At 39.6% G+C, this 144,179-nt stretch overlaps 2 protein-coding genes and 1 long non-coding RNA gene across 5 annotated transcripts in view; 2 read left to right on the top strand and 1 right to left on the bottom strand.

The window, feature by feature from the left end:
• The window catches only part of C7 (complement C7), a 57,395-nt gene extending 10,014 nt beyond the window's left edge, over window positions 1–47,381 (top strand). For both annotated transcript variants that reach the window (XM_043599302.1, XM_043599311.1), the window contains 15 exons: window positions 1,865–2,006; window positions 4,610–4,757; window positions 5,811–5,949; window positions 14,457–14,627; window positions 17,086–17,329; window positions 19,469–19,579; window positions 23,174–23,340; window positions 25,816–26,044; window positions 27,935–28,106; window positions 29,850–29,937; window positions 32,364–32,496; window positions 35,720–35,911; window positions 40,310–40,400; window positions 43,594–43,778; window positions 46,217–47,381. In XM_043599302.1, coding sequence (XP_043455237.1) covers window positions 1,865–2,006; window positions 4,610–4,757; window positions 5,811–5,949; window positions 14,457–14,627; window positions 17,086–17,329; window positions 19,469–19,579; window positions 23,174–23,340; window positions 25,816–26,044; window positions 27,935–28,106; window positions 29,850–29,937; window positions 32,364–32,496; window positions 35,720–35,911; window positions 40,310–40,400; window positions 43,594–43,778; window positions 46,217–46,398 — 2,394 coding nt within the window. In that variant the 3' untranslated portion in view covers window positions 46,399–47,381. The remainder of the gene's footprint in view (window positions 1–1,864; window positions 2,007–4,609; window positions 4,758–5,810; window positions 5,950–14,456; window positions 14,628–17,085; window positions 17,330–19,468; window positions 19,580–23,173; window positions 23,341–25,815; window positions 26,045–27,934; window positions 28,107–29,849; window positions 29,938–32,363; window positions 32,497–35,719; window positions 35,912–40,309; window positions 40,401–43,593; window positions 43,779–46,216) is intronic.
• Window positions 47,382–59,601: 12,220 nt separating this feature from the next.
• On the bottom strand, window positions 59,602–132,269 carry MROH2B (maestro heat like repeat family member 2B). Of its 2 annotated transcripts, XM_043599278.1 has the most exons (42): window positions 131,745–132,269; window positions 130,074–130,135; window positions 128,543–128,653; window positions 126,858–127,017; window positions 126,044–126,142; window positions 123,200–123,354; window positions 120,293–120,433; window positions 119,853–119,945; window positions 119,692–119,761; window positions 117,726–117,839; window positions 116,770–116,843; window positions 114,201–114,323; window positions 113,353–113,466; window positions 111,126–111,282; window positions 110,939–110,979; window positions 109,915–110,056; window positions 109,314–109,357; window positions 106,949–107,056; window positions 103,277–103,393; window positions 91,266–91,373; window positions 90,585–90,737; window positions 87,822–87,848; window positions 86,927–87,046; window positions 86,631–86,710; window positions 79,959–80,094; window positions 79,769–79,864; window positions 79,418–79,507; window positions 78,929–79,049; window positions 76,223–76,320; window positions 73,485–73,637; window positions 71,177–71,334; window positions 70,546–70,672; window positions 69,766–69,953; window positions 68,328–68,468; window positions 67,904–68,018; window positions 67,132–67,278; window positions 66,706–66,888; window positions 62,878–63,033; window positions 62,400–62,534; window positions 61,654–61,756; window positions 60,582–60,647; window positions 59,602–60,128 (listed from the first exon to the last, which is right to left on the bottom strand). In XM_043599278.1, the coding sequence occupies exons 1-42, from the start codon at window positions 131,770–131,772 to the stop codon at window positions 60,022–60,024; spliced, it is 4,761 nt and encodes a 1,586-aa protein (XP_043455213.1). In that variant the 5' UTR covers window positions 131,773–132,269; the 3' UTR covers window positions 59,602–60,021. The 2 variants fall into 2 exon arrangements, with proteins under 2 accessions (XP_043455213.1, XP_043455223.1); XM_043599288.1 differs by lacking the exon at window positions 62,400–62,534.
• Window positions 62,954–66,707, top strand: LOC122494269. Its single transcript, XR_006300136.1, has 3 exons — window positions 62,954–63,058; window positions 65,014–65,117; window positions 65,224–66,707. It is a non-coding gene; the product is annotated as an uncharacterized LOC122494269 (long non-coding RNA).
• Window positions 132,270–144,179: the final 11,910 nt, after the last annotated feature.

The following is a 144,179-nucleotide window of genomic DNA, read 5'->3' as shown; positions in this document are numbered from 1 at the left end:
AGAAATCCTGTGAAACTACTTTTAAGAGTAGAAATTTGAAAAAGACATTTATGATCTAATATTCCCTGCACGTCCCCTCCCCTTTGAGCACTTAATATAATAACCAGCATCTTCACATGGTAAAAGTGCAGCTCTTTCTCCCCACGGGCCCTGTCCCCGTGCTATAATAAAAGCACCTTTTTGCACCAAAAATGTCTCAAGAATTCTTTCTTTCTTTCTTTTTTTTTTTACTTTTTACTTTTTTCTTTTTCCTTTTTAATTTTTTTAATTTTTAATTTCTTTTTAATTTTGTTTTATTTTTTATTTTTTTAAATTTACATCCAAATTAGTTAGTATTTAGTGTGACAATGATTTCAGAAGTAGATTCCTTAGTGTCCCTTACCCATTTAGCCCATCCCCCCTCCCACAAGCCCTCCCGTAGCCCTCAGTTTGTTCTCCATATTTATGAGTCTCTTCTGTTTTGTCCCCCTCCCTGTTTTTATATTATTTTTGTTTCCCTTCCCTTATGCTCATCTGTTTTGTCTCTTAAAGTCCTCATATGAGTGAAGTCATATGATTTTTGTCTTTCTCTGACTAATTTCACTTAGCATAATACCCTCCAGTTCCATCCATGTAGTTGCTCAAGAATTCTTTCTTGACCGTTCGCTTCTGACCCCACATCAGTTTGTAGATCCAGTCTTCCCTGTTGATCTTTGCTCAAGGTTTAAATTCTCTGGAATGTCAGATTCTATTTTTTTTTTTTTTTAATGGGGAAAAGATGAGTACAGGAAGAGGCTTAAGTGATGCATCTTTGATTGCTGTTGGGCAGGAAAAGGATTTTGTGGACCTTTCTTTTTGTTTAAGTGTTAGATATATGTGTTCACATTGATAAAATGAACTTTAGGATGACTTAGGTGTTTCTCGGTTGGCTTGATGATTTCCTCAATTTTCCCATACTTTCTCTCCCAGAGATTTGCCTTTGACATATTTCCCACTTCAGAGGCCAGTGATTTTTATTATCTAGTAAAATTCCGTTGCAGAGGTAGCTTCACCTTTGGATGACCGAGGTTTCTGTACTGTAAATTTGACTTCCATATTAGCATCTTTCTCTCCAGATTTATTTTGCGTTGCCTTCCTGAAGAAGGCTTAACATTCAGCACAAATCAATTGCCACCATTTTTCTAAAGTTTTTTTTTCCTTTTTTTTTTAAGAGTTATTTTTTATTTTTTATTTTTTTGAGAGAGAGAATGAGAGTGCACCTGGGTACACATGAGCCAGGGAGGCGCAGAGGGAGAGAGAAAGAGAATCTCAAGCAGGCTCCTTGCCCAGTGCAGAGCACCACATGGGGCTCAGTCTCACGACTCTGAGATTATGACCTGAGCCCAAATCAAGAGTCGGCCCCTGAACCCACCTGAACCCAGGTACCCCTCTAAAGGTTTTTCTAACTTTACTTCTTAACCATTGTTCCCAGTTTCCTTCCCGCCCTCTGACAAAATCCATTTCTCCTTTCTAGTTGGCACACAGCTTGAGCAGAAACATTAAACGTTCTATATCGTAACCTATTTGCTTATATGTCTACCCAGCTAACTCTTTCAAGTTGCTTTTTTTAAGAGCCACTGTTTTTATTACTATTATTTTTTAAATACTCAACCCTGAGAATAAATACATAGCTGGGAGAATGTCACAAATAATAATCCAAGTGTCACTTGTCACACACTCCAGGACAAGTAGGTCTGTGGGTTTATTGATTTGGGAGGTTTTACATCTGTGGAACACCAGAACAATTTCCCGAACGCTGTTTCTTCAATTGCATTAATTTCTCTCAGATTTGTTTCTCAGATAAAGGAAAGGAGATATCAGAAAGTACTACCTGTTCTGTGTTTAGACTCGCAGGCGGTCAATAGCTGTTTACGGACAGTATGGCGGCCATCCCTGTGTCGGAAATGCATTTGAAACACAATCGTGTGAACCTACCCGAGGATGTCCAACGGAAGAGGGATGTGGAGAGCGTTTCAGGTGTTTTTCAGGTATGTTTTCATAGGCTTGGCAGGCAGAGTGTAATTTCAAATGCTATTTGGTTAACTTGCTCAGTATGTGTTTGTTGACTTTTACTGAATGTGTATCGGCCTTAAAATTAATTTCAGGCCAATATCAGGATTTTTATTGGCATATTAATTACATACTCAGCTATCATTATTTAGAATGCAAGAGGAGGCATCTGGTAAGAAAGGTAAGGATACTCCTCACTTCTTTGAAAAGAAATATGGCTGTTGCCAGACCCAAACAGTTCTTGACATTGCATTGTTGGCGGAGATGTAGAGTGAGTCCGGTACACCGAGATTAGGCAAAAACAATGTTTACTGCCCAAATTATCATTATGTTTACAAGAGAAGCAACTCTAATTAGCTAATCAAGGAGTAATACAGGTCACTCCTATACACAGGGTGATTGAAACACAATTTCAAGTTTTGGCATTGAGTATTATTTGACCTAGTGTTTATGTATCATTTGTGCAGTGAGGTTAATTCAACAACGTTTACCAAATATTCATTATTGTTACTATGTTCCAGATACAGTGGTAAGGACTGTGGATATACAAATGAAATGCTTAGCCTCTTCCCTGAAAAATATTAAAGTTTATGCACAGAATAGTTCATAATTAATCTCTGTATTAGAAGTGCTCCTCAACAAGACCTGTCAAACTCCTATTTTACTTTCAAAACCCAGATCAGGTGACTCCTCTTTTCAGAAGCATTCCTTAACTTCCCAACTGATACAGATAACTAACAAATCACTTCTCTGTGTTCCCTACATACATTGTACTATCTGTAATCTGGAGAATTTACTGGCCTGGTTATCTCTCTTGGAGACAGTGAACTCCTTGAGGATATGGATTATATTGCTTTAATTTTTTAATGTTTATTTATTTTTGAGAAAGAGAGACAGACAGAATGGGAGCAGGGAGGGGCTGAGAGAGGGGGAAACACGGAATCCGAAGCAGGCTCCAGGGTCCGAGCTGTCAGCACAGAGCCTGACGCGGGGCTCAAACTCACAAACCACCAGATATGACCTGAGCCGAAGTCAGACACGTAACTGACTGAGCCACCCAGGTGCCCCTGTTGCTTTAATTTTTGCATCTGGAATACTTGGTACATAGTAGACTGTCCACAACATTGGATCGGATTGAGTGAGAGCATAGTGGGATGCATGCTATACCGTCAGGACAGTTGCATGCAATGCACACTATGAGGACACAGAGGAAGGACATGCACTATAGCCTGTGGAGGAGGGATGGTCTCTAAGAGGAGATGATGTTTAATTTGGTTCTTGAAGGACAGGTTGGTGACAGGTAGAGAAACCCTTCTAGTCTGAGGGAACCGTAAGTGCAAGGTCAGTGGAGATGACAGAAGCCTGGCCTTTTATTCATGCAGGTGTGACTGTCGCATCAGAAGCTGGTAGGAGAATGGCTGGAGAGGATGCTGGGGAGGTAGGCAAGGGTTAGATCATCTGATACCCTCCAGTGCTTCCTTGATTCCTGGGATGTATGTCTATCATAGCAATTACGTTGCTAAATTATAATGATCTATGTCTTCATAGTCCTTTCTGTTAGCTTGTAAAGTATATGAAAAGCCCAGCATACCATTTTTATTTATATTTGTACCTAACACCTGGAAGAGTGTCTTGCACAGAGTATATGCTAAAGACGTGATGAATGTTAACCTTTTGATCCAGTTTCTATGCTCTCAAAAGCTTACACATCAAATCACCAAAAGAAGCAGGGCTTTGACATCTTGGTCAGTGATGGCAAAAAATAAACTGAAAGTTGAAGGGCAGAATGTCAATCTATCTTCCCAGTGGTCGGCACTGTTTGATTCTGGAAGATTCAGACAAACTGCTTGGTTATGGGTGAGAGCCTGGAATTTGTTTTTTTGTTTTTTTGTTTTTTTAATATATGAAATTTATTGTCAAATTGGTTTCCATACAACACCTAGTGCTCATCCCAAAAGGTGCCCTCCTCAATACCCATCACCCACCCTCCTCTCCCTCCCACCCCCCATCAACCCTCAGTTTGTTCTCAGTTTTTTTTTTTTAATGTTTATTTATTTTTGAGACAGAGAGAGACAGAGCATGAACGAGGGAGGGTCAGAGAGAGAGGGGACACAGAATCTGAAGCAGGCTCCAGGCTCTGAGCTGTCAGCACAGAGCCCGACGCGGGGCTCGAACTCACAGACCGTGAGATCATGACCTGAGCCGAAGTCGGAAGCTCAACCGACTGAGCCACCCAGGCACCCCTGTTCTCAGTTTTTAACAGTCTCTTATGCTTTGGCTCGAGAGCCTGGAATTTGAATTCAGCTTCTATTTTCAATTTTGTGTCCAGCTGAGGTCAGAATCAGTTTTGTGTATTGTAATATGAGGACCCAAATAATCACCAGTCTTTTCCTGGACATCTTGAGGACTGATCTCAAATTCATATTAGAATATTAATACAATTTTGGGAATCAAAGGCAAAACCCTTTTGATCCCAGGTAGTTGTTACCTTCTTCCCTCTTTTATTTATTTATTTATTTATTTATTCATTCATTCATTCATTCATTCATTCATTCATTTATGGTGCTTATCTTGTGTACAGGCCAGTGCATCAGCAAATCTTTGGTTTGCAATGGGGATTCTGACTGTGAAGAGGATAGCGCTGATGAAGACAGATGTGAGGACTTAGAAAGCAGACCTTCGTGTGACCTTGATAAACCTCCTCCCAACATAGAACTTACTGGAAATGGGTAAGGTGCTGGCCAGTTTTCTGTGCATATTGATGGATAGTAGCTTTTCATTTTGTTTTGTTTTATTTTATGGTTTGGTAAGTCTGATAACAAATCACCTAATAGCTCAGCCTTTGGCTCAGAGCTCTTTGCCACATCCTGAAACATTTTTTCATTCATACCTGTATACTTGAAAATGTGGTAAATGCAGAGTGTCCAATTGTCCCTAGACTGTCCTGCTTTTAGCGCTGGAGATCCTATGTCCAGGGACACCCCTCAGACCTGGGGAAACCTGGATAGCTGGTCACCCTATGGGAGAGAGGTAGAAATAGAGAGAGACAGAGGGAGAGAATTGATTCAATGACACTGATGTGAGGCTCCTTATGAGAATGAAGAGACAATAGAGTAAGAACAGAGAAAGAAGAGAGAAAGTAACGTATTGGAATATTGAGGCTTGAAAAGTAATTGTCTGAACTGGCTGGGAACTTTCATTTTCAAGTGAAGTTGGGACAATCCCATGTTTGTCTTTCCAAAAAGAATTCTGAGGAATTTTGAGGGTCAGATCCAAGTTGAAGATTTCAAGACTTTAAAACTGTCTATTTTAGAGTGATAGAAGTGGCTTTTCTATCATAGTTTAAAATTCATTAACAGAAAAATGGTAAAATTACTCTAAAGAGTATACCATTCAGTATACTAAGAGGCAAATTAGTTGAAATTTGTTGTAGAAAGTTCTTTCTCCTCAAGAGTCATCTTAATTGTATTGGTTTTATTTATAGATTCAACTCAAAACCAGCTGTTGCCATAAATACAAAAGGGCTATGTTTTCCAAACATGTTCTTAGGCTGAAGGATGTTGGATTTCTCCAGTTATTAGTTTTAGCTATTATACCACCCAGGGGAGGTTGGATAATATATGGTATGCATTAGGACATTGTTCTTTTTATTTGAGCTCTCTCAAAGAGATACTTCACTATATTTCAAAAATTTCTGGAAGTTCTTTTTCAGAAACTGCTATTTCTGATTTCTAACCATCTTTTCTTCCTTCCTTCCTCCTTTTTTTTTTTTTTTTAAACAGTTACAACGAACTCACTGGCCAGTTTAGGAACAAAGTCATTAATACTAAAAGTTTTGGTGGTCAATGCAGAAAGGTGTTTAGTGGGGATGGAAGAGATTTTTATAGACTGAGTGGAAATATCCTCTCCTATACATTCCAGGTACTTAATTTCACTGATTTAATTTATTTTTAATCTGTGAATTATTGCCAGAGGTCATTATTTATGTGATATTGATTTTTTGGTATTTGTTGAGAATTTATTTGTGTACTAATATTTGATCAATTCTTATAAATGATTTATATGGGCTTAGAAAGAACACATATTCTTTAACTCTGTGGTACGGGGAAATGATACTTTAATTTGTCTCATTTAAGCTGAAATATTCTTTTGCCTCATTTTCAAGTCCATGGACCACATGGGACCCAAATAGGATGGTCTGTTCCTGTACAGTGTCAAAGCTCAAGGCCCTGGCCATAACTGGTCATGATAATCTCTTCGCCACTGCCACAGTGTCAGCTCACTTAAAAATGCTTTTACTGTTAAATTGTAAACTATTTCATATATGCAAAACAGTGGAAGTAACATAAACATACAGTTTGAAGAAAACTAATTAGATGAATACTCATATATGCCAACCACGTACCTTAAGAAATAGAATATTGCCAATGACTTAAAGGCTCCCATCTACCCCTCTCTGGTCACATCCTCCCAACTCTGACAAACCACCATCTTCTGTTTTGTATTAACCACTTCTTTGTTTTTCTGTATATGTTTATGTCATATGTATTTGTCCCTACATAAAAATTTGTGATTAGTTTTATCTATTTTTTGCCATTTATGTAAGTAAATCTTATAGTATATGTTCTTCTATGACTTTTTCCCCCCTCAAAAATCACAGTTTTGAAATTTATTCATGTTAATCTAGATGCCGTTTTTATTGCTGGTTCTACTTTTTTCTTATGAAATTGCCTTGCACATTCTTGTGCATGAGTTCCATGCAAATGAACTAGATTTTCTCTAGGGCATACACCTGGTACTTGGATTGCTGCCTTGCAGGTTATCATAGGTTACACTTTACTCAGTAAAGTTTCCAAAATGGATGAATCATCAATTAATACCCGATCTGCAATGTGGAAGGGTGCCCTGTGCTCCATATCCTTGTGAACGTCTGTATTGTTAGACTTTTAAATTTTCCTTAAGGTCTCAGGGTCTTCTTTCCAGGCTTCTGCTTCTTGCAAGCTGTTTCTGTCACACATGCCTAACCTCATTCTATTCCATGATTTCAACACAAAATCCACTCACACAAAAAACAGTTATGGCTTTAGGGGGAGAATCCTGAACATTGGAAGGGGATATTCTGTTGGAGTAGTGCCAACACATTCCACAAAAATGGTGGACATCCTCTGTCTTAAAACATCTGTCCTTAGAGTGCCAGTAGGGGAGAGGGGCAGAGGGAGAAAGAATCTTAAGCAGGCTCCATGCTCAGCATGGAGCCCAATGCAGTGCTCGATCCCATGACCCTGGGATCATGATCTGAGCCGAAATCAAGAGTTGGATGCTCAGTTAACTAAGCTGCTCAGGCATCCAAAACATCTGTCTTTCTAGAACCTCAACAGATCAAGATTTCTGGCCTCATCTCATTTTGGCATCTTGTTCTCTTCTTCCAGGATCTCCTCTCTCATTTCTTTCCTCCCTTCTTCCCAGAATTCTAAAAATTTCCAGTTCAGTGCTTCTTATCTCTTAGTCCCGAATTTGTAAACTAAAACTATTGGGATGTTCAGATAGAAGGGCTTTTCGTTTACCAAAATAAACCCCCTTCAGAATGCAATTTTGATTATAAACAGCAAACAGCATCATCCTCTGACTTACAACAGAATAAGTTATATTTAAGAGTTATTGTATCATGAAAATGGAAAGTGAAACTGATCTGAAAAATAATGATAGGTACCAATTTTTGATTACCTACTCTGGCATCTGTACTGTTTTAGGCAATTTGTATAGGTTTAATCCTCATAACATCTTTGGAAGGTAAGTAATATTTTACTATTGTATATATGTAGAAATTGAGGCTCAGAGGACTCCAGCTGACTTGCTCTAAATCGCCAAATTAGTTAAGTAGTACAGCTTGGATCCAGCCTGTCAGACCTCACAGCCCTTTGTTTTTCTAGTATGTTTTACTCTCCCAGTATCTTGTATTTAACTGCTTTTTCAACTCTAAATTCTATACGGTGTATAATATGTATTGTAATTTAACCATTGGCCAGAAGGGAGAATGTGACATAGGCATATGTAGAAAATTTTTTTCTCCTATTCCTAGGAGGATGGGTTGATAATTCTTCATAATTATAAGAGGGATAATTGCATATATATTTTTGGATCAAATTTAGAATGTTACAGAGCAGAGAAAATAATGAGAGAATTTCTGACATAGTTGGAGGATAGACATGCTGGAAGTCTGCAGTTTCTGAAGAAGAGAAATAATTTAATAACAGCATAATCCTGACATTCATTTCCCTCAGCATGGCTTGGTTTTTGGATTGACATCTGAAATGCCTTTCCAGTCACTGAATTTGAAGGAGTTTGTCAGAGTTAGAGGGAAATTATAGAGATGTTTTGAGGATCCAGCCTGAGGGAAGTGAGATGGAAGCAATGAGTCAGTCCCTGAAGTGCTAACCCCATGTGGATATGCAGGTGGTAAGTGTCTTCCACAGGCAGATAGACCTGAGGCCACTGGGTGTTCAGCTACCTCTGAGTGGAAGATGACTTCTGACTTGTCGGAACATAAACATTAGTAAGTAAACACAGAACAGAATCAGTTAATTTCTCTTGTGATCTCTGTTTCACTTTTGAGCATTGTAGTTTATCCAGGGCAAACCTGGTCTCTCGTTAATGAAGTCACTTTCTTCAATGCCATGCACTTTCTCTATCTCCTCATATTTTTCATCCCACGAGGAAGCCTTCGACACACAAGCACATTCCTGCTCCATGGTCGCTTTGGAAGGTGCCCCTCCTGTAGTTGTCTGGGAGGCTGCCGAAAGACTTTTTGTTCATTGTCAACTTGGAATGAGTCACAGATGGGAGTAAAAATTAGGGTGGAGAAAATGAATTACTTCTTGGATCCTCCTGTATTTAGTTTTGAATGCACTTCATTATATTTTGCGAAAAGAGATACTAGTGTATATCAAATAAGAATCACAAAATTATATTCTAACGTTATTTTAACTAATGATTAATGATCTGATCCTCTGCTTTCTCTGTTGGTCTGAATCTAGATATCTGAGATTTCTTTTTTTTTAGTTTTTAATTTTATTTATTTATTTTGAGAGAGATAGAGAGATACAGATGGGGGAGGGGACAGAGAAAGGGAGAGAGAGAATCCCAGGCAGGTTCCCTGCTGTCAGCACAGAGTGCGATGTGGGGCTCCATCCCACAAACTGCGAGACCATGACTTGAGCTGAAACCAAGAGTTGGATGTTCAGCCGACTGAGCCACTGAGGCATCCCTGGATATCTGAGATTTCTAAATCTACCTTTTGAACCAGGAATAATTTAAATGATGATCAAAAAATAGCTCACATACATTATATACTGTTCACTGTTTCAAGTGCTTAATGGATCTTCTTTTCTTTATAATAACCTAAAAAAAGTAGGTACTGTCATCTCTATTTTACAGTTGAGGAAACTGAAAGAAACAATGCTGAATGATTTACCCACAATCATAGAGGTAATAGATAACAAACATGGATTCTGAACCCAAGAGTGTCTCCAGAACCCTTGTAACACACTATACTTAAGTGGGGTTGGAATATATATGAGTTTGATATATACGGAATGAAACCGTAGAGAGAGAAAAATGGAAGCTGTGGGAGAGGGAATGAATAATGAATTTAATAAGTCCTTAGAAGAGGTGGGAAGGAATGCAATACAGAGAAGAGACAGAGAAGTTAGCTTTATTATTTTTGTTTGTTTGTTCATTTGTTTTTGGAGGATAACTCAGTTTTTTAAAAAAAATATTATTTATTGTCAAGTTGGCTAACATACAGTGTATACAGTGTGATCTTGGTTTTGGGGGTAGATTTCTGTGATTTATCACTTATATACAACACCCAGTGCTCATCCCAACAAGTGCCCTCCTCAATGTCCATCACCCATTTTCCCCTCTCCTTTGCCCCTCTGCCATCAACCCTCAGTTTTTTCTCTGTATTTAAGAGTCTCTTATGGTTTGCTTCCCTCTCTGTTTGAAACTATTTTTTCCCCTTCCCTTCTCCCATGGTCTTCTGTTAAGTTTCCCAAGTTCCACATGTGAGTGAAAACATATGATATCTTTCTCTGACTGACTTATTTCACTTAACATAATATCCTCCAGTTCCATCCATGTTGTTGCAAATGGCAGGATTTCATTCTTTCTCATTGGCAAGTAGTATTCCATTGTATATATAAACCACATCTTCTTTATCCATTCATCAGTTGATGAACATTTGGACTCTTTCCATAATTTGGCTAATGTTGAAAGTGCTGCTATAAACATTGGGGTAAATGTGCCCTATGAATCAGCACTCCTGTATCCTTTGGATAAATTCCTAGTAGTGCTATTGTTGGGTCATAGGGCAGTTCTATTTTTAATTTTTTGAAGAATCTCCAGACTGTTTTCCAGAGTGACTGCACCAGTTTGCATTCCCACTAACAGTGCAAGATGGTTCCTGTTTCTCCACATCCTTGCCAACATCTGTTGTTTCCTGAGTTGTTAATTTTAGCTGTTCTGACCAGTGTGAGGTGGTATCTCAGTGTGGTTTTGATTTGTATTTCCCTGATGATGAGTGATGTTGAGCATTTTTTCATGTGTCTGTTGCCATCTGGATGTCTTCTTTGGCAAAGTGTCCATTTGTGTCTTCTGCCCATTTCTTCACTGGGTTATTCATTTTCTGAGTGTTGAGTTTGAGAAGTTCTTTATAGACTTTGGATACTAACTCTTTATCTGATATGTCATTTGCAAATATCTTTTCCCATTCTGTCAGTTGCCTTTTAGTTTTGTTGATTGTTTCCTTTACAGTGTAGAAGGTTTTTAGCTTGATGAGGTCAAATAGTTCATTTTTGCTTTTATTTCCCTTGCCTTAGAAGATGTGTTGAGCAACAAATTGCCGCAGCTGAGGTCAAAGAGGTTGTTGTCTGGTTTCTTTTCTAGGGTTTTGATGGTTTCCTGTCTCACATTTAGGTCTTTCATCCATTTTGAGTTTATTTTTGTGTATGGTATAAGAAAGTGGTCCAGTTTCATTCTTCTGCATGTTGCTGTCCCGTTCTCCCAGCACCATTTACTAAAGAGACTGTTTTTTTTCCTATCGGATACTCTTTCCTGCTTTGTCAAAGATTAGTTAGCCATACATTTGTGGGTCCAATTCTGGATTCTCTGTTCTATTCCGTTGGTTTACGTATCTGTTTTTGTGCCAATACCTTACTGTCTTGATGATTTCAGCTTTGTAGTAGAGGCTAAAGTCTGGAATTGTGATTACTCCTGCTTTGGTTTCCTTTTTCAACATTACTTTGGCTATTTGGGGTCTTTTGTGGTTCCATACAAATTTTAGGACTGTTTGTTATAGCTTTGAGAAGAATGCTGGTGCAATTTCGATTGGGATTGCATGGAATGTGTAGATTTCTTTGGATAGTAGTGACATTTTAGCAATATTTGTTCTTCCAATCCATGAGCATGGAATGTTTTTCCATTTCTTTATATCTTCTTCAATTTCCTTCATAAGTTTTCTATAGCTTTCAGCATACAGATATTTAAACAACTTTGGCTAAGTTTATTCCTATTTTATGGTTCTTGTGCAATTGTAAATGGGATCAGTTACTTTAGCTTTAGATGGAGGAGGGACACCTGTGGAAGAAAGGAAGAGGAGAAATGTAAATATGTTTGTCGATTTGTTAGCCAGAAATTTAGGAATCCTCTGTCTGCTAATGGGAATGTTTGTAAAGAAAGAGGTTAAGGTCATTTTCTGAAAGTGAGGAAAGTGGTTCTAAGATTGGGGGATTGAGGTAGGGGTTGAACTTTTGAAATAGGTACTGTAGAAAATGGGAAAGAAAGAGAACAGACTAAAGAAATATAGGGCTGCTGGACTGCATTGAGGGTTCCCCTGAGATCAGAAATCATGAATGGACTTACAGTGGTACCCATCTATAGCTGTGTGATTTTTCTATTGTAGTGCTAAGTAGCTTGGCTGTGAGCATTGAACCAGGTTGGAATTCTGCCTGGCAAGCATGATGGCAGGGTCTATCTAGGCGAGGATGTTAAGTTCATTGATGAGAAACTGTTGAAGTCATGAACCATGAAGGCAATCCGAAAAAGAAAGAAGTGAAAAAAATGAAGGTGCTGATAGGGAGAGAGAAAGGAAACTAAGTTGAAGAACTTGTTTCTACGAAGTTGAATAATTGCTCTGGTGATGATAGTATGAGAGTCAAAAGAGTATAGGTGGCAGACTGTAGGATGTTTGAGTTTGTGATTTAAAATTTTTTTTTCAACGTTTTTTTTTAAATTTATTTTTGGGACAGAGAGAGACAGAGCATGAACGGGGGAGGGGCAGAGAGAGAGGGAGACACAAAATCGGAAACAGGCTCCAGGCTCCAGGCTCCGAGCCATCAGCCCAGAGCCTGACACGGGGCTCGAACTCCCGGACCTCGAGATCGTGACCTGGCTGAAGTTGGACGCTTAACCGGCTGCACCACCCAGGCGCCCCTGAGTTTGTGATTTTAGAGGAAGGATCAGTCTGAGAGAATTCAGGATTCAAAGTTAGATGGGAAAGAGAGTATCAATTCAGGGTCATCTAAGAAAATCACATCAGCTTGAAAAAGATGACTTGGCAGCCATATGTAGAGCAGACGAGAGTGAGGAGGTGCCGAACTAAATCATCCAAGAGGTTTATTTGCATGAATTGAGTATTTGAATTGTAGATCTGAAGAGGGAAAATAGGTTTTCTTTCTTTCTTTTTTTTTTTTACATCAAAAGGAAGATAGATAACTTCTCTTTCTTAAGAGAGAGAGAGAAAAAAATTAAATTGTGTGCCTATCTAAAACCTAATAGGACCAAAACAGTATCTAGTGGCTGCAGAAATCTCTAATAGCATTCTTATTAACGTCTTCTTTGTAGTCAATAATAATACATATATTCTCCATCTCAGCTTTGAGCTAAACTTATGCAGTTGACTTTGAAATAGATCCATTTCATAATTTAATGAAAATAATGCCCTAATAAAAGATATGAATAAATCTATCTTTTCGTATCTTGTGGTGTGTTCTTAACATTCATGCATAATTTTGAACATGGGCAATGATAAAAGTAATATAATATTTTCTGGCATTTTCCTGATGAATTTCTTTCCAGTCTTTTTTTTTTTTTTTTTTTTTTTTTGGCTGGGGAATATACTTGCATTGATGTAATTAACAGGATTATCACATTTATAACAGTTTCTCATTTAACATGAGTATTTCTCTTCATAGGCATCATTTAAAATGACTGCATAATAGTCTGTCATTTTCTTTCCTTTTAGGTTTGTGTTTAAAGTATATCATACCCATCATTTTAATTTTCCCTGTGCTTTTTTATACTTCGATCTCAAACACAGATGTGTATGGATATATGCTAACAACACAAATGCTCGTGGAAACACAGTTACTGATTTGACTATTTTATATGGAGCAGACACTGTGAGAGGGAGTCCTCGTGCGTGTCTTGTTTTATTCTCGCGGTGATTGGCATTTGTTAGCAAATTAATTGCCTATGACTTTTAAAAATTTCGAGATTTTTGTGTCAAGATTCAGATTTATCTCCTTTCTTGAAAACAGATCACCTGTCAGTGCTAGAACCTGTAGTTACACATGGTAACTGTATGATGGATTCCTGCGTTGGTACCCCTTTTCTACAGTGCGTGTGTTCACTTCATCATCCTGCCTTCCCCTGGATGCCTCCAACATTTATATTACTTGCCAGCCCCCTCTAGGCATTTTATTTTGACACTTGATCTAGGATAAAGTAAGGGATAAATAAATGATTATCTTCTTCATCAGTGCTGGAGCTGTCATGACTCTGTTAGCCACATGTGACTATCCTGTTGCCTGCTTCAAAATTCTTGTGGGATGGCCTTTTCTTCTACTATCTATCACAGAAAAAAAAAATCCAGTTTCAGCATTAATTAGAAAGTTATAGCTACTACTGGATCACATAGAACATTCCCAAAGTCCAAAAGATCTACATGCTTCAGATCACCGATTTGCATTTCTGTTCCCTTTTATTAGATGAAAAATCAAGAGCCAAGTGCTTTTCAGTTCTCTGTTAGTATGGTTTTGTTAATTTTCTGACTTCTGGCCTAGATGTTGACATTAAACAAAATGGGAGATGTTTGTACACAAATGTATTCTGTGAATCACTTGGGATTACCATTACTGAGACCATGTCTCTTGCTTAACAAAGAATAATTATAGAATGGACTCTATTCCTTATATTTATATGGGCCTGGTTACAATGAGAGCCACAGTTGTTTTGTGTCAATGAAGAGCTTCCTTTTTTTGGAGAGGATTGTGTAAAGAAAGTATTCACGTTAAAGGATCCATGGCAAAAGATTTTGGGTTATACCCAAGGCCTTGATTTAGTCACAACAAAACTTTTCATTTTCTTTATAGGTGAAGATAAATAATGATTTTAATTATGAATTTTACAACAGTAGCTGGTCTTATGTAAAACATACTTCAGCAGAATATACATCATCTAGTAGGAAACGCTCCTTTTTTAGATCTTCAGCATCTTCTTCGTATAGTCATATTTCACATAGCAATGAAATCCAAAAGCAAAAGGTTAGTATGAAACATGAGTTAACTTTTCCATATTTTACTGCTTAAGTATTTCTAACATTAACAAAAGTGTATTTACCAAAAGGATCAGCTTTCATTTTTAAATTAGGGTAGTAGTATCTTCTTCAAAGAGACAATGTAATATATTTCCTTAAGAGGTAACATTGTATCTTGTCAATTTTCTTGGATAATATATCTATTAATACTTTGTCTTCTTTCTTTCTTTTCTTTTCTTTCTTTCTTTCTTTCTTTCTTTCTTTCTTTCTTTCTTTCTGTCTGTCTTTCTGTATTTCTTTCTGTCTTTATTTCTGTCTTTCTTTCTTTCCTCTATGACTAACCTGGGGCTGAAACTCACGACCTCAAGGTTAAGAGTTTCATGTTCCACTGACTGAGCCAGCCAGGCGCCCCTATACTTTGTTTTTCTTATTAAAGTATTTGTTCTTATTTGAAAATCTTAAAAAAGCATTACTTTCAAATCTACTAGTTAAAATTTTCTTAAATTTCTAATTTATGATTACTATACATGATTATATGTGTTATAGAATTGAAAAAATCCTGTTAATATATGCTTTCTAAACAGTAATGCTAGAATCTTTCTTAGAAGGTGCATAAACCTAAAAGATTTTAAAACACTTTGTTACTTTTGAGATACCACATTAAAAAAATGTTATTTATTTATTTATTTTGAGAGAGAGAGAGAGAGAGAATGTGTGTGAGGGCACGGGGGTAAGAGGAGGGGCAGAGAGAGAGGATCCCAAGCAAGCTAAGTGCTGTCAGCACAAAACTGGATGTGGGGCTTGATGTCTCAAACTGTGAGATCATGACCTGAGCTGAAATCATGAGTTGGACGCTTAAGTGACTGGGCCACCTAGGTGCCTTGAGATACCAAAATTTTTATCTGAGGATGTTAAAAAACTTATTTTTAGATAGTTTGTTGTTTTGAGATACTAAAATTTTTATCTGGGCAATCTGAACAGTTGAGACGACTTGTACTAATTGATGTATACCTACTGCTGATGAATTTTCAGGTTGACGATCATTCAAAATCTGCATACTTCATCTCATTCTTGAAGTCAGTAACTTGATTAATAAATCACAGGGAGGTATAAAGGAATATTGATTTTGTTTGTTTTATGACTAAGAAGCTGACTATGGGCATAAGAATTGTATAAACATTTATTGTATGTGTATTATTGTTCACAGAAATTAGGATTTGATATAAGGCTGTCTTGGACACCATTAAAAGATGCTTAGGAAGTGTTTCAAAGACCTCATATCCACTACTGGGTATTTACCCAAAGAATACAAACACTAATTCGAAAAGATAGATGCACACCTATGTTTATTGCAACATTATTTACAATAGCCAAATTATGGAAGCAACCCAAGTGTCCACTGGTAGATGAATGGGTAAAGAAGGTATATTATATATATACAATGGAATATTACTCAGGCATAAGGAAGAATGAAATCTTGCCATTTGCAACAACATGGATGGATCAAGAGAGTATAATGTTTAGTGAAATAAGTCATTCAGAGAAAGACAAATACCATGTTATTTTACTCACATGTGGAATTTAAGAAAACAAACAACAGGGGCGCCTGGGTGGCTCGGTAGGTTAAGCGTCCGACTTCGGCTCAGGTCATGATTTCATGGTCCGTGAGTTCGAGCCCCACGTCAGGCTCTGTGCTGACTGCTCAGAGCCTGGAGCCTGTTTCAGATTCTGTGTTTCCCTCTCTCTCTGCCCCTCCCCTGTTCATGCTCTGTCTCTCTCTGTCTCAAAAATAAATAAACGTTTAAAAAAAATAAAAAAAAAAGAAAACAAACAACAATGAAAAGAGACAAACCAAAAAACCAGACTCTCAACTATAGAGAACAAACTGATGGTTATCAGAAGGGAGGCAGGTGGGGGGGATGGGTGAAACAGGTGATGGGGATTAAGGAGTGCACTTGTGATGAGCACCAAGTGGCATATGGAATTGTTGAATCACTATATTGTACACCTGCAACTAATATAACATAGTATGTAAATTACACTAAAATTTAAAAAAAAGCCTCATTATAAAGTGAGGAACCATAGTATGAGATATAAATTATATGTTCACCTTACCTATAAGTCATTGTCAATGTATAGTCCTTAGGGACACATTATTTTATATACCTATTTGTGAGCTTGTTTAGTAGGGAATGAAGATGATGCTTTTTTTTCTAGTTGAGATTTTAAAGGCCATATATGTAAGAAATTATGTATCACTCAGATATTCCTATTTGGCATTCCAAAAACTCTTTAGATTGCTTCAGGTGAGTGAGCCCAGAAAAGACCTCATCATGCATCAAAAATAAAAATTCATATAGTTTGGGTTGGAGGTGGCAGTTGATGGAGACATTGAACAGGAAAGTAATTTCACTGACTTTTTATCTTCAAACTAACACTCCTTTTATTCTTCCTTCTTCCCATAGAGTCATCAATTGTTGGTTGTCCAGAACACTGTGGAAGTGGCTCAGTTTATCAATAACAATCCAGAATTTTTACAACTTGCTGAGCCCTTCTGGAAGGAACTCTCCTACCTTCCCTCTCTGTATGACTATGGTGCCTACCGAAGATTAATCGACCAGTATGGGACACATTATCTGCAGTCTGGGTCCTTAGGAGGAGAGTACAAAATTCTATTTTATGTGGATCCAGAAAAAATCAAAGAAAGTGGTAGAGTATTAAAAAAATTTATTAACTACAAGCATTGCAGGAATTTTAATGGGGGAAATAACATGTAGTTAGCTTAAACTTTTAGAGATTTAAAGTATGACAAATAGAGATTAAATTGCAAAGGAATCCAAAGTGGTGTGAATCCATTATAATCTACTCAAACTCTTCCAACTGCCTACTCTTTTGGCTAGTACCCTGAAATGTGAGATAACCATCATCATTACTGGCTGTCTCCAGGAGGTATTGATTGGATTTTTAGAATACTTTTTAATGTTTTCCATTTCTCAGCTTAAGTAATATTCTTTGAGGAAAAGCTAATAAGGTATTATATTTCAGAAATCAAAATGTTTTAAAGAAGTATTTTATTTACCTCTGTTCGTTGCCACTCACATTCCTTTAAAAAAAACCTGCTCTGGATATCACAAGTTTGCTAACTACCTAATTCTTATGGCTTGAATTTATTGGATGCCTTTCTTACAAGAGGCAAGTTACATGTTAGCAATGATCCTCACCGCTACCCAGAGAGATGGCCACTATAATTCCTGTCCCACAGACTGGGACATGGAGAGTCAGTGTTAGATAAGACTCACCCAAGGGCATATGGGTTGTAAGGAGGTCTAACTTGCTCCCAAGTCAGCTGAACTTTTTCCTTATGCTATGTTGTTGCTAGAATGGCCTGATTTTTGTTAGAATCAGTGCACACCACGGAGTTCATGATTTTTTGGACCCCATAGTAAGAGGACAGTCCTCACCATGTGTCCCGATGTGGGAGGGTAGAGGGTGGTGTCTTAGTGTCCATTCCTTCTCTCCAAAGACCTTTTGGCTGGTTTACTAATATTCCAAGTCAAACCTACTTCTTCCCAGCTTTGTCCTTCAGCTGATGTCCACACTTCCTTCTCCATTCCAAATCACCTCTTCGGGGTCTTTCTCTTCAGTCAAGTCTCCCTTACAACCTTGGAGGAGAATAACACTTACTACATGAGATTCAGAGGAAATCTTGTAACCTTCCCTTGTGGGTGAATTACAATATTTTTCTATGTTTCCATTGGCTTTTTTTCCCCCCAATGGGCTTAGTTTTTTTGTTATCAGTTAAGATTTAACTAGAATTTGAACTTTTCTAACTTCCCTGGTTGGAAATGATGTATAAGCACAAGTTTTTTTTTGTAGCAATGACAGGGACAATATTTCTTTGGAAAATTAATCCAGCAAGTGGCTTGAAATAAACTTAGTTTCACTGCCTCCCAACCATTTATTCCTTAGCACTTAAAGAAATGGGGGAGAATTTTATTAAAGCTTTCCAATTTGGTCAAAGCATATTTTTTAAGTAAAAATTTTACTCTTGAGAAGTTTCTGTCCTTCCTAAAAGTTCTAACTGAAATATAATCAAAACTCCTGAGATGTAATAGATCCCCCAATTATTCCTTAAGAAATACTGAGATTATTACAATACAGTTAGCAAAATTATATCAGAAAAATATATTTCCACACTTATTATTTTCTATCCTTCTTTAAAAAATGCACTGACAAAACTCCATTTGATTGATAATGAGTAGAAATTGTTACATTCTGAGGTTATGAGTTATGGGAAGGAATTGTTAGAAACTAGAGATAGTAAGCATATTAAAATCAAGAGATTGAGGCAGTAGACCTGAGGTTTTAGGAATTAATTACTATAGAATCAGAACCCAGCTTTTGGGGTTTCCAGTAGGTGGACTGGGACCATCACATGCCTACTTTTATCTGTTTGCTTCATACTTGAGAAGCTGACTGTATGTGGGTCAAAGATATCACTGTTCCGGGTGTTCCTTCCACTGTTTCATGTAGAAATCACCCCAGTCTCCTCTCTCTGATCCAAGATAATAGAAGCCAAAATTTGCTGAATCATTTGAAAGTAAGTTTCAGACACACGATGCTTCATTCCTAAGTGTATGCATGTACGTGTTATTTTGTTTAATAACAAAAAAAAAATATTCCTTTTTCTGACCCTTGATCCTCCTACAGCACTTGAAAATGTCCCTGTCATATCACTCTTGATTAGATGGCCACAATAGTAGAGTATCCCTATCCTCCCACCTGGCTGCATCTCAAAAGACGTGTTTAACAAATGCAGAAATAAAACCTTTAAAACTTTTCCCTCAGGTCTTAGTTCAACAGATATAAAGACATGTACTTCATCAAGTTTCAAATTTTTGTATTCGTCATCAAAGGGCAAATGCAAGGAGCTGGAAGATGCCTTAAAATCAGATTCAGGTAAATAAGAAGGCGGCAATTTGCATTACAAGCTTAATCTCCATCCCTCTCTCTTGTGGTTAATTCCTGGCCTCAAGGTCCTTTGAGATTTTATCAGGTGTTCTATCTTGTGTTTTTAAAAATGTATTTGGTTATTTTTGCCTCTGCTCTCTCTTTCATATGTCATGACAGTGAGACACTGCCATGGAAAGTTCACTGGGTATCTCCTGGGCACTGTAGATGTGTCCTCAGCATATACTACCTTTTCCACCTGCAGTGACAGTTGGCAATCCAGCCTAGAAAAAGGACACCAACAGGAGAGATTTAGTTCCACTCTGACATGGATGCTCAGATGCTGCTGCTAGTGGTGGTGGTGGTCGTGGTGATGGCAGAGGGAGTGGGGAAGGTGGTGTGCTATTCTTTGAGTGATTAGAAAGGAACTGGAAAAAAAAAAAAAACCTGATTTAGATTGTGTCTAGATGCCCTGTTAAGGAATTTGGATTTCATTCTGGTAACAAGGGGGTACCATTAAAGGATTTAGTACAGGAAGTGATTAAATGAAAGGTTAAAAGATCAAGTTGTAGAGAAAGAAGAGGGACTGAGAAGGGATAATCTGACAGGATAAGAATCAGCGAAGAGGTGCCTGGCTGCCTCAGTTTGGTAGAGCATGCAACTCTTGATCTCAGGGTCGTGAGTTTGGGCCAAAAGCCTACTTAAAAAAAAAAAAAAAAAAAGAACCAGAAAAGATCAGTAACATTAAAAATAAAGGAGAAAGAGAAGTCAATAAAGAGAAATTCTAGACAGAAGTTAAGTAAGAGAAGGGCTGGAGACTGTTCATTGAATTTGGTGATTACAACTTAACTTGCCTTACAGTGAGCTTCTTAGTGTGGTAGCAATGGACTGAGCAGGTACTAGAGCTTAAATTCTCGGTGACAGCATAAATTGGGGCAAAGGTAAAGACTGACCCAGATGCCAGAGTTCTTCCTGAGGAAGTGGGGATTCTTGGGATATTGGCAGATGACTGTAGGAAGGACGAAGACAGAGGAATGAAACCAGGTGTATTTACTCATTCACTTCCTTCATTCATCAGCTGTTTATGGAGCCTGTGGTACATGCAAGGATTTGTTCTAGGCACTGGGGTACAAGCAGTGACATGCCGGAGAAAATGCCTGTCTTCGTGGAGTTGGCATGACAGAGGAAGAGGACATGTTTTTGTTTTTGTTTTTTAAATTTTTTTTAAGTTTATTTATTTGAGAGAGAGAGGGATAGAGAGAGAGAATATTCATGAGCAGAGGAAGGGCAGAGAGAGAGGGAGAGAGAAAGAATCCCAATCCAACGCTGATGTGGGGCTCGAAATCACAAACTGTTAGGTCATGGCCTGAGCTGAAATCAAGAGTCGGACACCCAGCCGACCGAGCCACCCATGTGCCCCAGGAGGACATGCTTTTGAAAGAGATGGAAATATCGTGATCTGGAAATAGAGATGAGTGGGAGCTTTGGGAAGATAGAGACATCAGTTATCAGCTGGGCTGGCTACTGGAAGCTGCTCACCGATTTTATTTGATGTTGTGTTTAACGCACACATAACACACATAGCTAGGTATTATTCATATTCTCATTATACAGACAGGGACTCTGAGTGACAGAAAGATTGCCCACGATCACGTTTGGTAAGCGGCAGACATGAGATTCAAAGGCATGATGTGTGGCTTCACAGTCTGGGCTCCTGATTGTCGCACCATGCTGCTTGTCTGGGGGAAGAGGGCCAGAGGGAGCAGAGAGCTCCCTGAGGTATGGAGAGAGAGGATACAGGCTTAAAAATAAAATTAAAACGGATTTCTCAGAATCTGTAATTCATAAACAGGTGTGCCAGGGCAGGCGGTGATTTCTCCAACTTTACTATACGCAGGGATTACCCGGGAAGTTGTTAAGATGCTGGTTCCAAGGCTCTCCTCCCAGCTGTTCTCTTAGTGGGTGTTGAAGCTCAGAAATGTGTAGTCACTCCAGATGATTCGGCTCCGGGTAGCGGAGGGACTGAACTTAGTTGTGATAAGCTGCCTTAAAAGGGTGACTATGTGCATATCAAAACCAGAGCTAACAATGACAATGAGGACGCACTCCAGCAATTTGTCAAAAACACCGGGCTTTAATAATTTCTTTTTTTTTAAGTTTCTTTTTTTTAAAGTTCATTTATTTATTTTGAGAGAGAAACAGAGAGAGCAGGGGAGGGGCAGAGAAAGAGGGAAAGAGAGAGAATCCCAAGCAGGCTCTGCGCTGTCAGCACAGAGCCTGTCTCGGAGCTCCAACTCACAAACTGTGAGATCATGACCTGAGCCAGTCAGATGCTTAACAGACTGAGGCACCCAGGCACCCTAGGCTTTAATAATTTCTGATAAATGTACAGTTTTTGAGTTTGCAAAATTTTATGAAATTGCAAATTTTCATTAAAAGAAATGAACTAAAGATCACCCCAAATCTGGTTTGCAAGTTAGGAATTTCCAGTCATGACCAGCATAAAAATCAATTACAAATGGAGACAAAAATATTTCTGAAATTATAAGGCACTTAAATGCTGAAAAGAATTTAATTGGTATTTACTGTTTAGAACACTTTTCATGTGTTAATGTATGCCTGTTAATTAATAGCTTTTTTGCTTAGTTAATATTCCAGATGCAATGAACTCCCCCCCATTTATTTTTATTTTTATTAAAAAATTTTTTTTAAATGTTTATTTTATTTTTGAGAGAGACAGACAGACAGACAGAGAGTGTGAGCGGGGTGGGGTCAGAGAGGGAGAAACAGAATCCAAAGCAATCTCCAGGCTCTGAGCTGTCAGCACAGAGCCCTATGTGGGATTTGAAATCACAAACTGCGAGATCATGACCAGAGCCAAAGTTGGACGCTTAACTGAATGAGCCACCCAGGCGCCCCTAGCTGAACCATTTAGAAACACATTCCATGATGCTTCATCCCAAAATATATATTTATTTCCTAAGAAATAAGATAGTCTCCTGTATAACATAATGTTCTTATTATATTAAGAACATTAAGAATATGAACAATAATTCCCTAATATCAACTACTGTCAGGTAATGATTGTGTTTTTCTTTTCTTTTTCCTTTTAATAGATATTTTTGAGAGTCATTTCAGATTTACAGCACAATCGAGCAAAAAGTACGAAGAGTTTCCATATACCCCTGTCAGAAACTAAGGCCTCCCCACTCTCAGCATCCTCCACCACGGGGGTGCATTTGTTCTAAGTGATGAATCTACGTTCACATATCATCATTGCCCAAAGTGCATAGTTTATGTTAGGGTTCCTTCTTGGTGTTATACATTCTATGGGCTTGGACAAATGTATAATGCCATGTGTCTACCATGATAGTGTGATGTAGAGCAATTTCACTGTTCTAACAATCCTCCGTGCTCCAACTATTTACTCCTCCCACCCACCACTGCTGGCAATCACTGATGTTTTCATTGTGTCCATAGTTTGTCCTTTACCAGAATAGGATGGGTTGTGTTTTAGTACTTGAGAGACATTTCACTTTTTTATTCTTCTCTTTGTTTCCTTTGTGCATCCTGACCTATTTCATTTGATTTCTCCTCGTATAGGAACTCAAAGCAATGTTCTGCGAGGGAACCCATTTGTCAGGGGGGGCAGTTCAGGCTTCGTGTCTGGCCTCAGTTTCCTGGAGCTGGACAATCCTGCTGGAAACAAAGAGCGATATGCTTCGTGGGCGGAATCTGTGACTGGTCTTCCCCAAGTCATAAAACAAAAGGTACGTCCTGCTCTGTTGAGAGCACACAAAGCAGACATGTTTATTCGCATTGGGAAAATGAGATTAAATCAAGGTGGTTAAACAGAGACAGCTGTAATTGGCATTTTTGTATGCCAATTATGTTTTGTATAGCAAAATGAGTGCATACATAATAATAAGAAACAGAAGATTCATTATCTTGCATGTCCATATTTCAATTGTAAAGGTTAAATGTCTTGTAAATCCCAAGAGAAATTAGTAACAAAATTTGCATTTTAAGCTTTTGACCTAAATTTGATTATGTTTTCCTTGGTCTCTAATTCAGAGGAATTATAGATTCTTGCAAGAGGAAGGCATTTAGGCTTGTCTACTGTCTCATCAGATCACCTTTGTTCCTCTGGCCATGGCATGTAGGCTCTTGGAGACATGTAAATTAAAATAGAACAAATCTGACTGGCAGAATTTTAGGATGTTTTATTGATACAGTCACTTCTGTCATAATGCTACGTATGTGTTCCTAAAATCAGACAGCTAGACAGAATTGCACAATGAAGACCCCCTGGCTTATGGGGAAAATGGATTAAGGACACAATACTCAAAAACTTGATCTATGACACTCATTAAAAAAAAATAGGCATCAGTAAAAACAATAGTATAGCTTTGTATGTGTTAAATTGTTAAGAAACGCATACATATTAATGTAGCACAATTCTTAGAAAAAGACTTGAAGCTTGCTGGGTGCTGGGTGGGTTAGAGCCTTTGAATTATTGGGAAGTGGTAGGAAGAGAGCTGCCAGAGGACAGATGGTTCCTGCATCAGATGTGGATGGGTGTAGTATATTACACAGGCGGTGAACCGCGTGGATGCTTGAAGTGTGTGTTTGTGTGTGTGTGTGTTTTGTGTATTCCTATGTTGGTTCAGTTGTGTCCACTTTTCTGGGTTCACCTGGTTTTTCTTACGGATGAAATTGTATGAAATTTGTGATATGTTCATGGTGTTCCCTAACACATCCATCCCAGTGGAACAAATTTACCCTTTCAAAACAAGTGCTATGGCAGAACTGATTCTATGATCTATTCTTTGTCATGGGAGTCAAGAAATGTCTCAGGTTGGGGCACCTGGGTGGCTCAGTCGGTTAAGTGTCCGACTTCAGCCAGGTCACGATCTCATGGTCCGTGAGTTCGAGCCCCGTGTCAGGCTCTGGGCTGATGGCTCAGAGCCTGGAGCCTGTTTCCGATTCTGTGTCTCCCTCTCTCTCTGCCCCTCCCCCGTTCATGCTCTGTCTCTCTCTGTCCCCAAAATAAATAAATGTTGAAAAAAAATTTAAAAAAAAAAAGAAAAGAAATGTCTCAGGTGAAACTTGACTTGGACACATTTTATAATCCGCCCCCCCCCCCAAATTACAAAAGCTTCTTAAGCACCCTCCCAACACCATATCCACCCATTTGCCTCTAAGTAAGGGTAAAAGGAAGAGGCCAGTTTTCCTGGAGGTCTTATCATAAGGTGCCACCATCGATATTCACAATGACCTATTTTCAATACCAGTGCCCCGTTACAAATCTTAAAAAATTCTAAGTTGTTGATTAGGGAGGATCAGACATTCCTTCTCATTCTCAACTCTGCATTTCTCCACATAGGACTGTCACTATCATAGCTGTGCTAACTTATTATAGGTATACGTTCACGCAATGCCATCCAGTCAGTTCTTTTATAATGCAGCGTGAGAGAGTTTGGGCAGAGACGGAGGGAGATGTGGCTGGGTCTGTAAGTTATCCTCCTACTCCAGTGGTATGCTGTAGCCAGCTCAAGATGGACCCTCATAACAGCCAAAGGTGCCTATCTCTTCCCGACTCCATGGTCACTGGCATCCCAGTGGCAACCTGAAATCGGCCATGGGAAGAGTAGTTATACTGCAGAAATTGGCAAATGCTACAAATCAGAGCATTTTTGTTCTTAGGAGAGCAGATTGTTAAAGCTTAGCCAGCACATCTAGGGGCTCCAAACTGCTTTTCATCAGACATATTCAACACAGAGAAGTAATGTCTGTCTGTTTTAAATTTTGTCAGGAAGAAAGAGTCATGGTCTCTGCTAAGAGACATGTTAAGTCTCTTAGAGCTGGGTATTTAATCTTAAATTTAATTGCACTTGCTTCTTCACTGTAATTTAAGTGCATTTCCTTTTCTTTTGCCCTCTGCAAGGGTAGAAATTTACTTCCTTCAAAATAATCTTTCAATAACTAGAAAATGAATGTCCTGTTGGTTTTGAAAAATTTTATGCAAGATACAAAAAATATTCCTTCCCTGTTCACTCCTATTTTTCCCTTTGTCTTGCAAAGAAAATGAATTGCTTTCTTTTTATTTGAACAAGAAATAATTGGAATTAAGATGAGAGTGGCTTTTGATTTTTATTTTAATGGAGATTCAGCCTAAATGCCAGGAGAAAAATATTCTTGCCTAAAACCCTGATATACTGGCCATGATGTCTTTATCTGTATAGCTGACCCCTCTGTATGAGCTGGTAAAGGAAGTACCCTGTGCCTCTGTGAAAAGACTATACCTGAAGCGGGCTCTTGAGGAATATCTGGATGAATTTGACCCCTGCCATTGCCAACCTTGTCAAAATGGCGGCATTGCCACCGTCGAGGGGACCCAGTGTCAGTGCCATTGCAAACCATACACATTTGGTGTGGCTTGTGAGCAAGGAGTCCTCGTGGGAAATGAAGCAGGTCAGTGTGCTGAGTTTTTGCTAGTTATGCTGGACACTATGAAAAAGGAATCACTCTTTTCTGCTGATCCCTGAGATCATGCTTCTTTGTGTATTAATTTAGTGTCTCCCTTCCTATTGCACTTCTGGGTTCTAGCAAGGGGGTTAAGGCCCTCTGCTGTCTCTGTTTTCTTGTCTTAATGAATAGACCCACCATGCCCTCCATTCCCTGTTCTCCATTAGAATAGATTAATGCCTAAAACACGTCTCTCTTTTATGCCATAGTCAGCTCATTGAGGTTTTGTCGTAACAGGTCTGTGCAGCTAGTGTGCACATGGCTTAACCTTTCCAATCGCAAGCTCTTTGAAATATCTCTATTTCTATTTTGTATTATGTTTTATCAATCAATTACTCACAAGTACTTTATGAACATCCGCTGAATGTGCTCAACTGAAGGCTTGGTGCTTTAGAGGCACGTCAGTTCACACAGAACTATGTGAAGTTTGACTTTATGAGTAGACAAAGTGTGGGACAGTTTTGTATTTATTTATATGCCTCTCTCCTCTAGAAAACTCATTTCTTAAGGTCAGGGCTGTGATTCCTTTTTTTTATTCCCAGAGCCCAACAAGGCTTGATTCATAGAAGTCACTTAACAAATGTTTGATGAATGAATGAATACATGACTGAACTATGATTGCTTGTAGACAAGCGTCAGGAAAGCCTCCTTGCCTCCAAATGTCTTCCCAAGTAGCCTGTCTGGTAAATTGAAATTCTACCACTTTGATTTCATTCCTTTGTGGCTTGGATTTCCTATTATTTGATAAAATGGAAGCTCCCCCTGCTGGTAAGGATTGGGGTAGCGATCATAATATATCAAGCTATTGTTACCCCTGTTAATATACTCAGAGGACTACTTTATTAACTCAATTTCTAATTATGGAAGAAAGTATAAGGAAACTCATTGGAAGATATAATCACATTAGTTTAGTTTTGGTGTGTATGATACTGAGGGGTGGGTGCCGAGTGGAGGAGAGACGGATGTAGGCTACACGGTAGAAATAGGTAAGGAGCAGTAAACAAAACCATCTATCAATTGGAAGTAATGTTTCAGGAGCATGGTCTCTGAGATCTGTTTGTAACCAGGAAAGCCAAGTTCTTAGAATATAGTGCAAGTTCTCTCTTGCCTACCCCAAGGTATATGATGGGGGAAAATTCTAAAAGCACCGCTGGTCATGAATCGGCCCTGAGTTGGAAGGTGGCCAGGCTGGGTTGAGGAAGTGCCTGAAGACTGAAGGATGTTGACAGGAGGTAAAAGCATTTCTCCTTCTTATGCATTTCCTCATTTTGCACAGTGCCAGCTCTGAGGTTGGCAGTCTGGAACCCAGTAGATTATGTTCTTCTCATGCCCAACCATGGCTTTTCCAATAAAAATGTTAACAGTAGGAACTGCTGTAATGAGAGGAGCCTGGACTCGGCCATAAGACCATGTTGCTGTCTGGACAGGACTCTCGGCAGCCATTGCAGCACCGGACATGACATTTAACCCCCTTGCCTTAGATCCCATACCTATCAAATGAGAATGGTAACAGACTTCCTGCCCACCCGGATTCATTCTTGTGAGAAGTAAATGAATGGCATGAGGTATGACAAAATGCTCTGAAACAGTTCTAAAATAATAAACAAATTTAAGATATAATTGCAAGAAGTTCGTTGATGCAGCCTTAATATCAACAAACCCAGTCAATGTGCAGAGACATTATGGTCATTGAAGAAGACCTCCTGAACGGAGTGAAGGTAGTATGTGCCCAGACTGTCCCCTCCCTCAATAACTGCCTGAGCATGAAGCTTAATACTAGACTCTGAAATCTTTCTCTCCAAGTACTTTCTGAACAGTCTTTCTCTTATCTTACAGGAGGGGTTGATGGAGGTTGGAGTTGCTGGTCCTCTTGGGGCCCCTGCGTTCAAGGGAAGAAATCAAGGAGCCGAGAATGCAATAACCCACCTCCCAGTGGAGGCGGGCAGTCTTGTATTGGAGAGCCAACAGAAAGCAGGCAATGCGAGGAGGAGGAACTCCAGCATTTGCGGTAATGGTGACCAGATCTCCTGGCAATAGAATAGAGTGCCCTCTGCAGGGAGCATGGAATATGTGATTGCTGCTATTAAAAGATTTAAAAATTAAATGGCAATTTTTATCAGTGACTTTGCCTTTAGCAGTGGGGTCAGTTGAAGGAAGAAGGCGTGTGTAGACAGCTTGCACTTGTGTGTTTCAAGTTTTTCTGATAGAGATGTTACAAAAGGCTGGGTAACTAGAAGGTCATCTGGCCAAGGGGATCTGAGCAGCAGCTTTGGCATCAAGCAGATCTAACACTTTGCTGTGTGACCTTGGTAACACCTCTAAAATTAGTATAATCATAGAAGGTAAAACAATAGTAAAATGTCAGAATTAAATGAGATTCAGCATAGAAAGTGATTAGCACAGTGCCCAGCACATAGTAAGCATTGATTAATAGTTGTATTACTCTTCAGATATACCAATCCTATTCATTCATTTTTTCATGTATTCATGTATTCATGTATTCATGTATTCATTCATTCATTCATTCATTCATTCATTCATTCAGGATTAAGCATAAAGCCAGATGCTCTAGATGGCTAATATCTTGACTGATTAGCCCAGTTGTCTGACACCAACTTCCCATTTGCCGGGACCTTGCAAATTCATCAAGTCTCCTGACTAGGAAGCTGGAGAGCATATGGAATTACTGTAGGAGGAGAAGCTACCTTCGGGGAGCATATCTCTGGGAGGATGAGGGTCTCCAGCAGAGGAGGCCTCTATGGACTGGGCTTCTTTTCCCAGCCACTAGACATGAAGCTGGAAGGAAAGGAGCATCCTACGGAGGCACTGAAGGAATTCTCACTCTTCTTGGTGCTTGGAGGGAGAGAATGTTCTCCTCCTCCTGCCAGTACAAAGAGGAAAATCATGATCAATACTTCACATTTCTGAGTTTCCTCAAAGTGTGGAAAGCGTATAAGGAACTCAGCTGAGAAGGAGGCAACATTCACGGGCTATTCTGTAATGCTTTCCCTCAGATTTCAGATCTCTGGAGTGGAGGTGGTACTGGTGGCACGTTGGCTTCAGAGACCATAAAACTATTGTTTAATGATGGATGTCACTGGGATTACCATTATTATGAGCTTCCTCTAGAGATTGCCTTGCGGGAGGTAGAAAGAGCATGACATTAGGAGCTGAACCGACTACAACATGAATGCAGCCTTGGTATTTCTTACCTTGTAATCTTGGACAAGTCATTCAAACTTTCTTTTCGTCGCATACCTCATAGGGTTACTGTGAAGGTGCATCGAGATGTTGCGTATTTATAGAGCAACTGCCAAGTTGCCTAGCAGAGAGTAGATGTTCCCTTTCTTGCAGGGTCACTAACAGGAATTCCTTTATTTTTAATCCAGAATCAATTCTGTGTTAAAGGCACTTCAGAACCAGACAGCCGAAGAAAAAGTAGGTCTGAGGCAGCTGGCCTCTAGAAATCCCATGAAGTAGGTGTTTTGTCCAGAGACTTTTATTTCCTTTTCTTTCTCTTTGTTTTTCATACTACTGACTTAGTAGCTATTTTTTGGTAGTTTATGTTTGAATTTTCTATCACAGGATATGATCAGATATTGATCCCGAGAATGACAAAAATAGCACATCAGCATGTTTACAGGAATGGAGTTCTTTCAGATGTTAATGAAAAATTCGCTGTGGTGCAAAATATTTATTATGCTGTGGAAATCCATCACATTAATTATGTTTTGTTTCCTTTTCCTTTCAGATTGCTTGAACCACATTGTTTTCCTTTGTCTTTGGTTCCAAAAGAATTCTGTCCATCACCTCCTGCCTTGAAAGATGGATTTGTTCAAGTTGGTTATGAAAGATATATTGTTTTCCTCTGCATATGCTCTTTGCTCCAAGTTCTCTCTCTCCCTAATGTCATAATCGATTTCCTTCTTCCATGATGAAATAGTGCTACAAATAGTTTATATGTGCATTTTAGTTTTAGTGGTAAGGGTTTTAGTTTGTGACTTTACTTCTTTGGCCAAGGTGATTAGAATTCTGCAGAAGGCAGTATATCTTCTGCAGTAAGGTAAATCAATACTGCTGCCCAATGAAATTAGAAATGTAATCATGCCAGAAGGCTGTTAAACATTTCCATTCTTAACACTAAAATAAGAATCCATAAGCAAGTTCTGCAGCAAAGAGGACTTTCTCTATTCTTGCCACTGAGAAATGTCTTTCTAAAGATTTTTTAAAAATGTTTATTTATTTATTTTTGAGAGAGAGAGAGCAGGGGAGGGGCAGAGAGAGAAGGAGAGATTGAATCCCAAGCAGGCTCTGTGCTGTCAGATGCAGGGCTTGAACCCATGAACTGTGAGATCATGACCTGAGCTGAAATCAAGAGACACTTAACTGACTGAGCCACCCAGGCATCCTGAGAAATGTCTTTAAAAAATTTTTTTCAGAAATTTTGGGTTTGGGAAGAAATATTGGGTTTATTCCAGAAGCCAATAAGACATTTTGCCAGCATTGGTGAGATATGGGTCATTATACTTGGAGCGATTTTCTTGTTTAGGAAGGAACACAAATCACCTGCCACTTGTCATTCTAGGGAATTTTCTTGGCCTTGCGGCCATATTAATTTCTGCTCTTCTCACTGCTTGTTGTGATGAGGCTTTGGCCTCAAGCTCCAATGAAGTCTCCTACTGGCTCACGTAGGAGGCTTTCATCAGGACCCTCTCAGTGCCGCCAGCCTTGCTTTCTCAGAGGGTTTACCTTTGAAATTCTAGGCCTTTAAACACACACACTGACATTTTGCTGAAGTTTCCCCAAATGTAGATACTGTTGGGAAATGGAAGAGGGCTTCTGTGTGTGTGTTTGTGTGTGTGTGTGTGTGTGTGTGTGTGTGTGTGTGGACAGAGGGGAATGAGCCCAACATCTCTAACACTCATTCTGTCCCAATACAGTCACCACAATCTACTAAGTTCCTGAAGGAAACACAGGCTTGGTGAACAAGGCCAAACAAACTCATATACTTCAGCAAACCATGAACTGTTGTCCCAAACTTCAGTGCATGTGGTGTCCTGTAAGGGGCAAGGGTTCTGAACACTGCCCCATGGACGGACTACATCACAGTCACACAGAGAACTTAAGAATAGAGATTGCTCCTTGCCCCTTACCTTCCTTTTTTTTTTTTCTTTCTCATTCTGTAGGTTTAGGATAGAGCCTAAGAGTTGTGCTTTTTTTTTTTTTTTTTTTTTTTTTTAAATTGCTACTAGTGGTTCTGATACAGAACCAAGTTTGACACTGTTATAACAGTCCCTTCTGTCAGGCAGATGAAGGCCTATTGGCTAGAACCAAAGCAAATCAACTGTCCTTTCCCAATTTATTCAAACTCAAGTATTAACCTGGGCCCTTTGTTTCCTACCAACTGGAGCCAGACTGGACCAGGACTGACAGTGAATAGTAGAAGGCACCTTGGGATTTGGTTCTAATGCCTGGAGTAGCCAGGTGCTAATGCCTAGCTCTCAGCCCTTCCCCAGGCCGATTTTCTTTACCACCCCTGGGGTGGCAGAGAGCCCCAAGAATGAGGAAAGGAACTAATAGAGATCCCAAAAGAGCATGATTACCCCTTTAAGTTTCAGCTTCAAATTCTTCCTTGCTTCACCATGAAAGCTCACCTCCTGGCATGTCCTTGAATCTGGCCCAGCCACAGTGGCCCTTCCCTTACAGGGTAGGGGCTGGAGCTTAGGATAGGAGAAGATCAGCATTACACTCCCTCTAAAAGTCATCAGTGAGAAACTTAAACTTTCATAAACATGCTGATAGGATTTGCACATTTCTGTCTGTTCCTACCAGCTTTTATTAGGCGGTATGGCCAATGAGCAGCCCATGACGTCTTACTATGAAGACCTGACCAACAAGTACATTTCCGAGATCTGATAACAACTGTCTTTTCCTGGAACATGCAGGGGCCGGGGGGGAAGGGACTTGGGCAGTGTCCACAAAAGTAATTTTGGTAAAATGCTTAGTACAGTGCTTGGTATTTGGGGACAATTAATAAATTATATGTGGCATTAATGGCTTTATTTTAGTTAATGGTAGTACCAGTGTCATTGACTAGGACCATACAGGGAAAATTGTTTTTACAGATAATTTTTTAAATTAGTTATTTGAACTTAGTTTGCCTGATGACTAAAAGAAGGCATCACTTATAGCCCAAATATATCTAAAGAAACTTTTTTTAATGCAAAATAGACATACTCTCTCTCTCTCTTTTATTTCTCTTTAGGATGAAGGTGCCATGTTTCCTGTTGGGAAAAACATAGTATATACTTGCAATGAAGGTTACTCTCTAATTGGAGACCCTGTAGCCAGATGTGGAGAAGATTTACAGTGGCTTGTTGGGGAAATGCATTGTCAGAGTGAGTGGACTTGGTTGTAGCATATAACTTAAGATGAGAGAATAATGTGGAAGGGAATGAATCAAGATGAATAACCGCTCACTGTGTGGCCCGTGTCTTGACATTCCTTTCCTGAGAAGCTCATATGCTCCTGTTCAAGTTTCAGCTGTGTCTTGAAAAAGCCCTCAGCAGTCTCTAGTTGATAGTGCTTCTGTTAGGCGAGGCACATTTCACTGCAATTTTAACGTTTCTGGTGCAAATTCGAATAGGCCAGGGAGCTCCATTCTGGCTAAGACCTTCAGAACATCCCATATAGTTCAATTTCTAGGGATGTGACCAAATCAGTGTACTTCCTTGATTGTCCTGCAGTATTAGTTGGTTCAGCAGATGGATAGAGCTGTAGAGATACATTTTTTTGCTATATCAGTTGGTCTAGGCCATGGAGAAAAACCTAGTGTACACATGAACATCTTTTTCTTCTTGGGTATGTACCTCTGAATAAAGTCTCTGAGTCATACGATGTACATACATTTAGACTTAGATGCTACCAGACTCCCAAATGGTTGTACTAATTTACATCCCTACCAGGGTCTGAGAAGCCAAGATTGCTCTGTATCCTTATCAACACTTGATATCAACAATCTTTAAAAAATTTTAGCTATACTGATGAGTGTGTAGCAATATCTTATTTTTTAATTTTGACTTTTCAATTTATATTTTTCCTGGTGACTATGTTATGATGCCTGTTTTCATGTTTATTTGCCATTTGCATATCCTCTTTGATGAAGTGACTGTCCAATCTTTAGCTCCCCTTTTCTGTTGGTTTGTCTTTTTCTTATTTGTAGGACCTCCTCTCTTCCTCTTTGTTTCTGTCTCTATCTGTCTCTCTGTCTCTCTTGCCTGGAGTCCTTGAGCAGAAATTACTGAAATAGAATATAAATATTTTCTAGCTTACAGTAACAAAGCCAAAAGTTGGTTCTTTGAAACATTTAATAAGATGCTTTTGCTTGAAGAGATTTTTTTCCCTTTATTGTGAATCTGCTGATAAGAAGTTGACCCAGTCTTTGTTCATCTTAAAATGTCTTTGTTTTATCTTCATTTTTGAAGGATGTTTTTATGGGTAAGGAATTCTAGGTTAGCAGTTATTTTATTTAAGCTCTTTAAAGATTTTATTCTAGTGAGACATTCACTCTTAGTCATACCACTTCTGGTTTGGAAATCTTATGTCTGGACACTTTTGAGAATTTCTCTTTTTTTCTGGTCTTTGGGTTTCAGAAGCACCTCCACAGTGATGTGCTGAGGTGTGATTTTCTTTGTCTCTACCCTGGTTAATATTTGAAGCACTTCTTGAATCTGTGCTTTTATGTCTTTTGTCAATTTCAGGAGCTTCTTCGCCATTGTGTCCTCAATTATTGCCTCTGTCCAATTCTTGCCCATTTTTCCTCACAAGACACAAATGATATATTTTTTTAGATTGTATATATTACTACATTATTTTGTTTTACATAATTTTTTTCTTCTCTCCGTTTCATCCTAAATATTTTTTAATTGATCTAACTTCCAGTTTATTAATTCTCTGTACACTTGTATATAATTTGCTTTTAAGAACTCTGTTGAGTTCTTAATTTCATTTTCCAATTCTAGATATTTCATTTGTCCACTTTTCTATACTTGCCTTTTCTCCATTGAAATTCTGTGCCTTGTCATTTAATTTTTTCCCAACATGTAAATCACAGTTATTTCAGGGTCCATGGCTGTTAATCCCATTCTCTGGACCTACTGGGGGTCTGTTTCTATTGTCTTTTTTGGGGTTTTGGTGAATTCTTTTCCTTTTAAATGTCAGAATAGTTTTGATTAAATGCCAGACTTTATGTGTGAAAAAAATAATGGAATAGTCTGAGGTTTTGGATGATGTTCTCTTCCTCTAGAAAAGACTTGATTTTGTTTCCTGCAAACAGTGAGGCTGTTTTATGTCTGGTTTACCTTTATTCCTAGGGTGTAACCATTAAGGGATCCTAGTGGAAGGTCTGAGATATCTTCCTAGGTCCCTCCTTTGTGACAGGACTGGACTCTACCTCTTTGTCCCCTAGCCCAATTAGACTGTTAAAAACTCTACTCAGCTTTTCAGCCACGAGCTATAGTTCCTCCTTAGTTTAGCAGCCTTTAAGCATTTTTTTTTTCAAACTTAACAAATACCTCAAGGAGAAAGGCATTACCAAATGTTGTAATCACCCCTTTAGACTTCTCGCTAGAATCTTGTACCTTCAAATTTTCATGACCTTGGTATCTCTCTGATGCTTTCGGAAGTACTTTTTCCTTTACTTTTGTATAGCTTTTCTATTTGTCTTTGTGGGAGCATGATTGTGAAGCCAGTGATTGCATCATGGCCAGAAACAAACAAATCTGATGCTAGATTATTAGCTTTATGAAGGCAGGATATGTAACTTGTATCTTGTTAAATCCCTAGCAGCATACAACGTACTTCATTAAATATAAGCACTCTATAGATGCTGTTTTTGAATTAATGAGTGAATGGAATTTCTGATGGAAATGGTACAGAAACAGAGCAGTATTTTGTAGAATATTGTCCGAAGTCCATTAGAGAGATTGCCAATTTTTTTTTTTTCAAATCATGAATTCTGATTTGCTTCCCATAAGTATACATGTTTCTCTTTTTTCTCTTTGCTGTTTTCTCAAGCAGAAGATTTGAGGTAATGAATGTAACTGAGAAAGACTAGAGATGGAAAACCAAAGAACACTTAATACTTGTATGGTTTCAAGGTTAAAGGTGGTTCTTTAAAACTTTCAAATAATAAAAATATCTAATTGGATATATGCTAATGGTATGCAAACAATATGCAAATTTTCTTGGGAAAATTCTGGTGGGACTTCATCAGACCAGAGAGATAAGTGGCAGCTATTGAAAGTTTAGTTTTGACAGCAGCCTGGGCTTTTTAGGTCTCTGTTTATAAGGCTGATTCATTTTATGTTGTCACATTGCTTTGAGGGCAGGAGTGGAGGATGGGAACTGTTTTGGTCTTCAGTCTTTTATTGGTCAATTACATGCCGGGCACTGTGGGACATGTCTTTCAGGGCATCCTAGGAGTGAACTTACCTCTTCCTCTTTGTCCTCTAATGTGAAAAAGCAGAGCATGTGTATTAACACTATTCGAAGTTGTCTTTTTAAAAAAAAGATGGCTTAGGAAAGCAATGACCTTTGTATTCTGTTTTCTTCTATCTTTAGAAATTGCCTGTGTTCTACCTGCCTTGATGGATGGGATACAGAGTCATCCCCACAAACCTTTCTATGCAATTGGTGAGAAAGTGACCATTTCCTGTTCAGGTGACATGTCCTTAAAAGGTCCTTCAACATTTCTCTGTGGATCCAGCCTTAAGTGGAGTCCTGATATGAAGAATGTTCAGTGTGTGCAGAAAGGTGAGTAGCTTGTAGGTCTGTCCAAGGACACCTGCACTCAGGTGAGTGACGGTCCTTGTGGCGGTCCTTTATGGCACTGGATGGCCATAACTGTGAGTTATTCCCTTTGTCCTTGTCCCCCTACAAGAAGGTTGGCTCATAGATGGGGTAACAGACTTTGTTTCACGTGGCATAGATAGAGTCATGGAAAGCAAGGAAAAGCAAGAAGAGCCCTGTGGTTCTGAAACTAACTTAAATCCTTATCAAAGATTAGCTTTGTATCTGTTTTGGTGCCAAGAAAATAAAGGATTTTCAAAGGATGACTTCTGGCTTTTTTCCTGATTTTTTAAATGTACTTTTATTAAGTACCGAGTTTAAAAACATTCTGTATGTTTCCTTTCTGGGTTTTCAGAGGGTTTATTGGCATTATTGAAATAGAAAACTTAAAAGCATTTACATTTAACACTGCAGAGCAGAAGTTATTTAAAGCAAAGTGTTGTGGCTTGTGAAGCCGTTTTTAAGAGTGGAAATCCAAAAATCCAGTATTTTGAACATCAGGCAAATTAAAATGGTCTTTAAAGTAGCTATGGTAAGAAGAGATTTAAAAAGCCAAACTATTTCTTTTTAGAGATATTTACGGTGGGATGGATTTATTTTTTAAATAACCTCCTATTTCTTCTTTACTTACATTTTTTTAAATAAATGGAAAATACATGTTTGTGACAATTAAAAAACAGGAAAGAAGGAAAACTCACTTGCATTCAATTTTGTATGGTATTCTTATTTTTCTAGTGTATGACTTTATTTTTTATTAGTTTTTTTTAATGTTTATTTATTATTGAGAGAGAGAGCATGAGCATGGGAGGGGCAGAGAGGGGAAGACACAGAATCTGAAGCAGGCTCCCGGTTCTGAGCTGTCAGCACAGAGCCCGACGTGGGGTTTGAACTCACAAACCGTGAGATCATGACCAGAGCCGAAGTTGCACGCTTAACCGATTGAGCCACCCAGGCGCCCCTCCAGTGTATGACTTTTATTTAATTCAATGCTGAAGTTTGCCTTTTACAGTGAGTATGAAGTACTAGATTTCATGAGTGATACCATCAGATGGATCAGATGGTCACAACTTAAGAGAGGGCAGGCTGCACAGAGCCATCTGTGGCTGATGGCGGGCATGGGCTGTGGTATGAAACATAGATGCTGATGACAGAAAACAGGAGGGCAGCATGGCCAATGGTGTGCCTGCTGTGCTGGTTCCTACGTGCTCGTTAGCAGTCAGAGGTCCAGAGCAGGGACAAGTGCTTTGTTTTTTACTGCGCTGAAGCATAAATAGGAATTTATCAGGCATGTTTGAAGTAATGGACCTGTACCAGGAATTCTAAAATTAAAGAGAACAATGTACACTTGATGAGGTTGCTCTTTTATTCCGAATGAGATATTATATACTATCTTTCTAAAATGTCTCCTTCATTCGTTTTGTAGCACAATTCAGTATGTATTTTCTCCTACACAGTAGCAAATTCTATTAAAGTTTTAATTAAGGGTATTTTTCAGGCCTGTGTGTTTTTCAGAAGTCATGATGAATATTAATAGTAACTACCCTTAAAATATGTCTATCACAAATAACAAACTCCAGGTTTGTCAGTCTCCGAGGTTGAGCTTTTTCAATACCTGATGTATCGGTATTTAGTCTTTTTTTTTTATTGTGGTAAAATAAACATAACATAAAATTTACCATTTTAGCTATTTTTAAATGGACAGTTCAATGCATTAAGTGCATTCCCATTATCGTGCAACCAACATCACCAACCATCTCCAGGACTTTCTCATCTTCCCAACTGAAACCCTGTGCTCATTAAACACTAACCACTGATTTGTCCCTCCCTCCATCAGTATGTAGTTTTGACATAAAGATATAGGAAGTTAAGAAATCTGTGTTCTTAAACGCAAAGGTCTTCGGTCTAGCTGATTCTACCCGTGATTTTTCATAAAGAAATTGTAATAACTTCTGGAAAACATTTAAAATCTAAACTGTCATTCTTATGAATGATTAACAAATAAACTTTTAAAAAATATCATTTCCAGTTTTATTGAGAAATAATTGACATACATCACTGTAGAAGTTCAAGGTATACAGCGTGATGGTTTGATTTGCATCTACTGTGAAATGATGACCACTGTAGGTCTGCTTAACATCCGTCATCTCACAAAAGCACAATTAAAAAAAGAAAAGAGGGGTGCCGGAATGGCTCAGTCGGTTAAGCGTCCCACTTTGCTTATGTCATGATCTCATGGTTCATGAGTTCGAGCCCCATGTTAGCTCTGTGCTGACAGCTCAGAGCCTGGAGCCTGCTTCAGAGTCTGTGTCTCCCTCTCTCTCTCTGCCCCTCCCCTGCTCATGCTCTGTCTCTCAAAAATAAATAAACGTTAAAAAAAAAAAAAAGAAAAAAAGCAAATTTCTCCTTGTGATGAGAACTCTTATGATCCACTCCTCCAACACTCTACCTGTATATCATCGAGCAGCATCAACCACATTACATCCCCAATACTCATCTCTCTTATAACTGGAATTTTGTACTCTTCGGCCACCTTCTTCCATTCCCCTCCCCCTCCCCTCATCTCTAGCAAATAAACGTCTAGGCACACTGAAGAGCTCATTTGCATGGCTTTATCATAGAACTTTAGTTTTGGTACATTTAGATTAGACTTTTCTTAACCCCAACACTATTGGAAGTTTGGACCTGGGAGCTCTTTGTTGTGGGAGTCTGTCTTGTGCATTGTAAGATATTTAGATATTGCCAAATTGCCCCTGCTTGAGAAGCACTGATCTAGATAACACCACCTTAAAAAACATTTTATTTTGGAATAATTTTAGATTTCGGAAAAGTTGCAAATAGAGTTTCTATATGCCCTTTACCATGTTCTCATAATATTAACATCTTATATAACTTGACATAATTTAGTGAGTTGACTAAGACATTAATATTAGTGCAATACTATTGACTAAACTACAGACTTTATTTATATATCACCAGTTTTTCCACGAATGTCTTTTTTTTTAATGTTTATTTATTTTGGGAGAGAGAGAAAGCACAAGTGAGGGAGGGGCAGAGAGAGAAAGAGGGAGAGACAGAGAATCCCAAGCACACTCAGTGCTGTCTGCACACAGCCCACTGTGGGACTTGAACCCACAAACTGTGAGATCATGACCTGAGATAAAACCAAGAGTCGGATGCTTAACCAACTGAGCCACTGAGGCACCCCTTCACTGATGTTGTTTTAATGGTCTAGGATCCAATTCAGGATACTACATTGCATTTAGGATACTACTATTATAAAGGGGAGTATTTAAAGAATGAGTACTTATTATACACATTGCTGAACCTGGCAGGCTACAGTTCATATTATTACCATTTTTACAAGTTACGAATTGTCCCCGAGATTTTACTGTCTTATCTAAAGCTCTTAGGTTTTCCAAAGTGAGGAAGTATTGCATAGTTTGTGCATCCGTAAAAATATGCTTTTCAGATGAACTACCTTTATAAATATATCCAACAGAGAACTAGTTTTATGATGGGAAAGTATATATACCATTGAATTCCATTGTCATGAAGCAGGAAGGCGGTGGGAATAACAGGATGTTTTAGGTTAGTCACCTTGTAATCAGGTATAGCTGAGGAGACGACAGTTAAATTAAGCTCTTGTAAGCTGGCCTAAGGTGTCTTCCTGTCAAAGTTGGAATGATGGTTGACTTTTGATCCATTTGTAGAAAACACAAAGCAATGGAAAAGGTTTAATTAATGTAAGTACCTCTAGATATTTATTCACCGTTGAAAGGAGACCAATTAGACACTTACATGTGAGAGGTTGTTAACGGATCTTGGGGCACCAGGGAGTTCTCCATGTGGAGATCACATTACGGTGCTTTCTGCCCGACTATAGACAGAGGGGGCAACATGCAGTCCAAACAACAAACAGTTTATAAGCACCGACTGCTTGATGAAAGGGAGCCTGCTCCACTGGCCTTGAATTCAGACAAACATGGACTTAAATCCTGGCTTGACCAATTTGTTAAATGTGTGAACTAGCACTAGTTTCTTAACTTTTCTGACCCTTAATTTCTTTAACTCTGAAGTGGGCATTTGTTAGGGGGGATTAAATATCACAACAGCCACTGTTCCCACAGTAGTAAATGCTCAAGATATGGTAGCATTGAAATTTGAATTGAAATTATTTGTAGGCTTCTCCTAGGAACACTGTTGTTTGTAAAATGCTTTACAGCTTTTTTTTTTTTTTAACTGTACAAATTTGTAGCAGTTGAGAATATTACAGAACCTGGTTCAACAATTAAAATAATAGTTTGTTTACCACAAAGAAGCTCTTCTAATGATTGCATCTCCCTTATCCTTTTTTTTTTTTAGAAACCACTTTAACCCTGGCAGTGCCTGAATGTCAGCCCTGGGAGAAACTGAAGAATTCAAGATGTGTTTGTAAAATGCCTTATGAATGTGGGTAAGCTCTGTCTTTGCTCACCTCTCTCTGGTTTGTTTTATTCAAGATAAAAAATGTTTTGGTAGATGCTAGTGTCTCTGTTTGATCCAGGGTGTTGCTTACCAAGGGTTAAAGATTTTTGCTTGCATTTTAATCTGGCCCATCTGCTGTCTGTTATTTGCCTGGGTCTCTGGGGCTGACACCAGTGGTGTTAAGCAGTGTTCTACTCTGTCTAGAGAAAGGCTGAAGGACTTGGGCACTGCTAGTTTTCTACATAAGATGGGGCGACATGAAAACTTGAGGATTTAGAGCTTACAAAGATTAGGATTGAAATTCCCTTGAAAGATACACTTTTTTAAAAAAAGTTTATTTCTTTATTTTGAGAGAGACAGAGACAGCACGAGCAGGGGAGGGGCAGAGAGAGAGGCAGAGAGAGAATCCCAAGCAGGCTCCGTGCTGTCAGCACAGAGCCCAATGCAGGGCTGGAACTCATGAAACCGTGAGATCGTGACCTGAGCTGAAACCAAGAATCCATGCTTAACCAACTGAGCCACCCAGCTGTCCAAAGATACACTCTTAATGCAGTACCAATAGAGATACTGGTTTCTGAAATGTCCGTGTCTCTAGATGTGCATTACGAGAATTCCACCCAACTTGAAATCACTCCACCGTGGGTGGATATCTGAAGTAGGTACTAGATGTCTATGTTATGGTCCTAGTTGGACAGATTGTATGATTGCATTAAGACAAGAGGAGGTTTCCTAGGGGGACTGTTTACAGAAGTGTGGGCAGAGTGAAAGAAACTGGCAGGACTCCCACAGGGCAGTACTCCCAGACTGCAAACAACCAGGGTACAAATCCATGCCCCCAGGCTTGCAGAGTGACAAGAGGAGCTTTTTTTTTTTTTTTTAAGATTTATTTATTTATTTATTTATTTATTTATTTATTTATTTTGAGAGAGAGAGAGAGAGAGAGGGGCTGTGTGAGCAAGGGAGGGGCAAAGAGAGAGAGAGAGAATCCCAAGCACTGATACTGCAGAGCCCATTGTGGGGTTCAAACCCAAGGAACAGCAAGACCATGACCTGAGCTGAGATCAAGAGTCAGAGGCTCACAGGAAGAGGTGCTCCAGAGGAAGAACTTTTATGCAAAGCTGGAGACAGAGGAAGATTCTGTACAGATGGCAGCCAAGGAAGAGTGGAGTCCCTCATTTTAGGGACCTCAGAGACTGCCCTGGAGTGAGTCAGGGCAGTAAATATCCCTTAAATCTCCTGCCATTGCTCAAATTCACCTGAAGCTAGAGGACAAGGAAGTCTATGGATATAGCTCATAGTTTCAGCCTTCCTGGCAGCGGGGGGGAAGAGTGGAGAACCAATCTGGAGACACAAATGGGAGATATCTAGGCTAAGACGTTTATTGGTCATCTTTAAGGCTAAGAATCAAAACACAAATTTACTGACCAGTTACAGTTTGCCCTTGAACAACATGGGGGGTTAGGGGTGCTAATCCCCTCGCATAGTCAAAAATCCACATATAACTTTTGACTTCTCCAAAACTTAACTACTGAGAGCCTACTGTTGACTGTTACCAATAACATATGTTATGTTACCAATAACATAAATATTTTCTATGTTATATGTATTATTTACTGTATTATTATAATAAAGTAACTAGAGAGAAGAAAATGCTATTAAGAAAATCATAAGGAAGAGAAAATACATTTATAGTACTATACTATATCCAAAAAACCCAGGGGCACCTGGACGGCTCAGTAGGTTAAGCGTTCAATTCTTGGTTTCAGCTCAGGTCATGATCTCGCAGTTCATGGGATTGAGTTCTACTTCCAGAGCCTGCTGGGGATTCTCTCTCTCCCTCTCTCCCTGCTCCTCCCTTGCTCGAGTGCATGCGCACTCTCTACATAAATAAATAAACATTAAAAAAAAATCCATGTATAAGTGGACCCACACATGCAGTTAAAACCAATGTTGCTCACGGATCAACTATACTTGGCTTTCAATTATTATTGTCATCAAAACACATATCCAACTCCTTGAACACTCACAGGGAGTAATGGTGATTCTGGCGGCATCTTATAAGATGTAACTTCTTGTGAGAAAAAAATATAGCTAAATACTGTAAATGGCAGTGGTGGTCAGCCCAGAATATTCTGACTGTGGTGTTATTTTTTATTAATCATTGTTGACTTTGATTCACTTTCATCCTCTTTCCAACTTCTCTGATTCATTTAGTTTATCTGCAGCCTGCTGTTTAGAGACTTGGTGTGAGCTTTCTATCAGATACTGATAACCAGGTGGCTTTACAAGGTCTCTGCCCTTCAAGCTGTTCTGAGTAGTTCGATTTAAGGTTTAAATAAACAGATAAAAGAAAGATATAAGGATTTGTTTTTGTGATGTAAACAACTCCAAGTAAATTTAGCTCTTGGCCATTGAAGAAAGTATGAGAGCTAAACATATATAAAAATAAATATAGACTCCGTCTACTATACAAAAATACTTTGTTGTCTAAGGTTTCACTACAGTAATGCTTTCCTTATCCATCAACATTCAGAAATGTCCTTGTTTTTATTAGTGACATTTCTACAAAGCTGAATCTCACCATTTGAGTACCAATGCTTAAGGAAAAAAAGTAATAATTTTTCTAGAACTATTTCTAAACTATTTTGTGAACATAGATACTTTAAAAAATCCTATTGAAGAATACAGTTTCATCTTCCCTTGAAGCATCGGTCATGAAGTGTTGCACAATGCCGTGTTATAGACAGGAACTCTCCAGGCTACCGGACTGGGAGGAGCTAACTTCTCCTGCCTTCAATGGTCCCACAGGACTGCCATCTCTGAATGTGTGATCTTTGCTGATTTTCTGTCTCCTTCCTGCTTGTCAACCCACCTGTGTCCCCAGCAGACCTTGCCTTCTCTTCTAAGTTGCTGTATCTGATCTGCTCTAGATGAAACAAGATCAACACTAGATATCTCAGCTTGTAAAAATTGGGAGCAAATACAGAGCAAAATTTGTTCATCTCGAAGATCGGAGGAGGGTGAGCCCCAGCAATGAAGGAGATTTGAGTGTTTGCTTCATCTTTTTCCTGTGGGTGGTGACATCTGAGGCACTGAGCTCCCAGCCTCGCCTTTCACTTCACATCCTCCACTTGTAAGAAGGAAAGTCTTCTAAATAATGTAATTTAAAAAATTTGTTTCAGATCCTCCTTGGATGTATGTGCGCGAGATGAGAGAAGCAAAAGGATACTGCCTCTGACAGTTTGCAAGCTGCACGTTCTCCACTGTCAGGGTAGAAATTACACTCTTGCTGATAGGGAGAGCTGCACTCTGCCTGTCCCAGCCCAGAAAGCCTGTGGTGCCTGTCCGCTCTGGGGAAAATGCGATGGTAAGGGGCATTGTGTATTTGTAACTATAACAGTGCTAAGGTAGTAGTACTGAGGTCTTTTATTTTATTTTATTTTTAAATGTTTATTTATTTTTGAGAGAGACAGAGACAGACTGTGAGCGGGTTAGGGGCAGAGAGGGAGACAAAGAATCCAAAGCAGGCTCCAGGCTCCGAGCTGTCAGCACAGAGCCCAATGCAGGGCTCGAACTCAACGAGCTGTGAGATCATGACCTGAGCTGAAGTCGGAGGCTCAATCGACTGAGCCACCCAGGCGCCCCAGTACTGAGGCCTTTTATTTTTTTTATTTTTATTTTTAAAAAAAAATTTTTTTTCAACATTTTTTATTTATTTTTGGGACAGAGAGAGACAGAGCATGAACGGGGGAGGGGCAGAGAGAGAGGGAGACACAGAATCGGAAACAGGCTCCAGGCTCTGAGCCATCAGCCCAGAGCCCGACGCGGGGCTCGAACTCACGGACCACGAGATCGCGACCTGGCTGAAGTCGGACGCTTAACCGACTGCGCCACCCAGGCACCCCACTGAGGCCTTTTAAATGGTAGTTTCTAGTTTAGCAGCAGATCCAAGCAGATCCCTGAGGACATGAAAGTCTCAGGCTGGTTTGAGAGTGAACGGTCCTTATCCACAGTCCTCCTTGGGGAATGGGGTAGGTCAAGTATCTAAGAAGACAAGGAGACATTCTTGATGGTTTGAATGTCCTCCCAAACACTGGTGATTCTCATTCCACCTTCATGATTTTTGCTCTGTCCTCCTATTATCCATATAATGAACTCATTAAAAAAAAAATAGACTCACAGGGGTGCCTGGGTGGCTCAGTCAGTTAAGAGTCTGACTTCAGCTCAGGTCATGATCTCACAGTTTGTGAGTTCGAGCCCCACATCGGGCTCTCTGCAGACAGCTCAGAACCTGGATCCTGCTTCAGATTCTGTGTCTCCCTCTCTCTCTCTGCCCCTCCCCACCCCTCTCAAAAATAAGTAAACATTAAAAACATTTTAAAAAATGGACTCACATAAAAATAACTTTTTTAAAAAAGGAAATTTTATCATTTCTTAAAAAGAAGCATCACTTGCCATAAATATTAGATGACCACAAAAATACATATGAAACAAAATAAGGTTGTAGATTCTAGCCAGATGCTGCTGGCAGCTTGAGGGATGCTGCTTCTTTGGGATAAAGGGAGTTCAGCAAGTGTTAGGGGGTGTTAAAAGCATATCAGTGCCAAGGTGACACTTTCTCCTAGAAGTAATAAAAAGAATTTGAAGAGAATAAAAAAAGGAGTTACTCTTTCAAGTTGTGGTTCAAGATTGGCCGGTCAACTGTGTCCATATAGCACTTACAGTGATCTTGAACAGCACCCCTGGCATGGCCTACCTCCCACAGTTTCAGGTATATTACCAAGGGGGAAAGCCTGGCTGGCTGCAGCCAAGTCACTGCCTCAGTTTCCCCATCTGTAAATTTGGGAGCCGGACTATGTGATCTGTGAGATCTCTGCCAGCAACTCAGGTCCTCCCCATGGCCTGTGCCAGCCGGGCCCCTGCTCTCTCGCTCCTGGACTGTTGGCCACCCGGGCGATGACATACTGAACTCTAAACCATTGGGTTGGGTTAGGATCGCCAGTCACCAGTGAGCTTGTCACTCCTTTTGGAGACACCTGGCTGGTGCATTCCAGCCTGACACCTAAGTGTACACTGTGAATTCTCCCCCAACTCATTTCTGGCTTTTTTTTTTTTTTTTTTTTAACGTTTATTTTTGAGAGAGAGACAGACAGACTGTGAGCAGGGAGGGGCAGAGAGAGAGGGAGACACAGAATCTGAAGCAGGTTCCAGGCTCTGAGCTGCCAGCACAGAGCCCAATGCAGGGCTTGTACTCAGGAACTGTGAAATCATGACCTGAGCTGAAGTTGGCACTTAACCCCACCCAGGCGCCCCAGACTTGTTCTCTGCCCCCCTCCCCCCCACTGTCCCCGCACCCCATATGTGGTCTTCTGTGTTTTATGCCCTCTCTCTTAAAGTAAGTTGAGTTCTTTTCTTTGTCTCTGTTTGAGCCTTGAGTCAACTTGGTCTTTGTTGAGGTCTCCTTATCTGGTCAGGGGTTGAGGGCTTACTCAGCTTCTGGCTCCCCTAGCCAGCAGCCCAGAGGAGGAAGAGAGAGAGGGAGTGCCCCTGATTTGGAGAGGGCTGGCCCATGCACCCCCCCCCCCCCCCTCCGGCGGCCTGGTGCCAGCCTAGAACCCTCCTCATGCTGAGTGGAGCGCAATGCTGGACTTCCCTGGCCCTCCCCCTCTCCCAGGGCGGTCAGTTGATGCCTCCAGGCAGGAGCTTGGAGAGATCTCCGCAGGGCATCGGGACTTTGGAGGTAATGTGACTTCACTCTCCCACCTCCTCCATGTGCCATTAAGCCTCTGCCGCTCTTCTTTCCAGCCCAGAGCAGCAAATGTGTCTGCAGAGAAGCATCGGAGTGCGAGGAAGGCGGCCTTAGCGTCTGCGTGGAAGTGAACGGTGTGGAGCAGACGATGACCGAGTGTGCGGCCGGCGCGCTCAGGTGCCAAGGGCAGGGCGTCAGGGTCACCAGCATGCGGCCCTGCGGAGCGGGGACCCCGTAGGCTCCCGTGGCCCTTGGCTGGTTCCGAATCCCGCAGCTGCCGTGGCTGAGGTAAAACGTACATACGGTCACTTCTCCCAACTGCCAGCCACCAGTAGAAGCACCGACCTGCGTTCTGCCAAACCTGAACCGAGATGCTCCTGTTCTTCCTATTTAAAATGCCAGTCAGGATGAACAGTACGCACAAACCTTTGCATGAGCTGTGTGTTCCTGGACAAATTGCTGACACGCCTGGACCTTGACTTTTTAATCTGAAAATGAGAGGATTAGACCGGAGAACCTGGAATACTCCCTTCAGCCCTATGATTCTTTTAAGTATGATGGACTCCACCCATGGGCCGGAAACACTGTACAAAAGGATTAGGAAAACGGTGAGATTAGAGAGGTTGGCTTCTCTCAGTAAAAGACAGATACAAATATCCATCCCAAGGAGTAATCTCTTGCCTGGCCCTGTGGACTCCAGTACCACATGTAAGGATCCTTAAATCTTACTGGGAAATGGAACCGCTGAAATTTCAGAACCGAGTTTATTGTGGTACCTTCTGCCTTCTTGTCGAACAACAAACACAATCCCGTCTTCTCTTTGGGGCTTTTCTTTAGTGTGTGTCAAACACGAGGACTGTAATTTGCCCACTTTCTCCCCTTTTCTTCTGTAGGAAACATCAGTTCATGCCTGGGCTGTTGAGTGATCATATATTTGACAGAATAGTTTTCTCTAATGTGAATACATGCTTGGATTTTTCAGAGGGCCATACAGGTACATCAGTGTGAGACATTGGCCTTCTATTTATTCCTTATTCATCTTTCATCAAAACAAAATCTAGCTGTGGGAGATGACATGAGTGGGCTTAAATGGAATTTAAAATATGCTTTTATATACAAATAATATCTGTGTACTTTTCTGATACTGATAAAGACATTTCAGCAAAACCTTAGTTAAAATGACAGTGATTAAAATCTCATTAAAGATACTATCCTTTGGAATTTTTTGATCTGTATCATGTTTAATTTTAAAGAATCTTCCCATGAAGAATGGCTAATGTGTTCTTTTTAAATATATTTTTATTCTTTAAACTACTTTATTGAGGTATGATTGACATGTAAAAAGCTGTACTGATTTAATATGTACAACTGGATGCGTCTGGGGAGAAGTATATACCAATCAAGACCATAAACCTATCCATCACCTCCCAAAGTTTTCTCCCACCTCTCTTATTATCTTTCTTATTTCTTATTTATTCTTATTTATCACTTATTTTTTATTAAAAATGTCACCTAAGATCTTTCTTCTTAGAAGATCTTAAGTATATGTGAAAGGATTGTTAGCTATAGGCACTATAGCACATAGCTACAGCAATGCTATGTAGTGGATCTCCAGAACTTATTCATCTTGCATAACTAAACCTTGGCACTCTTTAAGCATCACATCCCCGAATGCCCTTCTCCTCAGCCCCTGGCAGCCACCATTCTACACTCTGCTTTATGAATTTGACTTTCATTTTATTATTTATTTATTTGAGAGAGAGGAGTGGGGAGAGGCGAGAGAGAGAGAGAGAGAGAGAGACGGAGAGAGAGAATCCTAAACAGTCTCCACACTCAGTCCAGAGCCCTACGTGGGGCTCAATCCCATGACCTTGGGATCATGGTCTGAGCCAAAATCGAGAGTCAGACACTCAACCAACTGAGCTACCCAGGCATCCCTTGAATATTTTAGATCATACCTATACGTGAGATCATCTAGTATTTCTTTGTTTGGTTTATTTCATTTAGCGTAGTGTCCACATTCTTGTCCACCCACATTGTTGTAAATGGCAGGATTTCCTTCCTTTTGAAAGGCTGAATAATATTCCATTGTGTGTATGGAAAATGTACCACATTTTCGTTATTCATTCATCCCTGGATGAACACTTAGGTTGTTTCTGTATCTTGGCTGTTGGGAATAATGCTGCAATGAACATGGGAATGCAGCTACCTCTTTGGGATCCTGATTTCAATTCCTCTGGATATTTGCTCGGAAGTGGAATTACTAGATCCCATGGTAGTTTTATTTATAACTTTTTGAGGAACCTCCATACTGTTTTCCACAATGGTTCTCTCAATGCGTTCCTACTTGAAATCCACGTAGGATCCAGGTCTAGCTTTATATACCACATTGTCCCTTGAGTGAAGAGTCAGATAGAATATATGGAAGTTATAAGGAGGCAGCTTTAAATAGATTGAAAACAATAACGTTCAGAAATGCTTAATTGAGGCCAACTGCATTTGTTAGAGGTTATAAGGGAGTTAATTTCTACCCTGGGTAGGGAGACAGATTTGAAATTGCAGGCCCAGATGCAGATCCAAAAACCAAGTTGAACAAGTAATTTATTTGGGAGGAAGAGATCAGTATCCTTTCAATAACTTCTCCTTTTGTCTTAAGCTAGTATAAGGTTAAATTTCTACTACTTGTGCTCTACCACCCTCCCTTCCTAATTGATACAGAGGATATGGTAAACATTATCGAATGCTATAGGAGAGGTCAAATGAGGTCTGAAGCAAAGAAATGAGCAGATTTGACAACTAAGATTTGAGAAAGAAGTTTCGCAGACTTAGTGAAGGAGAAGTAAGGGGTTAGTGAATAGTTGGTGGAGAAGGAGGGAGCAGGAATGAGGTAGAGAGATGCCATCTTGAAGTATTAAATTTTGTACTTTCTTTCTTTTCTGAACATTCTTACACTCAACCTTTCTTCTAGTTAGAGATGTTCATGATTGCTTATAAGAGTATTAGGATCATTGCAGTAAATCTGCAAGGAGAAAGTAACTTTCAACATTAAGTCTTTTAAAGTGTTTTGAAACTTGAAAATAAGCTCTTGAACATCTAAATAGAAGGCTCGGGGGAAAGCTAGGAGGACTGTTTATGCCATGAAAATTGACTGCAAAGAGAAGAGAGGGAGTGTGAGAATTCCTCCCGTTTGCCCTTCCCGCTGCCTCGGACCAGGTGAGGGTCATCTGGGTTAGAGAGGGCTATAGCCTTGGAGGAGAAGGCAGAAAGTGCTGGCATTAAAGCCTCTGGACCTAGTGGGGGACAGAAGAGGAGGGAATTGGCAGGTGCATTAACCATCCCTAGCCTCAGCGAGGTACATGGGAGCCAAGCCTCATCCTCCACGTCATCACTCACAATTTAAGTGGACACAGCAAGTCACCCAGGCAGAGAAGCTGCTTTGGAAGATCTGATCACATTGGAGAGTGTCTTCTTTTTTTTTTTTTTTTTTTAATTTTTTTTTTCAATGTTTATTTATTTTTGGGACAGAGAGAGACAGAGCATGAATGGGGGAGGGGCAGAGAGAGAGGGAGACACAGAATCGGAAACAGGCTCCAGGCTCCGAGCCGTCAGCCCAGAGCCCGACGCGGGGCTCGAACTCACGGACCGCGAGATCGTGACCTGGCTGAAGTCGGACGCTTAACCGACTGTGCCACCCAGGCGCCCCTGGAGAGTGTCTTCTTGTGACATTTCCTAATAACTGACCAAATGGAAGTGCTGCTTATCAATGCCCTGAGATTTAGTGAACCTTGTCCAGACTGCTCTGCATATAACCTCCCTCCCTTCCACCAACAATCTGGGACACTTGTAATCTCCTGAAACAGAGGAAGGTTCTTATACTCAGGTGCGGGGTACTGGGAGTGTGGGGTGGCAAGCAGAAGTATCTGACAAATGCACCCCGGACCTCTGAGTTACCTGGCAACTGGCCAGGTAACTGGTTAATTGGATCGAGGGCTCCCCTTCTCAGCTGGGAAGGTCATGACTAATCTCAGCTTCATGTGAGAATTGTGATCCCATTCTGTTGTGAAGTAGTCACTTAGAGCTGCAGGTGCTGGGAGGTTGGTGTACCCAGCATTCCCTAAAACAGGTTGTTATGTGCCTTTACCTTTGGGTTAAGATAAATATGTGTATTAAGGAAGACTTTTGAACCCCATAGCTTATCATCTGTTCTATATTTTCTCTCTGTGGATACCAAAATTTCTTATTCCCACACACTCACTAACCCACCATAAGCATTTGGGTTATTTCGTTTTGTAAAAAAATGTTCATTTTTGGGGCGCCTGGGTTGCTCAGTCGGTTAAGCGACCGACTTCAGCTCAGGTCATGATCTCGCGGTCCGTGAGTTCAAGTCCCGTGTCAGGCTCTGTGCTGACAGCTCAGAGCCTGGAGCCTGTTTCAGATTCTGTGTCTCCCTCTCTGTGATCCTCCCCCATTCATGCTCTGTCTCTCTCTGTCTCAAAAATAAACGTTAAAAATTTTTTTTTAAATAAATAAATAAAATGTTCATTTTTGAGGGAGAGGGGGGGGGGGAGAGAGAGAGAGAGAGAGAGAGAGAGAGAGAATATGAGGGGAGAGGGGCAGAGAGAGAGGGGGGGACAGTGGATCCGAAGCTGGCTCGGTAAAGACAGGAGAGAGTCCGACATAGGGCCGGAAATCATGAACCACAAGATCATGACCTGAGCTGAAATCAGATGCTTAGTTAACTGAGCCACCCAGGTGCCCTGGCATTTAGATTATTTCTAATAGCTAGTGGAAGTGGTCATCATAAACTTGAAGATAAACTAAAATGCTATGTACTTTGGGTACAAAATGAAGTAGGTGTTCAAGTGTACCTGTTCTTTTTCTGAGGTAGGAGGGGGGTGGGAAGGGACAAGAGAAAAGAAATGAAAGAGAGAGAGAGAGAGAGAATCATTTTTAGTACAGGATTAGCAGAAATGAGCAGCCACATTTGCCTTGCTACCTACCAGTCCACTGAGATTTTTCCTTCTGGATGGACTAAAGTGTATTCAACACTTGTGCTAGAAATGGAATGACCTGTTTCTTTTTCAGAACACCGAGCCAGAAAGCAACCACAGTAGGAGGCAATTTCCGTTAATATCTGAGAAACCAGAGGTATATGCATGCCTTTCAATTACCTTGGTCTTTCAGGCAGCTCACACATTCGGGGAAGGAAAGCTGATGGCATGATAGGAATCCCTGCTGTGACAACCAAAGCACTTACAATTTGTCTTTTTATTTATTCCTGTCAGGCAAAGCTCCAGATTTACACTCAAAACATCAATCATGTAAGGAAATTTGCTTTTCCAAGCCAAGGGTTAACAAGACTGTATAGAAAGACTGTCGTTGTTTGAGAAGAAATGGGCTGATGGTGACTAGATGCGTAGGAGAAGAAAGACAATAAAATGTTATTTTTGATTTACAGGCTGAGGACAATTTCCTGTGAAAGGACAAACATAAAGAACTGTCCTGTCATTGCTGCCATTTGCGTGCGTCCTTAGGAGAGGAGACTTGCACTGAATTCCAGGGGTGGGGTTTTAGGTACACAACACATCAGTGATGTTTAAGACAGAGATGCATTGACTTGAGGCATAAAGTGTATGTGCTGCAGAATGAGTGTCCATTATGTAATAATCAGCTGATCAAGTCGGCTGGGAACACAGAGGGGTCAAGGAATTTTCTATAATTGTGAAATGGAATTTTTCTCATCAAAGGTTAAGTTTCCCAGGCATCCTCAAGACGAAGTGATTAACACAAAAGGCTCAGCATTGATGTGTTATTAGACTATTATACAATCCACGAGTGTATTATGACAGTATTTAATAAATGGCTCCAATAGAACTCTAAGTCTGGAAACTCTTCTCTGCACAGATGCTAAGTATTAAGAGAAACTCCTGAGGTCAGGCATGATGTAAAACTGGACAAGCCAACTAAGTGGATGATTACAGCCCTACTGGATTAAATAGTTTGGTATGATAATAAGGAGCCCTCTGAAGTACTACGGATATGGTGCACAGAATTCATTAAATGTGATTTTCTGCTTGTTCTATCAGTTGTTATTGAGAGTGTTGACATCTCCAACTGTAAGTGTGGATTTATTCATTTGCTTTATGTATTTTGAAGCTCTGTTATTAGGCACATAAACTTTTAGAATCATTATGTCCTCTTGATGAATTGAGCCATTTATTGCCATGAAGTGTCTCTTTATCTCTGATGTATCCTTTGTTTTGAAGTCTACTTTGGATTCATATAGCTATACCAGTTTTCCTTTGACTAGTATAGAAGTAACATATATAAGTGATATATATATAAGTAGAGTATATCAGGGCTCTCCAGAGAAACAGACTCTATCTATGTAACTTCTATCTATCTATCTATCTATCTATCTATCTATTATCTATCTATAAAATATGTTTATTATATATTTATTATGAGGAGTTGTCTTATGTGATTGTGGAGCTCAAGTAGTTCTGCAATCTACCATCTACAAGCTGTAGATCCAGAAAACCCTGGTATAAATTCCAGTCTGAGTCTGAAGCCCTGAGAGCCAGGAGCGCCAATGATGTAAGTCCCATTCAAGGGCAAGAGAAGATCAATGTCTCAGCTCAAGCAGTCAGCCAGTGCCCACCCACACTGGGGAGGGCCATCTGCTTTACTCAACTCAGTGATTCAAATGCCAGTGTCTTCTTGAATCACCCTCACAGACACACCCAGAACAAAGTTTAACTAGATACCTGGGCATCCTGTGGCCCAGTCAAGTTGACACATAAAATTAACTCACAGGTCCACTCCTGGTAAACGTGGCACCTATAGGCATCTCCAAAATGTACTTAGTCTCCAAAGAAGGATAATAACAATGTCATAATTCTACCTAACGTAATATAACTGAAAACATAGTAACTCCTTCCTCAGAGAGGAGGCAAAGAAATTGAGTGATGTTGACTCTCCTTCCTGATATTCTATAACTTAAGTACTGTGATGTAAAATTAATAATACTTAAATACTATGATATAAAGTAAATAATTTTATGTTGCATGATATAGAGATAGCAAAGAAAATAATGATATTTGCAAATACACAACACACACTTGTAACAGAATAAGGAGGAAATACTCATGGCAGTCACAGTCCTCATTTCTGTAACTGGTCATGTGGTTCTACCTGGCATTTATAACTTCTTTCTTCTGCTACCCAATCTGTACTCCCTTCACCTTCAGCAAGCACCTCAGCTAGTTGTGGTTTTCTTACCTGATGGAGTGACCCATATCTTTATTGCTGAATGGTATGGACTATTAGTAGTCCTTCCTGGATTGGGTTGTTGTAGTTTTTCATTGACCTTAATCACAGGGCATAGTAATACTATGAGATGCACTAAGGGAGCTCCTGTATTCCAGACATATTCTTCTTTACCTTCATTGTGGAGTAGTAGTCCAATTTTCCTTTGGCAATCAGGATCAATCACCCCATCCAGCACAGTTATTTCTTCTCTTCCTGTTGACTCAGAGGCATAAGGAGCCCAAAGTGGCCAGATGGCAGGTGACTCTAGCCAAATAATTGGACATAGCCCATGAATCAGTATATAATCACACATCTGGCCATTTCTGCTTCTAGGCAAAGTGAACAGCTGAGCGCATTGCTCAAAGTTCTGCCCTCTGGGAGGATTTCCCTTCACCACTGTCCTTCAGGGCTATCCCAGAGAGGCATTGGTGACATTATACTGATTGGACCAAATAAGAAAGAAAGAGCAGCTAGTCTTCAAGCACCACTGGATATGCTGGATCATATGGCTCAAGTAGCACAGCAGCCCAGGCCTGTTGCAGAATCTTTTCTTGTTCTAGGATCCACTCAGCCCTGGCAGCTTTTGGGTCAGTCAGTAAATGTACTAGAGTAACATCCCCAATTGAGGAACATGTTGCCTCCAAAATCTAAAGAGGTCCAGTAGGCATTGTGCCTTTCATGGTTGTAGGAGGGGCCAGATGCAACAACTTAACCTTCACCTTAGATGGGACATGTCGACATGCTCTAGCACTGGCCTCCTAAAAATTTCACTGAGGTCCTTGAATTTATTCAGATTTCTTTCCCACCTTCTGATATGCAAATGTCTTGCCAATAGGTTTGGACTAGCTGCTGTTTCTTTCTTATTTGGTCCAATCAGTGTAATGTCATCAATGCAATGAGTTGGTGTGATATAGAAGAGAAAGGTGATTGAGATCTCGGTGAACTAAATTACAACTTAAATTCCACTTGATCATGGTATATGGTCCTTTAAATGTGCTGTTGAATTTGGTTTGGTAATACTTTGTTGAAGATTTTCACATCTATGTTTATCAGGAAAATTGGTCTGTAATTTTCTTTTCTTGGGGCTTCCTTTCTGGATTTGGTATCAGGGTAATTGTGCCTTCATAAAATGATTTTGGAAGTGTTCCCTTCTTTTCTCTATTTTTTGGAAGAGTTTGAAAGGATTGGTATTAATTCTTCTTTAAATGTTGTGTATAATTCACCAGTGAAGCTGTCTTGTCCTGGACTTTTGTTTGTTGGCAGGTTTTTGATGACTAATTCAATCTTCTTACTAGTAATTGGTCTTGTCATTTATTCTCATAATATTTCCTTAGTCCAAAAGCCTATCACTACTATCTGATATACCAGTTTATCTACTCTGTTAATCACATGCCAAAGTACAGCTTTTATCATTTTACTACCTTGATCAAGAACTTCTTTTGGCTACCCACTATCTTCCAGATACAGTATAACTGGATTTGTCATTCAACATTTGGCCCTCTGCTATTTAACCATCTTTATTTCTTAATAAAACATTTCTGTTATAGTCCGATAGGGTTTTATTCTTTTACAGAATAAAACATTACAGAATGTTATAGATTGGAAACTGACTAGGCCACAAGTCCTGCCATAGGCCTGTCTACCCTCATCCTCAGGCCTGTGCAGAACCTCTGAGCGTTGGATGTGAGGTAATTAATGATTTTCTTATGATTCCACTGGAATCAGGGTAAAGATAAATTCCTACTGCCCCTCTACTCTCTGAAAAACAAGTCCTCGTTAACCTATCCTTCAGGCTAATAATAAGCAATTTTCCAGGCTCTCCAGCTCCAAGATAGAGCTTCTTTTTGACCACTGTGCATTTAGGAAGGTGTTAGGGCATTGGTCAATTTAATCCTCTGGATTTACCTCTGAGACTATTTGGAGGAAGTGATAGGTAATGTAGAAGGATTCCTTATCTTATGTTTTTTGGTGGCTCCCAAATTGAAAAAGAAGCTATGAGTCACATGTATTTATAAAATTGTGTTCTCCAAATTTATCTTGCTTTCAGGATAACCACATAATTCAATAAATAGAATCCAGGACAGTTTGTCCAGAAGAAATACAAATAAGTAAGGACGTTTTGTTGAGAAAATAAAGTTTGACTTTTACTTAAAGTAAAATGAAGAAGCAAATGCCATTTCTCATGTCATGACTTGGCAAGTTTACACACACACACACACACACACACATAATGAATCCCATTGTCTTTCTCTCATATTGTTCTTGACTCTATCCATGTTTTCTATTGTCCCAGTTTTAGGGATACCTGTAAAAAATGAGTAAGAAAGAGAAATTCAACAAGTGATCATTCCCAGAGTGCAGCCATACAAAATTGCTTATCAGAAAGTTGTTCTCTGTCAGGGGCCTGGAAGAAAGCTCGCGATTAGCTCACAGGTTACCACTATATCCAGCTGACTGTGCATTCTCTAGTCACACACTTAGGTAATCTGAAGGATAATGGTGGGATTGGGGACTAAATCTAGTAGTAATAAAACACTATTAGAAAATCTTTGTTACAATCTCAGAGTGTCTTGAGGGTTCCAGAAAAAGTGCCTGGTCTTGTATTTTATGCTTTAAAACTAGGGCTGTGCAGGGACAATTCCAATTAAGCAATCCTCCTGGCTTTTTTCCCTGGAAGCCTATTTCTTTCTTCCCATCTGTGATCTTTGTTCTCCTCTTTTCTGGTAAAACTGTTTTAGCCGGGTCAGCCAAGCTAAATGTCCCTGATTTACCAGCAGAGCCCTGGCTCTCACTATGGGGTCAAAGGGCAGGGTACAGAATTGCAAAACAGTGATCCTGAGCCCTTTAAAGCAGTTCTAGTCCCTGAAGCACTCTATCCTAAAGTAAACATGAGTTGAGAAATGATTAAATGTACAAATAATAGTAAGGCAAGCAACAGGAGTGAGGAATCTGTTGATTTCTTCAATAGTACTTGAACATGCTTTTCCTCTGTAACTCTATTTCCCTGAGACCGCTCCACAAGTATTTCTCCCTTGGGTGATATGCCTGCGTTTGAACCATAAAGATGAACCACAGAGGGCCATTGGAGGACTGACTGTCAAGAGAGACCTCCGGGGGGGGGGGGGGGGGGCTGGTGGCAATTCTGAGAGGGAATAGTAGTCGTTGGGAGGGCTTAATAGAAATAATTGTTGGGGAGAACAAAGAGATCTACGTTTTTCCTGCCACACAACCCGACTGTGGCTCAACTGCAGGGACTGTGAGGCAGGCACAGCAGGAGCACCAGCTGCTGAGTTGGGATCTTCTGAATGGAGAGGTCGCCTCTTTTTCAGCCCCCCAAGGAGGGCAGCAGCATTCACAGGATCAGGAACACAGCCCCACGGAGGTGGTATAATCAGTTAGTTGTATATGACAGTTGCTGAGTTTACATTAACATTTGTGATTCTAATGATAAATTTATTCATACTGTTAATACTTATACTGTATAGGGCACCTGGGTGGCTCAGTCGTTAAGCATCTGACTTCAGTTCAAGTCATGACCTCATGCTGAGTTTGAGTCCCACTTCGGGTGAGCTCGAGCTCCACTTCCGGTAAGCCCTGCTTCTCTCTCTCTCTCTCTCTCTCTCTCTCTCCACCCCTCACTCACTTGTGCCCTCTCTCTCTCTCTCCAAAAAATAAAAATAAAAATAAAAAACATTTATATTGTATAGGTAACATTTGCTTAACAATGATTCTATTCTAGGTTTCTAAATGCTTTACATATACATTAATACACTTCATCCCCACAATAACACCTTGAAGTAGATATCATTACCCTGATTTTACAGATGTGGAAATTGAAGTACAGAGAGGTTAGATGTTTTCCCCCAAGTTACACAACTTGTAAGGAGAGTTGCTGGGATGTGAGGAAAAAATGTGTTGGGAATTCTTGTCAAGAGAGAATCTTAAGATTAGGGTTTAGAGAGATAAAGTTTCAGTGGCAACGTGTGTTTCATGTGCCCGTTCTACCTAGTTTCTTTTCTTTTTAGATTGAAGTACAGTTGACACACAATGTTCTATTAGTTTCAGGTGTACAGCATAGTGATTCAATCAGTCTGTATGTTATGCTTTGCTCACCGTAAGCATAGCTACCATTTGTCATCATGCAACATTATTACAGTACCATGTTCTACCTAATTTCTATCAATCAGTGATGAGGAAGGCTCTTTGTTGGATGCCAGGTGGGATGGAGAATAGTGGTGGAGATATATAAATTAGTATCAGACAAAGTCCTGTGTCAGTGAGTTTATACTCATGTTGAGAATATCCTACAATTCCGAGGTGGCCCAGCTCAAATTCTGACTCTTTGCCCCACGTTTCAAAACTGTCTTGTACAATACTGTGGCTACTAGCTACACATGGCTACTTAAGCTTAATATTAAAAATTTAATTCCTCAGATAGACTAGCTGCATTTCAAGAGCTCAGTTGACACATGTGGCTAGTGGCTACCATATTAGTGCGGATATAGAACGTTTCCATCGCTGCAGAAAGTTCTAGTGGACGGTGCTCTTTTGAAAAGTCTTTTGACTTGAAATAACCTGCCAAAAGATGTCGACTAAACCCATACCTCTATTTTCTTTTTCTTGCTCTGTTTCATATATGTTATGCTTGGGAACAGCTTCTGACTTCATTAAGAATTTAATGGAAGCCATTACCTTGAAAATGCACCTACACAATTATACACAGAAATTTGCATACAACATTGGTGGTATCATGGACTCTTTGTGTAATGTTTACCCCCTGGAACTTAGTCAATGACCCCAAAACTTAGTGGCTTAAAACAACGAAGATATACTATATGGTTTTGTGGTTCAGGAATTCAGGAAGAGTTCAGCTTAGTGATTCTGGCTCAGGACTCTTATTAGATTGTAGTCGGGTTGCCAGATTTAGTAAATAAAAATACAAGATGCTCAGTTAAATTTTAATTTTAAATAAACAATAAATATTTTTTTCAGTATAAGTATGTCTCATGTAATAATAAGGGCATACTTTACTAAAAAATATTCATAGTTCACCTGAAATTCAAATTTAATTGGGCATTCTATATCTTATCTCATAATCCAGTCAATGTGTCAGCTGAGGTTTTAATCGTCTGAAGACCTTCAGACCTGGGGAGGGCTCATGATCTATTTCCAAGATTGCACATTAACATAGCTAGCAAGTTAGCTCTGGTTGTTTGCAGCAGATATCAGTTTTTTGCCACATGGAACTCTTTTGGGGCTGTTTGAGTATCTCCCTCACTTGGTAGCTGGATTCCCCCAGAGTAAGTGATTCAAGAGAGTTCAATACCATGTGTGATCTCACCTGGGAAGTCACACTTTGTAATTTCTGAAATATTGTATTGATTGCACAGGTCATCTCTATTCATTGTGAGAGGGGACAAGATGAATATCAGAGACAAGAATCGCTGGAGGCCATCTTGGAGGCTGGCTCCATCTTCTAGAATTTAGACCCAGAGTTCATAGCATATAAGTTCCAAGAGGGTAGAATTTTTCTATTTTTTTTTGGTTCATAGTCGTAGCCCTAGTAGCTATAACAATGCCTTGTAAATTTTAGGCACTCAATAAATATTTGTTAAATGAATGAGTAAGTGGACTCTGGCCTAAAATATCTGACCTAAAAAATTCCTAGGGTCCCTAGAAGATCGGTAGGAACAAAAGATGCTGCCCCAAAGAGGTTGAGGAGGAAGAGATTAGAATATAGGTAACAGGAATTTGGAAAGGGATGCATCAATTTAATAATGTTGCTAATGAATGATCGTGATGGTTTGGTCGTGTCCAATGAGTACCAGCCTCTGTGTTAGAAACTTCTTGTTATGTACATGATTTCATGTATGTAACCTTTCATGTAGGCATTGTGAAAAAGGGTCAGGAGTTATGATTCAGATGCTGTGAAGAAGATTAACACATGCATGCACACACAGACGTACATGCACACACATACACACACACACACACGCCATTCAAAGGAAGGAGTGCTCTGGGATAACGACAGAAAGAAAACCATGAGATTTAATACAATGCCAGAATGGGTCTTTTGTAGAAAAGTATCGGGCATAGCCTCGACACAAAAATTACAACCTGAGAAAGAACACACAGGTTCAAGTTTATTTTAAGACTGCTTTTTAGAAAGTAAAGCGTGTGGGTAGTAATTCAAGGCTGGCAGAGATAATACAGAACAGGGCTATGTGTGGCAATAACAGTAGTCCTTTTCTTAATGGCAGCAGAATTGTTTCCAGTTCTGTCATTTTTTGATATCTGCTGGGACACAATATTCCAGCTATGTGGCTGTCACTACTGAAATCACAGGTTATCCCTCAAGTGAATTTGTGGGGTTTACTTTTTACTAATGGAAGGTGGCAGGGAGACCATGGAGGGTAAGGAATATATCACTACTCCAAGATCCCTATGCTAGGCACCATCTCTATCCTCAAAATGCTGCAAGTCTGTAGGTTGTGAGGATGAAAACAGGAGTCAGCTGTAGAAAAAGCCTAGCAGTTTGTTTCCTGGTGGTTTACAGAAGGATGCTTATCTCTCTACACCTCCTCAGGAGCGTCTGCAAGGCAGCTTCGGCTGCTCTCTGGACACTGATACAGGGGTCTTGCCGAAGTGCTTGGAGCCCTGAAACAGAAAGAATAGCAAAGTTCAGTGAACGAGGAAAGCCAAGGCTCAAGCTCTGCCTCCCTGTGAGGCTCCATTGTTCAGGGTCAGCTCTATGCAGAGCTCTGGGTCCATGCTTACATTCCATGCCAACAGGTAGGATTTGGATCTGCAAGCTGAGGATCTATTTTAACACTGACATAGGGGAAGAGGAGATCCTGACCTTGTGATCAGTAGGTTTATAGACAATCAGAAAATAATGGTCTGTTGGGAATGATGCCTGCAAAGAGCTGGAGCTGGGGGTTGCTTTATACTCTGGAGAAATCCCAGGATCTAGGGAGCATTAGAGACAATAATGAGGTACTATGATTTTCAGTTTCTGGGCTCACATGGAACTTGGTGCATAATTAACTTCTCCTTCTCACAGATATTTCTCTGGCAACAGGCTGCGCAGAAACTAGGGTTGGTACTCACGTGTGGTCAGTTGCTCTTTGTCTAATAACTGCACATATTGGTTGGTCAGATTGAGAACAATGGCATCTAAAATCAACAGGAGAAACAGGTGCTAATTTCGTTATAGAGGGAGAGGCCATGAAAAACTGGTCAGGTTAGGCTCTGCTCCTGGTCAGAAGTTAAATGGTCTGGGTAGTGAATGAGCAAACTCTATGACTCCCTTTGTGCCCCCAGAATGATGCTGGGCTAATGTCTATTGGGTGTTAAGTGTCATGTGTGGAAGTGGTCCCTCGGCCAATGTGCATTTGGGAAAGTTCACCCGGTGTCCTCGCAGGGCATGCCAGTTGTTGTCAGGGTTTCTAACGTGTGTAAGATATGATCCCTGTCTTCAAAAAGTTTACAGTGTAGCTGGAGGGATCATATACATGATCCAATAAGGAATCCTTATGTTTTAACTCAGTCTTACAGGTGGCCCATTCACAGTGGGCTGGATTAGTTGGAACTGGCTTCATGATAAATTTTAGAATTTCATGATAGAAGATCCTGAGGGATTCACTTACTTTCCTCTTTTATTTTATAGATCAGACAAAAAGGCAACACAGAGAATTTAAGTGAATTGTCCAGCATCACAGAGCAGAGCCAAGGTCTGCTGGCCTCTTGACCCACACACTTTCCACTTGTATCATGTTGCTGCTAAAACTCTCAGCTTCAACTGAGCTTAAAAGGTTTACCATGGCTTATGTTAAGGGACAATGCAAAAGAAACCATTTAGGCAGTGGCAGCTGGCTGGGAGCAAAGACTCAGGCAAAAGAAAGAGTGATGACTTGGAACCAGAGAAGCATGAGGGCCCAGTAGGGAGGAGGGTCTAGTAGGAGGAGAGGAGGTGTTGGGAAGTCAGAAGATGTTTGCAAAAGAGAACAAGTTGGTTCCTTTGAGGGAAGATGTTCCAAGAGGTAAAATTAATTCCTTTCTGGCATTTCTTTTTTGGTCACACCAGTCATACTTGTGTTCATGCTAGAGTGGCTTCCAGTCAAAGCAAAAGTGGATGGGAAGGAGCAACATAACTGAGTAGGGAGTGCAGATGTGCCCTCACCTGTGAGTTTGACAGCAGCACTCCGGATCATCTCCCAGTTGCTGCTGAAGAAGGTGAAAGAGTGTGTGTGGAGGATCCACAGGATTTCCTGGTTTCTCTTTGCCTAAAAGAGATGTATTTTACAAAGAGGACAAAGAGGGAAAGTGACTCTGTGTGAAATTTGGCACCCTCTAGTTCCTGCAAAAGGAAATCTAAAGACCAGTGAACACTCACAGAGCCATTATTTTACTGGAATATGTCTTCTGGCCATTTCAAACCTGAATTTAATCAGAAAAGTACTGGGGGGGGGGCGGGTAGGAGCACCTGGGTGGCTCAGTCATTTAAGCATCCAACTCTTGATTTCTGCTCAGGTCGTGATCTCATGGTTCATAAGTTCGAGCCCTGCATCAGGCTCCATGCTGCCCATACAGAGTCTACTTGGGATTCTCTCTCTCCTTCTCTCTCTGCTCCTCCCACAGGCATGCTCTCTCTCTCTCTCTCAAAATAAATAAATAAACTTATAAAAAAGAAAAGTCCTGGGGCTTTTGGGACTAATCAACAGATGGGTTTCAGGAATCTTGAAGAACAGATCCCAGTCAGGACTTGGAAAAGAGCAGAGAGTAATGTGGCAGGACACCAAGAATCATTGCTGTCCCTCCAAGACAGTTCTGACTCTGGCCAGAGATCCTTGCTGTGTTGTTTGCTTGTCTGGGATTTGCCTGGACTCTTGGCTATGGCTTTGCAGGCAGCATTTACTGCATGCTCACCAGTTTCACACAGAGTTGCCGGTAGAAATCTCTGGCCCTTGGTAGATCCTGACCATCGAGGAGATGATCTAACACCCCATAGAGTTCCTGAAGGCCCAGAAAAGGGATGCAGATGATCAGGACATCACGGCAAGCCTAAGAAACAGAGTTCTTTGAGTCACAGTCCAGAATACTGGATTGTCTTCTGGAAGAGTGGGGTGCTGCCTAGGGCTGGGAGAGTGGTAGTGGATGCCTGCAATGTGAGGGGCTTACGATCTATGCTGGCACCTTCCCAGATTCAAGGATGGAAGAACAATCTGAGAGAGAGGGCAAGAAAGAACCTAGGGCTGGAGAAGCGGTTTTCAGGTCTAGTTGGGAGTGGTGGCCTCAGATCTGGCTTCTGGTCCAGCTAGACCAGCTCTCCTGGCACTTCTGGCCAAGGGGTGGGGGGTCGAAGGGGTGGGGTGGAGGTGCGGGTGTCTGTGCAAGCACCACTTACAGTTCCAATCTTGGGATTGGGATCCCAGAGGTGGAGAAGGAATGAAATCATGCTCTTTTTTATTTCTTCCGCAAAAAAAATCTTCCACCTTCTTCCTGTTAGGGATGCCAGATTCTCAAATAAGAAGATGGCAGTCAGTCTCACATCATCCTGCTCCTGTGACGACAGATGCATGTCATGGGTGAGTCCCCTTCACAGGCTATTCCCAACCGGTGTCCACCCCCCACCCTGCCCTGTCCCACTTCAGCAGAGGGAGGCTGTGCCCCGGGCACTGGTGCGCTCCAGTCACTGCCCTCATGTGTGCCAAGAACACTCTTTCTTTTCCAGAAGCTCTGCACTCACACTCCACGAGTTTAAATGACCATGGGTCTGGGACTTGGTTTCTGTCAGTTGAGTAGCTACTGGGGAAACATGACCACAGGGACGGTAAACAGGCCAGGGAGGGTTCCTGCTCATGTATTTTATACAAATTAGCCTGACTGCACCACTAGCCTAGACTTATGGGGCTTCAAATCTAAATTGCCCAAGGCCTAAGCCTCTTCTCCAAGGTCCCAAATACTTTCCAATATGATGAAAGGCAACTCGGAAGACCCTTGGTCTCAGAAACAGAGAATAAACAAATAGTGCTTAGCCCTACCCTTGCATATAAGAAGTTCTGGAACTTCCTTGCTTGTTGTCCAGGACAGTTAGACAATGATTTTAAGAACCAAAGGGTGAGGTGGTGGAGAAAGATGTTCTTCTATCATCCCCCAAACCTTGCTGATATTGTTCACAGCTCTAACAAACACTGATGGATTTTCTGGAGGTTCTTCTTTTTTTCCTCCCAGGTCCAGAAAAGTAGTTTAAAATACCCATATAAAGGCAGAGTGATGAAGGGAAAAGTCGTTCTGAGTAGCAGAATATTATATTTTGGATTAGCGATAAACAAGGGCCAACTTTTGAAAAGCATCCCCACGAATATGAGGGGGAGAAGATAGAGAAGTATTAATTTTGGTGGTAAGATGGAATGTATCAGAAGTGGGCACAGAAGCAAAAATGACAGAAAAAAGGAAGTTAATAAAGATCTTCCAGAAAAAAGAAAGATGGCTGGTTGGGACAAGGCCAGAAAAGTTAAATGAATACATGAGACGTGACCTTGTAATGGAAAAAGAAGTAGAAATTTCGATGTACTAGAAAAAAAAAATTTTTTAAGTTTATTTATTCTGAGAGAGAGAGGGAGAGAGAGGGTTGGGGAGGGGCAGAGAGAGAGGGAGACAGAGAATCCCAAGCAGGCTCTGAAATGACAGCTTGATGCGGGGCTCAAACTCACAAACTGTGAGATCATGACCTAATCAAGAGTTGGACGCTTTACTGACTGAGCCACCCAGGTGCCCCTAAAGGTTTTATTTTCAAGTAATCTCCACACTTAACATGGGCTTGAACTTATATCCCTGAGATCAAGAGTTGCATGCTCTCCTGACTGAACCAGCTATGCTCCCTAAAAGGTCTCTTTTTAGGAAAAAGAAAGCAAACCAATAACAAAATACCTAGAAAGGTATTTACTTTTTTCAAAATCTTTAAAATTTTCCCAAATCAAATAGTAGGACCTAATGATAGGTTAAGGAATGATCAACCAGTTGGATGATGAAAAAGCAGAAAAGAAGCAATGAACCTGTTGTAGGTGCTGGGAAAGATCCTAGAGTTTAGTGTCCTTGTTTCGAGTTGAGAGAGTGGAGTCATAGAGAGTAAGGTGGCTGCTCAGGGATGGGGATGGGCGCAAGCAGGGACTGGAGCGTGGCATGGCAGCCATATTTTCCGTTCTGCCCCTTCACTGAAGTGTTACCATGTTTTGAGAATTCCAAGAAAGTGCTTAAATATTGAAAGAAATGGAGGGGGGAAGAAGTTTGGAGATTATAGAATTGTATGCTTAATATATAGATTAAAACTGCAGGGGCAAGTTTTCATAAAGTATAGTTAAATTTATTGGTGAGAAGAGAGCATTGCCGGAGAAAAAAATAGCATGGCATTACTAAGACCTAAGTTTTATCAAACTTCCCTTTTATACAAATATGATGGAATTAATACCTATTAAGGATGAGAAAGTGCTAACCTAACAACCAGCAAGACTTTAGTTGTTTTTTTTTTCTTTTGCATAAGACTGAGAAACATGTTGACCAGAAAACTCATAGGTGATTATTGGAGGCTCAGATCCAAGAGAATTATCATCACTGGACCAACAGCCTAGGGAACCTAACAAACAGGTGGGGGCCCTGAAGGGGTTGCTTCAGCTCTTTGTTGTCGAAGATTGTCATCAATGATCTGTGTAATGGAAAAAAAAGAGAAAAGAACATCTTTGTTATTTTACAGAAGATACATCATTGGAAGATACAGCATTGAGTGGGAGCCAAGAAAGCAGTTTTGAGGACAAGATGAGAATTAAAAAGTAATGTTGATAACATTGGAGAAGGTAGCTGGAAACAAGCAGAAAGCTGCTGTCAAAGGAAACTAAAAAATACAAAACTGGAGAATTATTGACTGTGGGTATATATTACAGACTAAAATCCAGAAGTCTATACAGTTAATGGATTGTCAAAGAGTCAGGAGGAAAGGGCAAGAATTAAAAAAAAAATTGGAGTGGATAAATTAAAAAATCAGACCTGAGAGGTAATTTTTCTTCAGGTTGTATTCAATACTCTGCAGGCCACATCTAGAGATACAACACAGTCACTGGCTTGTAAAATATTTAAGGAGCTGAAAAATTAGGTTTATTATGAATAATGAAGGAAATGAAGACTTTTCAGTCTGGAGACTAGAAGGTAGAAAGGTAATTTAATCAAGCCTTAATGTTTAAGAGGAGGAAACCAGCAGTTTTCCATCTCCTCTGACAACAAACATGAGAAAACAGTTTTCGATTATAAAAAACAGATATAAGTTGGAGGTGAAAGAGATTTTACACTGATGACGGTGAATAAGCCAAAAATAATAATAAAATCTAGTTTTCTGGAAGGTATAAAGGAAAATGACTTTCCTCTGTTCTAGGGTCACCAACTGATCTTTTTTTAAATTTATTTCTAGGCTATTGACTAGATTGGGGGTTGGCAAGTTCTTTCTGTAAAGGGCCAGATAGTAACTAATTTAGACTTTGGGGGCCATATGGTTTCTGTAACAGCTAATCAACTCTGCAGATGAAGTGTGAAAGCAACCATAGACAATATGTAACCGGTGAGCGTGGCTGTGCTCTGAATAAAACCTAATTTATGAAAAGATGCTCGGGGTGGGATTTGGCCCACTGGCTATAGTTTATACTGACTCCTCGATGAAGTGAACCACACAAGCATTTTGAACCTTTGAATCTTGATGTGGAAAAGAGTGCTGGAGATGACAAGGTCTTTACTGGGGCCTTTGTTCTGTGTTGAGTTCTGCGGTAGTTTTTGGGAATGACAGGACAGAGAGGAAAGCTGTGAAAGGGAATATACATGAGGGTATTGCCCTTATGGGCAAGTGGAGCTCAATCCTTGTGTTGGGTGAGGAAGCTGGGAAGTTTATTTGCAAACTTTTGTTTCTTATTGTTTATTTCCTGTTTGTTCTCATTTGTCTGGCCCACCCTGCTCAGAGCAATCCTGATTCCCAGGCCAGAGAGTACCCTCAGGCCGAGAGAGAGGCAAGAAGCCAGCAGCCTGCATAAGAACTGTACAAGTGACCTCTGTGCAGGTGACCTGTGTGCGGGTGACCACAGGGGAAGGCCAAGGAATATGGATGGGACACCAGCATTGCCTGCTACCAGCACCACCTGAATCTCTTTCTGTTCACTCACTCCTGGAGGGCAAAATTCTGAACAGACTCACTTACATCTTCAAAGAAAGTTCTAGTTTGCAGCACTATTTCTTTGAAGTAGAAGCTCACATCCCGGTCTGTGAGCAGCTCCAGGATCTTTTTTAGAGCCTTCAAGCTTTCACAGACAACCTCGGTGCGGGCCAGGTGATATAGGCCTCTGATGATAGATTCCAGTATTATCTGCTTATGCTTCTTCACCTATTTGGAAATAAGGTCTCGTAATCTTGAAAATTGCTCTCTGTGCATCTAGAATAGGGTAGGAGACTCCCAAGGAAACTGGAATTCTGTTAGGGTCACATATATTTCAACTCTAGAGATACCACTGTAGCAATTTCTTCTGGATTTTTACTTAATTGCTATACAAGCACGAGATGTGGGTTAGTAAATAATTATTTTAAACTCTGATTAAGTGTCCCCCGCACCTACCCCAACTCCCTTTACCTTGTGAGGGGCTCCAGAAGTTGTATTACCAAGCCCTCGGATGGCCATTTGCCTCAAAATGGCGTTGGAGTCCCAGGCACTCTGATCCATCAGGATCAGCACTTCCCGTAGATTCCCATGCTTCCAAAGGATTGGCTCCTTCATGAGCTGAAAACAACCACTTCACCCCTTTAGTTAAAGGAGTGGCCTCTCTTCAGGAGAATGATAAGTGCATCATAACTACAGTTAAAGACTAGCACCCGGCTGCTCTTGGAGCAGGGGAGAAAGCCCTCAGGTGAATCAGCAAGTCTGGCAGAAACGAATCTATTTGAGCAGCCCACAGGCCAAGGTTACATGGTGATGAGAACCACACTACCCAGTTAAGTAGGATGTCTCTAATCTAAATGGAAAAACAGGAAAACGGGAGTTACTGGCAATGTTCTTTCTCCGGGTTGTCTGGGACAAACTTTATGGCAGGGTGTGAGGGGACAATAATATAGTTCTTGGTTACTTTTTGTTTTGTCCCTGTCATATCTATCGTCCACCCTTCTCTGTCCTGGGAGGTTGGTTCCGGCAGACTGGAGCGAAGAGGTTTGGGTGAGTTCTTTTTCCTCTCTCGTTCCCTTCTCAGGTACTGTATTTCTGGCGGCGGCTGAATCTCTGTACTACCAAAGCTCTCCTGAAGGGCCCTCTTCTGTGGTTCCAGCTCCCACTGAACTGCTGACCCTAAGAGAAATGCCCCCAAGGGGACCCAGAGAGCCTGCTGGGCCGTGACATGACTGTTCTCTCTTGCCTCAGAGAAGAAAGCTGTGCCGGTTATCCGGTAGTTCTCCGAGGAGGAGGTGAGAGATGCAAACAGTTGCTCCATGATGTCTAGTATGACTCCATGTTGCCACAGCGCCATACTCCTAGAAAATGCAAGGCTCCAATTGTAGGAGAGACTTTTTTCTTTCTAAACAATGGAGGAGATTTTAGTCTATTTCTCTCTCAGGGAAATAAATGATCTCAAAAGGAATGTTCCATGAAAGAGCACTAAGGATTTGGGCTCTTCCCACCGTCCCTTCCCATCTGCCTTTGCTCTTTCTTCCCTCTTTTTTCCCCTGGACTACAGATCCTTGGTGAGTCCATTGCTTCCAGTAAAGTTGCCTACATGGCAGTTTTTACTCTGTTTTTAATTTTTCTCCTTTGTATCCAGTTCTCGAATGTCCACACATTACCTGGCCAGTGCACATACTCCTACATGGTGGGTACTGGGGCTGCTGAGAAGGGTCCATAAGTTGTCCCCCTCATCAGATTCCTTGGCAAGGCCCTCTTTCATGGCTTGGGCTTGCACACACTTCAGAGTTGTGATTGAGAGCCTGAAGGAGACAGTGGGCACCACAAAAGTAAGTCAACCCCATACAGGGAGTTGTGAATCCCAAGTTCACTCTTTCTGTTCCCCACAAGGCTGCTTCACCCTGGATTAATGGATGTTGTGTGAGGGAAAACACCAGACAGCCTGATCTCACACTTCAGTTTTGGGGCCAAAGGGGACACTGAGGTGATTTGGACCAGTAAATAATGCCACAAAATTTGTTAACCTCTCATGAGAAAATAAAGCCCTAAAGATGGAAAGTGCCAAATACTGTATTTCACTGATTCTGAAACAGCCCTTCAGAAGCAGGATGCGGCTTGCAATGGATAGTGTGTTATGACAGTTGGCCAGTGGTTGTGGTATAGTTGTTATTACCAGTGCATGCACACGAACATGCATGGATTTAGGCACGGTTGTTTATACTGTTGTCATTTTGGTAACATTGTGTTACTGGAACTACATGTGTTGGGTCTAACCGTTGTTTAAAATGTCTTTACAAAGTGGATTTGAGGGGTGCCTGGGTAGCTCAATCTGTTAAGCGTCTGACTTCAGCTCAGGTCATGATCTCACAGTCTGTGAGTTTGAGCCCTGCATCGGACTCTGTGCTGACAGCTCAGAGCCTGGAGCCTGCTTTGGAGTCTGTGTCTCCCTCTCTCTCTCCCCCTCCCCACTCACACTCTGTCCCTCAGAATGAATAAACGTGGAAAAAAAAAGATTAAAAAAAAAACTAAGGTGGATTTGACATTGGAATGAAAAGTTATGCAAAAGGGCACAGAAACAGAGCGTTGTGATGTAAGATCAAAATGTGCATCTAATAATTCTCAAAGAGCTCTTTGAATAAAAACATAGTAAAAAATTTAAAGTATAACAAAGCATTGATTCATGGCTTAATCAGGATTTTTTTCTTTCTTTTTCAATAGTGCACAAAATAATTTTGCTTCCTTCAATTGGTGATATCTTAAATTTAATAAAATATGGTATTTATTTCTATTTTTCTTCTTTCCTTGGTGGCGTTGACTATCCCAGAATTCCAGCTTTCTTTGAAGGGTCTCACTGAGAGAAAACAAATGGAGCAGGACAGGCTCTCTATGGAAGCAAACAGAGCTGCTATTCGTTGTTAAGTGACCATTCTGGGCAACTGTACTGGGTACTGCTCAGGGAGGAAGAGCAACAGGGCTCAAGGGCAGTGTGGAGACTCGTTGCCTCATGGGTAGTTGAGGCCACGCCAGGAGGCATAGGCGTTGACTAACAGAGCCCCTCCTCCAGACAGCTCTGGCAGGCCCTCTGGCCTGGCCATTTACCTGCAGGGGTCTGCGGTCTGCTGCCGTTCTCCCTGTGGCATCACCCGCCGCCTGCGGCTGAAGGTGGAAGTGGGCATTTTCTGGCCCAGCGTGCAGCTGACTAACTTCAGGAGAAGAGTGAACACCTCCGGGTACAAGCTTGTGACAGGGGTGCCTGCTGATACCACTTCATACATAGCACAGGCCACCTGAGGGGAGAAAGGACTTCGTGGTCAAGCAGGCTCCTTTCCTCCAAGGACATCTCCCTGGCCTGACCTTCAAGTTGTTTTCTCCCCAAAGGATTGCTTTCCAAGTTGACCACACTCATACTCAAAACGAAACAAAACGAAATGAAACGAAACGAAACAAAACAAAACAAAACAAAAAATGCCAGAAAAGAGGGTGTATTTGTTTGGAAACTTCTCAGCTCATACTGTGTTTCTCTCTCAGGACTGTTATGTTCGGCAACTCCAAACTCTAGGGGGCACCAGTCAGGTGAAATGAAATCGTTTCCAGCATTGAGGTCTTTCAAAGGGGTGCTCTGGATATCTTAAGACTAATTTGTAAATACAGACCCACAGATTTTCTTTGGGATGATGAGAAATTTGCTTCTAAAAGTGATCAGCCACAGACAAAATTGCTGCCATATTTTTCCAACTAACTCCAATTAACTGGAGCCGATTTAAAATCAGGGTATAAGAGGGGAAGAAGTACGATTAATGCTACATCACCAAGTTCCAGGTGGGGACAGACCATGGAGTGGGACACAATTCCAGGTATGCGATGGGTTGTCCAACTCACTGAAATCGCCTCCAGCCCAGCTACGTCATCTTCTAATTCATTCTCAAGTTTGTCTGTTAAGGCTCTCAAGAGCTTACCACTGGAGGCTGTGTTCTCAGCCAGAGCCTTCCACAATGTCTTTGTGTCCCTAGGGTGGTAAGCCAGGAAGCTGATAAGAAACAACTCTTTGGAATATGAGCTTTTTCATCTGTTCCCCTCTAAAACCACATTATGACTAATCAAAATTTCAAGGACAGATGGCAATGCTAACATGCCCGGAGATGATAAGGATGTGTTATTTAACAGTCCAGCATTCTGGACTTGGGTTACTGAGGTTTGTTAATGTCCTTTAAGGCATAAACCTCTCAGGTGAAATTCAAGGCAACCAGAAAGAAGAGAAATACTCATTTTTTAATATTCACTTATTCCTATGATGTATTTTTTTTAAAGAAATCTTATCATATTAGGAGGATATGTATATGAAAAACACTTGGAAAAACATTATTTATGATTCAAACACCATTTTTGAACTTATTATTTAGGTGAGATGTTCTCAACCTTTCTTTTTACTCTCTTTCTCTCAAACCACAAATTCTTCCTCAGTGCGGATTAGCATTTCCTGGGAGAAGGAATGAGCTCGGTTAGAATCTACCTGTCAAAGGGCAGAGGCTTCTGTAAAAGGTTAGCAACAACTGCATCCATGTGAAAGCTGGCTATCTGAGAGATGGCTTCCAGCATAAACTGAAAACTTTCCTCCTTTTGTCTGAGGACTGGCATGTGATAGTAAATCATGTTCAAGATCTCCAACAGCTAAAAAAAAAAAAAGTCCAAATCAAACATTAAATTGCCATTTTCCCTCTACTATATGGCTTAGGACACACATAGTCAGCATATTAATCATGGGTAGTTGATGAATTATATAATAATTTTAGAAACACTAGTTAATTCTATGCATGGCCTATCTCTTACTCACGAGGGTTATAGGTATATTGAGTATTTATTCCTAAGTCAATGTAGCAAATATTTAGTGAAAGACTGCATTATGCCAAGTGTTGTGCTAGGCATTGTGGGGGATTTACCAAAGAGGAATACGATGTAGCCCTTTCTCAAAAGGAAAGAATGTTCTAAGAAAGAATACCAGCCATATATCCAAACACCTGTGCGCCAGGCAGTATATGGCAAATGGTACACAAGAGGTTCACAGGATTGTGAGGGAACCCAGAAGTAACTGAGGTCACTTTGGAGGGACACCTGATGTGGGTCTTGAAGGATATATAGAAATTTCAAAAGGCAAGGTGGGGATGGTGGGGAAAGTCATCCTCATCCCAAAGAAGAATATAGATAAAGATGTAAAATAAAAAAGCATGATAATGGATGAAGCACAAAAGATTTTTAGAGCAGTGGAAGTATTCTGTATGTTACTGCAATGGTGGATATGTGCAATTATACGTTTGTCAATACCAACAGTTAACTTTAAGGGAAACTGTGGACTTTGAGTGATAATAATGTGTTGATGTAGATTCATCGATTGTAACAAATGTACCACCATGTTGTAGGATGTTGATGGTAAGGGAGGATACATGTGTGTGGGGAGAGGAGGTACAGGGCTCTGTGCCCAATTTTGCTGTGAGCCTAAAACTGCTCTAATATATATATATATATATATATATATATATATATATATATATATAAACTAGCATGAGATCATGGGCCCAAGCAAATATGGCAAACATTTCTGGAACAAGAGAATGGTCCAGTTTGGAACACAGAGAAAATGAGGCTAAGAGAAGATAACTTGACAGAAAAGATGAAGCCAGATCCTAGAGAACACTGAAGGTCACCTTCCAAATTTGGATGTGAATCTGTGGGCAGCAGGAAATGATATTATACATTTGGATTTTTGACGTGGAGAAGGGCATATCTATCTGCTAGTAGCTTTGCTTCTAGTAGATATTTCTCTTGTTTATTTTGGATAGATATTTTTAGGTTAAACATGACATTTACTCTGAATTAAAATTCTTTAAACATAAATATCTGGCAAATATGATTACCACAGAGTCCCATTAGGGGAGGATTTAGGTCCCTATTGCTCCCTTTTAATGCCAAACACACAAATACAACAACATTCCAAATTTATGAACCTTTGATCTTCCCATGTCCAGTATAATGCCTGCCACATAGTACACACTCAGTAAATTTTTTAAAAAACTGATTGGAGAGTAATTAACACAGAAATAATTTCTAAAGGTCATACTTTGGAGAATTCTTTAATTTAGGGTGGTTGACTCCGGGACATGGGCACCATAACTTCTTTCACCTATAGGAGGTGCCTTCATTGAGTTAAAGATTCTCTTCCTCCTTATTAATCTTTGAATTGCCTGAATTTTGTGTCCAACCTCAAGAGAAAGGCTAGAGCATCCCCATTTGGAGCTCTTAACCAAGCTTCCTGAGCTCAAATCCTTTTCACTCTGCCTAACTCTCCAGCTGGGAGTAAGGACAAAGGACTTTCCCTCAATCAGTTCTTCAATGACACCTTCCTTACCAGAAAACAAACCCCAAGGTGTGTGGAAGAGAAGCCTGAAGAGAGGCAGTGGAATTAGAAACTCTACTGATCCTCAGTGGTCATCCCAAAGGTGATCCACACAGTCACCCTCATCCTTATAGATCTAACAGTCCAGTTTTCCAGAATCCAAATGCCCTTGGTTCAGAGCTGCTGTCTCTAGCCAAAGAGTGACAGTTGGGAAAGATTTTTTGATCACAGACTAGAAAGGCAATTGAGACAGGCTGAGACAACATGAGCCTGGTTGTTAATACACAAGTTGGGTCTCTGCTGAGGCCTCCCAAGGCTATGCATGCTCTTGCTTATTTCCCAACAGAGGACAAACTGGGAAGTAGCAATCAACTTGGCATTTCAGAAGTGTTAGAATTCTGCTCGATGGTCAAACTGGCTGTCAGTTCACCTGTTCTTCCAAAGCAGCTCCCTGCTCCTTCAGGGCAGCAACCATCCATATGCCACAGGCCTTTGTACAGGTGGGGTTAAGGGTCTCTAGACCATCCAGGGTTTCCTCCAGGAACATTAGAATTTCTTCATTTGGGATGAGTTTACTGACAATCTGAGAATGTACCCAGAAAGATTCATGTTATCAATCATCTCACTTCATACAACATGCTGCTACTGTTGTTTTAAGATATTGGAAACCACTGGAATTTCCAAACAGCACATGATTAGAACTATAGAAACTACTAAAACAGATAGAGACAATACCCTACAACCTCTAGGTAAACTTTTCCTACAGTTGCCCTTTTATCATTTTATATTTATTGAATCCCAAGCCTCATGAGGCGATTTCTTCTCCAAATTTCTAGTGTACTCCACAAGGGAAAAATAATGTATAAATTTTGTATAACAATTTATATGATATAAATTACTTCAGCATACATTTCATATATCACAGAAATATGTCTTGGGTATGCCAAAGAATAGCTAAGGCTTGGGAATTTAGGAAAGTCTATCACCAGGTACTAAGTGCCATGCTGAATAACAGGTGCCTCACAGTTTCCATAAAAGTATGAATTGTTATGATCCCTGTCTTTTACTCTTTCATGTTTCAAAATTAAGAGTAGTCAAAAGTTCTAGAAAATAAAAACTTTGCAATTTGGTCTCTAAGTACAAGAACTATACAGAATGGGTGATAGCAGTGTGTGAGTATGAGTGTGCGTGTGTGTGTGTGTGTGTGTGAACACATATGCATGCGTGCATGAGTCCTAATGAAAAGGCAGGCAGGCAGGTGAAAAGTTAGCAGTTTGAATGAATTCCAGGAACATTGTCTGGGGCTTTAACCAAGCAAGATGGTTGTGATTACGAGTTTGTAGGTATGAAAACATTACTCTTTACAACTGACTTCCCTCTGCATTAAGTGACCTGATGATTGATATTTAATAGTAATGTTCTTGAAAGGAAATGAGTCCCTTTTCATGAATAGTTGCATGTCTCAACCAGTTTCTGAGTCATTTTTGTTCCAAGATCAAGGGCCCAGACTGCCGCATCTGTTCTATGTAACACCAAATACCTGCTTGGGCTCCAAACTCAATGGTTATCTGTTTTTTCCTCATATTGGTATGGATGATGGTTTAGCAAGAAAGGAAGGAGGGGAACTCATGTTTTTGGGTAGTTATCATGCATCAGACACTTTCTTAGGCATTTGACCTATGTTTCCTCCGTGCCCCTCAACTGGCCTCTCTCCCTTATTCTGGACACTTTCTTGTTGTTTCTGCTGCTGTCACTTTAGTCCAAGCCACCTCCTTGTAGTTTCCTCCAATCTGACCTCATTAATTTCACTCCTGCTGGCCTGTATTGTAGTATGAACACAGCAGCCAGATGACCCTCTGAAATAGAAGTCTGATCATGTTCCTTCTTGCAGGAACACACCTAGCCCATTCAGGGCTTGTGCAAATTAGGAAAAGACACCTGTCCTCAAGACAGTTCACTTCTCTCTGTAAGTATATGGTCATAATGACTGATTTTGTTGGACCTTTTGCTGCCATCTGTGGATAACTACCTTAAAATACATAAATATCTACAATGTTTACATTAAGAATGATGCTGCCTCACATGAAGAGGCCCTTGTGCATTTCGTATCTGGCACAATTGGACATAGTGCCCCGACTTATGCTCAAAACCCTGTGCTGGCTTTTATTTCCAACTGGAGTAAAAGTCAAAGTCTTTGGAGCATCTGGGTGGCTCAGTCGGTTAAGCATCTGACTCTTGGTTTTGGCTCAGGTCATGATCTCAAGGTTCATGAGTTTGAGCCCCACGTCTGCATTGTCAGTGCAGAGTCTGCTTGAGTTTCTCTGTCTCCCTCTCTCTTTCTCTGCCCCTCCCCAACTTGCGCTATCTCTATCTCTCTCAAAATAAGTAAATAAACTAAAAAAAAAAAGTCAAAGTCTTTAACAAGACCTGGAAGGCAACTGAATCATTCCTGAGCTATCTCTTGGATCTCACTACCTCCTTCTTTCTCTACCTCAGGGCCTCTGTACTTGCTTTCTCCTCTGCCTGGAATGTTCTTTTCCCTCAGTCTTCATGGTCTCCCCTTCACAGTGGCCTTTTCTAGGAAATCACCCCTCCCTTACTCTCTATTCCCTTACTTGACTATATTTTTCTCAATTATCACTACCTAACATATTTATTTGGCTGACTCCATCCACCAGGATACAAGGTCATCCAGGGCAGGCATTTTGTCTTTTTCTATTCTTAGAGCCTAGAACAAAGTCTGGCATATGATAGGTGCACAGAACATAGTAGGCGAATGCATAAATGATTAAATAAATGAATGAATTCATTGACCAATTCTCAGAACAACTCTGAGAGGTAGGTTATGCATTTCTTTTTAAGATGAGGAAAATGGGTTTCAAGCAGTGCACACAGAATGCGTTCAATAGACTCCAAAGCTCTTGTTGCTTCTACTCCACTCCACTGCCTCCCTTACCCTGAAGAATCTTGGTTCACAATATTTCTCAGAGAATGAAATATAAGCAGCAGGTGTTGACTGGGCACATGCACCCAGGGTTAATGCATGATAGCCTAAAAGAATGGCTAGACCACTGCTCTCCTTGGTGGTGGGGCATACACAGCTTACTTATTTGGAAATCAACCCAGAACTATCTTTACATCCCTTGGCCAGTCCTCCATATCTATTACCTTTGCTATTTTGGAAGAAATCTTGATCTGGACCTGTACATCATCACACTGCAGCCCTTCCTGCAAATCCTGCAGTCTTTCCACCTCTGGGTGAATGCCTAAAATCCACAAGGGGGGACATATGCAAGAGTTTAAAGACCTGATGGGGTTGAAGAAGTTGGCCATATTGAAAGGGCAGGCGTAAAAGCAAACACGTACAGGTGGTTTAGTACCATGCTAAATACTCTGCATACAATGATCTCATCTATTACTCATAAACATCATCTGAGGTAGACACTCCTGTTTTTGCAGATGAGAAAGATGAGACAGAAAGGTATAAAGTCATTTGGCCATGGTTATCTAGTGACTAAAAATAGCAGAGTCAGAATTTGAACCCTGGTCTGTCTGACATCGGTGCCTGGGCTCTGACTACTCTGCTATGCTGCTCTCTCTGTTGGAGTTCCATTTTGCAGTGAGCCACTTTGGGGAAAATGGAAAGGTAATTATTGCAATAAAAACATCAGCAACTCTGTAAATGATTGTTGGAATCAATTTATAAACCCAGACCTAAGCAGTAACGATTTTCTGCTTGTTGTTTGAATGTATAGTAATTGTGGAAACTACCACCTAAACCATTTTGTGGCGGGCATCCCAGCCCAACAGAACACACATGGACTTTGGAGTCAGACAGACCTGAGCTCACAGCCCAGCTCCACTACTTGCTGGAATGGGTACATTTCTTTCTTTTTTTGAAAAGTTTTTTGAAGTTTATTTATTTTGAGAGAGAGAGAGAGAATGAGAGGGGCAGAAAGCGAGGGAGAGAGAATCCCAAGCAGGCTCCCCACTGTCAGTGCAGAGCCCAATGTGGGGCTTGATCCCATGAACATGAGATCATAACCTGAGCCGAAATCAAGAGTCATACACTTAGCCAACTGAGCCATCCAGGCGCACGGCGGATGGCTATGTTTCTTAACTTCAGGTCTCTTCATCTCAAAACTGATTATTAAATGGGTATTTAGGGTGCCTGGGTGGCGCAGTCGGTTAAGCGTCCGACTTCAGCCAGGTCACGATCTCGCTGTCCGTGAGTTCGAGCGCTGCGTCAGGCTCTGGGCTGATGGCTTGGAGCCTGGAGCCTGTTTCCGATTCTGTGTCTCCCTCTCTCTCTGCCCCTCCCCCGTTCATGCTCTGTCTCTCTCTGTCCCAAAAATAAATAAACGTTGGAAAAAAAAATTAAAAAAAAAATAAATGGGTATTTAATTTAGCATCACACTTGTTACTTGTATTCAACGGGTGTTTCATAATCATATTCCTTCTCTCTGCCATGCTTATTCGATCCATTGAGGAAAAGAGTTAAAGTAAATAATGAAGTATGGGATTTTTTTTATTAACAAAGAATACTTGAGAACCTGAATTTTGCATGTTTCAGGAAAATAAAGTACACTAAAGGAAGAATAGGTAGAACGATAATAGAGTTGAAATTCCTATCTTCCTACGAGGTTCCTCTCCGGTACGTTTCTTCTCTTCCTGGGATGGCCTCTTAGTTCTTACCTCCTTAACTCATTTTTTATTTTGTGGCTTGGTACAAGCATATATCCTTAGTGAATTATCTTCCCATACCCCAAGGGACTTTCATACCTAGTTTGACTCTGTTGAACATTATTTTTTCTTCTCCACTGACTAACCACCCCTCCTCCCCCAAGCCAAATCCCAACTTTTAGTTTTAACACATTTTTTATGTGAATTTTACAGTTGTAGTATCTCTGTGTCTCCAGCATCAGAGAAATGCTTGAAACATGGAAAGTGCTTAATAAACATTTTCTGAGTACTTAAAAGAGAGTGGAACACAGGTGTGAGATGGCATTAAAACTTAGACCCACAACCCCGCAAGTAACCCTCAGTTTGTTCTCCATATTTATGAATCTCTTCTGTTTTGTCCCCCTCCCGGTTTTTATATTATTTTTGTTTCCCTTCCCTTATGTTCATCTTTTTGTCATATGATTTTTTGTGGGAGGGGGGATGGGCTAAATTGGTAAGGGGCACTAAGGAATACACTCCTGAAATCATTGTTGCATTATATGCTAACTAATTTGGATGTAAATTAAAAAATATAATTAAAACTTAGACCCATGGTCCTGGCCGCGCCTGGGCTGTACAGAACTGCGCATGTGCAGTGCAAGGCCATCCTCTGTGAAGCCACTGCTGGTTGAACCTGGACCTGAGGGCCTGCTTGTTGGTTTCAGTCCAAGATTGAGGTTTTAAAATTCCTTACCTTTCCTGATATTGACACTCCACATGTACTTGGAGAGCAGAGTTTCTGTTCTGGAAGCTGGAAAAACCTCCACAAAGTTGTCTCTCTTAGAGAACTTTAGTAATAGTGCTATTTCTTCCTGAAGAAAACCTTGTGATAGAAGAAGCATTGCTAATACGCCTAAGTGCTCAGTGATTTAAACTGGACACTCTCAAAACATTTTCACCTACCCCAATGGACCTTTATAATGCATCTGTGTCATTATCTTTATTTCTAAAAATAGCAAAAACCAGAGCCATTGGGGAAAAAAGATCCAAAAGAGAGACAAATCCTATACATAATTAATGCATTAGAATGCCAAAACGACTGAACAGCGGAAAGAGAGGGACAGAGAGACATCGATGAACAAAGAGGAAAACTGAGAACAAAAGAAAACAGGTATCTGCTCTTCATTTGTGGGTTTCTCATCTTTTCCTCACCTTTTATACAGAACAGACCAATCGTGGAGCTGGCAGCTGCTTGACGGATGGTGGGCAGGGTGTCACAGAAGTGAGGAGCCAGGAGGCCGAGGAGTGAGCCGATCTTAAAGTGTTCTGGAGCCTGGAGGATAAAGGAGATGGGGCGCAAGTTGATAGGGAGGCTTGACATCCCAGGATATTCCCAACAGCACTGGAGATGAAGTCCCTTATTTTCCCCCTAAAGGTCCTTAGAATGAAATTGAATCTTGGACTTTCCCTTTTAGGGCAGTGGAAAAGTGAGCCGGCAAGCATGTAAAGGCAGCCAGATAGTTTAATCCTAGTGTCCTTGCCTCACTCTGGGGTCAGGCGACACCTCTCAGGTGCTTCTCCGGAAAGCACTCCATTCTGGGACTGGAGATCCATCATGCACAAGTTTGGAATTCCAGAGGCCTCAGCTGATCCCTACTGTCAGCAAAGGATGAAATCTATTCACTGCTGGGGATTACTTACCTCCACATCATTTGTCAGCACTTGTGTGGTGATCTGGAAGGCTCTTTCTCTTTCCCAGTCTTTTTGTGAAACAAGCCACATTCGGAGAAGCTGTTGGTCAAAGAATAAATGTCCTTTCCTTAGCACTCCTCATATTCACTCATTCTCATTCTCTGGCTCCTGCTGTCTCTGCCTCTTCTGTAACGGTGCTCACCTCCCACAAACAATTTTAAGAGGACTGGCCCTATGTGGTGGGTTAAATGGGTCAGGCTGGACATCTCCCTGGGAAGAGGATGAGGTAGAGTCTGGAGTGTCACCTTGCAGCACAGATGAGGGGATGTGGGAATCAGTTTGAGCAGTGGCCCTACTCACATTGAACATTTCTTGACAGTCCTCCGCTTTCACATTATCCCACATCATGGTCCTCAGCAGCCTTCCCAGAGCATCCATGGATCGTTCGTAGAGAAACTGAAATCCAAAGTGAGCATGAGTGTCAGGCTCCAGCGGGAGAGTAGAGTCCCACTGTAGTTCTTGATTTTACTCAGGCCTCACCCCCACGTACATGGATGTGCTCCTTGTCCTTATCTGTTTCGCCTTCATCTTTGAGTTTTTCCAGAGGTGGAAGGGGAAGCAGCCTCCGAATAGTCTCTTCAAGAATATTGAGATGGTCATTTAGTGAGAGCTGAGGCTTCAGTTTGCTGAAACGAGAACCATGTAGAGGGATGGACGTTAGGATGACAAACAAAACATAGCCCGGAAGAGTACCCAAGAACTGCCAACCATACCTGAAGGGGTCAGATATGTTTGCCGACATGTTGGAATGTCGAGGGAGGTGGTGACAGAAGCAGGGAGAGGTTGGGCACATGGAATCAGACTGTACTGGCGTGCATAGTCAACATGCCTCATTTCTAATTTATTAGAGTGATGAACAAATAATCCCTAGCTTTGTGGTATTTAACCCTTTATTATATGATCTGTGATAACATTAACCCACTTGTTTTTTCTAGTGCTCATGGGGTGTGTGTGTGTGTGTGTGTGTGTGTGTTGGGTGGGGGGAATTCTAAATTTGGAGCAGTGATTTTTATCCATTTCCTATGTCTTCTCAGGTTATAACTGGTGTCACACATACTATAGGTACTCATGAATGTACCTATAGTAATGACATTGTAATCATCCTTCCTTCCCCCTCCCTTCCTCCCTCCTTTCTATTCTCTTTCCTTTCCTTCCTTCATTCCCTTCTTTCTTTCTTTCAGGTATTTACTATAAACATCACGAAGGTATGAGCCTAGACATAACGTGGAAAAATGTAAATGTTCGATAAACATGAAAATCCCCATTTATTATTTAATAAATGTAAATCAAGACAATAAAATGCCACTTGTCAGCTACCAAATTAGCAAAGAAATTGAAAATGATGACATGGTTGGGGCAGGGTGAAATTGGTTCTCTCACAGGGGAATAAAAGTCAGTACCAGCTGGGGCAGGTCAGTTGAAAGTGTTAAATATGTTGAACAGTCTTTTCATCTTTATTGTCTGGCTGACTTAAAAAAAAATCAACTTATTGAGGCAAAATTTATGCACAACAAGCTTCATCCAGTTAAAAGTGTGCAATTAAATGGGTTTTGCACCCATGAAACCACCACTATAATCAATATAGAACACCTAGATTTTTCCTTATGCCCTTTTACAGTTCATCTCTTCCTTCACTCTAGCCCCTGAAAACCGATTGGTTTTCAGTAATTAGAGATTGGTTTGCCAGTTCTATAGGCGTGCTGTCCAAATGAGGGTAGTCTCTAGCGACAGGCAGCTATCCAATACGTGAGTTGTGGCTAGACTGAATGAAGACATGCTGTAATTCTAAAACGCACTGGATTTTGAAGATTTTGTATGAAAAATCATGTAAACTATCTCATTACATTGTTAAATATCAAATACATGTTGAAATGATAATATACTGAATATATCGGATTAAGTAAAATTGTTATTAACATTAATGTTTCTTTTCACTCTTTTAAAAGTGGCTACCAGAAAATTTTAAGTGACATATGTGACTTGCATTATATTTCTACTTGACAACATTATTTTAGTGCCTAGCTAACTTTTAGTTTATCTTCCACATTTATTTATCTGAGCTTTCTTCAAACTTCACGTATCTTTGTAAACATGGCAACCTGTGCCTTCTCTTAGTTGCTTCTTGCTACAGTTTAGGAGATTATGTGGGTATGTTTTTGCATCTATTTTCCCCAGTATACAAAGCCATATTTTGTTAATGGTTATCTTTTTTGAATCTAGCTCAATGCCTGGTACATGGATGACATTGAATACTATTTATTGAACTAAATTGTCAACTTTTTTTTTTAATTTTTTTTTTCAACGTTTATTTATTTTGGGACAGAGAGAGACAGAGCATGAACGGGGGAAGGGCAGAGAGAGAGGGAGACACAGAATCGGAAACAGGCTCCAGGCTCTGAGCCATCAGCCCAGAGCCTGATGCGGGGCTCGAACTCACGGACCGCGAGATCATGACCTGGCTGAAGTCGGATGCTTAACCGACTGCGCCACCCAGGCGCCCCTAAATTGTCAACTTTTTTTTTTTTAATTGTCAACTTTTATAATTAAAAGTTCAGAGAGCACTTTTTGCATAAAGTGTTCACCAAAATATTATTTATAGTTTTTATTTTTTAATGTTTTATTTATTCTTGAAAGAGAGAGAGAGAGAGAGACAGAGAGACAGAGCATGAGCAGGGGAGGGGCAGAGCGAGAGAGGGAGACATAGAATCCAAAGCAGGCTCCAGGCTCTGAGCTGTCAGCACAGAGCCCAACGCAGGGATCGAACTCACAATCCGTGAGATCATGACCTGAAGTCTGATGCTCAACCAGCTGAGCCACCCAGGCACCCCTGTTTATAGTTTTAAAAACTGACAATTAACTATAGCAAGAGGAGGTTGATTAAATAATGAGATATATCTATACAGTAAGTCATTAAACAGCCATTAAAAATGCTGTTTGTTACCTCAACATAATAAAGGCTATATATGAAAAGGCTACAGCTAATATCATGTTAATGGTGAAAGACTGTAAACTTTTCCTCTGACATTTAGAGGAAAATCTAAGATCAGAGACAAGATAAGGATGCTTGCTTTTGCCACTTTTATTTAACATAATACTGAAAGTGCCAGCCAGAGCTATTAGGCAATAAAAAGAAATAAAAGCCATGTAGATTGGAAAGAAGAAGCAAAATTATCTCTGTTTGCAGAAGATATGATCTTATATATAGAAAACCCTAGGGTGCCTGGGTGGCACCCTAGTTGGTTAAGCGTCCAACTTTGGCTCAGGTCATGATCTAGCAGTTTGTGAGTTCGAGTCCTGCATTGGGCTCTGTGCTGACAGCTCAGAGCCTGGAGTCTGCTTTGGCTTCTCTGTCTCCCTCTCTTTCTCTGACCTTCTCCTGCTTGTGCTCTATCTCTGTCTCTCAAAAATAAATAAACAGTAAAAAAAAATAGAAAACCCCAACATTCACAAAAAAATTATTAGAATAAAACAAATTCAACAATGGCGTAGAATACAAAATCAACACATACCAATCAGTTGTGTTACTACATTGACAATGAATAATCAAAAAGGAAATTAACAATTCCTTTTACAATAGCATCAAAAAGAATAAAATACTTTATTTAACCAAGGGAGTGAAAGACTTGTACACTGAAAACCACAAAAGGTTGCTAAAGGAAATTTAAAAAGACACAAATAAATGGAAAAACATCCCATGTTCATTGATTTGGGTGCTTACTTTTGTTAAGGTATCCATACTACCCAAAGCAGATTATAGATTTAATGTAATCTCCATCAAAATCCCACTTTTTGTAGAAATGGAAAATCCATCCTAAAATTCATATGAAATCTCAAAGGACCCCAAATAGCCAAAATAATCTTGAAAAAGGACCAAGTTGGAGTTCTCACACTTCCTGGTTTCAAAGATTATTACAAAAACCACAGTAATCAAAACAGTGTGGTTCTGGCATAAAGAGACAGACATACATAGACTAATGGAATAGAGAGCCCTGGAATAAACTCTGGGATACATGGTCACAAGGGTCCAAGACCATTCAGTGAGGGAAAGGAAAGTCTTTTCAATAGTGTTGGGAAAACTGGATATCCACGTACAACAAATGAAGTTGGGACCCTTACCTTATTCCATATACAAAAATCAAGGCAAAATGGACCAAACACCTAAATGTATGAGCTAAAACTCTTCAACTCCTGGAAGAAAACTTTGAGAGAAAGCTTAATGATATTGGATTTGGCAATGATTTCTTGGATATGACACTAAAAGCACAGATAACAAAAGGGAAAATAGACAAATGGAAAATAGACAGTAGACAAATAAAAATTAAAGCTTCTGTGCATCAAAGGACACAATGAATACAGTAAAAAGACAATCTATGGAATGGGAGAAAATATTTACAAATCACATATCTGGTAAGGAGCTTATAACCACAATATACAAAGAACTCTGACAACTCAACAACAAAAAACAAAGACTCAATTACAAAAATGGACAAAAGAAGTAAACATTTTTCCAAAGAATACGTAAAGATAGGTAATGAGCATATGAAAAGATGCTGAAAGTTGCTAAATCATTAGAGAAATGCAACTCAAAACCACAATGAGATTCTAAGGATGGCTGCTGTTAAAAATAAACCAGAAAATGACAAGTATTGGCAAAAATATGGAAAAATTAGAACCCTTATGCACTGTTGATGGGAGTATGAAATGGTGCCATTGCTACAGAAAACAGTATGGTGCTTCCTTAAAAAATTAAAAATAGAATTCTCATATGATCCAGCAATCCTACTTTTTTTTTTTTTTTTTTAAATTTTTTTTTTTCAACTTTTTTTTTATTTATTTTTGGGACAGAGAGAGACAGAGCATGAACGGGGGAGGGGCAGAGAGAGAGGGAGACACAGAATCGGAAACAGGCTCCAGACTCTGAGCCATCAGCCCAGAGCCCGACGCGGGGCTCGAACTCCCGGACCGCGAGATCGTGACCTGGCTGAAGTCGGACGCTTAACCGACTGCGCCACCCAGGCGCCCCCAGCAATCCTACTTTTATGTGTATACGCAAAAGAATTAAAAGCAAGGACTGGAAAAGATATTTAGGCACCCATGTTTGTTAGTGGAATTATTCACAAGAATCAAACCATGGACACAACCCAAGCATCCATTGGGTGAATGGATTAACAAAATATGGTGTATATATTAAAGGGAATATTATTCAGCCTTAAAAAGGAATGAAATTTTGACACAGGTTATCATATGGATGGACATTATTCTAGTGAAATAAGAAAGGCACAAAAAGACAAATACTGCATGATCCCATTATATGAGGTAGCTAAAATACATATTCATAGAGACAGAAGGTAGAATGGTGTTTGCCAGCTCTGGTGGGAGGAGGGAACAGGGAGTTGTTTAACGTGTATAGAGCTTCAGTTTTGCAAGATGAAAAGAATTCCTGAGGTTGATTGAACAACAATATGATTATACTTAACACTGCTGCACTATGCACTTAAAAAATAGTTAAGATGATACATTTTTTGGGTATTTCACAACAATTAAAATATTTCTTAAACAAATTTTTTATGCTTATTTATTTTTGAGAGAGACACACACACACACACACACACACAATGTGGTGAGGAGCAGAGAGAGAGGGAGACAGAAGATCTGAAGCGGTCTCTGCACTGACAGCCCGGAGTCCAATGCAGGGCTCGAACTCACAAACTGTGAGATCATGACCCGAGCCGAAATCGGTTGCTCAACCGACTGAGCCACCCAGGCACCCCTCCAATTAAAATATTTTTTAAAAACAATGAAAAAAGAATAATGTTTGTAAAGAATGGTAATAACATGGGAATATGTAAGGTGAAATAAGGAAAGACAGGATGCACGATCGTATGTAGAGCACGATCTCAACTTTACTTAAAACGAAGAATAGGGTATGAATTGAAGGACACATACCAAAATGTTGAAAATAGGGGGAAATTATTATTATTATTTTTTTAAAGGATTATTTATTTTAGAGAGAGAGAGAGCACAAGCTGAGGAGGGGCAGAGAGAGAGGGGGACAGAGGATCCAGGATCTGAAGTGGGCCCTGTGCTGACAGCAGAGAGCTCGATGCGGGGCTCAAACTCACAAACTTTGTGAGATCATGACCTGAGCTGAAGTCGGCTGCTCAACTGACTGAACCACCTGGGAGCCCAAAGTTTTTATTATTTTTAAAAACTTTCTACAGTTTCTAAGTTTTAACAATGAATTTGTATTTCTTTACTGCAGGGGGAAAATATTATTTTAAAATTTTGATTAAGGGGCGCCTGGGTGTCTCAGTCGGCTAAGCGGCCGACTTCGGCTCAGGTCATGATCTCGCGGTCCATGAGTTTGAGCCCCGCGTTGGACTCTGTGCTGACAGCTCAGAGCCTGGAGCCTGTTTCAGATTCTGTGTCTCCCTCTCTCTGACCCTCCCCTGTTCATGCTCTGTCTCTCCCTGTCTCAAAAATAAATAAATGTTAAAAAAAGAATTTAAAAATAAAATAAAACAAAATTTTGATTAAAATTATTTTCTTCTTTAGGTTTATTTCTACTAACCAACTAAAATATGATTAGGGCTTTCGTAAGTTTTTTTTTAATGTTTATTTTTGTGTAAGAGAGAGACAGAGCATGAGTAGGGGAGGGGCAGAGAGAGAGGGAGACACAGAATCCATAGCAGGCTCCAGGCTCTGAGCTGTCAGCATTGAGCCCCACGTGGGACTCAAACTCATGAACCTTGAGATCATGACCTGAGCTGAAGTCAGACACTTAACCGACTGAGACACCCAGGTGCCCCAGGGCTTCATAAATTTTTAATTGGAATATTAAAATTTGCCTACAGACCAAAGTCTAGGAAAAGAAATTTCCTTTTGCACCAAAACTTCAATCCTGATGTATCAGTAAGTCTCACTCCTCTAAGTTGCTCTTTCTCCCTCTTGGTTATCAAATGGTCGGGCTCTTAGTCAGTTCTGTAAGTCTGAAAAGAGGGAGAAGCCCCAATTTGAAATAGCCCATCCATGAGCTGTGTTCACTTTGGGAAGGGTGCACTGGTGTATCCACTGACTGAGAAGTCAGTTGATCTGAAGGAGGATATTGGGAAGGAAATATTTTTCTCAATGAGAGCAAGAAAAATTCTCTAAAATTCTCTACCTGAGGTATCTAATGGCGATTAAAGCTTTCCACCGAACAGGGCTAGCTAAGGAATCCAGGGGCTCATCCCTGATGAAGTCCTGTAACACAAACAAGGAGGTGAAATATTTTAGAAAGGGGAGTTTCCACATGCAGCTGCAATCCCATTGGACCACTGGGTGCCCTTGGTCCAAAATATGGCAGAGATCTGTTTGTTCCCTGGGACTGGCAAGTTTTACCCACTTAAAAAAAGACAGCTCTGTGCTCTTGGTAACAGACTTTTCATGGCCTTGCCCATGTCCTCTCTGCCCACTCACCAGCATGTAACCCAGTAGCACCTCCTTGTAGGAGAACTTGAACCCTTGATCCTCAGCATCTTGGACAGCAATGCCAATCTCAGTGATACTTCTTGTGAAACTCATTTGCAGATCCATGTCCTAAAATGAAAGGATTCACAGTGCCAGCCAAAGTCTTGGGTACCACACCTGGTTCTATAAACCCAGTTCTTGACCTAGGGTTGAACTATGTGCCCAGACAGAACTGAGAATCTGTTTCTTTTTCCTTCTCTACCTCAGTTTAGGATCAAAGTTGCAGGGAAATTAAAAAAACAAAGGTCAATTTCTACTCCTTCCACCCCCTACCCCCCACCCCCCCATAGATTGAGGTTCTATAAGGCAGTGGCTTTTAAACTTTTTGGACCATAAACCACACAGTAGGAAACAGTTTACAATTCCATTCTGTACTTACATTCTATCTATCTATCTATCTATCTATCATCTATCTATCTAAATATAATATATATAATAACTGAAACAAAAGTTTTATGACACTTATTGCTATGTACAATGTTCTCTTCTATTTTATTTCATTAAAAAATTTGCTGGTGCGGTCTATTAAATCTATTACATTGAAATCATAGTCTACTGGTGGGTCACAGCCCATAGTTCTAAAAATACTGTTCTAGTTTGCAGTCTAACTTTCAAACTACCTGCAACCAAATATAGCTCCATGTTCTGTCCTAGATTAAGCTCAGGGATCCTGGCTTCAGAATTGGATTAATTAGTTATATATTGGGATCCTTTCCTCTGGAATCAAACCAAGAGGACTTATATGCTTCCTGCATTTCCAGGGAACATACTTGGTATTCAAATGTATTTGTATCAAATACATCATATACATATATCAAATACATATATCAAATATATTGCATACCTTATTCATCACAGACATGCCCAGAACCTGAAAACCAAAGGCAAAAGCAGATATAGAGCCGCAGTTAGAGAGTTCCCTTACACCAGCAAAAAGACCCACCCACCAACCTGAAAACAAGAGTGAAGCAGGACACGGAGTCTTGCCAAGGAGTGGGTGCTGTTCACTCCCTCCCCTATTTCCAAAGTGAGGTCCTGTACATTGGCAGACATTTTCCCCAGGTGAGTCTGATCTACAGAACGCAGCATAAAGATATCAGGCGTTTGGGTTTCAAGCCTCACAATTAAAAGAGACTCTACCAGATTTTGGTAAGAAAAAGGATAGAGGCTGTTGGCAGAAAGACCAGAGAAAAGCTATAGAATGAAAGTAATAAGGGAGCTGACTTTGGAAGGAGATATAGTCAGTTCTGCTATGATGCTTGCATTGAAAATGCAATTTTGTTCCAGTGAAATTGATATGTGAGTAAATACTTCTGATGTATTCTGAATTTTGTGTTTGCTTATGCACAGTTTGGTCCATGACAGCAAAAGGTGAACAAGCTGAATTGAACTGCATAGGAATACTCACACAACACCTCAAACACGCCAGCTGCCTCAGTTTACCATGGTAAGAGCTGCTTCCCATACAAATCTGGCATTCTAGCTGTCTGTCTGATTTCAAACGACCCTTCTTTATACCACCATTTCATAATAACTCACAACTTTCACAATTGAATTCATGTGTTTTTCAAGGAAAAGTGACATAATTTTTTATAGTACTTAGATATTTCTTAAATGTTTTTTTTTTCTTAAATGGTTTTAAAAATTAGGTTCCTATTTTTTTCTGTGTCATTGATGGGGTTTTTGAATGTTGTGCCTCTTACCCCATTTCCCCCACAATCCTGTGGTTTTTTTGTACTATGTTGTGCATATGCTGTGTTACAGCAGAACTGGCTGTACCTTGAAAATGTACAGTCATCTTATCTAAAACATCTTTATCTCTTTTCCTCTTTTATTTTTATCCTAATTTTCCTCAATGACCGACTAAAAATTAATGTAACAGAAAACATCTTAATGTTTAATGTTTATTTATTTTTGAGAGAGAGACAGAGTATGAGTGGGGAGAGAGAAGAGAGAGAGACCAGAACCTGAAGCAGGCTCCAGGCTCTGAGCTGTCAGCACAGAAGCCTATGCGGGGCTTGAACTCATGAACTGTGAGATCATGACCTGAGCCGAAGTCGGATGCCCAACCAACTGAGCCACCCAGGTGCCCCAGAAAACATCTTTTTTTAAATCGTATTTTTGGTCTTCATCATTGCTTCTCAAATTTTGAGTGCATCAGAATCACCTTTTCAGGAGCACGGCAAAAATACAGATTCATAGATCCATCCCTAAAGGCTGTGATTCATTAGAGATCTCTATTTTTAACAAGCTATCCAGGTAATTGTCATGCAACTGAAGGGTGAGGATCACTGCCCTAATCCCTTTCACTGGCGTATACTTATATCTGTGATATCATGAGTTCCCTGTGTTTCCATTTTTATCACATACACACATGAATAAATATCAAGAGTACAGATTTATCAAGCAGGTGGTGTGTGGAGGGCACAGAAGAGGAGGTAAGACAGCATAAGGTACCATCCCTAACATCAAGGTGCTGACAGTCTGATGTGGGAGCAGATGTGCACGTAATCAGCAGAAGCTTCTGAAACTTGGCTATGGATAAGAATCATTTATAAACCTTTTAAAATTAGAGCTGTCAGACTCCACCCCAGATCTACGGAATCAATCTCCCTGAAAAATGGTTCTGGGAAGCCGTATTTCAAACTTGATCCCAAGGTGATTTTTAGGTGGCTGACCTGGTACTAGTTAGCAAAATGGCTAAATTGACAATATATATAAAGTACTTTATTAAAGATATAAAAAGTACTATGGGGGACAGAAGTGATCAGATGAATTCCAACTCAGATGTGTGGCTCTGAGGCAGGAATATTCCTGGCACGTTTGAAGAGCATCAGCGACAGCCAGGGGGATTGGTATGAATGTGTGTGTTGGGGTGCGTGTGAAATAGTACCTAATGATGTAGACTGCGTAGATTGGTTAATGATGTATTTTTATTCGCTTAAAGATACAGGTATTGTGGGGCACCTGGGTAAAGAGTCGGTTGAGTGTCTGACTTTGGCTCAGGTCATGATCTCACGGTTCAGTTCTGTGAGTTTGAGCCCCACATCGGGCTCTGCACTGACAGCACAGAGCCTGCCTCAGGTCCTCTGTCTCCCTCTCTCTCTGCCTCTTCCCTGCTCATGTTCTGTCCCCCTCTCTCTCAAGAATAAATAAACATTAAAAAAATTTAAAAAGATACACGTATTTCGCTTACTATTTGTGAGGCACTGTTTTATGTGGTTTATCTATACCACGTAAAAGGTTGAACAACTACCATTAGTAACACTTCAGAGACTATTGCAGGGAAGTAATGAATCTGTAATGCCCTAATGAGGTACTGGAGTAATTTTAAGTTTGATTCGAGGGAGACTGCTATGGGTACTTACCTAGGAAGGTATCATGGGACATGAACTGCCCAAGGTTTTGGAAAGAAACAAATTACCTGACCCTGTTTTGTTATGAAAAAAAATTTTTTTTGGTCTTACATTCTCATCTTCCAAATATACCAGGTCTTGTCTTGCCTTTGGCCTGTATCTTTTGAGCATGAATATTCCCAAGAGGTGAGCCCCTCCAAGGTTTGGGAACCCCAGCCTAGAAATCCAGGCAGCCCTGTGCTAGCCATTACCTGAGAGCACTGGCCATAAAGAAATAGGACTTGGGATACGATGTCTTGATCAAGCCTGGTGAGGAGTTGACCCTTAGGAGCATGGAGGGCCACAGCTCCGTAGATTACCATGACATCAGTCTTGGTGAGGCTCTTTTTCCCAGAAAAAATACCCTGAAAGAGAGACATAAAAACTATGATTGAAGGTGTCGCCTTCCTTCCATGTTGTTTCCTAATTCTATGGACCACTACAGGGATTAAGAAATGAGACTGCGATGATGAAAATTAGTCTAAAACTGATATGCTTGCTTGGTCAAATTTAAACACCCAAAACTATGTTGTGGATCTATCAGGCTTTAAAAGAGGTCCCCATGGGAAAGCGTGTATTAATTTTTACTTATTACATCTCTTTCCTTCAGGGGAAGCAGTGTACACAATGGAAACTGACCAGGAGGCCTGAACAGTTGGTAGAGGGACAAACCTAGGCACACACAGAATTCCTTAGGACCTTTCGAGTCAGCAATAGTGATAGAAAATGGAGTAGGTCTGTCAGATAGCTGGTCATGCTACAGGGCCTGGGCTCAGGCAATTCTCACCTGGACTACAGACCTGGGGACAGGAAGAGGCTGTTCACTGATGGGATCAGTGTCGTTTGCCCTTGCAGTGACCAAAAGCTTTGGGACGGAAAGTTGTTCTTTTTACCTTACATCGATTCATGAAAAACTTTTCCCGATCTTGGAATGTCTTAAGAACTTTTAAAACAGTATCCAAGTGATTCTCAGCGCAGTATCCTAAAATAGATGTTATTCCCTAAAGTCAGAAAAGATAGGAGTTTTGAGTTTAACCATTCACTTATTCAACAAATATTTATGGAACGCCTATTATGTGGCAGGCACTCTTCTAGGTGCTGGGGAGACAACAGTGAACAGAACACACTGAACTCCCTTTCCTTGTAGTGCACACAACCAGGGGGAAATGACAGGGGAATAACTTTAAATAAGCACATAAATTTGCTAAATATGTAAATATATAGTATTTCAATGGTGAGAAGTGCTATGGACAGAAGGAAAACAAGAAAAGAGAATAGCACTGTAGGTTGGGGCATTTTCAATTTAAATAGGTGGAAGTCTTCATTAACAGGGTAACATTGAGTAGTGTTCTAAAATGAATGAGGGAACAAGCCATTGGACTGGGTGGGAAGGAGAGTTCCAAACAGGATGGGGGAAATGGTGTTAGAAATAATTCCAAGAGCAATAAATGATCACATCTGACAAGGAGAAGATAAATAATAAAAAAGCAGTCTCAAAAGTTCAGTAAGTCTAGTGGTTTCTGACCATTTAATATGGAAGATAGAATCCTAAACATCTTAAAATTTCTGAGGACAATGTATAACAAAATACACTACAAAATTTTTTTTATACTAGGTGGTCTTTATTAGCCTGGGAATTTTTAAAATTTATTTTTAATTTTTTTTAACACACTCTCCTTCCTCCACATTCACATATACTCTGCAGCTTAGGCCAGGGTAGGGAATAGGTAAAAGTGCTTTGAAAAAGCTCTCTAGGGGCGCCTGGGTGGCGCAGTCGGTTGAGCGTCCAACTTCAGCCAGGTCACGATCTCGCAGTCCAGGAGTTCGAGCCCCGCGTCAGGCTCTGGGCTGATGGCTCAGAGCCTGGAGCCTATTTCCGATTCTGTGTCTCCCTCTCTCTCTGCCCCTCTCCCGTTCATGCTCTGTCTCTCTCTGTCCCAAAAATAAATAAATGTTGAAAAAAAAAAAAAGAAAAAGCTCTCTAGGTTATGCTTATGTTTTCTCTAGGTTGAAAATCAATAGCATCTAAGGTTATTTTCAGCTTGTAAATTCAATGATTTTGATATTTATGATTTAAGTTAAAAAATCAAGGCCAAAATATACTAAAAATACTTTTTATTAAGAATAATTGAAATTCATTTTTCAATACTTTCACAAACCTGGTTAAATAATGAAGCATTGATCCTGGGATGCAAGTGTGGTTCAATATTCACAAATCAGTGAATGTGATATACCACATCAATGAAAGGGTGAAAACCTTTTCAATAGATGCAGAAAAAGCGTTTGACAAAGTACACCCATTCATGATAAAAACCCTCAATAAAGTAGGTTTAGAGGGAACATACCTAAACATACCTAAACATGAAAAACCCAGAGCTAACATCATACTCAATGGTAAAAAACTTAAGAGCTTTTCCCTTAAGACCAGGAACAAGACAAGGATGTCTACCCTCACCACTTTTATTCAACATAGTACTGAGAGTCCTAGCCACAGCAATCAGGCAAGTGAAAGAAATAAAAGGCATCCAAATTGATAAGGAAGAAATAAAATTTTCACTATTTGCAGACAACATGATGGTATGCATAGAAAATCCTAAAGACTACAAAAAAACTACTAGAAATGGTAAATGCATTCAGTAAGGTCACAGGACACAAAAACAGTATAGAGAAATCTGTTGCATTTCTACACACTAATAATGAAGTAGCAGAAAGAGAAATTAAGAAAACAATTTCATTTACAATTGCACCAAAAATAATAAAACACCTAGGAATAAACTTAACTAAGGACATGTAAGACATGCACTCTGAAAACTATAACACTGATGAAAGAAATTGAAGACAGCACAAATGGGAAGCTATTCCATCCTCATAGATTGGAAGAACAAATATTGTTAAAATGTCCACATTACCCAAAGTAATCTACAGACTTAATGAAATCCCTATCAAAATACCAACAGCATGTTTCACAGAACTAGAACAAATAACCTTAACATTTGTATTGGAACTACAGGAGTGCCTGGGTGGCTCAGTCAGTTAAGCCTGCAACTCTTGATTTCAACTCTGGTCTTGATCTCATGGTTTGTGAGATCAAGCCCCACATCAGGCTCTGTGCTGACAGCACAGAGCCTGTTTGGGATTCTCTCTCTCTGACCCCCCCCCACCCACACTCATCATGTTCTCTGCTTCTCTGTCAAAATAAATAAATAAACATTAACAAATTAAAAGAACCTATGCTTCATTCACAGTTGTCCCGTGTCTATAAAAGATACTAAACTTAAAAAAAAAATGGAATGGAGCTACAAAAGACCCTGAATAGCGAAAGCAATTCTGAAAAAGAAGTATAAAACTAGGGCCCTTGGGTGGCTCAGTCAGTTGAGCATCTGACTCTTGGTTTCAGTTTAGGTCATGATCTCATGGTTTGTGGGATTGAGCCCCACGTTGGGACTGCTTGGGATTCTCTCTCTTCTCTCTCTGCCCCTCCCCTCACTTGCTCATGCTCTCTGTCAGATGAATACACAACATTAAAAAAAAAATAAAAAAGTTATAATACTGGAGGTATCACAATTTCAAGATATACTACAAAGCTATAGTATCAAAATATAGACACATAGATCAACAGAACAGAGAGCCCAGAAATGAACCCATGATTATATGGTCAATTAATCTTTGATAAAGGAGGCAAGAATGATGCTGTGAAAACTGGACAGCTACCTACAAAAGAATGAAACTGGACCACCTTCTTACACCATATACAAAAATAAGTCAAAATGGATTAAGGACTTAAATGTGAGACCTGGAACCATAAAAATCTCAGAGTAGAGCATAGACAGTAACTTCTCTGATTTTGGTCATAGCAACATTTTTCTTGGTTTATTTCCTGAGGCAAGGGAAACAAAAGCACAAATAAGCTATTAGGACTACATCAAAATAATTTTATATATATATTGGGCATATATATATATATATATATATATATATATGGCTTTTCCCCCCAAGTTTTTATTTAAATTCCAGTTGGTTAACATACAGTGTAATATTAGTTTCAGGTGTATAATTTGGTGCTTCAACACTTACATACAACACCTGGTGCTCACTACTATAAGTGCCCTCTTAATCCCCATCACCTATTTAACCCATCCCCACCCCCCACCTCCTCTCTGGTAACCATCAGTTTGTTCTTTATAGTTAAGTCTATTTCTTGGTTTGCTTCTCTTCCCCCCACCCCCCATGTTTTGTTGTTGTTGTTGTTGTTTCTTAAATTCCACATGAGTGAAACCCAATAGTATTTGTCTTCTCTGACTTATTTTGCTTAAGATTATACTCTCTAGCTCCATCCACCTTCCTGCAAATGGCAAGATTTCACTTTTTTTTTTAAGACTGAGTAGTGTTCCATTATGTATATATACCAAATCTTCTTTATCCATTCATCAGATAGACATTTGGGTTATTTCCATAATTTGGCTTATTGTTAATAATGCTGCTATAAGCATCAGGGTGCATGGATCACTTCTAATTATTATTTTTGTATTTTTTGGGTAAACACCCAATGCAATTACTGGATCATAGAGTAGTTCTGTTTTTAACGTTTTGAGGAAGCTCCACACTGTTTTCCACAGTGGCTGCACCAGTTTGCATTCCCACCAATAGTGCAGAAGGGTTCTCCTTTCTCCACATCCTCACCAACACCTGTGGTTTCCTGTATTGTTAATTTTAGACTTTCTTACAGGCATGAGGTGATATCTCATTGTAGTTTTGATTTGCATTTCCTTGATGATTGCTGAGTGATGTTGAGCATCTTTTCATGTGTTTGTTGGCCATCTGGATGTCTCCTTTGGAGAAATGTCTTTTCATGTCTTCTGCCCATTTTTGAACTGAATTGTTTTTTGGGGGTATTGAGTTTTATAAGTTTATAAGTTCTTTATGTATTTTGGATACGAACCCTTTATCAGATATGTCATTAGTGAATATCTTCTCCCATTCTGTGGGTTGTATTTTACTTTTGTTGATTGTTTCCTTTGCTAAGCAGAAGCTTTTTATTTTGATGTAGTCCCAATAGTTTCATTTTTGCTTTTATTTCCCTTGCCTCAGGAGACCCATGTAGTAAGAAGTTGTTACAGCTGATGTCAAAGAGGTTACTGCCTGTGTTCTCTTCTAGGATTTTAATGGTTTCCTGTCTCATATTTAGGTCTTTAATCCATTTTTTTAATTTTATTTTTTTAAATTTATATCCAGATTAGCATATAGCACAACAATGACTTCAGGAGTAGATTCCTTAATGCCCCTTACCCATTTAGCCTATCCCCCCTCCCACAACCCCTCCAGTAACCCTCAGTTTGTTCTCCATATTTAAGAGTCTCTTATGTTTTGTCCTGTTTTTATATTATTTTTGTTTCCCTTCCCTTATGTTCATCTGTTTTGTCTCTTAAAGTCCTCAGATGAGTGAAGTCATATGATTTTTGTCTTTCTCTGATTGACCAATTTCACTTAGCATAATACCCTCCATTTCCATCCTCCATTTCCATTTCCATTTTCCTTGCAAATGGCAAGATTTCATTCTTTTTGATTGCTGAGTAATACTCCATTCTAGATATATACCACATCTTCTTTATCCATTCATCCATCAATGGACATTTGGGCTCTTTCCATACTTTGGCTATTGTTGACAGTGCTGCTATAAACATAGGGGTGCATATGTCCCTTCTAAACAGTACACCTGTATCTCTTGGATAAATACCTAGTAGTGCAATTGCTGGGTTGTAGGGTAGTTCTATTTTTAATTTTTTGAGGAACCTTCAGACTGTTTTCCAGAGTGGCTGTACCAGCTTGCCTTCCCACCAATAAAGCAAAAGATCTTCTTTCTCCGCATCCTCACCAACATCTGTTGTTGCCTGAGTTGTTAATGTTAGCCATTCTGACTGGTATAAGGTGGTATCTCATTGTGGTTTTGATTTGTATTTCCCTGATGATGAATGATGTTGAGCATCTTTTCATGTGTCTGTTGGCCATCTGGATATCTTCCTTGGAGAAGTGTTTATTCATGTCTTTTGCCCATTTCTTCACTGGATTATATGTTTTTTGGTGTTGAGTTTGATAAGTTCTTTATAGATTTTGGATACTAACCCTTTATCTGATACATCATTTGCAAATATCTTCTCCCATTCTGTCAGTTGCCTTTTAGTTTTGCTGATGGTTTCCTTTGTTGTGCAGAAGCTTTTTATTTTGATGAGGTCCCAGTAGTTCATTTTTGCTTTTGTTTCCCTTGCCTCTGGAGACGTGTTGAGTAAGAAGTTGCTGCAGCCAAGATCAAAGAGGCTTTTGCCTTCATTATCCTTGAGGATTTTGATGGCTTCCTGTCTAACATTGAGGTCTTTCATCCATTTTGAGTTTATTTTTGTGTATGGTTTAAGAAAGTGGTCCAGGTTAATTCTGCATGTCGCTGTCCAGTTTTTCCAGCACCACTTGTTGAAGAGACTATCTTTATTCCACTGGATATGCATTCCTGCTTTGTCAAAGATGAGTTGGCCATATGTTTGTGGGTCCATTTCTGGGTTCTCTATTCTGTTCCACTGATCTGAGTGTCTGTTCTTGTGTCAGTATCATGCTGTCTTGATGATTACAGCTTTGTAGTATAGCTTGAAGTCTGGGATTGTGATGCCTCCTGCTTTGGTTTTCTTTTTCAAGATCGCTTTGGCTATTCAGGGTCTTTTCTAGTTCCATACAAATTTTAGGATTATTTGTTCTAGCTCTGTGAAGAATGCTGGTGTTATTTTGATAGGGATTACATTGAACATGCAGATTGCTTTGGGTAGTACTGACATTTTAACAATATTTGTTCTTCCTATCCAGGAGCATGGAATGTTTTTCAATTTTTTTGTGTCTTCTTCCATTTCTTTCATAAGTTTTCTATAGTTTTCAGTGTATAAATTTTTCACCTCTTTGGTTAGATTTATTCCTAGGTATTTTATGATTTTTGATGCAATTGTAAATGGGATTGATTCCTTGATTTCTCTTTCTGTTGCTTCATTGTTGGTGAATAGGAATACAGCCGATTTCTGTGCATTGATTTTATATCCTGAAACTTTGCTGAATTCATGAATCAATTCTAGCAGTTTTTTGGTGGAATCTTTTGGGTTTTCCATATAGTGTATCATGTCACCTGCAAAGAGTGAAAGTTTGACCTCCTCCTGGCTGATTCGGTTGCCTTTTATTTCTTTGTGTTGTCTGATTGCAGAGGCTAAGACTTCCAATACTAAGTTGAATAACAGTGGTGAGAGTGGACATCCCTGTCTTTTTCCTGACCTTAGGGGGAAAGCTCTCAGTTTTTCCCCATTGAGGATGATATTAGTGTTGGGTCGTTCATATATGGATTTTATGATCTTGAGGTATGATCCTTCTATCCCTACTTTCTTGAGGGTTTTTATCAAGAAAGGATGCTGTATTTTGTCAAATGCTTTCTCTGCATCTATTGAGAGGATCATATGGTTCTTGTCCTTTCTTTTATTGATGTGATGAATCACGTTAATTGTTTTGCAGATATTGAACCAGCCCTGCATCCCAGGTATAAATCCCACTTGGTCGTGGTGAATAATTTTTTTAATGTATGGATGGATCCATTTGGCTAATATCTTGTTGAGGATTTTTGCATCCATATTCATCAGGGAAATTGGTTTATATTTCTCCTTTTTAGTGGAGTCTCTGTCTGGTTTTGGAATCAAGGTAATGATGGCCTCATGGAAAGAGTTTGGAAGTTTTCCTTCCATTTCTATTTTTTGGGCCAGGTTCAAGAGAATAGATGTTAATTCTTCTTTAAATGTTTGGTAGAATTTCCCTGGTAAGCCATTTAGCCCTGGACTAATTTTTTGGCAGATTTTTGATTACTAATTTGATTTCCTTACTGGTTATGGGTCTGTTCAAATTTTCTATTTCTTCCTGTTTCAGTTTTGGTAGTGTATACGTATCTAGGAATTTGTCCATTTCTTCCAGATTGCCCATTTTATTGGCATATAATTGCTCATAATATTCTCTTGTTATTGTTCTTATTTCTGTTGTGTTGGTTGTGATTTCTCCTCTTTCATTCTTGGTTTTACTTTGGGTCCTTTCCTCTTTCTTTTTGATCAAACTGGCTAGTGGTTTATCAATTTTGTTAATTCTTTCAAAGAACCAGCTTCTGGTTTCATTGATCTGTTCTACTGGTTTTTTTTGGTTTCAATAGCATTAATTTCTGCTCTAATCTTTATTATTTCCTATCTTCTGCTGGTTTGGGGTTTTATTTGCTATTCTTTTTCCAGCTCCTTAAGGCGTAAGTTTAGGTTGTGTATCTGAGATCTTTCTTCCTTCTTCAGGAAGGCCTGGATTGCTATATACTTTCCTCTTATGACTGCCTTTGCTGCATCTCAGAGGTTTTGGGTTGTGGTGCTATCATTTTCATTGACTTCCATATACTTTTAATTTCTTCTTTAACTGCTTGGTTAGCCCATTCTTTCTTTAGTAGGATGTTCTTTAGCCTGCAAGTATTTGTTATCTTTCCAAATTTTTTCTTGTGGTTGATTTCGAGTTTCATAGTGCTGTGGTCTGAAAATATGCACGGTATGATCTCTATCTTTTTGTACTTGTTGAGGGCTGATTTGTGTCCCAGTATGTGATCGATTCTGGAGAACATTCCATGTGCACTGGAGAAGAATACATATTCCATTGCTTAGGATGAAATCTTCTGAATATATCTGTTAAGGCCATCTGGTCCAATGTGTCATTCAAAGCCATTGTTTCCTTGTTGATTTTTTGATTAGACAGTCTGTTGTGAGTAGGGTGTTGAAGTCTCCTACTATTATCGTATTACTATCGATGAGTTTCTGTATGTTTGTGATTAATTGATTTTTATATTTGGGTTTTCCCACATTTGGTGCATAAATGTTTACAATTGTTAGGTCTATAGACCCCTTGATTATGATATAATACCCTTCTGCATCTCTTGATATATTCTTCATTTTAAAGTCTAGATTGTCTGATATAAGTATGGCTACTCTGGCTTTCTCTTGTTGACCATTTGTATGATAGATGGTTCTCCATCCCCTTATTTTCAATTTGTAGGTGTCTTTAGGTCTAAAGTGGGTCTCTTGTAAACAGCATATAGATGGGTCTTGTTTTCTTATCTATTCTGTTACCCTATGTCTTTTGATTGGAGCATTGAGTCCATTGACGTTTAGTGTGAGTACCGAAAGATATGAATTTATTACCATTATGATGCTTGTAGAGGTGGAGTTTCTGTTGGTGTTCTCTGGTCCTTTCTAATATTGTGTTTTTTCCTCTTTTCTCCCCTCAGAGAGTCCCCCTTAACATTTCTTGCAGGGCTGGTTTAGTGGTCACAAACTCCTTTAATTTTTGTTTGTCTGGGAAACTTTTTATCTCTCCTTCTATTTTGAATGGCAGCCTTGCTGGATAAAGAATTCTTGGCTGAATATTTTTCTGATTCAGCACACTGAATATATCCTGCCACTCCTTTCTGGCCTGCCAAGTTTCTGTGGATAGGTCTGCTGCAAACCTGATCTGTCTTCCCTTGTAGGTTAGGGACTTTTTTTCCCTTGCTGCTTTCATGTTTCTCTGCTTGTCTGAGTATTTTGTGAATTTGACTATGATATGCCTTGTTGATGGTTGTTTTTTGTTGAATCTAATGGGAGTCCTCTGTGCTTCCTGGATTTTGCTGTCTGTCTCTTTCCCCAGGTTAGGAAAGATTTCCCCTGTGATTTGCTCACATAACCCTTCTAGCCCTATTTCTTTCTCTTCCTCCTCTGGGACCCCTATGATTCTGATGTTGTTTCTTTTTAATGAGTCACTGATTTCTCTAATTCTTAAATCGTGCTCTTTTGCCTTAATCTCCCTCTTTTTTTCTGCTTTATTATTCTCTATAAGTTTGTCCTCTATATTGCTGATTCTCTGTTCCGCCTCTTCCATCCTTGCCACCACTGCATCCATCTGTGATTGCAGCTCAGTTGTGGCATTTTTAATTTCATTCTCGCTATTTTTTACTTCTTTTATCTCTGCAGAAAGGGATTCTAATCTTTTTTCGACTCTAGCTAGTATTCTTATTATCGTGATTCTAAATTCTGGTTCAGACATCTTGCTTGTGTCTGTGTGTTGGTTAAATCCCTGGCTGTCGTTACTTCCTGCTCTGTCTTTTGGGGTGAATTCTTTCGTTTTGTCATTTTGAAGGGAGAAAATGAATTAATGAAGTAGAAAATTGAAATTAAAAAATTAAAATTAAAAAAATATTAAAATTAAAAATTAAAAACACACCCACACAAAAACCGAATAGATGATGCTAGATCCTAGGTGTGTTTTGGTCTGGGTGTAGAAAGTGGTTTGACAGACAAGAGAAAGAAACAAAAAAAAAAGGGGAGGAGAGAAAAAAATAAGGAAATCGTTTGAGAATTTGAAAAAATGAATACACTAAAGTAGACTAAAATACACAAAAGTAGAGAATATGGTAGAAAAAAATTATAGAAAAATATTTTTAATAAAAATTAAAAAGAAATATGAATTTTTTCATTTTCTGTATCTAAGAAAAAAGAGAAGAAACAAAAAAGAGAAAAAATAAAAAAAGAAAAAAGAAAAGACAAAGAAATCATTTGAAAATTTGAAAAAGTGAATACACTGTAGTAGACTGAAATAAAATGATGGGAGTAAGATAGAATTTGAAAAAATTTACATAAAAGCAAAAAATATAGTAATAAAAATTAAATAAAAATATTTTTAAAAGAAATTGAAAGTAAAAATGAAGTTTTTCTCTTTTTGCATTCAAGAAAAAGAAAAGAAATGAAAAAGAGAAAAAAAGAACAAGAAAGAAAAAAGGAAATTGTTTGAAAATTTGAAAATGTGAGTACATTGAAGTAGACTAGAATAAAATGATGGAAGTAAAGTAGAATTTGAAAAAATTTACACAGAAGTAAAAAATATGGTAATAAAAATTAAAGACAGATATTTTTAACAAAAACTGAAAATAAAAATGAGTTTTTTCTCTTTCTGTATTCAAGAAAAAAAAAGAACTGTAAAAGAGAAAAAGGAAAAAGAGAGAGAAAAAAATGGAATAGATGAACCTGCTAACAGATTGAAGTCAGACTGAAATTGCTTCGTTTTCCCCTAGAGGTCAGTCCATGTAGCTGTTTATAGTCCATAGATTAAGCCTGCGGTGAGGTTTGTGTTCTTGAAGAGCGAAGTTGACCCAGTTGGGCGGGGCTCGGTGTAACAGCTCTGCTCTCCTCTAGATGGCGCTGCTAGCCTACTGGGGTGGATTGTTGCGGTGCTCGTCAGTGCGCATGCGCATGTACGGGAGCGGTGAAAAATGGCGCCATCCCGCCACCCAGTCTGTTCTCCTGGATCAGTAATCGCGCACTGGTCCTCCGTCTTCAGCTCTCTTCCACTCTCTGCTTTTCCACTCTCCGTGACCGGGCCCCAGGAAGTACCTCTCTCCCGAGCTTTGTCTCAGATGCGGCTGTTTTCCCCAGCCCCTTACTTCCAAAGGACTGCGATTTTGACCTGCTCCGCCCCTCTGCGGGAGGGTCTCACTGAGCAATGGCCGAATGAGCAGTGGCCAAATGTCGGCTGCACCCAGGAATGCCTGCTGGATGCTGCTGTTGCCGGTGCCCCAAGACTGTGGCCAGGTGCCAGCCTGCCCCCCCCAAAAAATCGCGAGGCAGTGTAGCCTCAGCATTTCAGGGATCATGGAAAATTGCAACACACATCTGGCACCAGGCTTTACCCTCAACAACCTTGCCTCAGCACCAGTGAATGTGGCTGCCTTCCGGGGTCTGCTGGGACCAGGTGGCCTCTCAGCCTCTACCAAATGTGTTTCCAGCAGTGTAACCTCTTCTCCCTGTGTGGCCTGAGAACCTCCTGGACCCCACTCTGCTCCTGGGGATTCACCTTTCCCACCAGAGCACCACCAGGTATGGAGCTGTGGAGTTTCAGACTCTGCGCTTTCCCTGTTTATAGTCTTAATGGAATTTAAACCCTCTCCTTTCTCCTTTCTCCTTTCTCCCTTTTTAGTTGAGTCCCTGCGCTGTTTCGAATTTTCCACTTTCTCTCCAGCTGCTTTTGGGGAGGGATGCTTTTCCAGTATTCTCCACCGCACCCCCCCCCCACAACCCCCCCCCCCCCCCCCGGTCTCTGTCCTCCCTCCACACATAAAAGCAGCTTCTTGCCCTCTGAGGCTTCTCTAGACACAAGACCCACAAAAAACTTCCATGCTGTTCCGCCATCATGGCTCCTCCCCCTTTAATCCATTTTGAATTTATTTTTGTGTATGGTATAAGAAAGTGGTCCAGTTTCATTCTTTTGCGTGTTGCTGTCCAGTTTTCCCAAAACCATTTGTTGAAAAAGTATCTTTTTTTTTTCCTATTGGATATTATTTCCTGCTTTGTGGAAGATTAATTGATCATATAATTATTGGTTCATTTCTGGGTTTTCTAGTCTGTTCTGTTGCTCTAGGTGTCTTTTTTGTGCCAGTTACCATACTGTCTTGATCACTACAGATGTGTAATATAACTTGAAGTCTAGAATTTTGATGCTTCCAATTTTGTTTTCCTTTTTCAACATTGCTTCGGCTATTTGGGGTCTTTTTAGTTCCATAAGCGAAGGGGTTTAGGAATACACTTATGATGAGCACTACACTGTACACTTGAAACTAATATACCATTGTATATTAAGTATACTGGAATTAAAATTTAAAAAATAATGGAACATTGATATTTAAACAGAAAAGCAGAATTTTCTGAAAAAATTCTGTTGGATTATTTTGAATGTGTCCATGGATTCTGGGCAAGTAAGACATTGTCATAAGACCTGTCAGTGGTTGTCTGAATGGAATTAGTTTTCGTCATTATACGAGCAAATTGAGAGAAAGGAGTCCTACCTGCCGCTGATCTCCTAGTTGGTTGGGAGCAATGAGAAATTCCTTAATCTGTGAGCTTACAAAATCTATATCTTGGCAGGATGCTAAGGTGGTTCCCAAAGCTTTCCAAAGAAATTTCTGGAAAACAAAAGACAAAAAGGAACAGAATGTTAACGGTCGGAAAGCAAAACTCCAGTGAAAAGTGGAAAGAGTTTACACAGTTATCCAAAGGACAGAAATTTGGGTTACTTAATGACTACTTACTAAACATGCACTTCAAGTATTATTTCTTCCTGAAAGTGTTTTCTTCCCCACCAGGCTCTGTCCTTACCTGTGCTCTTCTGTACTCCTCTATGCCTTGTGATGTGCCATTATAATACCTTTTTACTCCCTACTGTAATGTTCAATTTTCTTGATTGTCTTTGTGCTCAGAATTTCAGTTCTTGGTAACAGAGGGCTTTACTGATTGCTTTCAGTGCAGTCCCTGGTAGCTAATAAATGCTCAATAAATGCTTTTAAAATACACATGTTCAGTGAAAAGTGAGTTATTTAAAGATGATGTCATCAGATATTCTCAACTTTCAAAGTATATTAACTTACTTTATAGTTTAGGAGATTTAATCTATATAGTTTTGAAAATAATACTTTGTAAGCTCTACTATGATCTCTCTTAGGAGTAGGGTGAGTTGTCTAGAGGTGCCGTAGAACGTGTCCAGGGTGAAGGAGAAAATACATACAGAACTTTTACGTACATGGTATATCTTTTGGTAAGGGATTCTGAGTGAATTAGAGAGGGAAAACTCCCAGTGCAAGTTTGGGAGAGCAAGAGAGCATGTGGGACATAATTCTGTGGCTTCCACGTCCCTTTAGTTGATGAGAATGTTGGATTCATTATGCTAGCCCTAACATGGATACTTCTGTAATGTCTAGATGTAGAAAAGACAAGACAGACATGACTTTCTGTTCTCGTTCATTTAGCCATACAAGATTTAGAACTATGGCAGAGGGAAGAGGGTAGCCCAAGAATGCCTTCTGTTTGAACACCACAACACATGCCTGAATGTAAATATGTGTATGTGTATGTATGTATACGTGTGTGTGTGTGTGTGTGTGTGTACACATATTGATAGATCTATATTATTGTGGAGGTAAGATACAAGGAAAAAATTCACAAGAGGAGATACTTGTGTTCTTGAAGAGCGAAGTTGACCCAGTTGGGCGGGTCAACTATATGGCTAGAAAAATGAAGTCATGAAGTCTTAATTTGTTTTCTAAGACTAAAATTATCTACAGCTATATAATATCATAGGATTGCCTGGGTGGCTCAGTTGGTTAAGGTTCCAACATTGACTGAGGTCATGATCTCATGGTCCGTGAGTTGGAGCCTCGCGTCGGGCTCTGTGCTGACAGCCTGGAGCCTGCTTCGGATTCTGTGTTTCCCTCTCTCTCTGCCCCTTCCCCGCTAACGCGCGCTCTCTCTCTCTGTCTCTGTCTCTGTCTTTCAAAAAAATAAACAATAATATCAGATTGCCATCTCCTTATTTAAAATTTCCATCTTGTCACATACAGTACAGAAGACTGGTGAGTTGCAGGTTCATTCTAAGGACTCTGTAGGGTTTGAAGGATTGTAGTGATTGAGGCGTCATTATGGATCAAAAGGAACTTATGGCACTAGAGGGAAGGAAAAACTGGTAGTAACCAATAGAGTTAAATTAGGACATTCAAGAGAAATTGTACAGATCAGTCCAACTAAGGATGAGAGGGCTACATGAGGTGATAGAACTGGTGGAACAACTGCCTGAGTAAGAATCCAATGATGCAGCACCCCTTGCACTCTTGGATTTCCAGGCAAAAGTCCCCCATGATAATAGAACTATAATGAGAAAAACTGTATACCACAGGGGAACAAATATTAATTAGAGCCAAAGCTGCTAGAGTGCATTTAACTCTACCTTGGAGGAAGGACAGGAAGGAGTCTGCAAAAGTCCTATGCTGCAGAAAAAAAATGATATCATGAAGGGGACTTTTGTGTAAAGGGTTGGCCTTGGTGCCTCCCAATAATATTGACTTATTGCTTCTCTGCTGATGTTGGTCAGATTCAGTGTATTGTCCATTCTTCCTCTGAGACTTGGCAAAGAACCCCAGAAATCAGGATCTCAGAACTGGGGAAAAATGTGTTCAATTGCAAAAACAGCCAGAACCTTTCCGTCCCACCTCTATCTTGTGACTTGCTTTGACCAATAGAATGTGGTAGAAGTAATACTGTGCCTGTCCAAGAGACTTTGTATACTTCATTACCACAATGATGAGAGCAAGCCTGGGCTGGCCTGCTGGAGGATGGGAGACCACAAGGATCAGAAACTTGTCCTAGTTGAGATCATGACAGACCAGCCAATGCCCAGTATATGCCAGTGAGACTAGTTGATATCAGATGATTGCCCCCTGCCCCCTCCCGTGAGCTCAGCCCAAGCTGTCAATCTGCAAAATTGTAAGCTAAGTAGGAACCTATTATTTTAAGCCACTAGGGGTAGTTTGCTATGCAGCTAAAGCTAGTTGGTATACTCTTACTTTCTTGTTGTTAAGTATAATGGCTGAGAGCCATTTAAGCAGCGCATTGCTTGAATTGCTCTGTCTACCCATACCACCACTACCTTGGACTCATCTTGTAAGTCTGGAAGCTATCGGACGAATGGCATTACATGAGATGCACAAGTGTAGTTCGTATATGAGAAGATGAGGCATTGCTCACCAAATATTCCTGATGAGTTTGTCTGCAGGCTTGATAGACCAATTTGGAGAATCAGTACTCTCCCAAATTAGAGAATCAATCAGAGGAACTTTGAATATTGCATAGGAGAGTTGGAAGTTGATAATAAATAATTTGTTGGAATAGATACTTAATACTAGAACTGATGACTTAGGAATATCATTAGAAATGATATAACCATAATGATAACCTTGATCTACTTTTTTATGGAGCACAAGTCTTGGGCCTGGCACTTCACTAGGGACTTTATATACTTTATCTCACTGAACCCTTATAACACTACAACCCTCAGAACAGAGTATAACTTTCATTTTATACGATTTGAAGGGAAACCAGAGTATACTATAACTTTCATTTTAGATGAATATCCTGAGGCTCCAGAGAGGTTAAGTAATTTACCTAAAGTTACACCAGTAGTAAGTAGCAGAAGCTAGAATGAATCCCTTTTGAAATGGATGACTACAACTCAAAGGGTTAGGTAGAAGCCATCTGGGAATAGAGGAAGGAAAGATCTAGTCTTTGAGCATTCTTTTAGTTCTAAGTTTTTGTTAAATTGTAGTAGATGGTTTCTTGTGGCCTGCCTCACAAAACTGGCCCAAAGGACACCAATACATAAGCTGACATCAAATCAGTACTGGGACAGGGACTACTATTTTCCTTCATTACCTATTTTTCTTCCTTCTTTAAAACAGAACACCTGAATTTCAGCTAGGTACATATTTATCTCAAAGGCATTGTACTACTCAGTTTTCCTTGCAGTAGGTGCAGTCCTATGAATAATTTTTGGTCCAATTCGTGGTGAAGAGAAGATAGCATTTTTCCAGTAATTTATCCCTCTTTTTGGTGGTAGTACAGACAAATTGGAAGTTAAACAGCCATTTTAGGTTATAAAGTAGGAAGTAAAGTCCCTTAGTTGAAAAACCAACCTTCTCAAGGGAGGTGTTGCTGTAACTGTTCATTTGCTGGTTGAAATCTCGACTCAATTGAATGGTCCAGGCTATGTCACTGATCTTCCATAAAGATTCTTTGAGCAACTGTTGCAGGAAGTGGAAGTCAGATATGAACACAACTGGTTAATGTACTTTCTCGGTACTTTTTGTTACCTTAGTTTTTCAAAGAATAGATACATATTGAATGAGATTATTCATTTTCCCATTCAAAAAGTTGGTCATTTTGGAAGTTTTCCTCTTATTTTATTAAAGATTATTTATTTATTTATTATTATTATTTTTTTGGAATGTCTGCACCCAATGTGGGGCTCAAACTCAGAACCCCACGATCAAGAGTTGCACATTCCTCAGACTGAGCCAGCCAGGTCCCCCCTCTTATTTTATCTTATTTATTTATTTATTAAAAATTTTTTTTTTTTACATTTATTTAATTCTGAGAGACAGAGAGAGACGGAGCACAAGCGGGGGAGGGGCAGAGAGAGAGGGAGACACAGAATCTGAAGCAGGCTCCAGGCTTTGAGTTGTCAGCACAGAGCCTGACGCCGGGCTCTAACTCACAGATCGGGAGATCATGACCTGAGCTGAAGTCAGACGCTTAACCGACTGCGCCACCCAGGTACCCCTCTTAGTTTATTTTAATAGCCATATTCTGTTATGTTCTGAATTCCCTTTAAGAACAAGTTATACAGAATGTGGAAGCAACTCCATGTAAATGCCATCCTTTTTCCTCTTAATAAAAATTGCTGAAAGGATTAAAATAGAAACTAATCCATTCTGAAACTTAAAGTTAACATTTTAAAGTTTTAATCAGATTTGGAAAACTCCATTTGTCAATGTTAGTTTGTTTTATTATATACTAAGAGAAAGGGACATTTTTTTGAATAAAGAATTAAAATGTCTTGAAGGACCAATTCAATGTACAAGTACATTTTGCTAACTTCAACTCTAATAACTAAATATTCCTGGTTTCACCAATTGTTCTGAGCCAGGGCCTCAATCAGTCATCTGAACCCATGCCCTTCTTCATTGAACAATACATAAAATTGTGTTTTTGTCTTTTTGGAGAACAAAGTCCATTGAAATTTCTAAAGTCAATTATTTCTCCTGTGTTTTCCCTACTTTAAGCTTAGAAAAGAACATTTAATTTCAAAACCAATGAAGATTTCTATGTATTTTCTTAATAAGAACTCATTCAGTGAGTGGGTCCTTTGATGAGAAGAAATTAAACAGCCTTGGAAGTCTAAGAGAAGAAGGCACAGGCAAGCAGTTTGGGAAGAAGAAGACTAAATGGAAGCACACCCAAGACTGGAAGAGGGAAAAGAATGTTCTCGAGGCTTCCCTCTGGAAAAAGAACCTTCTCTCCTAGTAAGAAAAGTTACTTTAAAATGGTAGTGGGGGGGGGGTGGGGAATAAGGCAGGAATTTTGAGAGAGAGAAGGGGGAAGATAAAAGAAGCATGAATTTAGGAGAGGTAGATCCTAGAATTAAGGACCAGGAGAATAGAGTAGTTGTTTTCAAATCTCATACCGGATAAGAATCCCTTGTGGGAGTCTTTAAAACATGGAGTTCTCAAGAACCAGTCTTAGAGATTCTGATTCTGGAAGGGGCAGTGATGGCACATGGAGGTGATGTGGAAAGGTCACTAAAACTTGACATTTTTAAGAAGCCATAGTTAATTTCTATGTAGGCGGGTTATGAACGGAGACCCTGCTTGATTAAAAGCTTCCTACCCACAAACCCCTTGACCTCCTGTAGGCTCTTGAAATCAGAATCCTCTGTAGAGCCAATATCCAACTCCTACCTCCAATTTACCATTTGGGGGATTTGGCACTGTCTGTGGCACTGTTCAGTTCCAAAGTTCCAACAAATTTATAGCTAAGAGATTTTTTCTGGAAAAATGGTGTAATGTGGCCCTCTGATTTTTAGAAATCAGGAAAAATATGGTGAGAAACAGAAAGAGGAAGAAACAGTTACATTTAGAAGCATAGAAGTGGAAATTATGTCGATTTGTGTTTCTTTATATAAACAGTAAAAGAATGCAATTATAAGGAGAGGAAAAACTGAAAATTAGAGTAGACTTAAGAAAGACACAAATATTTGTAAGTGATATCTTCAAAAACTATCTGAAACTCTTAAATCAAAGATTTAAGATTATTGTTCAAATTATGGTGATACAAAGACTGTACTTCTGAAGTGATCACTTCTAACATTCTAGTCCTCTTGTTAAGGAAAGGAAATGTTGTTTGCTGTCCTTTGGTATCCAGATCTTTGTAGTGAAGATGGGTAACTCTAGAGGATGTCATCACCCCATCGTGAACTATTAGTCTAGAAGCTACCCTTACCTGAAGCAGCATGGTTTCCCATAGCACGATGCTAGTGTTCTTTCCTAGAAATAGAAATTGATGCAATAAACTGCAAAACAAAGGTCAGGACTCTGTTTCTCCCTTGCCAGGTCCCCAGTGGATGCTGGAGCCCCATTTCAAGCTTTACACAGGATGGTTATTTCAGATGTAATTTACTATGTTGCCAACTTTAAGTGCTAGTCAGGTGGGCAGAAAGTCTTCAATCCATGATAAGAATTTAGGCTTTTTGCTACTTTCAACAGTCACTACTGAAGTGACCATATTTTAATATTCTAACATAAATAGTAATAACTTTTTAGAACAATACCAAAAAGGAGTTTCTCTAAATATAAGGAAAAGACCAGAGCGAAAGTAAGAGTTCCTGTTAAGAATGTTACCCCCAGATCCTCCTGTAGTACAAGTATTTGGTACAGAAATAGAACATAAGGAGTCAAGGAAAAAATGTAGCTGTCTACCTTTCATATCAAGTTCATTGTTTTAACTCCCTAGAATGAGCAATAATGGTTTTAGACAGAGAAGTGGTGCCTTTTTCTTTGCGTTCTTGCCTCGTTGGATAAAGACCTGATCCCAATGCTTGTACCTTCCAGAGGCTGCAGGAGCTCAGGTAAGCGTGTTTTCCATAGGTCTACCAATTTTGGGTGAATTATCTCAGGCAATATCTTCAGAAGTCCTATTGCACCAGCGCCACATAATTTCCCTAAACTGGCAAGCATAGATATTACCTGAAAAAATGGAAGATAAAAGGCAAATCAAATTGAGGTATATTTAAAAGTCCTACTTGCCTTTTCTATTTATCACTATCCTGGATTCCCTTGATTCCTACGGTAGACAATCTTAACAAATCATCAGTCCGTTCTTACTTATTTTAGAGCAAAGCTAATACTTAGACAATACTCTGCAATTTTTATCTGAGGATAAAGGTGAAAAAATATATAGAAACCATCAACCAAAAATAAATGGAGGGTACCAACACTTAGATATATTTATTAATTAAGGGCCTGTAGAAATGGTATTTGAGCAAATGATACATATGGGGAAAAAAAGGAAATCTAAATAATAGATTTAGACTCAAGTTCCCCAATCTATGGGGGAAAGAAGGAAATCTAAATAATAGATGTGGAATTTGTTTGAATGGTACTTAGGGATCAAATTTAGTCTATGCTTATTTTAAAATAATAAATTAAGTTTAACAAGCATTTCAGAGTGAGAAGATAATCTTGCCAGCAATCTTAATGAGTGTCAATAGCCTAACATTTATTATGCCTTTCTAGTGTTTCTTTTGGTTTGGAGTTGCTGCGTAATTTTTATTAACATTTATTTAGAACTGAATGATCTATGGGTGACTCAGTCCATTAAGTGTCTGACTTCAGCTCAGGTCATGATCTCACGGTTTGTGGGTTCAAGCCCCACATCGGGCTCTGTGCTGACAGCTCAGAGCCTGGAGCCTGCTTTGGATTCTGTGTCTCCCTCTCTCTCTGCCCTCCCCACCCCCACACTCTGTCTCTCTCTGTCTCTTAAAAATAAATAAACGTTAAAATAAAAAGAACTCAATGATCTATATTGGCTTAAATTTAACCAGCATTAGTTATTTGTAACTCACTCACCAGAAGCCTGGCCAGTAGCTGTTGTGGTGAAGGAAGTTTCACTAGAAAGAGAAAGCGATTTTCATTATTGCTGTGGCAACTAGAAAAATTCAGATTGGAATTGGGTGTATGGTCAAGGTACTGCAGCCTTTCTGGAAATGAACATCTCATAAGAGAAGTGTTTTGCTTTGTTTTTGAATGTACACACCAGCTCCTGTAGAGATGACAAGTGCTGTTGACTCCTGTGCATTATTCTTCTTCCTTTCCTCTGCCATAATCAAGCTTCTGATGATATTAAACAGGTAGTCCAAAGTTCCTGTGTATTCTGCAGGTACTACAAAAGTCAGGATTCTTGGCCATAGCACCTGTGGAAACAAGGCACAAGACAAGGATTGCCTGTTCTTTTCCATGATTTCTAATTGGTCCTCACTCTTGTGTTGCCCCCTGATTTAGAGTAGGTTCTCTCACTTGCTATTTTTTTTTTTTTTTTTTTTTTTTTTTGCTCTTCAGGCCAAATCAAAATGAAGTCATTATATAAAATCTCTGCACAGCACATTCATTTTCAGGTGCTAGTTGTAGTGAGTGTTACTCAGCATTTCTGCATGGGTTTGCTGCTGGAATTTGGGGCAGGACAATCCTTCACTGTGAAGATGAGTTCTACAAAATGCAGGAAGTCTAGCATCCCTGGGCTCCACTCACCAAGTGCCACAAAGCCTCTTATCAATGTGACAACCCCCAAAAAGTTGTATACGTCCCCAAACTCAAAGACTGGAATGGACTGCTCTGAGAGAGGATGATTGGGCACAGACAGTGAATGGGCTGCTGCTACTGTTTGTGCTCCAACTGCTGACCTTCTTGCTCTGAAATTCTGGAACACCTGTTTCTATAGTCAGTCTGTTTCATGTTCTCTGGAAAACTCCCTTGCCCTGATGGAAACCTAGGTGTCAACATGGACTCTTCCTTTTGTCTTGTCACCCAGACTTAATCACCAAGCCCTGTCCTTTTATCATTAGAAGATCTTCCATGCCCCTCCATATCTCTTTCCTTCTCTCATGACCCTGCTCCTATTCCTGTTAAGTTGGAGCTGATCTCAAGCTCCCTCTTTTTGCTCTTAATCTATTCTTATGTAAATACACTCATCTCTTAAAGTTATCATTTAAAAAATTTTTAATGTAGGGGCGCCTGGGTGGCTCAGTCGGTTAAGCGTCTGACTTCGGCTCAGGTCATGATCTCACGGTCTGTGAGTTCGAGCCCTGCGTTGGGCTCTGTGTGGACAGCTCAGAGCCTGCAGCCTGTTTCAGATTCTGTGTCTCCCTCTCTCTCTGACCCTCCCCCACTCATGCTCTGTCTCTGTCTCAAAAATAAATACACATTAAGAAAAAAAAATTTTTTTTAATTGTTAATGTTTATTTACTTTTGAGAGAGAGAGACAGGGAGACAGAGCATGAGTAGTGGAGGGACAGGAAGACACAGAATCTGAAAAAGGGTCCAGGCTCTGAGCTGTCAGTACAGAGCCCAGTGTGGGGCTTGAACCCACAAACTACGAGATTATGACCTGAGCTGAAGTCAGATGCTCAAACAACTGAGCCACCCAGGTGCCCCTAAAGTTATCATTTTAAATGTTTAGCTTTTGTTTCAAATTTTGAATGGCTATCCAACACAAGGTAGGGATTTGGCATTTCAGGCCCACAAGAGTATGGTCCGAGACTTCTTTTCATCATTTATCTTTAGATTTAAATGTTTCAAACTTTAGTATGCATCAGAAATATTGGTACTTATTTGCATGCAGATTCATGGGCCCCTTGCTCAGAACGTTGATTCAGTAGGTCTGGGGTATGGAGATCTGCATTTTAAAGAAATATTTTAGATAATCCAAGAACCACATCTTAAAAATGCCATCCTAGATGAAACTCTGATCCATTTAAATTGGTCTGTTGATTTTCTCCTGTCTGTGCTATGCATTTCTAGTCAGTTAATCCTTTCTCAGATTATTTTTGCTTAGGGAAAATACAGCTTCTGAGGCTTATTCCCCTTAAGGTGCAGATTATTTTTAACCCTCAGGTGAAGTCTGAGAATACGTGCTTTCAACACCTTCCCAGATGAATGGGAAAAGGTTAGCCATTCACTGAATCAATATCTCCACACATCACTTACTGTTATGTCTAGATATGTTAGGGGAAGAAGAGAAACAATATGTTAAGATGCTTGTAAACTCTCATTGGCTATCCAGATATAAGAGATCACGAATTAATTCAACACCTGTTTTTGAGAAACTACCATGTTTTGGGCACTGAGCATGGTAATGCACTTCCTCTAATGAGAGCATCAAAAAGCTGATGACACATGAAGGACAAATTCTTGTCTTTACTCTTAAATGGGCAGAGCTTCAGAAAGATGATCAAAGTAACTGTCAGTGGTGACAAAAGACCCCTTACCTGGGGCATGCCAATGACCAGTGGGTCTAGGGTTTTTAAGACCTCAAGGCTTAGTTCCCGAACAGATTTCTCTCCCTTTTCATCCTCATGAGAATTAGGTTTCATTGGTTTTTCCTTCAAGAAAGATGAAACAGGTGACTTGTTAATAGTCCCTCCTGCTGATCCCCTCTGACCTTACTTGGATGCGTTCTCAGACTCTGGGGTGGAGGATGTAGTCACTCAAATTAAGGGGCTCAAGGAACCCAGCAATCTTGGTCTTCAGTGTCTAATTTCTGTTTTAAAGTGTTCCTTGTAGGAATGGGTTAGAACACACTGCTGGATAAAGCAGAAAAGCAAAAATTGTGAGGATCCTTGAACTGCAGATGTTCTCTCTCTCCCTCAGGCCTTTGCCATTTTCTCTGGGGCAAAATTTTCAAAGACACTTCTTCCTAGTGGAGTGGACTGTAATTTCAGCTGTCGTGGTCTTACTAAGATCACAGAGCTCTTACCCACATGGTCTTCAGGAAGTCAACCCCAGTGCAGCAAGAGTGGATGTGTCTTGTTTTCTCGGAAGTAATTCATTTTCTCTACCCCTGTCCCAAGCCTTTGAGGAAAGGTTGTCTCCTCCTTAGGGAAAACCATAGTTTCACCTACCTGGGGTTTATCATAAGTTGAAAGTGATATCAGTGAAAGAAAACTGAGGAGAACACTAAAGGCTGAAAAATCTTTCAATGAAAGTGATAAGATTGAAATATAACTTCTAAATCAGTCATTGAATTGAACCTCAGCCATTAAAAAACAAACAAACCAGTTGAGTCAACTGTCCTGGTTACAGTGTAGCTTTCAAAACCGCACCCTCTTCATCATACCAGATTCTTGTCGGACATGGCAAACTGGGAGAAGATGTAATCAATCAGTGGCCATCCTTCCCTGGCTTCAATGTAGCATTTTTCACACATGGTTTGGATAAGGAGGAGAGTGGAATTCCTTACCTAGAATCAGAAAAATGTATTTGCAACATTCTTCTACATTGGGCAGAATATAAATTTAGCTTCTCCTGTCCTTTAACTTTCATGGATTATTTAGTGGGAAACTTTCCAAAAAGGAGTATAAATTGAATGATGGTACTATAAATAGATGGAGGAGGAAGCTATAGTTTATGGTTTAAGGGGTTACAGGAAAGCATCTCTTTCTTTTTTTGAGTGTTTATTTATTTATTTTGAGAGACAGGGAGAAAGAAAGAGAGCATGAGTGCATGAGCGGGGGAGAGGCAAAGAGAGAGGGAGAGAGAGAATCCCAAGCAGGCTCTGTGCTGTCAGCACATAGCCTGACTTGGGGCTTGATGTCATGAAACATGAGATCGTGACCAGAGCTGAGTCAAGAGTGGGATGGATGCTTAGCTGGCTGAGCCACCCAGGCACCCCTTTTTTGTTTTCTGCTTTTTTTTTTTTTTTAATGTTTGGGGAAAGCTCTCTACAGCCAAAATCTTTCTCCCTAGTTCCCAAAACATATCCTCTATTACTATAGATGATGAAATTTTGGTACTGTGGGCTAAAAAAAGCACTGCCTTGCTTTTAAAATCCTCAGTGAAAGATAGCAAGTTGAACTACAGATCTACAATCTTTTACCTACAATTTCAAAACCCAAATAACGCTGGAAACTGGAATTCTGTTTCTTGAGTTTGGCACTAACTCATTTGGTGGCAAACCCCAACTGAACTGTTTTGAAACTATAGTCTTTACTTATTCAATGTAGTGTGAATATGCATATGTTTTCTTGCAGAGATATTAATGAGTTTGTGACTCCTGTCACAGAAATGTTTTTCTGAAATCAGGAAGGTTGTGAATTCTGAAATATATCTGGCCTCAGGGATTAGAACAAGGGATTATGAACCTGTATTACAATGTTTAAATAATTAGTTTTGCTTATTGGATTGCTTCCCTGAGGAATGAAAGCTCAGATCTAATTCTTTACTGAATGGGTGTTTTAATGGAGAGTTGGAAAAAAAGAATAATTTTGAATAAGGAGTTAGGCCACATGGTAGCAATTAGCAATTAGCATAAAGGTACTAGTAGTCTACCTAAGTGAGAAAAAAAAGTTACAAATTTTCTATTTTTGCCTGGGGAGCTGGACTTCCTTAAAGTTTCTGTCCTCTTTTATTCTACCCTAAACTCTTTTAGTACTTTTTCAATTGGCTTGGCCACTTACTGGACAGGTTTTTTATATGTAATCACTCCACTGTTTATTAACTATTTTTTATTATTTATTTTTTTGTTGTTTCAATTAAAAATTATTTTTAATGTTTATTCATTTTTGAGAGAGAGAGAGACAGAGTGCAAGCAGGGGAGGGGCAGAGAGAGGGGGAGACACATAATATGAAGCAGGCTTCAGACTCTGAGCTGTCAGCAGAGAGCCCAGCACAAGGCTTGAACCCATGAACTGCAAGATCATGACCTGAGCGGAAGTCAGATGCTTAATTGACTGAGCCACCCAGGTGCTCCTCAATTTTTAATTTAAATTCTAGTTAGTTAACATGTAGTGTAATATTGGTTTCAGGAATAAAATTTAGTGATTCATCACTTACATGTAACACCCAGTGCTCATCCCAACAAGTGACCTCCTTAATCCCCATCACACATTTAGCCCATTTCCCCACCCACCCCCACTTCAGCCCTCAATTTTTTCTCTATAGTTAATAGCCTGTTTCCTTCTTTCCCTTAGGTTCATCTGTTTTGTTTCTAAAATTCTATATATGAGTGAAATAATATGGCATTTGTCTTTCTCTGACTGACTTATTTCGCTTAACATAATTTTTGTTATTTACTGCATAGCTTTTGTTATAATCATTGTAGACCAAAGCCTCTTAGGGGAATTTTCTTATTTTCATTGGTTTCTGTATAGGACTTTGATCCAAACAAAATATGGTTTTAATTTAAAAAATACAATAATTTCTAGTTCTTATATTTGTTTCAGTACAAGTTATATATCTTTTCTGATATGGAATGCTTTAATCAAATAATCAGGAAATATTACACAATCTACTATGTTCAAGACTTGCTGTAGGTGCTTCCTAGTTGGAAAATACGGTATCTAAGCTAAAATTTAAAAAAAAAAAACAGGTTTAGGGGTTATTATTTTTTTGGAGGAAGATATGTTATTTTTATAATTAACAATTTTAAAACTATTTGAAGAGCATAGCTCTGTGATGCTCTAGGCAAAAATCTTTTTTTATACTAATAAGCCCTTGAACTGAGTGTACTTTAGAATTTACCTTGATATAGTTTATCTTTCAGGGAAAGATGGAATTCTACTAAAAATAGAATTCATCACTGAGCTCTTTATAAAGCAATCTCATAAGTAGATTTTTAAAGAATCAAAACCATTTCATTAATTCATTAAAACATCATCAAAAATCAAAGTCCCCATTAATTCTCTTACTTTTATACTGAGGTCGCCCATGACAACTTTGACTGTTCTTTCAATTGAAGTGATATAATCCCTCAATTTGGGCTCTGAAAGACAGGGAGAGAAATTAAGAGACTGGGTTCAGTAGGAGTACAGTATGTTCTAGGACTGATGAAAACCTATTAGACTTATGGCACATAACTGCAAAGTCTTTTGTCCATAACATTTCATGTTATTCAGTTTTCTCTTACTCTCTTCTTTTCCAATTTTTAAAAGATTTTAATTGCTCTCTTTGCTCCCTATTGTATTTGGTTTCATCTTGTTTAAAATGTTAGGTTCCAAAGTGGACTCAATATATCATGCCCAATGGATTAGCTTTAAATTTTGTGAGACTATGTTTCTTGTCTGCTGATTCTTCAGTAAATCCCAGGGTTAACTTAATTTTTAAAAATATTATAATGTAATATAATTCATATTGTATTGAATCCAAGATATCATCAACTTTATGAGACATCATTATTTTATATTGTACCAAAAAACCCCTTATAGTGGCCGATTATAATTAAAGATGGTATCAATTATGAGATGCACTCCAATATCATGAAAGTATGTGCTTCTTGGCATTAATGAAATATGATATTTCATTAAATTCTGCTCTTTTCTAAATGTACTAATCTCTAGAATATTGTGCATTCCTCCCACCTACTCTCTATTTATTGGGCCACTTAACCAGCTTACTAGATCTTTTAAATTCTAATTCTACTTGTCCTTCTCCCCTAGGTATATCTCTAAATATCATGATAGAAGAGAGGTGATTGAAAATGCCTGTTTAAAATTAGTAGATTGTAGATGACAGAGAAGACAGAGTTTCACTTGAATGTGATCCTCTATAAACACCCCAAAGACATAGAATAGAGTTAGAGAATGCATAGGCTTCAGTTTTCTTCTTGGCACAAAATAAACCACTGTGACTTCATCCCTTTGCTTACCCTCAGCATTGATAGCCGATCTTAACAAAGTCAAGATTCCCGTTCGAAAGGTTTCATTATTATTTCTCAACTGTTCATCAAAAAATTCCATCAGGTCTGCAGGGTTGGAATGGGCTGAAGGTTGAAGAAATGCTGGTCACAGAACTCATTTTCACCTTAGGTAAAATACTTGTAAATGGGAAAAGGGGGATTCCATGGAGATTGTCACTCTTTGGTTGGTAATTCGATTTTATGATATTGGTGCATCTTTAGCAACACAGAATTAGGCAGTTTGGTCACTAAGAGAGATTTATATACTTAGGTCCACATCGGTTCATGCCTGTGAATATGACTTTATTTGGAAATGAGGTTTTTTACAATGGAATCAAGTTAAGATAAGGTTACTAGGGTTGACCCTAATTCAATATGAGAGGAGGAAAGGAGAGGAGACAGGGGGAGAATGCCTTATGAACATGGAGGCAAAGGTCGGAGTGATGCTTCACCAGTTGTGGAACTAGAGAGCTACATGAGTAAGGCAGGAAGCAGGGAAGAGAGAGAAGGCCTGATGTGAGGAGAGCAGTTTAGGTTCACAATTATCAGAGATAAAGTGAAACAGTTAATTACATCGAGCATAGAACAGAGGAAAGAATAAAAACAGAGGGATCAATTAGGAAAGACCTAGGATATAATAGAAAGGTATGTAGTGAAGTAATAGAAATGACATTTTTGGGGGAGGGAGGATGTCTGGGAGGCATGGGATTGCTCTTGTCCTTACTTCTTAGGATCTATGTTAGAACAGAGTTTGTATACTGACTCTGAGAGCTTTGTGCTCCCTCTACCACTCGTTCCTGTTATTCTAACCAGGCAACAAGTGGCATTGTGATGTGAAAGCAAGAAGGAAAGGGAAAGAGTAAAGGGAGAGAGAGAGAGAAGGAATAGGTACTAAGAGATAACCAGGGAGGAAAAAGCATGACTTTGGGTTTGACACAGTTTCAAATAAACTCAAATACCAAGAAAAAAAAGCATTTTGTATCCCTAGGATTACCAATTCACCCTTGTTTGCCTGGAAATAAATTCATGTATATGTGGTCAATTAATTTTTGACAAAGGAGCCAAAAAATATATCAGGGAAAGGATAGACTCTTCAATAAATTGTGTTGGAAAAACTGGACAGCCACATGTCAAAGAATGAAACTGGATCCTTACCTTATACCATATACAAAGATCAAATTAAAAAAAGTGACATGAGGGGCACCTGGGTGGCTCAGTCGGTTAAGCATCCGACTTCGGCTCAGGTCATGATCTCGCGGTCCGTGAATTCGGGCCCCGCGTCGGGCTCTGTGCTGACAGCTCAGAGCCTGGAGCCTGTTTCAGATTCTGTGTCTCCCTCTGTCTCTGACCCTCCCCTGTTCATGCTCTCTCTCTCTCTGTCTCAAAAATAAATAAACGTCAAAAAAAAAAAAAAGTGACATGAATGTAAGACCTGAAACCATAAAGCTCCTGGAAGAAAACATAGGTGGTAAGCTCCTTGACGATGGTCTTAGAATGATCTTTTTGGATTTGCAACCAAAAGCAACAAAGGCAAAAATAAATAAGCAGAACTATATCAAGCCAAAAATCTTCTGCTCAGCAGAAAAAAATAAATTAACAAAATGAAAAAGCAATATATGGGATGGGAAAAGTATTTGCCAACCATATATCTGGAAAGGGGTTAATCCCCAAAGTATGTCTGGAAATTTTCTGGTTTTAGAACTAGAAGTAAAGGACTTCTGGGGAAACCAGAGTAATTGATTCCCCTACCTGTTCCGCTTCTCTTGGGAATGGGTAGGATAGGGAGAGCTGTGAGTTTGAAGGAATGTTTTGTGTGTGTGTGTGTGTGTGTGTGTGTGTGAAATAACTGATGTGATAGTTTGCACACCCTTCATCATTGTTGTCTTCATCACTGGGAAACATTTTTATTGAAAACCCTCTGGATGCTGGGTCCTACCTAGAATGAGGAAACAGCTTGAAGCTTCAATTTCATTTTCCTTTACTGGAGGCTCTGAAACTCTGCACACCTGAATGAGAAAGAAGAACCAGGAGGGAGATGTTAACAACAGAAAACCAGTGAAAGTGAAACAATCAGATCTGACAGCAGGGTTTTCTTACCTGGTGGAGTAAATTGATAAAGATGGTTTTTCTCAAGCCCTTTGGAAGGGCAGCATCATAAAGGACCACCGCGGTCAATATTTGTTTTAGACTCTAGAATGAAAGCTCTCAAACGTTAGTTGGAGGCTGCCTGTGAAGCAGCAGCGCAGGATGTGGAAGACAATTATGTTTTGTGAGGCAAGCGCATCACCTTCCTGCAGTTACCAGTTTTCTTTAGTGATTCGTGCCTCAGCAGCTTGAAAAGAAAATTCTTAATCTCTTTTTGGAGATTCCATCACCCAGCTATGCCAACCTCTTCTCTACCTCCTATTCCTCAAAAAATATTTAAGTTCAGCTGCCCAAACCAGTATTTCAGTTCCCTTGGACCTCTTGGGATTTACTGTCTTTCAGGATGGTTGCCAGTAGACTCTGAATCGGTTCCTTTAGGGCGTGGCTCTTACCTGAGTGACGTGGAAATCAATCTCTTTGTCTTTATACTGGTTCAGGAGCCAGGGTACCTGGTCCAGGGCATATTCGCAGAGGTCTTCCCGATGAAGTAGCAGGCTCACTGTGGGGCCATGCGCCTTAACAATGGCCAAAGTCTGCAGAGGCAGCAAACAAATACCATTTCTAATATTTCACTATGTTTTTTGTACATTTCTCAGAATATCAGGGGCTTTAGACAGCCCCCCAAAACTTTCCTCACTGTTTTCAACCAAGAAAGATTCCTTCAAAAAATGGTTAAGATCATTGCACGAGGCAATTATATTTATATTTGTATTTATAGCTATATCTACACCTATATCTATACTATTACTCATTTTAGTATTTTTCCTGTCTCCCTATGTCTTTCTTAAGAAAAGAGTTCTTGGGGTGCCTGGGTGGCTCAGTCGGTTGAGCGTCAGACTTCGGCTCAGGTCATGATCTCGCGGTTGACGAGTTGGAGCCCCGCGTGGGGCTCTGTGCTGATAGCTCAGAGCCTGGAGCCTGCTTTGGATTCTATGTCTCCCTTTCTCTCTGCCCCTCCTCTGTTCATGCTCTGTCTCTCTCTGTCTCAAAAATAAATATAACCATTAAAAAAAAAGAAAAGAAAAGATTTCTTAAACCTTTCTCTAATGGTCACTTTCTTTCAATATGCTAACAGATTTAAAATTTCCCTCATATTTATTTTTAAAAAAATTTTTAAATGTTTTTATTTATTTTTGAGACAGAGACAGAGCATGAACAGGGGAGAGGCAGAGAGAGAAGGAGACACAGAATCTGAAGCAGGCTCCAGGCTCCGAGCTGTCAGAACAGAGCCTTACACGAGGCACGAAGTCACGAACTGTGAGATCATGACCTGAGCTGAAGTTGGGTGCCCAACCGACTGAGCCACCCAGGCGCCCCGAATTTCCCTCATGTTTAAAAAAAATTCTTTGACTCCGTATTACTTAGACCCCAATTCTGTTTCTTTCCTTAAAAAAGTGGAAATGCTGAATCAGTAAATTCTACCCCTGAAACCAATATTACACTATATGTTAATTAACTAGAATTTAAATAAAAACTTGAAACAAACAAGCAAAAAAAGCAAAGCTCTCTGAAAGAGAGGTCTACATTTGCTATCTCCACTTCTCACTTCTCATTTATTCCTCAATCCATTATAATCTGGCTTCTATTGACACACAAAATGAACATGTATAAAATATAAGTGTAAATAGGTTGATTATAAAAGTTTAGAAATCACAAAAGTTATGATGAAGAAGAAAACACAGTATTCACATTGCTAATAGTATCTATAGTACCCATGACCATACACTGTTTGGTGTATTTTAATATGATTTTTATTTATTTGAAATTTTTTCTATACTTTATCCATACATTTTAATTTTTTAAAAAATTAGTGTTATTCTTTATAGTTCTACATTCTGCTTTTTCTACCTAATATTATATGATGAATTTTTTTCTGCCTGCTAAGTTTTGTCATACAGCAAAGCATCTCAAAACTTAGTGGCTCATAATAACAACCATTTATTTCACCCAACTGTGTGTCAGCTGGACGATTCTTTTAAGGAATTGGACATTTCCAAGCAATGGACACTTTTCAAGATTATTCTTGCTTGAGCACTGGAACAATACTCCATAGATCTCCCTTTGCTTCTTGAAAATTATGCCTTGCTTAGAACCCTTTCAAAGGTCTCTCATTTCCTATTAAAAAAAAGTCCAAGCTCCTGTGTAGCATTCAAGGCCCTTCACTGTATGGCCAAGACCACCTATCTAGTTTCATTTATTTCTGCCCCTTTATATTCCCCTTTCTCTTCTCCCCTTCTCTTTCTCCCACTGGGCTCACTCAAGTGTGCATGTTATCTCATCTCAGCCTATGCTTCAGTGGGTTTTATTGCCTCTTTAGGGAATGCATCTTGCCTGCAGTGAATGTCTTTATAGGCTGCAAGCTCAGTTTCAATGTCATGGCCTTTCCAGTACTCACCACAGGAGTTAAGTGCTTCTCTCTCTGTGTTCCCTTATTACTTTTGTGTACCTTCTAGTCACTTGTCTAACTCTTTCTGTGGGAAGCTAGGAAAGTGCTTGGCAAATTTTTATTGAATTTTGATTTTCAGGTGCCCTAAAGAGAAGACTTCTACAGGATATTTTAAAAGTTCCATGTTTGCTAATGATTTAACTACCCCAGCATGTTAAAAAAATAAATGCCTTGGTAGCTTAAAGTATAGAAAAGAAACTGAACTAGAGAAGGCTATGTGTTGCATCTTTTATAATATAGCAGTAAAGGACCTAAAAAGGATTTAATTTATACTACATTTAAAAATTATACCAATTAAGCAAGATAAACAAGGGATTATATGTGAATGCACTTTGTTACCTATTCTGTGCAAGACATTACAATATTTTGAAGCAGTTATGAACATTCTTTAGATGTTATTTTATTTCATGGTCATCTTCATAGACATAGGAAATTTCTGTGGCCTGTTGTTTTTCTCAGTCAATGGCTCATCCCAAATATGGGTTATGGGTTATATAAGGCATGAAATAACTAACTTTATGTATATTTTACTCATTTTCAGTTACTTATTGTTCTTTCCATACATTGGAATGTCGGTTCCATGAGAGTGGTGATTTTGGTCTGTTTAATCCCTGCTGTATCCCCAGAATTTGGAACAGTGTCTGGCATATCATGGGGACTCAATAAATATTAGTTCAGGAATGAATAAACAGTGATTTGAAACAGGAAAAACAAAAAATTTGATAAACCTGATAAATCACAACTCATAGCATTCCAAAACAACTGAGACTCATTATCACGTCAGAAAGAATGGAGCAAGTTCAACCAGCATGGACGGAGAGCTAGCTTGAGACATGTTGAGGCCGCCACTCACTTGCACGGGTGAGGTAATGGGGGCCCACTTCTCCATTATATACCGGAACAGCATGAAGATCTTGTCAGATAGTCGGTTGGCGTCCAATCTGGGATAGGGGAAGTCTCTCCAGTGGTTGACATACTTGTAAATGGCCTTGCTGAACTTCTCAAGGGCTGCATTTTAAAAACAACCACAGACTGAGAAAAATTTAAAGATGGGAAGGACCGTAAAATAATTTGAGAAGAGTGCACTGATGATTAGCAAATGTGTAATAATTTCTGTAAAATGTTATGACTGTACCAAATAAACATATAAAAAGTGTTCAGCCACATTAGTGAAATGCAAATTAAAACCATAACGAGATATTGCAACAGACCATCCAGAATTGCTAAAATTTCAGACAATTTCAAATGTTGGTAAGACTAAGGTGCAGTTGGTATTTTCACATACTGCCTGGGGTGGGGGGGCGTGGAGCATGAATTGATACAAACATTTTAGAAAGCTGTTTTATGCGATCTACCAAAGTTGAATATGTGTTCTTCGTGACCCAGAAATTCCACTCCTAATTATATAGTCATTAGCTACACAAGTATATAGGAACTAAAAAACTTATACAAGAATGTTCATATTCACTTTTTTTTTTTCGTAATAGCCTCAAACAGGAAACAGTTTAAATATCTGCCAACAGGTAGGATGGAAAAATTGTAGTACAGGCACGTAATAGTATAGAGAAATGAACACGGACTATAGTTTCACACAACAACGTGTAGGATCTCAAAAATAGACAAAACTAATCTATGGTTGTCAGGGTTGTGGTTACCCTTGGAGAGGATGAAGATGGTGATCATTGGGAGAAAAGATGAGGCAGTTTCTGGGGTACTAGTAATGTCCTGCTTCTTAACCTGAGTGGCGGTCAAATGAGTAAGTTCATTTTGTGACAACTCATCAACCTGTACACTTCTGATTTCTGTATTTTTCCATGTGTCTGTTTCCCTTCAATAAAATTAAAAAAATGTCAGGCCTGCAAAAATACTTGCACCACCAACCTATACATACTTACATCAACTGCATTAAATAATAGTTTTTGTTCCTTCAGCCCTCATGTTTCACTAGATGAAAAAGAAAATTCATAGTTTACTCCTTAACGATACCTCACATGCAAAGAATACTCTGGAAACATCCTGAGTATCTTAGAGCTGGCCATTAACTGGCTAATTCACTTTCTCTTCAAACTGATAATCTCCTGCTATGCTTTGTCATAATCTTGTGTGTGTGTGTGTGTGTGTGTGTGTATGTGTGTGTATGTATGTTTATGTTGCACTGGCCTATAAACAACATGAGAGAAAGGATGTCTTATCTATTGATGGTATCTGAAACAACAAGCATGATGTCTGCTTATTGGCTGATGGGTTGAATGAAGAGCTAGATGAGTGGATGGATTACTACAAAACTTTATACCTGTTCCGTAGTGGCAGGCAAAATTTGCTTTAGGACCAAAGGGTTCTAGATAACTTTATAATACAAAGACAGAGAATCCCTTATTCAATGCCATGATGATTTCTAATTTTATTTCCTTTTCCCTGTTGGTTGTTGATGTTGTAGGTAGAAATGCTATTACAGACACCAAAGTTTATTTGCAAGAACACAATGTTAGCTGTGATAGTAAGTAAGGAAATTAAAGGAATTGAAAAGTGGGCTAATCTAGTGTAATTGCTCAAGTCATTGAGCCAGACTGTCACAATTCAAATCCTGGCTCTGCCGCATACTAGCTGTGACCGCAGGCGAACAGTTAACCTTTCTACGTCTCAATTTTCTCATCTGTGAAATGGAGGAAAAATGTTACTTACCTAATAGGTTGTTGTAAGGTTAAAGGAAACAATAATCTTAAAATACCCAAGGCAGTACTCAGGCACATAGTAAATTCTCAGTATGTATCAGATACAAATGTTGCCTTCATTGAGGACAAAACAAGAAGAAATTGACAAAACAACTGAAAAGACTTGGTTGATAGGTAAAGATGACATTCCTGACAGCATGGGCTTTTAAATATTACAAAACAGTAGTGTTGGGGGCGTCAGAGGTGAGAGGAATCTTAGTAATCACTTTACTTGACATGTTTCGGGTGAAAATGAGATTGAAAGAGGGCAGAGTCACCTGATGGTTCAGTGGATGATCAGAGAGAAGAGTCCAGGTCTCCAGACTCCTCCAAGAAGCCCCTCACTGTGCTGGAAATGTTTTTTCCTAGGAATTCCAGGGCATGTTCTTATTTGTAGACTCTTGATTACTGTAGATGTATTTTAGTTTTGGGGGGAGAGGGGGTTTGTGACCCACAGTTTGTTTACCTATTTTCCTTAATTTTATGATTGTTTGTATTTTTGATTAGTTTGCTTACTTAGCATTACTACAATATTGTGTTATAAGGAAATGCCAAAATTTAGCCTGCTGCTAAGAGCTGGTGAGCTCCTAGAACCATTGTGGGGAAAGTGATGGAACTAAAGAAGGAGGCTAGAAATGGAGGCCTTTCAGGGCAGTGGAAAGAATATAGATTGGGTGGTCACATAGACATGAATGCTACCTCTCCATCTCATTGACGGTCACCACTTTAAGGAGATTCCTTAATTTCTATGACCCTCAGTTCCTCATCTGTAAAATGGGGTAATAGTACTTACCTTGCTTTGAGGATGGAGAGAGATAGAATTATAATTGCAGTGAGGATTGAGAGAGAAATTTCCATGGGGTAGGCACTCAATAAATGGTAGCTATTATTGTTAGAAAGAACAGAACAAGAGTGAAAGGAAAAATAAAGCATTTGCTCAATTTATAGTGTGGTCTTCACAAAGAGGGAACCATAGGGATACCCACCAATACAGAAAACTCCCTTCATCCTTTCCTCTTCGGCCAGCCTGAGCATGGTTTGCATGGTGAGCAGGGTCATCATCATGAAGGGAATACTCTGGGACACTGCCAAGAGGGGCACAAGAGGAGAAAAGCATTAACCCCTCACACTGGGATGTTCTGTGACTCTTCATGTCAGCATTTCAAGGCTGCATGGGGGGCACAGATGAGGTGCAGCGGGAAGATATCCGCCTCTATCCCTCTCTTGCCATAATGCCTGTCTGTAGTTAGAGAATCAAGGAGTGGTCGGTTTAAAATAAGGTGCTAGCTATAAAGTCACCTGTACCTGTTTTTTGGTAGCAGTTGCTTATTTGGATAATTATTTTATTAATTTCCATCTTTCCCACCAGAAATTTCCTGCATCCCCAGGGTCTAGCACAGGTAATAGGCTCTCAATAAATAAGTAAACAAGCAAACAAATAAATATCTGTCAAGTAAAATGGTGTAGAAAAAAAATCATAACAAACCCTTAGTTCATGTAAATGTCCAGTGGTTTGTGGAACGTGCCTCGCAGAAAAAGGGCTTTTGCAAAAACAAAGACAGATGAAAGGGATGGTGAGGGTGGGAGGGAGTCCAGCCAAATCCAGGGCAGCATGGACTCATGGTGAGTCAGCAGACTCATCTATGCTCAGAAACAGCTGCCTAAATCCTGCTATTGATATTCTTTAGCACAGCAGAAGGGAGGTATGTTCTCCTTTCTGTTGTTTGCACCCATTTGGTTTTAGACAATTAGTCAGGGTAGTTGTTTCCCAGGAAAATGTGGCGGTTATTTCCTCCATACCGTAGCTTGTTGCCAGTTCAGCCAAAGCAAGCACAATGAATTCATTTGGTAGCTCCAGTATCCTGAAGTTACTTTGGACTTCATACATCACAGAATTGAAATCATGTGCAGCAAGAGACACCAAAACCTCACCTGCCAGCATTCTGGTTTCTCTGAGGATCTGAGCAAGAAAAGGAAAATAACAATAACAACTAGAGAAAGAGCAGAGTGAGTTTGCAGAGAGGTAACACTCTAGCTAATATTATGAGTTCCCCTGGCTTTGGGATAGAGAGAACAGGCTGTTACTCCCCCGGCGGGGGCAGTGTGTGTGTGTGGGGGGAGCCTCTAGAGTAGGGGTCAGTAGCTGCCAAAATGGAGGTTATTTTTTTTTTAAGAGAGGAGCACGAGCACGGAAAAGGGGCAGAAGGAAAGAGAGAGAGTATCTTAAGCAGGCTCCATGCTCAGCGTGGAGACCAGTGAAGGGCTTGATCCCATATGTCCCTGGGATCATGACCTGAGCCCAAATCAAGAGTCAGAAGCTCAACCAACTGAGCCACCCAGGCACCTCCAGATGTAATTTTAATGAATGTTTAAAACCATGTTTTAATAAGGTTCTTGTAAATATGAGGTCAATATATGTTTTCTTGCTAATTAGCCAGGCACTATGAACCTAGGATTTATGTTTTGTGTTTAAGTGATGAATCACTACGGTTGAAAGACTGAAGGGAATGGTGGAAGGGAAATGGGGCCAGGAGTCTAGAGTTTGAGGTTTTAGTATTGTCCTGATCCAGTTATCATTGATACTGGAGATATTTGGAGGGACTTCTGCTTTTGGTAATGCTCAACTAGGTAAATTTGATGAACTCTCCTGCTGAGGAAAATAAAAAGAGCCGGACAAGATATTAAAAAATATACTCATAAAAACATCACAACAAAGGGTAGAATGAATTACTAAATGAAGATCTGGAAAAGATTGGCAATCCGGAGAGATAAGTTCTATAGTTGGGATTGCTTTGCAGTATTTTGGGAAGAATAAACAGAATTTAGTACTAACAAACGGGAAGACCTTGGTCATCCCACTTCTCATCTTTTGGTCTAAGACCCCAAAAGCCTGCATTTAAATGAAAGGTTCAATTGGCCCTCCATGAACTGTAGCCCAACTTGGAGTCACAGATGTGCCCTGCCTCCCCCACCCCCAGCTCCAAAATCTCAAGTCCTGAAATTAATCATGGATTGTTAGTACCCTTCACAGATAACAAGTAAAAATCCTTTCTGGAAGAAAATAACATCTTAGAATTCAAATTATTTCTAGAAATAATTTTTCAGATATAATGCCTAGCGTATGTAGATAAGTAGACACATGAAGAAATCATAATTCATATGGGAAGAAAAAGGAAACTAGGTTCTAGTTACTTGTTCTGTCAATAGCTGTGTTACTTTGAAAAAAAATAAAATGTCTCTAAGCATCAACATGTACATCAACATGTAAATATGATCTCTGAAGTCTTTTTTAGCTTTGCCTCAGTCTCCTTATCGGTGAAGGGATAAATAATAGGTATTGTAATAACATATGAACAAATGAAAGTGATTTGAGGTTCAGACAACAACGTACAAGAAGCTTATAAATGTCCACGTGGATGCAGCTGGGTCAGTTAAAGACCTGTTGCTGGCCCTGACATTGATTCATCATCAAGAATAAAACTTACATTGGTGTCTCTCATGTCCTTAGAAGCATAATAAATCAACCGTTGCACAATTGCATCATCCAGGATGTCGGTATTCTGAATGACGGAAGTGAGATGACTATAAATGTCTTCCTGTGGACATACACAGAAATTTGAGTTACAAAACTAAAGGAATCAGATTAAGTCCAAGTGAATAACACCATCAAACTGAGCAATGTATTCCTACTTTACAATGGATTTTATATATCTTAATTGGGGTTTCCTGAACATAATATGCAACTTTAGGAGTGAAGGCTTATATGTAAAGCAAAGTTCTTTCTGAAAACTATCTTAACCTGACAACATTACTTCAAGGACATCTAACTGAAGGTGGAGGCACCCTAGCTAACATATCAAAGTCTTGAAAATCACTGTTGTAGGGCCCTCAGGGGACTGGAAATGCCCATTACCCTAACTACTGCTCTTACCACTAGGGAGTGACTATGGTAATAAGGAGCACACTGTGATTCCCAAGGAGGCTGATAAGCTATGAAGCTAGATCCTACGAGAGATTTCTGTGCCCTTAGTTTTAGTTCTGCCTTGTAGAGAGAAAGTCGTGAATTCTTTTGGACAGATCTTAACCTTTGGAAATCATGGGGCTTGGCCAGGCGCTGTGTGAAAGGTCCCTTAGGTGGCTACATGGCCTTTGATAGATGAGAGACTGGTGTTCTGAAATGCCCAACAGTCTCAAGCCTATTGCCTTCGAGGTACTGTGCCCCTGTTGAAGGTGTGGAATAACTCCCTCGAATAAGGGATTCCAATACACATCAGGGTTGAGAACCACTGATAAAGGTATATGTAGGCCCTGTCCTTCACAGGGAGGCTGCATTGAATCATGATTAGGAGGAATTTTTTTTTTCTTTTTTTTTTTAAGTCAGACAGGCTTGTGTTTGGATGTAGTCCTGCTGTTCTGGTCATGTAACAGCTCTGGGTCTCACTCTTCTTAGTTGTGAAATGGAAACAGCTATACCTACCTCATAAAGGTGTGAGGAGTGAATATAATATAATTCACTATTGTTTGGGAAGCATCTAGTGTGCTGCTTCCCAGACAAGTGTCCTTGGAGGTAGATACTATTTTATAAAAGGTTTTTGAAGCCAAGAAAGCCTTCACATCCCAGAGAAATAAATCTCTAATTGTGAAACAGCATCACAGATGAGTAGGGGAGATCTTTTGGGATTTTCCTAGGAAGTCTCAGCTTATACAGGAGGAGACTCTCATCCACATGGTTGTGAGTCTGACATCCCCCTCTTACCACATCTGCCTGTATAAGGTTATAGAAAGGGACATTCTTTTGCTAGCTTCCATAATTAAATACTCTGATTTCTCAAATACTAATGTCATTGTTTAAACATTATAATGATTTCCATTATAACTGTATTTTCTGAATGATTGAATGCCACATAAGAAGCCAGAGAGAAAAGAGGAAGTCAAGGGAAAGAAAGAGGTGTATGAAATGTTGCAATTAGATTAGAGAAAATAAATGCAAAAGAGAATTTTCTCTATTTTCCTTACCTTACTCATATTATCTTCCATGTTCAGCATGCCTAGAGTGAGGTTAATATCTCCAAAAGTATCTAAAATGAACAGAAAAAGAATTAAGTCTCTGCTGAAATGCTCTCCTATTAATTCCAATGCAATAGTTATAGAAATATTTTTTCTGTTGCCCTCTCTCTCTTTCTCATTCCCTCTCTCTCTCCTTTGCCCCCTATCACCCTTCTTCTTTTTTTAATATTTATTCATTTTTCAGGGAGAGAGACAAAGTGGGGGGGGGATAGAGTAGAGAGAGGGAGACACAGAATCTGAAGCAGGCTTCAGTCTCTGAGTTATCCACACAGAGCCCAGCGTGGGGCTGGAACTCACAAACCACAAGATCATGACCTGAGCCGAAGTCGCTACTTAACCAGCTGAGCCACCCAGGTGCCCCCGGGTGCTTCTTCTTGACTGCCAACTCTGCCAACTCTGATGGCAGGAGCTGTGTCTTATTCATATTTCATATACTTGACATTCTTGCTAATAGTGGATACTTAGTATTTTTTTCAAAATCTAAATTAAAGGGGAAGGGGAAGATAAAAGATGCTGTATTGCTAATTATCTCACCTGTCATGTAGGTATCACCCTATACATTCTCTCTATTAAGGCTCAGCTCTCAGATGCCATGAGATTAAACCCTTACACCCTTGAACGTGAGAGGGCAATTGTGTGGTATAACGGTTTACTTTCACTTCCCCCTCAGCACCTCCCCTATGTTGTTTTCCATACTTTGGCCACCTCTGGCCTACCTCTCTTTCCCTTTGTCTAACCTTCTGCCAGGTTCCTTTTCTGGTCCCAAGCTCATGGAAACTTCACTTTTATTTATTTATTTTTTATATTTAAAAGATTTGTAATGTTTATTTATTTTTGAGAGAGAGAGAGAGAGAGGCCAAGTGTGTGAGTGGGGGGGGCGGTGCAGAGAGAGAGACTAGGAGACACAGAATCCAAAGCAGGCTCCAGGCTCTGAGCTGTCAGCACAAAGCCCAACATGGCACTCGAATTCACAAACCATGAGGTCATGACCTGTGCTGAAGTTGGACGCTTAACCACCTGAGCCACTCAGGTGCATGAAACTTCTCTTTTCTGATAATGACCTAAATTATTTTGACTTGCACTTTCAAGGCATATTTATATTTGAATAAATCTCATTGGAAAAGTGAAAAAAAATTGAGTCCAAGGAATTAAGCAATTTCAGGCCACATGGCAAGTTGGCAAGACAGAAACTCTTAGAGGTGAGCCTCCAAATCAAGCCACAGAGCCCGTTAGTACAGTCTGTTTTGGCAAAGCAGATAGGCAACCATCCTTGAAAATTAGGGGAAAATATTTCAAAGGACTCTTCCAGTATTTAAGGTTAAACAAAAGACTATCTTTGTGCTGTAGCCACTTTCTCCTCAGGTAGACTATTTTTAAAGGTAAGGCACGATTATCTCTCAGGCTCCTAGTCTATCATTGGCCCTTTACAATCAATGTGGCTTTATTATTTTTGAATAAAAGGAGAGTAAAAGAGAAATAACCTTACTTTGGTGTACCTTTTCATAACATCTTTAAGGTGTATAGATCTTCCTTAATGACCCACACTATCCCCCTCCCCACATATAGATATGATTGTACAGATACAAAACACTTAGCTCCTCAGGATCCCGTGATGCTCACCTGCAGATTCTTCCATGTCCTGAGTCATGTCTTGGCTGTTTTAGGCTCTCTAAGAGACAGCACCTAAGTATTAGAAATAGTATGGCTAAAAAATTGAACAAGAAAGTTGGCAAGTTTCTCACATAAAGTTCACATAAGGTTCTCTAAAGGACATTCCCTCCTCTACTTGATTGGCACAGTGATCTGGAAGCTTCCAGCGATGGGCTCCTATTGAGGAGGATGATGCTGTATTCTACCACTATGACATTTTCTTGCTTCTGAGCTCCTGCTGACCAACAAAATGACTGCATCTCACCGAATACTGTCCCTTGGGTGGAGACCAGAGTATCTGAGAAGGAAGAAATTAGAGACTGGGACTCAAACCATTTTTGTAGACCAAAGGAGTTCCTCTCCCTTAACTTGGGTCCATTGATCACAAATTTGGGAATGGTTTTCAGTGGTGACTTTACTGGCCTGGTGTTGGTAAAGCCTTTATGGTGATCTTGTTGATTGTTCTACTTGGTGAAAGTCAGTCACACAAATTGGGCATGCTCAGTGGACCGGAATGCCCACCAGGGGCAGTTGAATGGAATGTCCAACTGACAGCAGCAAAGCAAAGCCTTCTTTGCCTCCCTTCCTGTTCCCCATTTCTCCCTCCACCATTCACATGGTCTAGGTCTTGGCCTCACTCCAGGCTCAGGCTTTTTTTCTTTGATTCCATTTTCTCTTCTTGTTTTCAAATCATTTTTTATCCACATCCCTTGACTATAATGCTTTCAACTTTACCAGTATGGACCTAAATCTGGTCCCAATGCCCCTGACCCTAAATCTATATGACCACGATTTTCAGTGTATGTCCAGGCTGACTGTATGTTAATGTGGCCGGTGTTAGGTAAGGGGGTACTAGCTGTCTATAGGTCTGGATGTGAAAGGGGCCTTGGAAAGGAGCACATGACAATTCTCATCTGCTGCTGCTTTTCAGTTATCTTTCCTTTATTGGTGAAGTTTATTTCAGACTCCTAAGTCAAATGCTTCCAACTAAATCTTTGAATGCCTTATTCTTTTTACAGACAGATTATTTTGCATTGTATTTATTATAAAGAGCCTCAGCAAGCTACTAGTTAAGAACATCTAGAGCTTCCCAAGTCAGCGTCACTATTCCCCAGATTGTGTCCATAAGTGCCTAGTAACAGGAATCATCTGGTGTCCTTACTTAAAATGTCCATTCCCAGGACAATTATAATGAGGGGCAGAAATCTGTATTTTTAATGAACACCCCTAGTGATTCTTGAGCTCACTATAGTCTGAGAAGCACTGCCTAAGATCATTGCCCAATCACTCACTAGGGGATAATTGAAAATTTAGCAGTTATTTGAAGGGTGTTTGTTGTGAATGGGCGAGAAGACTACTGCTCATCCCCAGTGCCGTGATTTGCTCAACCTTGAAGAATAGGCTGAGAATTGGTAGGTCAGAGAGGTACTGAAGTAGCCTGAAACTCCTAACATCTTGTAGGGAAATAAAGATGTTGCAAATTATGTGCTCTTAGAATCTTAAAGAACAACGTACAATAGAATCAATAATAAGAAAGTGAGCTATTTAGGTAATTGTTATAATCAATTTCTTACTCATTTTGTGAATGGTGGCAAATAATTTTTCTGAATGTCTGTATATCAAGATTTCCTTGATTTCATAGAGATTAGGGAGGTTAGGAGATGATTGATTTATATTGACTTTGTAATTTACTCATCAGGGCAATCAAAACACATCTTTTTGCTAACTATTCTTTCAGATATAGCAAATTTACCCATTGATCTCTCTTTTCATATAGTAACATTGCATATAGATTTTTAAAAAGTCAAACTTCAAAACAACAAATTTACTGTCATTTTTGTTCCATTTTTCTGGGCCATCTTGTTTCATTTCCCCATTATTTCCTGTTTTTCTTTTTACACCAGGTTAACACAGTATGGGTTTGATTTCTCTGAAGCCCTGGAAGCATGCTAAACACTAACTCTCAAAGCTAATAGGATGGCATGTGCTGACAAATGAAGTATTGTTTCTGAATATATGTTTGCAAGGAAGTTTAAATTCAGCTTGCTAAAGAACTGAATTTAAGAAGAAGTTTAAGAAGAAAGAACTGAGGAGTCTCCCTGGGTATGTGATAACCATTCCCTTTCAGTTTAACTTGACAAGTGAGACTACCCAATCCCAGAACTACTGTGCCCAAATGAGGTATTATCAGCAGGAATATTAATAAGGCAGTAAAGGTGAAATATAAAACTATGGGAGGATATCTATCAATCAATCTATCCAATATCAAAATTTATAGAAATTTACATTTTTGTGGTTTTAATGGTTTTATTTTGGAATACAATTCATTTGAATGTTGACATGAATCCTTTTATTCTTTAAATGAAGAATTAGATTTTATAAAATATATTTAAAATGGAATTAGGCTCTGCTTTTTTTTTTTTTGCAGTCAGTTTTAAAACATAAGCCCAATTGCTTACACTCTGGTGTATAGAAAGGTAAGAAATATTAGATGGTAATTTTATACAGGGCTAAATGTTGCCCTGCTTTTTTAGCAGTCTCTCATTTGCTTCTTTCTTTTCCTTCCTCTTCTTCCTCCTTCCTTTCCATTCTCTCATGTCATTTTCTCTCCACCCCCCTTTTCTGGTCTCTCTTACTCTGCTTTTTCTACTTGTTGTAAACAGTAATAATAAAAGGATAATTTTCAGCATAATTCAGTTGAGTTCCATTTGAAACACATTTACTGACTACTTCTTAGGCAAGAAACCCTATGATAGAGCTGCTCGGACAGACCATGATGAAAGAGGCCATGTTAACCTCAAGGAATTCATGGTCCATGGGGAGAAGCCAGTCTGCTGATACAACTAACTGAAACAATGAGGCAGAGTAGAGATTGTTATGACTGAGGAGTAAACAAAGAACAAGAATGAGTTGTGAATTCTTTGCACAGAGGACAGGGGTAACATTTGAGGTGGTCTTTGAAAGTAGAGATGAGTCCTCTAAAGGCAGAGAAATCTTTTTCTCTTTATCCTTCTCTAAGTAGAAGACAGCAGATCCTCTAACTTCTTCAGCATGAATAGTGAACATAATAGCATTTTCTTGCTTTTTCTATTTTTTTTAAACCGAGATTTAGGCTGTTATTGTTTTCAGAACAAATATACAATGTTTGTGTATGTCTTTATCACAAAATATATATTCAAAGTTCATCCTTTCTTTCTTCCCTTTTTCTTTCTTTCTCTTTTTTTTTTCCCCCAGAGAAGGGTTCATGTATGAAGTAAAAGGGAAAAGAAGAAACAGCATTAGACTTGGACTAGACTTGGAGTTCACAAACTTCATGTGTGTCTTAGTTTTGATTCAAACTACCTGGTTGTATTACTATGAAAAAAATCAGCCTCTCTAGACTGAGTTTGAGTTCCCAACTGCAAAAAAATGAAAGGATCAGATTAGTTGACCCAAGGATCATTTTGTGCATGAAGCAACTTTGTTTTCACTTTCTTGGTAATACCAAAACAATGTACAATGTTTTTAATTACTAAACAACAAATTTACAAGTGACTTTTGTTTTAACTGGGGCCTTCTGTGGATTGGGAATTTCTTACATTCTGCACCACATAAACCCAGCATGGAGACTTCTTTCTACCTTGAATTTATAGCAGCAGCTAGTGATGTAGGGAGGAGGTCAGAGAAGTTTCCAGGGACTGAATGCAAGCCAGCCATCACTGGGGACAGCATGGTAAGACATGTGACTATACCTCACAGCCTAATATAATGACTGAGCTTAATTTAATGCTTCTTTTTTTTTTTTTAATTTTTTTTCAACGTTTTTATTTATTTTTGGGACAGAGAGAGACAGAGCATGAACGGGGGAGGGGCAGAGAGAGAGGGAGACACAGAATCGGAAACAGGCTCCAGGCTCCGAGCCATCAGCCCAGAGCCTGACGCGGGGCTCGAACTCACGGACCGCGAGATCGTGACCTGGCTGAAGTCCGACGCTTAACCGACTGCGCCACCCAGGCGCCCCGATTTAATGCTTCTTGATTAATAATCCTTAAGAGATATTAGCCATGAATTGCTAATCTGAAGCATGTTTAAACAGCAGCTGCTTTTCTGTGTTTTACTAAGCATGATGCATTTTTAAACTGAAAATATGGTTTTATAGTCATCCTTTCAGGAATTCAGAAGGAGTTAAGAATTGAAGATAGGGAAGGAAACTGTCAAATGGATTTATAAAATGGTTTCATTCTCAAGTGATACATAACTGAAGGTCTTGCAGGCGAGTAATTGTCTAGCAAATTGTTTCCCAAATACCTCTCATAGTAGGCATTTCTAGCTTTGTTACCAACAGGTGCCAGGAGAGGAACATAGACTGACTTCATAAACTGAGTAGTGAGAGAATCAATGGGGGCCCTTTACCTCTGGAAGACCTTGCTTAGCAGCCTGGCATCTGAGGGAATTTGCTTTCTGTGACCTAGAGTTCATTCAGCCTTTCCCAGAGCTTTTAGAAGGTCTAGGTTTTAACGGTCAGTTACCTCTTGTATGCTCAGGTCATGTTATGAGAACATCTTTTTGAATGAAGAATTCAGTTTTAATGGCTGCTAGATAATTGAAAGTAGGATACTTTCATTCTCTCAGCTTTTCATAATAAGTTACTTGGGCCACATAACTGCCTAAGTAACAACTTTTAGAAGAAACAGCCATTGGTATTATATTTTTAAGGATTAAAAAACAATTTTATTACCTCCAGCTGAATGTCTCACATTTAGAAAGAAAAATCTTTTACTTTTTTTTTTTTAAAGAAAGAAACACATCTCTGTTTTGATTACTTTTATAAGATTAACAATGTATTTCTAACTCATAATTTTGGTGATTTCAACGGATTCTAGATGTGCCTTAAAAATGTGAATATTTTCGTGTTACACTTAGAGATTTTCAGAATCCCCCATGTTCAATGAGGTTTTTTGTTTGTTTACTAATTCTTTTATTTAACAATAAAAGTTTTGTTTTTCCTTTAAAGTAGTGCTATCAACATGAAAAGATGATCAACATCACTCCTCATCAGAGAAATACAAATCAAAACCACACTCAGATACCACCTCACACCAGTCAGAGTGGCTAAAATGAACAAGTCAAGACACTATAGATGCTGGCGAGGATGTGGAGAAATGGGAACCCTCTTGCACTGTTGGTGGGAATGCAAACTGGTGCAGCCACTCTGGAAAACAGTGTGGAGGTTCCTCAGAAAATTAAAAATAGACCTACCCTATGACCCAGCAATAGCACTGCTAGGAATTTACCCAAGGGATACAGGAGTGTTGATGCATAGGGGCACTTGTACCCCAATGTTTATAGCAGCATTTTCAACAACAGCCAAGTTATGGAAAGAGCCTAAATATCCATCAACTGACGAATGGATAGAGAAGATGTGGTTTATGTATACAATGGAATACTAATTGGCAATGAGAAAGAATAAAAGCTGGCCATTTGTAGCAACATGGATGGAACTGGAAGGTATTATGTTAAGTGAAATAAGTCAGTCAGAGAAGGACAGATACCATATGTTTTTACTCATATGTGGATCCTGAGAAACTTAACAGAAGACCATGGGGGAAGGAATGGGGGTGGAAAAGTTATAGAGAGGGAGGGAGGCAAACCATAAGAGACTCTTAAATACTGAGAACAAACTGAGGGTTGATGGGGGGTGGAGGAGAGGGGAAAGTGGGTGATGGGCATTTAGGAGGGCACCTGTTGGGATGAGCACTGGGTGTTGTATGGAAACAAATTTGACAATAAATTTCATATTAAAAAAAAAGTACATAGGCCAGTGGTCCTAGCCTTTTCTATATGCAATTTTTATCCAACCTATTTTCATATCTAAAATCAAATCAATCAACACAAATCAACTTTTATAAACTGGTTAACTATCGTACATTATTAAAAATTAATATTCAAAATTAAAAAAAATAAAGTAGTGCTATCAGAACTGTTCCTCCTGACCCTGACCCTCATAGCTGCATTGGAATTGGGTTTCTTTTCTTTTCTCTTTTTTTCTCCAAGATTTTATTTAAATTCAAGTTAGTTAACATATAATATAGTATTGGTTTCAGGAGTAGAATTTAGCAATTCATCAATTACATATAATACCCAGTGCTCATCCCAACAAGTGCTCTCCTTAATGCCCATCCCTAATGCCCATCCCTAATGCCCATCCCCTCACCAACCTCCCCTCCAGCAGCCCTAAGTTTGTTCTATTTGTCTCTTTTGGTTTGCCTCCCTGTATGTTTTTATCTTATTTTTCTTTCCCTTCCCCTATGTTCATCTGTTCTGTTTCTTAAATTCCACATATGAGTGAAATCATATGATATTTGTCTTTCTCTGACTTATTTCACTTAGCATAATACACTCTAGTTCCATCCACATTATTGCAAATGGCAAGATTTCATTCTTTTTGAGTGCTGAGTAATATTCCATTACACACACACACACACACACACACACACACGCACGCACCCACACACCCCACATCTTCTTTAACCTTTCATTAGTTGGTGGACGTTCAATAAGTTTTAAAAAACTTACTAAATGAAACTATTCAAAAACATTTTAGCCAAGAAGTGGTGGTAAAAAATTAGGTAAGTTTCAAATAATACAATTTCTGGTTACCAGTAGCACTCAGATATGAACTGGGATTTTTGTTGGAAAGGAGGCAAATCATAAGATCATAAACTGGATCAAGGATTGAAAAACAAAACTTGACCTTCCTGGCTGGTCCTAGTGTTATATAATTCTCCATCTGCTTCCATAGTGCACAGAGAAGAATATGGAAGTCCAAGAAGATGAATCCAGAGCCCATGTCAGCATTTTGTAATTACTAAACCAGAAAAGTAGGTATAAATATTGGAGATGTTTAGCAATGAAGTTGCAACCTCTAAGTTTCTATCTTCTGTACAATGGTTAGTTGAAAAAGGAAATGCAAGGGGAAGATGTTGCACTGAGTTTTCATTAAGTTATTACTATCTGTTATTTTGTTTTGGGTTGTTCTCGCTTTTGTTGTTTTTATGACCTAACTAAAAAATAGACTAACCAGACCAAATCATTCCAGCAGCATTAAGTTTATTGTGGTCTTAAGAGCATGGTTTCTGATTTTAAGAGAAAGTGTTCTTCCTGAACTCTATGAAATAATCATGCTGATGATATAATCAATCTAATTATTAATTACTCAGTTGTTAATTACCTACATGTTAATTACCTCTTAAGCATTTTTCTGTTCTGTATTATATCTCATAAAATAGTATTCCTTATATCTTCACTGTGCCTTGGTGGTATATTATTTTACAAAAGCAAATAAACTTTTCTTTGTGGTTTACCATCTAAAGCATGTAACTTCTAAATCTGTTTCTATTCATTGATTCTTTTTATTCCTCTTATTGGTTATATTTTCCTGCTTCTTTGAATATTTTTCATTGGATGTGAGACATTGTAAATTATTTTTTGTTGGGTGTCGAATATTTTTAAGCTTTGTTCTGTGACACAGCTAAGTTACAGGGGAACAGTTTGACCCTTTCCACGGTTTCTTTTATGTCTTGTAAGGTATAAGGACCAGACAACCTTAATGAAGGGCAAATTTGGCCCTACCACTCAGGTGATATTCTTCTGTTGTCTTGTGAGTTATGAAGCCTCGCACTCTGGCTGGCTGAAAATATAAGCTATTCCTAGGCCTGTGTGAGCTTTGGGGTCATTACTTCCGTTCCTTTTGCATGGTTTGTTCCCCAGTATTAGTTCTCCCCACGTGTAACCCTTATTCACTACTCGGCTGCAGAGCAGAGGTGAACGCTCTGCAGCTCTCTGGAGCTTTCTCCATTGCAGCTCCTTCCTTCCCAGTGCCATACTCACTCTATCCACTTTGCCCTGCCTGGACTCTTAGCTCCATATCTTCCATCAGATAGACCTCCAGGCTCTCCCTGGTTTCCTCTACCTTGTTTTGGAGCTTAGAAACTTTTTCCAGAAGTAACGTTGGACAATCACTGGGACTAACCCAGATTTTCCTCCTCTCTCAGAGATCAATGTCCTGCACTAACAGGTGCTCAGGTCTGAAAACTGTTTCTTATGTCTGTTCTTTTACTTGTTTTAGGTGGAAAGGTAAATCCAGTCCCTGTCACTTCATCATCTTTGCCAGAAGCAGAAGTCTGCCCACATTCTTACATATATTTGTGTCGTTTCTGTATTGTGAACAGCTGCCACCTGTTTTGCTCCTAGGAACACTAGTGTGTAAATTAGGAATATGTTTCCTTTCAAAACAAACAAACAAACAAACAAACAAACAAACAAACAAAACAGAAACCTGGAAAACACTCTTGACGGTGGCTTAAATATACAATGTTTTGTTGTTCTTATATAAAAATCCATCTGAAGAAAGGAAGCCAGAGATAAAACAGCGGTTTAGCAGTGTTGTTCTGGATCGAGGCTCTTTCTTTTACTGCTTTACTATCTTTAGCATGTGTTTTTGACCTCTTAGTTGCAAGATGGCCTTGCTATACTTCTGCACCTCATGTTGGCATTCCAGAAATGAAGAAGGTAGAAAAGTACAAACCTTTCTCCATTTAAGACTTTATATTTTAAATTTGGGAAGAGAAGACATTCACAGTGAATTCCATTCACATTTTCTTGGTAACAATTTGGTCACATGGCCATTTTTCACTGCAACAGAGCCTGGGAAATCATGTATTTTAGCTTCTATGCCTCTCAATAGAGGAACACAGGGAAGAAAGGAGTTATGAGGATCTTTTAGATAGACAGTCCAGAGTGTCTGCCAGAACAAAAATCCTATTATGTTCCAAACATTTAAGGGTACACGGTAAACCTAAATATGACTAGAGGTCTGTGAGGGAGCCAGATATAGGCATTTATTTCCTTTGTTAGATAACATTTTCCATCTGTGTTTGTCAGTTGGTTTTATGTAAATCATGAATAGCGTATAAAAATAGAGTCAAAATGGTAAAATTAGGGTATAAAAGATAAGTTCAAATGGAGATGATACCTCATATCATTGTCCTAATCTATGAGGTTTACTCCATTATTATTTGTTCATTATTTAATTTATTTTAGAAGTTCTCAAAATCATTAATTTCAACCTTCAGTTATTTATGCTTTTGTGCCTCTTGAGCACACACAAAGGCAGAGATAAACCTGTGCGTACATGCGTGCACATGTGCATGCACACACTCATGAATTTTAATGCTGTTAAGATGATGAAACTTATGGTAATACATTTTCTTTCTTTAAAAAATTCCAGTGTAATGATATACAAGAAGAACTGCAATTAGACTAGATAATTAAACAGATGTTTTGGCATGAACCCAAGATCTCAAGGGATAGACTCTGAGCATAATTAACAATCTTTAATGTGTTCTTTAAAGGGCTGGGCGTGGTTAGTTTCAAGGCTTTTGTTTTTCTGTTTGAGAGTTGAATTGCTTGAGAAAATACAGGAGTTAGAAAATGTAGGAAAACAGGAAAAATTGGCTGGTGGTGGTTGAAGAAGGACTTTGCAGAGAGAAAATAAAAGTCTAAATAAGATTTGTTTTTATTTAAAAAATATGGAAAATATCAGATATTTGTAAAAATAGAGATGATTGTATAATTAATACTCCTATGTGTTTTCATCACCTGATTAAATAATTATCAAGTCAGAATTACCTCTTTCTTCTATATCCTCTTCTGTTTCCCCATTTGTAGATTGTTTAGAAGCAAATCCCAGTGTATGATTTCATTCACAAATATTTTAGAATGTTTTTCTGAAAACTAAGGGTTCAAGAGTCTTTGAAGAAAAAGTTAGCACAATACCACTATTATACTTAAAAATTAACAATAATTTCCTGATATTGTCAAATATTCAGAGTTCAATTTCCTCTTTTTTTTTGAGGAGTTTTGAGTTTTTTTGAGTTCATCTGTTTTAGTATGAACCAATTATGATATATCCATTGCAATTAGTTGATATGCTTCTTAAGTTTCTTTTAATCTCTACATTTCAATTGGGATTTCAAAAATTTGATCTGTATGAAGAATGATGTAAATCTTTTCCATTTCCTAACTGAACAGTCAATAAAATCTGCATAGTTTACTTGTACTATTTAGAAGATATTTGCTTTTGGTGGAATGAAATAAATACTAAATATGGTCTCTTGTTCTGATGTGGGGGTTTGTGTGGGAGGGTGGGGAGCTTCCCCACACCAGCAGGCAGTTCTCAGACACTAGCAGAGTCAAAGAATTCAACTCAGTTCTAACACTGTACCCAAACATAGCATCAGATTTCACAAGTAAGGAGCTCAGTCCTACAAAACCTCACTACCTTCTCCCCAACCCCCAACTTCAGATGTCAGTGGCAAGCCCAGGTTATCACCTGTGCTTCCAACCAATTGGCTACAGATCGGCTATAGACCAGAAGTTTCCACAAACTCCTCAGGTTTCATCAGTTTCCTAGAGTGGCTCACAGAAGTCAGAGAAGCAATTTACTTACTAGATCACTGGTTTCTATAAAAGGACTTGGCTCGGGGGCAGCCAGACGAAGAGATGCATAGGGCAAGGCATGGGAAAATAGCACAGAGCTTCCTTGCCTTCTTCAGGCGCACAATCCTCCCAGCCTCTCCATACGTTCATCAACCCAGAAGCTCTCCGAACCCTGCAAATGTTTCATTACACAGTCATGGTTGCTCACTGGTGATTGAACTCAATCTCTAGCCCCTCTTCTCTCCCTGGAGGTTTTGGAGGTGGGACTGAGAGTTCCAACCCTCTAATCACATGGTTGGCTCTACAGGCAAACTGCCTTCTCAAAAGTCACCTCATTAACATAGCAAAAGTCACCTTTATGACTCTTAACACCTAGGAAATTCCGAGAACTTTGGGAACTATGAACCAAGAACCCTGGATGAAGACCAGATGTATAGGACAAATATATTTTTGTCATCTGAATGGTCAAGCAATCACTATATTGCATATGGTTTTAAGGTTAGCATGAAGCAAAAGCTGCTATTACTTACCATAACTTAACAACATGTGGGCTGTATTAGACTAATTAAATTTACCCCTATTTACAAAATATGGATGTGGGGGAAAACAATGGTATTAAGGAAAAGGAAATAAGCTTAAAAACAACAATACCGTACAATATCAGCTATGAGCAGTTGCCTTATAAAGGCAAACTTACACACTGTAAGAAAAAATATTATTTATTTATTTATTTATTTATTTATTTATGAGAGAGGGGGAGAGAGTGCAAGTTGGGGAGGGGCAGAGAGAGAGGGAGAGAGAATCCCGTGCAGGGTCCGTACCGCCAGTGCAGAGCCTACTGTGTGGGGTTGATCTCACAAGCCAGGAGATCACGACTTGAGCCAAGATCAAGAGTCAGACACTTAACTGACTAAGCCACCCAGGCGCCCCATGAAAGAATATTTTAAAAAGTGCATGTGTGTATGTCTAATTTACATTATATATTGGCAAAATATCTCATTTACAAGTTATAGTACTTAGACAGATTTGTGGTTCTGAAGTTGGCACTTAAATATTTCCCTTGCCTGTCAGGAAGTGTCACTTTTAAGATTTATTAAATGAGTACCATATGCACATTTAGACAGTTTTATTTTAGCGATTGAATTAACAATTTTCACAAGGACCATTTTGTCTCAATTTGTACTGACTGCACTGTTTTAGGTACAGCTTTTTCCACTGCAGGAGGGGTATCAGGCTTATCTATTTTTTAATGCCTTAGAATATCTCTCTTTCCTTCGGTACATGGTGGAGTAAAATGGATGAATGACAGAACCTTAGAATTGGAGGAGATGTTAGATAGTGCTACAGGGTAATATGTTCTCTACTATAGACGCCCCTGCCCTCCTCCTCACCCCACTTCCAGTTCTTAGCAGGTGCCAACTTGGCCTTTGCTGGAAAACTTTCAGTGACAGGGGCTCTACCACTTTTACACAGACTATTCTATTTCGACACAGCTCAAATTGTTAAAAAGGCCAGCCTTATGTGCCAATTTCTTTGGTTTTGGGAAGTCTATGTTTGAGTGCAGTTCTGTCTTTTGTAGTAGGAAAATTCTATTCTCACATCCATATGATAGTACTTCAAATATTTGGAAAGATTTCCAGACCCATTCTGTACCTCACAGCTTTTCTCTTTTCTAGAAAAAAGTCTTTAAATGATCTCTTAATAGTTCTTCCAATAATTCGACTTCCAGGTCTCTTGCCATCTTTCTCACATTCCTATGAATAGTTTCTAGTGTTTAAAAGCCCTCTATATTGGGGCGCCTGGGTGGCTCAGTCAGTTGAGCATCTGACTCTTGATTTCGGCTCAGATCATGATCTCACGGTTCGTGGGATCAAGCCCCGTATCGGGCTCTGCAAAGACAGTGGGGAGCCTGTTGGGATTCTCTCT

The sequence above is a fragment of the Prionailurus bengalensis genome, chromosome A1 (assembly GCF_016509475.1).
Source record: "Prionailurus bengalensis isolate Pbe53 chromosome A1, Fcat_Pben_1.1_paternal_pri, whole genome shotgun sequence".
Classification (NCBI taxonomy): Eukaryota; Metazoa; Chordata; class Mammalia; order Carnivora; family Felidae; genus Prionailurus; species Prionailurus bengalensis.
The sequence above is the reverse complement of the archived record's forward strand: the minus strand, read 5'-3'. Positions and strand labels throughout refer to the sequence as shown.

Bases quoted from the DNA above. Each gene is read 5' to 3' on its own strand.
- MROH2B (XM_043599278.1), bottom strand. From the start codon at position 131,772: ATGACTCAGGACATGGAAGAATCTGCAG. The intron at 113,467-114,200 runs GTATGATGAAGA...TCTTTCTTGAAG, and splicing joins CCATGTCCGACAAGAATCTG to GAAAAACCAATGAAACCTAA. The intron at 109,358-109,914 runs GTACAAGCATTG...TTCTATTTCTAG, and splicing joins GCTCCTGCAGCCTCTGGAAG to GAAAGAACACTAGCATCGTG.